Below are 144,179 nucleotides of genomic sequence, written 5' to 3'. Positions count from 1 at the left end.
TATGTAACTGATTTTTGTGTGCTGATTTTGTGTCTTGCAGCTTTACTTAATCTGTCTATAGTTCTAACAGTGTGTGTGTGTGTGTAGTCTTCAGATTTCCTACATATAAGATCATATAGAACAAGTTTAACTTCTTCCTTTCCAATTTGGTTGCCTTTTATTTCTTTGTCTTACCTAATGGCTCTAGCTAGGATTTCCAATACTGTGTTTAATAGAAATGGCAAGGATGGGCATCCTTCCCTTGTTCCCGATCTTAAAAGAGGAAAATCTTTCAGTCTTTTTTTTTTTTTTTTAATATTGAGTGGGATCTTACCTGTCAGCTTTTCTTATGGCCTTTATTATGATAAAGTAGTTTCCTTCTATCGCTGGCCTGGTTTGTTGAGCTTTTATCTTGAAAGGTTGTTGACTTTTGTCAAATGCTTTCTCTGCATCCTTTGAGATTAACATGTGATTCTCTTTTTAATTTTTAATGTTTTTATTTATTACTGAGAGACAGAGAGAAACAGAGCATGAGCATGGGAGGGGCAGAGAGAGGGGGAGACACAGAATCTGAAGGAGGCTCCAGGCTCTGAGCTATCAGCACAGAGCCCAACACGGGGTTCGAACTCACAAACCACGAGATCATGACCTGAGCCGAAGTCAGATGATTAACCTACTGAGTGACCCAGGTGACCCTATTAACATGTGATTTTTATCTTTTGTTCTGTTAATATAGTGTATTACATTGATGAGTTTTCATATGTTGAACCATCCTTGTATCAGAGGGATAGATCCCACCTGGTCATGAACTATGATCCCTTTAACGTGCTTTTGAATTTGTTTAGCCAGTACTTTATTGAGGATTTTTGCATCAATTTTCATCAGGGATGTTGAGCTGTAGTTTTCTTTTACTATCTCTGTCTGCCTTTGGCATCAGTCTAAGGCTGGCCTCAAAAAAAATGAGCTTGTAAGTCTTCCCTCTTCTCCAATGTTTTGGAAGGGTTACTGTCAGCATTTTTAAATTAATGAAATAGAATATCATAAATAACATAAAAGCATGTTATCTGCATTAAGGTTAAGAGGCATTTTGTACAGCTTTATGTGTGTGCATGCATGTGCATGCTTGTGCATGTGTGTGTGCACACACGTGTGTTATGTAATAACATGTAAGTTATTTTCTTACCGTGGGGTCTGGTATTAAAAGGTTAAAATTCAGTGGTATAAGCCAGTCATAGTAATGTCATTTCCCTTGCCAAAGGTAGGCATAGGCTAGCAAGGAAGTTCTGGGCCATTAGATATAGAGAAGTATCTATTTTATGTTTATGGTTATAAAAGAACATAAGGTACAGGAACAGCATTCTTTTACTCTCTTCCAAACTGTAGGCATTTTGGGTGAAAAGGTGATATCTGAGGCTGCTGCATGCATCTTGTGACTACGTGGGAAGTAATCAACTTACTAAGGATAGCAGATTGGAAAAACCCAAAGAACCTGAGTTATAATAACATTATTGAGTCAAACAACCACTCCTGAAACTGCCATACCTTCCAGATTTCCTGTTATGTAAGATGAAATTAATGTGTTTCCTTATTGTTTAGACATTTTTCATTATTTTTTGTCTATTTATTTTTGAGGGAGAGAGAGAGACCATTAATGAGGGAGGGGTGAAGAGAGAGGGAGACACAGAATCCAAAGCAGGCTCCAGGCTCTGTGCTGACAGCAGAGAGCGCAACATGGGGCTCAAACTTGTGAATCAGGAGATCATGACCTGAGCCAAAGTTGGGCACTTAACTGACTGAGCCACCCTGGCACCCCAGACACTTTTCATTAGATCTTCTGGGGGTGACTGGGTGGCTCAGTCAGTTAAGCATCTGACTTCAGCTCAGGTCATGATCTCTCAGTTCGTGGGTTCGAGCCCCGTGTCGGGCTCTGTGCTGACAGCTAGCTCAGAGCCTGGAGCTTGTCTTTGGATTCTGTGTCTCCCTCTCTCTGACCCTCCCCTGCTCACGCTGTCCCTCTCACTCTTTCAAAAATAAATTTTAAAAAAAATCATTTAAAAATTTAGATCTTCTGTAACTTCTGTTTAATAATGTGATAAGTGTGTCAAGGATGAAGCTACTTTATGCTTTTTTATAGTCCTTACATCACCTTATACATATTTTGGTGGCCAGGAAAGTTTTGAAAATCTGATAATCTTATGATCAACAAGAGCAGGGGGTCTTAGTAGGGTGTCTCTAGAATTTCACCACATCTTTTTCTTTTGTTTTTTAATGTTTATTTATTTTTGAGAGAAAAAGCGCACACGGTGCGGGGGGGGGGGGGGGGGGAGGGGCTGAGAGAGCAGGAGACACAGAATCCAAAGCAGGCTCCAGGCTCTGAGCTGTCCGCACAGAGCCCCACGTAGGGCTCAAACTTGTGAACTGTGAGATCATGACCTGAGCTGAAGCTAGACGCTTAACACACTGAGCCACCAAAGCTAAAATTGAATCAAAACAATCAAGGATATACCAACTGCCAAGCGTCACTGAAGACAAATATAAAATATCTGACAGTCTGTATCCTAAAAGCAATCTTAATCTCTCCTGCAAAACCAAAAGGGCTAGATTTTTAACCACTGTATACCCAGTGTCTAGAACAGTTCCTGGCATTAGTAGGTACCAATTATTTGTTCAATTAATTAAATGAGTATAAGAAAGCTACTTAACACATGAATCAAGTAATGGTAGAGGTAATGTCACAAAGTGGCGCATGATCAATTGCCAAATGAGTAGTACAGATAAGTGTGTTCCTTTCACACTCTTTACTGTTTTCATCATTTGCATTTATATTTTCTCTAAGACACATTATGAGTTTTTTCAATATGCATATTGATCTGCTTGCTCTTATGTGCTTAGCAAATTGAAAAATAAGCAAGGGTTTTAAGCGGAAAGTTATATAAATCATTAATCTATGATAACCCTTCATTTTATAAAGAAAGAAATTAGGTCTTAGAGGGATTTAATGCTTTTTCCAGGGGGAAATGCTGATCTATCAATATTGACTTAATTGTTGGGATGGCTAAGACTATAAGGGTATCTCCCTCTTTCACCATTTTTTTACATTGCTAAAAAATAATATCTATAATTAATGGCAAAGTTCTATAATTCAATAGGCAATGCCAATTAGTAAACTATGGCTATAGAACATTTAGACAGTTACAGATCAATAGAATAGATACAAAGTTCAATCTTGTTCATTTTAAGAGACAATGCATATTGAGTTCCTTCAGTCAGTACTCTGATTCTAGTCTGCTCTTTGTCTAGGGTTTCTTTTTCTCCCTCAGGATTCTATAATCTTGCTCTCTTTCTCTGCCCTAAACTACATCTGAACTACATTTTGTCAGTCTGATTCTTTTCTAGACTGTACATCATTATTGTATCACGTGCTCTATTTGCTTTTGTTTATCATTAATTTTTTCTGACTGAACTGTTCCCTTAGAAGTGTGGTTAAGAGCATGTACTCCGGAAATCCTAAAATACAATTAACTTCGTACGGTGACAGACGATAACTAGACTTATTGTAATCATTTTGCAATGTATACAAATATTGAATGGTTACATTGTACCTCTGAAATCAATCTAATATTGTATGTCAATTATACTTCAATTATTTTTTTAAAAGAGCATGTAGTTTGGAACCAGACTGCCTGAGTTCATATTCCCAGCTCCACAAGTTATTATTAGCCATATGGCTCTGGTTAATAGTCTAAACCTGTCTGTCACTTATTTTCTTCATCTATAAAATGGGGGATATTAATGGTTCTGTGGATTAAATATGTTAAACATTAAAAATAAAACTTCCAGTTATTTTACCAGCAAAGTGGGTATATTAGGGAATAGAATATTGTGATTCTGGACAAGTAAGCTATGGCAAAACCATAGGCAAACCCAGAGACCCAAGTAGAGAAAGCTTTTTTATAGAGGAAAGAGGGGAGTTGGGAAGGACCGTTATAAATGAATAGTCCATTGGAGTAAACTAGGAGTTTAAAGGATAGTGGCTGAATTGTGACTGTCTCTAATGGGCTGGGCTGTTGCCAGGGAAGGGGAAACGTTTCTTCCTTTTGCTGGGGTAGTAAGGTAGTGGCTAAAGTAATATTGATTTGCAAGGTATGTTTCTTCCTATTGGGTCTGCAATTGAGAATGGTAGGGTGTGAGGGTTCCTCCTGCTGGCTTCTCAACCCCATTCCAAATGAGTTGTCCCTTTATTAATTTCACAAGTAAAATAATATTTGTTCTATATAAATATTTGCTGCTATTATTTTCAGTACTACAGTTGACCCTTGAACAACGGGGTTAGGGATAGGGGTGCTCACTTCCCACTCCAGTTGAAAATCTGCATATAGTGGTGCCTGGATGGCTCAGTCGATTGAGTGTCCACCTCTTGATTTCTGCTCAGGTCATGAGCTCACAGTTGTGGATCAAGTTCCGCATCAGGCTCCTTACTGAGCGTGGCGCCTGCTTGATCTCTTTCTCTCCCTCTGCCCCTCTCCTCTGTTTGTGCTCTTTCTCTCGCTAAAAGTAAAAAAATTAAATTGAAACAAAGAAAATCTGCATATATAACCTTTGGCTCCTCAAAGCTTACCTACTGATAGCCTACTGTTGACTAGAGCCTTACTGAAAACATCAATAGTCAATTAACATATATTTTGTATGTTATATGTATCATGCTAAAGTAAGTTAGAAAAAAGAAAATGTTATTAAGAAAATTATAAGTGGGGGGGGGACTGGGTGGATCAATTGATTGAGCATCCAACTTCAGCTCCGGTTATAATTTCACGATTTGTGAGTTTGAGCCCCACGTCAGGCTTTGCACTGATAGCACAGAGCATGCTTTGGATTCTCTGTCTCTCTCTCTCTGTGCCTCTTCCCTGCTAGTGCTCTGTCTCTTTCTCTCTCTCGGTCTCTCTCTCAAAAATTAAAAAAAAAAAAAAAACCTTAAACTATTTAAAAAAAGAAAATTATACGGAAGAGAAAGTACATTTACAGCACTATACTATAAAAAATATCTGTATAGAACCATGTGGTGGGCAAGGAGCAATGTGGCCACCAAGCCACATGGGCAGAAGCAGCCCAGGGGCCTTCAGTGCCCTGCTCCCACCCAGCTACCACGGCCCCACTCCATGTCTCTCAGGCCAGGCCAGGGGTGGGAGCCAAACCATGGCAAGGCGGCCCTCAGCAAAGGGCAGGTGAGGTACTCCATTGCAGGGGCCTAGGGGCAAGTGGAGGAAACAACCACTGTCAGAACTGGTGCTACTCCCATGGTCACCACCTCTGCCATCTCCAGCAAACCTGATGTCCTTGGTGCCCAAGCTGGACCTGTGTGATCAGCGGGAGTGCCAAGAGGTGTTCCAGCGGCAGCAGTGGCTCACTGTCAAGGGTGCCGCCAAGCCACTTCCGGACCCCTTGGAACACCAAGCCCTAGTGAAACACACAGGAAGCTGCCACTATGGAGCAGTTCACTTTGAACTTTGGGCCTCAGAAGACTTACACATCTTCACAACTGCAACTTTTGTGAGAAGAAGCAGAATAAACCCTGCACTTCCCTGGCTTCTTGCTTCAAGCTCCTGAGCATTGGGAGATTTGACACTCCCTACTCAAACCTTGGAGGCTTTGGAATGATTCCACACTGCCTGGATAAGGGCACCGTGTGGAGAGTGCGGGCATTGAGATATTCAATGGCACCAACGGGGGAAAGCCATGAATGAACACAAGACCATCAAGAACATGTCTGAGGAGTAAGCTCCTGTCTCTCCTCTCCTGAAAAGGAGGAATGATGGGGATTTAGCAGCTTTGCTCTCCCCGCTGCAACTCAGGGGTGCTTCTGAATGTGGCTGACCCAGGTTACTGGTTCCATTGGGCAACAGCCATCTTGATCTCTGCAGTGTGCTCCAGCTATCTGTTTCCTTTTTAAAATTTAAAACAGTTTTGAGTATAGCTGCCATACAATATTACATTAGTTTCAGGTGTACAACATAGTGATTTAACATCTCTATATGCCATGCTGTGTTCACCACAAGTGTGGCTACCATCTGTCATCATAAAATGCTATTACAGTATCATTGACTGTATTCCTTATGTTGCACTATTTATCCCCATGACTTATTCTATTACTGGAAGCCTGTGTCTCCCACTCCCCTTCACCCATTCTGCCCATTCCTCCACCTGCCCTCTGGCAACTATGAGTTTTTTCTCTATTTATAGGTCTGATTTTGCTTTTTGTTTGTGTATTCACTTGTTTTGTTTTTCAGATTCCACACATGAGTGAAATCATACAGTATTTGTCTTTCTCAGTCTGACTTATTTTACATAGCATAATACTCTATAGATCCATTCATGTTGTCACAGATGGCAAAATCTCATTCTTTTTTATGGCTGGGTAATATTGTGTGTGTGTGTGTGTGTATACACATAGTGTGATATACATATATATATGTATGTATGTATATATATATATATATATCACATCTTCTTTATCCATCTATTGGTGGACACTTGGGCTGGTTCTATATCTTGACTACTGTAAATAATGCTGCAATAAACATAAGGGTGCTTATACCTTTTCAAGTTCATGTTCTTATTTTCTTTGAGTAAATACCCAGTAGTGGAATTATGGGATCATATGGTATTTTTATTTTTTAATTTTTTGGAGGGAACTCTATTATAGTTTTTTCACAGTGGCCATACCAGCTTACATCCCCACCACCATGCATAATGATTTTTTTCCCTCTAAATCCTTACCAATGCTTGTTATTTCTTTTTTTTTATTCTAGCCATTCTGACAGGTGTAAGGTGATACCTCACGGTGGTTTTGATTTGTATTTCCCTGATAATTCATGGTATTGAGCACCTTTTCTGTGTCTGTTGGCCATCTGTAGGTCTTCTTTGGAAAAATGTCAATTCAGGTTCTCTGTCCATTTTGTAATTGGAGTGTGTGTGTGTGTGTGTGTGTGTTGAGTTGTGTAAATTCTTTATGTACTTTGGATATTAGCCCCTTACCAGATATATCATTTGGGAACCCATTCAGTAGGTTGCCTTTTTGTTCTGTTGATAGTTTCCTTCACTGTGCGAAAGCTTTTTGTTTTGATGTGGTCAGGTAATTCATTTTTGCTTTTATTTCCTTTGCCTGAGGAGATGTATCTAGGAAAACATAGCTACAGACAATGTCAAAGAAATTACTGTCTGTATTCTCTTCTAGAATTTTTATGATTTTTGAGTCTCACATTTACATCTTTAATCCATTTTGAGTTTATTTTTGAGTACTGTGTCAGAAAGTGGTCCACTTTCATCCTTTTGCATGTAGATGTCAAGTTTTCCCAGTACCATTTATTGAAGAGACTGTCTTTTCACCATTATATATTCTTGCCCCTTTTTCATGGATTAATTGCTCATATAAGCATGGCTTTATCTCTGGGCTCTCTATTCTATTTCATTAATCTATGTATCTATTTTTGGGGTGCCTGGGTGGCTCAGCCAGTTAAGCATCTGACTCTTGGTTTCGGCTCAGTTTGAGCCCCACATCCATGCTGACAGTGTGGAGCCTGCTTGACATTCTCTCTCTCCCTCTGTACCTCTGGCATTCATTCTCTCTCTCTCTCAAAAATAAACTTTAAAATTTTTTAAAAAAATCTATATGTCTATTTTTGTGCCAGTACTGCTTTGGTTACTACAGTTTTGCAGTATATCTTGAAATCTAGAACTGTGATACCTCTAGCTTTGCTCTTGTTTTTCATAGTTGGAGTCTTTTGTATTTTATGGACTGTACTGCCTTAAACAGCAGTTGAAGTCACCTTATTCCTCATTTTGAAAGACTTAACCTATAAGTATTCTGAAATGGTATTGTTTATGAAATAATCACTACATGCTTGTGTTGCAATAAGCCATTTTTACTTCTTAAAATCTTGAGGTTTACAAAAGCACTGAAAGGAAAGCCACTTGAACTTTGTGAGAAGGAGTTTAAAGCTTCTTGAGTTTGCCCAGAACATCCTGCATCAGACCATGGGCTGTGCAGAGAATGTCAAGTGCTGATCTACCATATCCCTGAGAGCCTCCTGAAAGTGACAGACATTCCAAAAGACTGCATCAGCAAAATACAATTTTTCAAGGAAAAAATGTATCCTTGGTTTATTATAACACAGCTTCCTGGTGGCATGCAATTCACCGTAGCTTGTATTTACTCAGCATTGCCAGGTGAATCCTGTGGAATGGAAGGGACTTCTACCCTTAGCTCACCTATTTCCTGCTTTCTTGAGTCTTTTTCAATGCATATTCTCCATGTATTTCCTCTGCACTGCTAAATGGATGAAGTGGTACCTTCATCTACGTGCTAAGCAAACTATTAATGAGGAATAACATATGGTCTATGTCTTTAAAAACAGCATAGGAGTTATCAGGCAGGCAGTAAAACATGCATTTATGAGCCCATACTTTTTGGAATATGACACATTCTGCAGTCCTGCTGTGCCACTTATTTGCTGGATGATCTTAGGCAAATGACTGACCATTTCTGAACCTTTGTTTTCTCATTTTCAAAATGGGAACAATGATTGTACCTACCTCATAAGGCTATTCTAAAAATCCACTGAGATCATTTATGTTAAATTCTCTTAGGAGTGCCTGGCACCTGGTGGCCCTATAGGGGACTATCAGTAAACTTATTCTTATATGGTGAGGCCATGGAATTAAAAATAAAAATGTAGGTAATCCATTCTGCTATGATGTTTATTTTTAGTTAAATACTATTTGGTTGGAATCTGCTCCTTTAAGACTCACCACTGTTGGTGGGAGCAACCAAAACATTCAGATAAGGAGTCTGAAACTACATTCCTACTTCTTTGAGATGAGTTTCTGAATTACCCTTCTGAGTTTCTGAATTGCGTGCACACACACACACACACACACACATACACACACACACACACCCTAAGCTCCATCCCAGCCTGTTTCATTGATGCTCACCTTGAGCTTTTTAGCCCCCTACTAACCCTAGTTCTTATAATTTCTTTGGTGCCTTGGTGTTACTGCTTCTTTACCATCTGGCCCACTTTGTCTCCTGGATCCCTGCTCTCCCCCTCTCTCCTGCTTCTGGCTGCTCAGAATGATTTCCTGGGATCTCATCTCTCTGACTATGCCTCAGGATCCTTTCCTGTTAACTGCCTGCCACAGTCAGTCCTGGTAAGTGCAGCCAGGCCCTCTTGGGACCTGCCCTTTTGCATGGCTCTGGTGTCAGAGAATTCAACACTGGATAATTACCCTGTGGAGAGGAGTATACTATCACCCGCCAGCCCTGTTCCTTACTGTTATTTATCTGTTTTTCACACAAACTCATTGCCATCTGCAGCCTCTTTATTTACTATCTACAAAGGCCTTTTAATTGTATAACATGAGAAATCACGTCACAGACATAGGCTCATAGATGATGGAAAGCATAAATATGTGCACATATGTGTGACTTTGTGTATATTAGCTGCATGGAAGAGGGGCAGCTACTTGGTGAGAAATAAGGGTGCCCTTAGGAACAGAAAAGGGGGAAATTGGTGCTGAGCAGGCCACCAATTAATATTCATGAGAGCAAGTAAATGCAGACAACTTATGAAACAAATCTTATTCAAAATGAAAAACATGTATATTTTCAGGTGAGTATATGACTAGACATAATGCAAGTTAAATATAACATGTTGCCTAGTGGATGTGAAGTGCTCAATTTTGAAGTGTAAAAATGAGGGTTACATGTCCTCAATTTTTCAGTGTGCAGCATAAAATTTCCTCCTAGGTCCGGCCCACTGGATGGAGCAGGAAAGGAGATGAATTCTAGAGTGCAGACCTTCAAAATTGTCCTGGAAAGAGGATATATAATGTAAGGACTATGGTATTGTCAGCAAAGATTTCTGTCAATGAACATTAGTGCCGAGCATGCAGCAGGCATTCAATAACATTCTCATTGAATTGATTCACATAATATAATTCTCAACAGACAGACCTAGACTTCTACTTCACTAAGTAAACAGTGAACACAGAGTCGTAAGAATCAATAAGTAAAGAGAGAATACAGTTTCTCACATCTTGTCTAGTGCATCAGTTAGGAATTTACATTTGCTGGTAGTGTACAGAATGTGGAAAACAGTGGCTCAAACAATTTGGGGGCTTATTTTTTTCTCATTTAGAGAAAATCCAGCATTGGTATGGCCAAAGGCTGAAAGCATCTCTCTTAGTACATTTATCTTTCCTTCCATTGCTGTAGCCTGAATTTATCACTTTCTTATGGAACTTTTCAAAAAGCCACAAGAAGATGGCCAGTATGTGCCAACTTCTGAAATTTCCTACCATTTTTCTTAATGCTGCAGCCTTGGCTGATGGTTGGTTTAAACTCCAAACAGAAGCCTAGCTCCAAGGATGAAAAATAAAGATTTCAGCAGGAAGTGTGTCGAGTGAGCCACTTTATAGTATCTGTCATACCCGATCTTTTCCTTCTATCTCAGAGGAAGGCATATTTCTACTACTTTCCAAAGTACAATTTTGATCCCACTACTTGAATTTTTCAGGAGCTGACTCTATCAGCTGTTGCTCAATCTATTTTTGATCTCCCCTCCACTGTCTGCTCTTTCTCTATCCTGAATCTGTCCTCACCTATACCTTCCTATCAAGGTTTTTGCTTTCTTTCTCTCCTTCACTTCATCAACATCAAATTTATAGAAAAGATAATCTATATTAACTTTTCAGCCCACAAAAATATGGGCAGGTCTGTGTAGCCACAGTGTTCTCAAAAATCTGAATAAAAAGAAAACTTTGATTTTGCCTGAATTAGTCAGAATGCAGATAAAAATGGGAATTTGCTTGATTTATCAGCACTATAGTTAACAGCACACCCATAGTGCTTATATTTCAGAACAAAGTAAGATTCCCCCATAAACTTCTGTTTCAAGGATACAAAGTGTAATTGGGGAAATATGCAAGGGATTATTTCCTTCTATCTTGTTCCAAGTTATCTGACCTTTAAGAACAAACCTTTCAGTGAAAATATTTGGGTACAAAAAGTACATAACAGATTAAAGTGTATTGAGAAATTCCTAAGTATGTGATCATATCAACCATCTTCTAATGTCATATTTTCTGGACTTTTAAGTATGAGTAATTTATTTCTATAACCTCAAACATACAGGAAAACATAAATTGAAATCCCAAGACCACTTATCCCCACCTTTCTAAAGTACCATATTTCAGGGCTCCCAGAAACAAGCTGCTCATAAATATTCTCTGTCTAAGAAATTTGAAAGCCCCTCCACGTTGGAAACTAATGAATACTGCAAGGGCTGTGTGATCACCTGCTTCTGCAATATAATCACTTCCAGCACAGTACAATAATTGATAGGACAATCAATCATGAACTCTGTAACGTAATCAGCCTGAAGTAGAATCATGACTAACATGCTAAACTTGATATTGACAATGTTAGAATCAGAAAGAAGGGTGCCTGGGTGGCTCAGTCGGTTAAACAGCTTAAACAGCATCTGACTCGGTTTTGGCTCAGGTCATGATCTCATGAGCTCAAGCCCTGCATAGGGCTCCTTTCATGAGCTAGGGCCCTGCTTTGGATACTCTCTCCTACTCCCTCTGTACCTTCCCTGCTCATATGCTCCGTCCCTCTCTCTCTCTTTCTCAAAATAAATAAATAAACTTAAAAAAAAAAAAAAGAATCAGAGGGACACCTGGATGGCTCAGTTGGTTTAGCGTCAGACTTTGGCTCAGGTCATGATCTTGTGGTCTGTGAGTTCGAGCCCTGCATCGGGCTCTGTGCTGACAGCTCGGAGCCTGGAGCCTGCTTTGGATTCTTGATCTCCCTTTCTTTCTATCCCTCCCCTACTCTCAATCTGTCTCTCTCTCTCTTTCTCTCTCTCAAAAATCAATAAGCATTAAAATAAACTTAAAAAAAGAATCAGAAAAAAGTTGAAGATATGCATCTATGTTAAACCCTACTAATCTGCTATCTGCTTATTGGATAAAACATATTTTCATGAATTATCTGTTATCACAATTCTTTTCTTTGCTAGTAAGAAATCTATCCATGGCATAGCTTGCCTTCTTCACCTCAGAGGAAAATCTATAACCCTTCCACACCAAGAAGCCTTGCTTAAAATGACTGAATGGGAAAAATAGATTGGTATATGTCAAAGTAACTTCTTAAATGGGGGGTAGGGTGGGGATTGCATGTCATCATGTATGGGTATTCTGATAAATACCCACATTTTAAGCTTTCAGGATTAGGAATGTTCTGCTTGATTTAATTGCATCAATATCACCACTAAACACATGAGATATTCCTACTGAAAATTCTTAAAGACGTATGATTCTATTCAAAGTCCCTAATTTACTGATTCTTTTATATGTTCAGCTATTCCAAGGAAGGGGGAAAATCACTTTGGCTTGTGATCAATAGATCGTTTTAAAGTAAGACTATTGTTGGGGCACATCGGTGGCTCAGTTGGTTAACCATCTCTTGATCTTGGCTCAGGTCCTGATTTCAGGGTCCTGAGTTCAAGCCTTGTGTTGGGCTCCATGCTGGGCCTGAAGCCTACTCAAAAAGTAAGCAAGTAAGTAAGTAAATAAATAAGTAATTAAAGTAAGATTATTATTATTGCAGATGCTAATAAGGATGGTGAATATAATCACACTTGTTTTCTGTTCGCTCAATGAGGTTTTTTTCAAGTCTTTTTATAAAAAGCTTATTTATTTTCAGAGAGAGACAGAGACAGAGAGAGCACGCAAGCAAGGGAGGAGCAGAGAGAGGGAGAGAGAATCCCAAGCAGGCTCCATGCTCAGCACAAAGCCTGACATGGGGCTCGATCCCATGAACCTGAGATCATGGCTTGAGCTGAAATCAAGAGTTGGATGCGTAACCGAGTGAACCACACAGGAGCCCCTCAATGAGGTTTTCCAGAACAGCTTTATTGAAGAAAAATAACATCACATAAATTGTGCATCTTTAAAGTACACAATTTGTTAAGTGTTGACATATGTATACACATGTGAAACCATCCCCACAATCAGGATGATGAACACACCCATAACTCCCAAGGTGTCCTTTGTCCCTTAGTAATCCTTTCCTGCTCTTCTCTCCCCTTCTCAAGCAACCACTGGTCTGCTTTCTGTCAATATAGATTAGTTAGGACTTTCTTAAGATGTGTATAAATGGAATCATGAGAACATGCTCTTTTGGGCCTGGTTTCCTTCACTCAGCAAAAGTACTTTGAGATTCAACCATGTTACTGTCTCAACAGTCCATGGTATGGGCATATACCAATTTGTTTATCCACTCACCAATCGATGGATATCTGGGCTGTTTCCACTTTTTGGCTACTACACATAGAGTTGTTATAAACATTCATGTACAAATTTTTGTATGGACATAAATTTTCTTTTTTCTTGGGTACATATCTAGAGAGGGAATGGGTGGATCATATGGTAGCTGTGCATTTAACTTTTCACAAACCTGCCAAACTCATGGTTGTATCATTTTACATTTCCACCTGCAGGGCTGTGAGAACTCCCATTCCTTCACATCCTTGTCAATATATGTCATTTTAATAGGAGCATAAATGGTATTTTATGGTGGTTCCCATTTGCAATACCCTTACTGACTAATGCTGTTTACCATCTTTTCATGTGATTATTTGTGATCCGTGTATCTTCTTTGGTGAAATGTCTGCTTAAATCTTTGGTTTTTATTTTTATTGGGTGGTTTTATTGTTAAGTTTTGAGTGTTCTTTGTATATCCTGGATGCAAGCCTATTATGAAAAGTATGCTTTACAAATATTTTCTCCCCATTTGTAGCTTGTCTTTTTAGTTTCCTAATAGTATCTTTTGAAGAGCAAAAGTTATTATTTTCCATGATGTCTCTGATCATTTTTTTAATGAGTTGTGCTTATGATGTATCTAAGTGACTGCTCTCAAACCAAAGGTCACAGAGATTTTCTCCTATGTTTTCTTCTAAAAGCTTTATAGTTTTAGGGTTTGCGTTTAGGTTTATGATCCACTCTGAGTTAAATCTTGAGTGTGGTATGAGGTTAGATTGAGGGTCTTTTTTGGCATATGGAGAGCTGCTTGTTTCATTCTTTTTTATTGAATTGCCTTTTGTACTTTGTCAAAAATTAATTGTCCATATATGTGGGCTTGGTTTTGGACTCTTTTTTTCTGTTTCAGTGACCTGTTCATCTATCTTGATGCTAATACCACATTGTCCTCAGTACTATAGTTCCATAAGATTTGAAATCAGAGAGTGTTAGCTACCAACTTTGTTATTGTTATTCTTTTTCAGAGTGTTTTTGGCTTTGGTCCTCTGCATTTCTATATACAATTTAAATGTTTATTTATTTTTGAGAGAGAGAGAGAGAGCGCGCACAGGGGAGGGGCAGAAAGAGAAGGAGAGAAAGCCAGGCAGGCTCTGAGCTGTCAGTGCAGAGCCTGATGGGGGGCTCAATCCCATGACCCTTGAGATCCTGACCTGAGCCAAAATCAAGAGTCAGATGCTCGGGGCACCTGGGTGGCTCAGTTGGTTGAGCGTCTGACTTTGGCTCAGGTCATGATCTCTCAGTTCAGGGGTTCAAGCCCAGAGTCAGTCTCTGTGCTGACGGCTTGGATCCTGGAGCCTGCATCGGATTCTGTGTCTCCATCTCTCTCTGCCGCCCCACACCCCCACTTGTGCTCTGTCTCTCTGTCTTTCTCAAAAATAAATAAACATTAAAAAAATTTAAAGAGTCAGACACTTAACCAACTAAGTCACCCAGGTGCCCCCCCTCCATTTTCGAATCAATCTGTCAATCACTTTCTGCAGAAAAGAAACTGAGATTTTAATTGAAATTGTGTTGAATCTATAGGTCAACTTGGGGGGAACTCACCTATTAACAATATTGAATATTTGAACCCATTCTAACAGGTCTCTTAATCAAAGGATATCTTTAATTTGTCTCAGCAGTGTTTTATAGTCTTCAGTCTTACACACTTGTCAGCTTTATCCTCCCTAACAATTCGTAAGTGTTTTTGAGCCTTAAGTGCTATTACATATGTCATGGCTCTTTAAGTTTCAATTCTAGATGTTCACTGCTGATATATAAAAATGCAATTGATTTTTGCATATTGATTTCATAACCTGAAAACTGATAAACTCATGAATTACTACTAGTAGCTTTTTTGTGGATTCCATCAGACTTTCTACATAGACTTTCATGTTGTCTATGAATAATGACAGTTTTACTTTTATTTCCAATATGGAAGCCTTTTATTTATTTACTTACTTACTTAGCTTGATTGTACTGTCCAGAACATCTAGTATGTTGAAAATAAGTGATGAGAGTAAATGTTCTTGTCTTATACTTGATCTTAGGAGGAAATTATTTACTCTTTCACCATTAAATATGTGCTACCTATGTCTTCATAGTTGCTATATATGAGAGAGTTTCCATTCCTGTTTCGCTGAGAGTTTTAGAAATGGAAGTTGAATTGTGTCAGATGACTTTTCTGCATCTACTGAGATCATAATATGTTTGTGTATGTATTACTTTGTTAGTATGAAGAGTTGCACTGGTTACTTTTGAATGTTAAATCAACTCTGTTTTCCTGGGATAAGCCCAACCTTGTTGTAATGTATTACCCCTTTTATGTATTGTTGGATTCAATTTGCTCAAGTTTTGTTAAAAATGTTTGCCTCTAGGTTCCTAGGGATAGTGATCAGTTATTTTTAAGTTTATTTACTTATTTTGAGGGTGGAGGCAGAGAGAGGGAGAGAGTGAATCCCAAGCAGACTCTGCACCATCAGCGTGAAGCCCGATGTGGGGCTCAAACTCACACACTGTGAAATTGTGACCTGAGCTGAAATCAAGAGTCAGACACTTAACTGACTGAGCCACCCAGGCACCTGATCAGTTGTTTTATTGTTTGTGATGTCTTTGTCTGGTTATGGTATCAGAGTAACACTGGCTTCATAATAAAGGAGGTAGGAAGAGGACACTCCTCCATTTCAGGGGGAGAGTTTTTATAGAATACATATTATTTCTTCCTTAAATGTTTGATGGAATTCACCAGTCAACATTTTTTTCATATAATTTTTAAAATATAAACAATATAAGAAACAAACATAATGGCTTTTTGTGATTTGGGTAATATTTACATATAGCCCTAATTTTTCTAAAATTTTGTCCTTTAGGATCATTAGTTTTTACTGCATTCAATTAGACAGAATGAAACTCTTGCCCACCCATACACATTATTTTATTTTAAGAGAAAAAGAGACAGTGGGACAGGGACAGAGAGTGAGAGGGAGAGAGAGAATCCCAAGCAGGCTCCACACTGTCAGTGCAGAGCCTGATATGAGGCTTGAACCATGAAATCATGACCTGAGCAGAAGCCAGATGCTTAACCTAGTGAGCCACCCAAGTGCCCCAGCCACCCATATACATTTTTAATAACTGTATTGAGATGTAATATATATATATATATACACACACATATATATATATAGCATATAATTCACCTGTTTGAATTATACAACTCAGTGTTTTTTAATATAGTCATAGAATTGTACAATCATAACTATGGTCTGATTTAGAACATTTTTATCACCCTCAAGAGAAACCCTATACCAATTAGCAGTCACTCCTCACGTACCCCTCTCCAGTTTCTGACAAACACTAATGTACTTTCTGTGTCTAAGGATTTGCCTATCTGAACATTTCATATAAATGGATACATGGAATAAAACACTTGGTTTTTTGTGGCTGGCTTCTTTCATTTATCATGCTGTTTCCAAAGTTCATCCATATTGTAGCATGTAGCAGTATTTTATTCCTTTTTAGTGTCTAATAATATTTTACTGTAAGCACCATAAATTTTAAGGAAAACACTTTCAAGTTATATTTGGTACACGAAGACTATAAAAAAAAGAAAGCTAAGTTCTTCAGTTAAAAGAAATCAACAGGTTCCACTCAAGACAGTGGGTTCACAAGGATACCAGAGGGCTAATCACATTATCAGTGGTAAATACATTCTTTTTAAAGTTAAAAATATATAACAAAAATGAAAAAAGAGACAAACCAAAAAAACAGACTCAAGTACAGAGAGCAAACTGAAGGTTATGAGAGGGAAGGTGGGTGGGGGGTGGGTGAAATAGGCAAAGGGGATTAAGAGTAAAATTATCACAATGAATACTGAGTAATGTACAGAATTGTAGAATGACCATATTGTACACCTGAAACTAATATAACACTGTATATCAATTATATCAGAATGAAAATAAAATTTAAAAAATAAAAAAAAATAAACAAAAACCATAACACAGATTATAGTGATGGTTGCACAACTCTGCAAATATACTAAAAGCCATTGAATTGTGGGGGTGGGGGTGGGACAGCTCGAACTCCTGAACTGTGAGATCATGACCGGGGCCAAAATCAAGAGTCAGAGGCTTCATCCACTGAGCCACCCCTGGTGCCCCAAAGCTATTTTTAAAAGATTTAACAGATAAAAGTCTGTTCACCAGAAAGGGAAGGGAGGGAACAATGGACAGGAAGCTGAAGCCCCAGGCTTGTGTGAGTTGTTCTTAGATATTCTACAGCATACAATGTGCATGCAATAGTCTACAGTTCATTGCTTATTAGTTCTTTAGGAGTTATATAAGCCATGTTTGATGTGGAGAGAATCACAAGAATTAGGACTATAAAATATCCTTAAATAGTAAAGAAAGAACTTGTTTATTCCATCCTTTTTCTATACTCAGTAAATATCATCTTAGGATCCACTATGTACCAGGCACTATTCGGAGGACTAGTGATCAGTGATGCGCAAGGATGATCATGGTATGTGAAAAAATATGCATAAAAGCAAAACTGATACGAAAGCTTCCAAAATGTAATGTCTGGCCTTTCTGTAGTTTTCCAATTTTCTAAAATCAACACGTATTTATTTTTTTGTCATGTAAATTTTCTCCAGGGATTATTTTCATTTGATCTGACGAGGGTCAACTGTTATTCAAAAACAGTTGTTCTGGGGGCGCCTGGGTGGCTTAGTCGGTTAAGCGTCCGACTTTCGCTTCGGTCATGATCTCGCGGTTCGTGGGTTCGAGCCCCGCGTCGGGCTCTGTGCTGACTGCCAGCTCAGAGCCTGGAGCCTTTTTTCAGAGTCTGTGACTCCCTCTCTCTCTGACCCTCCCCTGCTCACGCTGTCTCTCTCTCTCTCTCTCCTAGAAATAAATAAAACATTAAAAAAAAAAAACAAACAAACAAACCAGTTGTCCTGGGGCACCTGGGTGGCTCAGTCGGTTGAGCGTCTGAATTCAGCTCAGGTCATGATCTTGCAGTTCGTGTGTTGGAGCCCTGTGTCGGGCTCTGTGCTAACAGCTTGGAGCCTGGAGCCTGCTTCGGATTCTGTGTCTCCCTCTCTTTCTGACCCTCCCCCATTCGTGCTCTGTCTCTCTCTCTCAAAAAAAAAAAATTAATTAAAAAAAATTGTTGTCTTAACCAAGATCTCAGGTTATTCCTGTGGGGTTTTTTTTGGCTTGCATGTTTATTTATCTATATATCCATTTATGTATTTGGGGAAGGGGTAATTCTTAGAAGAAAGGGGAAGTGCATTAGTTTTCTTTTGCTGTGTACCAAAATACCACAAACTTCACAGCTTAAAAAATACTGTTTATTTCAGTGTCAGGAGTCTGGGCACCGAGTAGCTCATTTCTCTTATCATGATCTTGATAGGCTGAAATCAAGGTATTGGCTAGGGCTGAGGTCTCACTTGAGGCTCTAGGCTCTTTCCAAGATCCCATGGTGGTGGAAGATTTCATTTCCTTGAAACTGTTGAATGTATGGTGGCTGTCTTCAAGGCCAGCAGGAGCATGTCTGCTGTTGCTTCCTCTCTCTGATTAGGTCAGGACTACCCAGAATCATCTCCATTTTGATCAACTCAAAAGTAACATCTGCAAAATCCCTTTGCTGTCATATTCACAGGGCCCACCCACAATCAAGGGGAGGTTATTCCAAGGAGTGTATATTCCAGAGGGTGGGAATCGGAGGGGCCACCTTAGAATTCCACCTACCACAGAAGGGTTCTTTAAAGGATTAAAAGCTCTCCTAATTATCTTTCAACTCACTCACAAGAACTGCAGCATGTTATATAAATCAATTACACACACAAAATTAACAATAGAACTATGAACTACAATAGCAGTATATGTAGAAGGACTATGTTTGAAGAAGGGAAATCTTAAATCATCTTAATGACATTAACCATTTCTCATATATACGAATTCTAATGCCAGGAAAATTATAAAAGATCGAAAGGGACGAAAAAGTATTAGTTGGTGGCTTGTCCAGTTTACCCCATTGAGGTTATCGCCGCTTTCACTGTCTTTCAATATTTTACAACTCTGAGTTGTAAGTTACTGAAAGCACTACAAATGATTTTTCCCTATTCCATATGCAAATGAATGCCATTAGTAGAGAGACAGTTGATTCTCACCCCCCAGCCCCTCCCTCGTGGAAAAAGCCAGTTTTGAATTTATTTGTAAATTCATTTCATAAGCGATTGAATTAGCCTTGAACCAGTAACATCTTTCTGGCTCTTTCACTGGTGCACCAGTTAAATAAAATCTTTGACACATATTCATGTTATACTTGTATGAGTGTCATGATTTTACCTTTAAAAAATTACCCCTTAACAATACCTATCTTTCAAATTCCCAAGAATTTTTTAAAAATATTCAGTTTTAGCCATGATCATTAGCCTAGCATAGGATTTCTGCACATGTCATGAGTTAGCCCTTGTGATGTTGATTATCTGTTGTGGCAAGTATTTTGCTACTTCCTTGCTTGATATATTTAAAAACTGCCTGTTTCTGTTTTTAATTTTTGAATCATGCATACTTGAAGTAAAATCATGTTGGTAAAGTAATGACTGCATTAAAGCCTATAAAGCAGGCTTTTAAGAAATCAGAGAATTTGGTTCCCTATGATCCTGTACCTTACTTCCTAACATTAGGATAATGGGGGAAAAATGTTAATTCTCCTTCACAGTTCATTATTTAAAATGTGCTTCAGTAATCAGTCTTTTCTGATTCCATAATTCCACCTACCAGTTTGGTGTGGGGAATCTGGCTTTTTAAATACAAGCACATTATTTTTTTTTTGGATGAAAGCTGAATTTCCAAAAGAAATAAATCAAATGCAGCTTTTTGAAAATTGGAGCTATTATGCAAAGCTGATATATCCTTGCAGAGGAAAAGAGCAAAGCACTTGGAATTAATAGAATTGGCTGAACACTGGGATTTTTAAAAGGCCCTGGCCCATTTCCTGGCTGACCTCTCTCGCAGCATAATGTAGCAGTAAATTGGAGTGGCATCTGAGTAATACAGGCTCACATATCCTTGACGTATACTAGTTCCAATCATAATGCTTTACATAGTATTTATTATGATTTTATTCAGCTTAAAATGTGTAGGAACATTCACTCACAAATAAAATTTAATATTAGATTATTTTTTCAAAATTGATTGGAGTAGTAGGTGATAACTATGTTCCCTAGCAACAATAACATTGCCTAATTTATGAACACTGACATTAGCCAGCAGAATCAAAGCAGCCTTGAGAAAAGTTAAGGTGACAGAAACACCATATTATTGAACTCCACCTTATTAGGGCTAAGAAAACAAAAGATTCACTCAATTATCCCTTTATCCTAGGTAGCTATTATATAAGGCTTTCTGTTTTGTTTTCTTTCTTCATTAGTACTTACAACCCAAAAAAGTGAACTTAATTATCTCTTAGATTTCATCAATTTTCAAAGAAGTCTAGCAGTACTTTGAAAACTGTCACTTACCCAATCATTAACAGAAATTGGTAGAATGCATGTATATTTAGTTTATCACTGTTAGGGGAGACTGTCTGATGAGGCCTCAGATTACATTCACAAAGCTGGTTTGGTGTCCTATAGACAGAGATGCTTATGAATATAGGTAACAAATCATGGCTGTGTTTCCTAGACTGAATAATAAGTTAGAGACGGAGTTCACAAAAAGTAATTACACCATGATTTCTGCACCAGAGAAGTTTACAGTCTAGTGGGGAAGACAGATAGAAAACAAATTAATTACCATATAAAGTCTATAATGTAGAGGCACCTGGGTGTCTCAGTCAGTTGAGCATCTGATTTTTGATTTCGGCTCAGGTTATGATCTCAGGGTCGCGGGACTGAGCCCCAGGTCAGGCTCCTTGCTGTGCGTGCAGCCTCGTTACGATTCTCTTCCTCTGCCCCTCTCCCCTGCTCATGGTGTCTCTCTCTCTTTAAAATAAAATTTAAAAAACCCCATAATGTAGACATACACAAAGTACTATGGAAAAACAAAGAGTAAGATGAAATAAAGAGAGGGATAATAAAAGTGGAAGAAGGGGTCACAAGAGGCAACATGGGTAAGGGTCAAAGAATTATCAAGCAGGGAAGAGGGAAGGCCATTTCCCTCAGAGGGAACTTTACTAAAATGTATGTGTACTGGCTTTTACATTACAACAAAAAAAATGTACATTTTTTTCATTGCCATTACAAAAAATACACAGTTTCCTTGGTTCCTTGAAATGAAGTGATGGATTTGGTTTCCCCTCTCAGCAGGTCCATAAGCAAGAAGCTTTTGTGTCCTGAATACAGAACTAAATAGACATGCATTCCAAACCAGACTAGCCATAGCTACTTTAGTTGACAAAAAAGATGTTAATGTAATCAGTGTTGATTTTTTTTACTTTTTTTAATTCTCAAGATAACAACCATATTACGAGTTTCCCCAGAATTTCAAAAGAACATTAAATGAGATATTTTTTTAGAGGTAGAGCATGCATGAGTGGCGGAAGGGCAGATGGACTGAGATAGAATCTCAAGCAGGCTCCTGTCTCAGTGCGGAGCCTGACAGGGGCTAGATCCCACAACCCTGGGATCATGACCTGAGCCAAAATTAAGAGTGGGATGCTAAACCTCTCTTAAGTCAGCCAGGAGCCCCTAAGTGAGATTAAAAAAAAAAAAAAAAGAATTTATTTTCTGAATGTCTTATTTTTTTTAAATGTTTTATTTATTTCTGAGAGAGGGAGAGAGACAGTGTGAGCAGGGAAGGGTCAGAGAGAGTGGGAGATACAGAATCTGAAGCAGGCTCCAGGCTTTGTGCTGACAGCCAGCTCAGAGCCTGACATAGGGCTCGAACCCATGAACCGTGAGATCATGACGTGAGCTAAAGTCGGATGCTTAACCAACTGAGCCACCCAGATGCCCCTCTGAATGCTTTATCTAGATATATTTGGTCTAAGTATTTTTCCTTTTTAGGACAGTGCTTCTAAAATGTAGCATGCTTAAATTTCATACCTGAGGTGCTTGTTACAAACCCTTAAACTCTTCCTTAGTGAATCAGAATATATGGAGATGGGAAGTGGGGCACAGGGATTTGTACTTGCTACACATTCCTCAGGTTATGTTTAGATATCACTGCTTTATTTAGCCTAAAGGTGCAGCTAAGGAGGATTTGCTTTCTAGAGCACCACAGAACTGAGAAGCAATTGCATATTAATTGCCTAAAAAATTTTTAGACAGGTTTATCTATAGATATAACTACAGGTATGAGAAAGGGTAAAAGAAAATTTCAAGCTTTTTAAATTATTTATTTATTTATTTATTTGTGTTTACTTATTTTTAAGAGAGGAGGGGGTAAAGGGGGAGGGGCAGAAAGAGAATCCCATGCAGGGTCTGCCCTGTCAGCGCAGGGCCCGATTAGGGGCCCAAACTCACAAATCATGAGATCATTACCTAAGCCAAAGTAGGATGTTTAACTGACTGCGCACCCAGGCACCCCTAAACTTGTTTTATTTTAATGTCTTTCTTAGTAAGACTAAGAATTCACAGAGCACATATTTACTCAAAATCATTCTTAGAATTTGAAGAAAAAGGCAGCTACATACAATAGCAAGTAACATCATGTTGCAATTTGCAAGGGTAGGGGAAGAAAAACTTTCCCTCCACCCTCTTGGGTTCTGTGTCTGGAGATGTGTGAATTAACCTGACAAAAGACAGATTAGTATGAGAAAAACAGTATTTATGCATGCAATGTACAAATATGAGGGAGGACTTAGTGATGAATAACTCAATGGGGTAGTTAGAATTTGGGGCTTATATACCTAACTTAGTAGGGGAAAGGGAGTGGGGAAAAGCCTTTTATGGGAAAAATAGGTTTCTTTAGGAAAGGCATGAGTTTCTAAAAGAGCAAATATGAGGTTAAAAAGTTTGTGATAATTTTGTTTATGTAGCTGTGAATGGTCTTTTGGTCTTCTTCATGGCCATGAAACTCACCCCAGAGGAGATTTATGGCAAGATTTACCATTGGTCTCCCTCCTGGCAGTAGAAGCCTCCCACAAGAGGGAATTTATGGCAGTCCTCTTTTCTCAGAAGTTTCTGCTTTTAAGGGAAGAAGGTAAGGGAAGTTTTGAGAAGGCCTTTTTTCTGCATCTGTTGGATCTCAAATGTCTTCAGCTTAAAATGATCTTTATACCAACTATGAGGTTCTGAGTGTGTCCCTGCACATAGCAAGAAGCCATTTTGGAATGGACTGTGTTCAAGTATTAACAAAGCATGTTTTTTTTTTTTGCTCTGAAACAGGCAAACAGAGCAAGGGTGTATACAAATAACTGGACAAGACACATTGGGTATCAGATACCAGTGAGAACTGAAAACAATGTAATTCTCTGTCCCTGTATTAAACAGTTCTAAGAGCAGGCATATTTCCCTGTCCCTCTGTTAAATAACACTGACACCAGCCATACATTCCTGTCTTTAAACTGGGACCAGGCATAAAACCTTAGTTTCTCAGGGCACCTGGGTGGCTCAGTCGCTTAAGCATCTGACTTAGGCTCAGGTAATGGTCTCACAGTTTGTGGGTTCAAGTTCCGCATCAGGCTCTGTGCTGATAGCTCAGAGCCTGGAGCCCGTTTCAGAATCTGTGTCTCCCTCTCTCTCTGCCCCTCCCCTGCTTGCACTCTGTTTGTTGCTCAAAAATAAACACTAAAAAATTTTTAAAAGAAAACGAAAAAAACTTAGCTTCTCACTGCAGTAAATATTTGCAGTTAGAAGATAAGCCAACTAAAAGAGCTCGATCATAAACACCCACTTCAAGATCCTCATCCTTGCTGTGCTCACAAACTCCAAACTATTTTGTCATAACTTCTGCCCAATCTATAGCAGATTCCTGCCTTCAAAATCACCTGAAAATCACCCACTCCAGGCTCTGAAACCCTAAAACACCTTATAAACTCCCTTCCTTAATTTCTCCATTTGGGGACAGTACTAAGACCGGTATGGTGTTTTTTCTCTCATACCATAGTAAGTCCAATAAACTTAGAATCATTTGATCAACAGGTTGTTCCATAAAGACTGTGAAATACTAAAACAAAAACAAAAACATGAGGCTCCTGGGAGTCTCAGTCAGTAAAGCGTCTGACTTCAGCTCAGGTCATGATCTTGCGGTTTGTGAGTTCAAGCCCCACCTAAGGCTCTGTGCTGACAGCTAGGAGCCTGGAGCCTGCTTCAGATTCTGTGTCTCCCTTTCTCTCTGCCCTTCTCCTGCTCACACTTTTTCTCTCAAAAATAAACATTAAATTTTTTTTAAATGGGCAAAATATTACTAGTTATCTTTTCAATGGAATGCTAGATGTTGTGCAGCAGACCGTTAGGAATTATCTGAATCAGTTAAGATTTATGCTTTTCACTCTCTTTGGGCTATCTTACTACTCTGCATGTTGTGGAAAATTGATAATAATGCAAACTATTTTTATCCATAGAGATGCAAATGAATTTTTTTTTTCTGTTTGGGGATGCAGTTTGTTGAAAAACAGATGATTCCATACATTTCACTAAATCATTTTTAATGTTTATTTATTTTTGAGAGAGACACAGTGTGAGCGGGGGAGGGGCAGAGAGAGGGGGAGACAGAATCTGAAGCAGGCTCCAGGCTCTGAACTGTCACACAGAGCCTGATGTGGGTTTTGAACTGTGAGATCATGACCTGAGCCTAAGTCAGATGCTTAACCAACTGAGCCACACAGGTGCCCCTCCACACATTACATTTTACTTCCCTGTAAGAGTTGAACAGCTTTGCATCATTTAGAAATTTCATTTGATTTTCTATATATGTGCCTGTTCTTTGGAGTCTCCTTTAACCATTTTAACTTCTTCCTTGTTCAATCATTAATGAGTGAATTCAATAAAATCTTTGATGGGTGTTTATATTTGTATAAATCATGATTTTACCTTTTTGAAATTATCCTTTAACATTGGTTAATTTTGGGGGGAGTCAAGAGTCAACCCTAGAATGGAACAAGTAAAAGGAATGAGACTTGTTTGAAAATCTACATGGGTGATATTCCAGAACTAAAGGGTGAAGGAAAAGAACAAATTTGAGACCTGGTATCTAGGACCACTATAAATGAAGCAGGCTGTATTAGGGTTTTCTAGGGAAAATGAAAGAAATGGAGTTATTCAGCTCACATGATTGTAGGGCCTGGTAAGGCTGAAATTTGTAGCATAGGCAAGAACACTGAAAATTCGGGTAACAGTTAATGTTGCAGTCTTGAGTCTGAAATCAGTGCAGGGCCAGCAGGCAGGAAACTCATGTAGGGTTTCTTCTAGTGTTGCAGTCTTTAAAAAAAAAAGAAACTTTCTTGATGTTTATTTTTGAGAGAGCACAAGCAAAGGAGGGGCAGGGGGCGAGGGAGACACAGAATCTGAAGCAGACTCCAGGCTCTGAGCTGTCAGCACAGAGCCTGATGTGGGGTTGAACTCGTGAACTGTTGAGATCGTGACCTCAGCTGAAGCTGGATGCTCAACCGACTAGGCCACCCAGATGCCTCTAATGTTGCAGTCTTAAGGCAGAATGGCTTCTTCTCTGGGAAACTTGAGTTTTGCTAGTAAGGTCCTCAGCTGATTAAATGAGGTCCACTCACATTATACAGAGTAATCTGCTTTGCTTCAGTCTATTGGTTGTAAATGTTAATCATATCTAAAAAAAAATGCCTTCACAGCAACATATAGACTGATGTTTAACTAATAGCTGGGTATCATAGCCTAGTCATGTTGACACATAAAATGAACCATCCTATAGCCTACAAATTTTTCATACGCTTAGTTGAGACAAGAATCAGTCTCTTTGTGAATGTCTAGAGCAGTGCTTCTCAAGCTTAAAGGTTTTTTTAATGTTTATTTATTTTGAGAGAGAGAGAAAGACCTTGAGCAGGGATGGGTGGAGAGAGAGAATCCCAAGCAGGCTCTGCACTGTCAGCGCAGAGCCCCATGTGGGGCTCAGTCCCACATCCCGTGAGATCATGACCTGAGCCAAAATCAAGAGACACTTAACTGACTAAGCCACCCAGGTGCCCCTCAAGCTTGTTTACAAAGGAATCACCTGTGGATCATGTTATATGCAGATTCTGATTCAGTATATCTGGAGTAAGCCTTGACTAGCTCCGAGATGATGCTAATAATGCTGATTCTTGGACTAAACTTTGAGGAACAAGGTTGTTGTTGTTTTTTTTTAATATTTTTATTTATTTCTAGGAGAGAGAGAGACAGCGTGAGCAGGGGAGTGTCAGAGAGAGAGGGAGACACAGACTCCGAAACAGGCTCCAGGCTCTGAGCTGGCAGTCAGCACAGAGCCCGACACGGGGCTCGAACCCACAAACCGCGAGATCATGACCTAAGTGAAAGTCGGACGCTTAACCGACTAAGCCACCCAGGTGCCCCTGAGGAACAAGGTTTTAAATCAACACTGCTCAACAGAAATATTATCCATCCTACAAATGTGAGCCACACATGTAATTTAAAAATTCCTAGTGGTTACATTAAAATATAAACAAGACATAGGTGAGATTAATTTTAATAGCTTAGCTAACCCAAAATACTGAAAATATTATAACATGTAATTAATACCAAACTAGTTAATGAGATGCTTTATATTTCCTTTTTCATACCAAGTCTTTGAAATCAGTGCATACTCTATACTTACAGTACATCTCAATTTATCCTAGGGCATTTCATGTATTTGACAGCCACATTTTAGCTGTTCGTTATTAGAGCAGACAGTGTAGGACCATCCCTTCCATGTAGGAGCCATGAAAGAGCATCTGGATGAATACTTGAGATACTTCCTTCTTCATCTTCTCATTTCTTCTTTCAGATAAGTCTTTATTAAAGGGGATTAGTATTCAGGAATCCAAGTGAATTGAGCACAGACATTAATGACATCCAAGCATGAGGCTGAACTATGCCGATCAACAGTAGCATTTCCCTAAGTAGATAAATATCTACATTCAGAAAAAGATATAGTAAGAGATGTAAAACTACTGCATTGGTCCCTGATGGTTAACTGCACAGATGACATTTGCCCAACTCTCCCTTGGTTCTGCCAGCTGAGATGAGGGACATGCAAAGATTCTGGACTATGATCTCAGAAAAGCTGATCAAGACAGCTGGCCAAAGAAGATGTCCAAAGGCAACCCCAATCCCATTACTGTACCCCAGCACTGATGCCTTTCAATATCATACCCCATAGCTGAAAAAAAGATCCCATCTCCTAGGAAAAGGAAATAGATTATAAAATGCATCACTGAGGGGTTGCATTAGGCTGGTACTTGATAGTAGGGCAAAAATTTTGCAAGAGAAGTTGAAGGGAAATATTCTTCCAGAAATAAAGAAAAATATTTTAAAAGCTATGTATAAGTCTAGAGGTAAAAAGGAAGGTCTTGAGTTTGAATCTTTGCTCTAACACAAACACTACAGTGACTTCCATCCCATTTATTTTTCAGTGTGAAATCCTTGCCCTATTCCTTCTAGTTTTTTGATCCCCTGTTAGATAACCCTATTATAGTACATGCTCAATTAGTCCGTTGCTTATTTTCTGTTTCTGGGTAGGAAAATTCCCTTATATTATTACCACCTTCTCCACCACCCCTAAGGGCACCGGTAAAGTTATCTATTGGGCAGCCATTTCCTCTCTCTCCTTGGTATACAAAGAAATACAACTAGATTTGAATTCAGAAGAATTATGCTTACCTTATCTTTTTTTACTGTCATCCTAGATAATTATTTAACGTCTTTGAATGTCTTCATTCATGTAATACAAAAACAAGATCTTCCTCATAATTTTGTTAGCATTTCATAAAATATGTGAGAATGACTAGCAATTAGTAGATCCTCAATAAAGTATACTGTCATCCTTTAAAAAATGCATGAGAAAGAGAAGTTAGCAACTTTTGGAAGGAAAGTCCTTAATAATGGATCATGGACCTTTCTGAGATTCAGTACCTAAGGATTAAAGGTATATTTCAATCATTTAGCTTTTCCTCAACTTTTTACCTTCTAGAAAGATTGCTTATATGCATTTATAGTTAGAAATTCAGTGCATAATTGTAAGCAATAAAGTATATTACATGTATCTAAAAATAGTCATGAGAGTAAATGAAATGGTATTATTGTTGAATTTAAGTCTTATGATAGAGGGATTGGTATGATATATAATTACAAATTCAACCTAAGGAACTTGTCTTTTGACTTGAACTTTGTCCAGGATCAAAATGCCAGCGATGTACATATGAATAGCAGCATCTCAGTTTATGTGCCCAAACTGAATTTGGGTATGACCCTGGCCAAGGGGATAATGTTGGGTCTTGTAACTCCAGGAAGACTCATAAACTAAAAGGAAAGAAACTAATAAAGGGCCAGGCACCTAAACTCTGGTCAAGATACAGATGTTTGACATAATTCTCCTGAATAGTAGTTACTTTCCTTATGGATACAAATTTAATGCCTGACATGCATACACTTGCAATGATTATTTCTCTGCATAAATGAAATTGGCACAATTCTCTGCTCAAAGAAATTCATTACCTTCACAGTATTTTCCTCAAATGAAATTGTTTTTAATGAAAGAGTATACTACTAATGTAGACAATTTGCATATAATTATGTCCTTGTCCATTTTGTAAGGATTTATAAGAACTCTAGGTAGATGTTTATAAAACATATCTCCTATAGGCTTTCAGTAATGTTATATAAATATACTTAGACTCATTCAGCAATTTGTAAGGTCTTATTCATGGCAATGAATAAAGTTCAGTGTAAAAACACTGCAGCTGGAACAGACCCAAAGGAAAATTAGCAATAGACTTATATACCTCGAGAAGAATGGTACAATTCCATGTTAACCTTGATGAAGACAACTACTAAAAATGAGATGTGTGTGTTTGGTGTGGAACCGGAGTCATTTAAAGTCTATGAATATTTTGAGCAACCACTAGAAAAATCTTAAGTAATAGGTTTGGTCATGGATTTACTATCCTTTGGGTCACATTCAATATCCCTGGCCAGAATAGAATTGATTACGATGATATCCTCAGTTAAAAAAAAAAATCTCCATTTGGGGAGTAGGCACAAGACAGAATGAAATAAAGGTCAGTTGAGATCCAAATCAACATTTTGAGGGGACTGTTAAGTTGGTGTTTTTCCTTCTTCAACCATTTACTATTGGGCTCTCAATCATTAAGGCAGGGGATTACATATTATGCACCTGCAGTTTTGACAGCCAATACAGTATTATTTTCAGGGCCACTGAGGAATGCTTTTAGACCAGAGGTTTCCAAAGTGTACAAGATGATCTATGGGGCATGGGAAGGAGAAAGAACTTTTATTTAGATATTGATTTTATTGTTTAGTTCATTTTTTACATAGCTTTATTGGAATATATTTTATATACCACGCAATTCACCTGGTTAAAGTGTTAAAGGCAATGGCTTTTAGTATACTCAGATTTGTGCAACCATCGCTGCCAGAATCTTAATTTAGAACATCTTCAGTATTCCAAAAAGAAACCACATACCCATTAGCAGTCACCCCCATTCTGTCTTCACCCCATCTTTAAGCCCACAAATCTCCTATCTGTCTCTATAGATTTTCCTCACATAAATGGAGTCGAATGGTGGTCTTTTAATATGGGCTCTTTCACTTAGCATACAGTTTTTAAGGTTCATCCATATTGTAGCATGCATCAGCACATCATTGTTTTTAAAGCCAAAAAATAGTCCATTGTATGGATATGCCACATTTTATTTATCTATTCATCTGTTGATAAAAATTTGGGTTGCTTACACTTTTGAGCTAATATGAGTAATGATGCTATTCATGCAGAAGTTCTTCTATTGACATAAGTTTCCAATTCTCATGGGTACATACCTAATAGTGAAATTGTAAATCAGATGATAACTTTATGCTTGACATTCTGAGAAACTACCAGATGACATTCTGAGAAACTACCAGACTGTCTTCCATAGCAGTGGCATCATTTTACATTTCTACCAGCAATATACAAGGGTTCCACTTTCTCCACCTTCTCACCAACACTTGTTATTTTTTATTTGTTTGATTATGGTCACCTAGTGAATATGCAGTGGTATCATACTGTGGTTTTGAGTTTCATTTCCTTGATGACTAACAATGTTTAGCAGCTTTTCATGTAGTTACTGGCTGGTTTTTTTGGTCTTCTTTGGAGGAATATCTATTCAGATCTTTTGTCCATTTTACAATTTGGCTATTTGTTTTCTGTTGTTGAATTGTAAGAGTTTATTATACATTCTGATACCAGTCCCTTGTATTAATTTTCATAATGTTTTACAATTTTTCATTTTTAGTAGGTTTTATAATGAACATAGGAGTACAATAATATGTGTGTATTATAACTAAATTGGGAGGAGTACCAAAATTATTTTTACTGATAGGGACCTGTAATTAAAACTCTACAGAGCACTGCGTTAGACCAAAATTATTATTTTTCTCTTCCATCTGTTTTCTGTTTGCAAGAAGGGGAAACTGAGTGTGCTAAAGATAAACTTCAGTTCTTACATCTTTTAGTCACTGTGCTATTGAACTGTGTCTGATAAATACAAGGTATTTTAGGTTATGCTAGATAATTAACACTTGTAGTTTAGGAAACCTCAAGTATGAGAGATGAGGAAGAATAACTAATACGTGAGTGATACCATATAGTGATTGCTTTGGTAAATATCAGCCAAGGAAAACATCATCATTTAGATTCTACAGATTAGAAGATGAAGAGACATGTTAAGGAACAGGGACAAGGTCATACAGCTCACAAATGGTAAAGCTAGAATTTGATTTCAAGTCTGACTCTGATGTCCATTGTTTTCTATGTGGCACTACCTATCAGTCAAATTATAGGTGAGATTGCTGCAATGAGTGAGAAACTGGACTGGATGACTTTGCTTCCAATTCTGAGACATTATGATGTCATTTTGATGTAAAAAAGCATTCAGGTCTGTGTCAGTGGTGATTTGCATAGTGAACAAACATCTAAATATCCATTTTTTTTCTAAATTAAAAAAATTATTTCGAGAGAGAGAGAGAGAGAGAGCACGCGCAAGCGAGCATGAGTTGGGGGGGGGGGGGCAGAGAGAAGGTGAGAGAGAATCCCAAGCAGGCTCTGTGCTGTCAGCGTGGAGCCCAAGGTGGGACTTGAACTCCTGAACCATAAGATCATGACCTGATCCAGAATCAAGAGTTGGACACTTAACTAACTGAGCCACCCAGGGGTCCCATTATCCTTTTGTTAAAGTTTATTTATTTTGAGAGAGAGAGAGTGAGTGACCAGGGAAGGGGCAGAGAGAGATGGAGAAGGAGAGAGAATCTGAAGCAGGCTCTGTGCTCAAGAGCCTGATGTGGGGCTTGAATTCACAAACCGCAAGATCATGACCTGAGCTGAAATCAAGAGTTAGACATGTAACCAACCGAGCCACACAGGTGCCCCTCATAGCTAATAAACATCTAGGGGCAGGAACTATTTGTCTTACTGCCTGTGAATAATACCCAGGACAGCAACATATACAAGTGGAATTAATAGCTTTCTGCCATTGTAACATGCCAAACACTGACTTAAAGTGATATATGATAATTACTATTTTTGGAGTTTTTAATCATTTATGTAGTAATCAACGAATTTCATTTATACTTATTGCATTCAGAATATGACTTTTTATTTATAGTAGACATTGTATTTGTACTTATTCAAAGTAGATTCCATAAATGTGACATACTTTCATTCTAATTGAGGAATTCATAATCCATGTCTAAGTGAAGGAGATGAATGGATTACAACATGAAGGTCAATTCATTTCAGCCAACTTAACTAATTTTTACAAATAACCACACAAATAATTAAGCTACTGTGATGAGTATGAATGAAATGGGTTTATTAATGTCTGGTTAAATAATAATGTGAAAGCCTAGCCAATAGTCCAGGGGCTGAGATTACATCACCACCCAAATTATATCATGAGCATTTCTTAAAAACATCAAACTAAAGGAGAGTGAGCCAGAGTGCATTGTATTTTATGAAATGGGGAACATTTAATTTTGCCCAGTAGCAGAAAGCATATTTAAAAACACTCCAAATTTAGGGGCGCCTGGGTGGCTTAGTCGGTTAAGCGTCCGACTTTCGCTTAGGTCATGATCTCACGGTTCGTGGGTTCGAGCCCTGTGTCGGGCTCTGTGCTGATTGCCAGCTCAGAGCCTGGAGCCTGTTTCAGTCTGTGACTCCCTCTCTCTCTGACCCTCCCCTGCTCACACTGTCTCTCTCTCTCTCTCCTAGAAATAAATAAAACATTAAAAAAAAAAACACTACAAATTTAGTAAAGCCAAATCAAGATTACATAAAGCCAAATAAGTTATTTTGTATATTTAATGTTTTTAGTTGTTCCCAATGTAGTTATCTTTCCTTTATTGACAAGTATGTGACTCCTTTGGCAAAGGTGTTGAGACATGCATAATAATTAATGTTCTATAATATATAAGATTTCTGTTGGGAATTGCTTCTTTACAGATAAAGAGGTTTTTTTTTCCACTGAGGAATTTATACCATAATTAGAAAAATGCTGGTCTAACCCCCAGTGGAAAGATCATACTTTAATTGGTATTCATTTGTGTTAGACAAGCCCATGGAGAAAACCAGGAGGCATTTTTTAAAAACTGAAATTAAAATTGGTAACTGTGAAATCAACTAAATCATATTCTCACATAAATATCTGAAATGACTAGCCCTTTTAATTACTTTTTGAAAAAACATCTAGGGGAGCCTGGGTGGCTCAGTCAGTTAAGCATCCAACTTCAACTCAGATCATGATCTCGTTGTCCATGAGTTCGAGCCCTGCATGGGGTTCTGTGCTGACAGCTCAGAGCCTGGAGCCTGCTTCAGATTCTGTGTCTCCCTCTTTCTCTGCCCCTCCCCTGCTCATGCTCTGTCTCTCTCTGTTTCTCAACAATAAGTAAATGTAAAAAGAAAGAAAGAAAGAAAGAAAGAAAGAAAGAAAGAAAGAAAGAAAGAAAGAGAAAGAAAAAAAAAGAAAACGAAAACATCTAGTCTTGATGGGTGTGCCTGGCAGGCTCAGTTGGTAGAGCACATAACTCTTGATCTCAGGGTTGTGAGTTCAAGCCTCAAGTTGGGTGTAGAGATTAACCAAAAAAAATAGGCAGATGAGGCTGGATTAGTCATCTGACATTAACTGAATAATCCCTTAAGACATAGGTTTATTTTTATTTTTTAATTTTTAAACATTTATTCATTTTTGAGAGAAAGATAGAGTGCAAGTGGGGGAGGGGCAGAGACAGAGTGAGACACAGAATCAGAAGCAGGCTCCAGGCTCCAAACCTTCAGCACAGAGCCTGAGGCGGGGCTCGAACCCACAAGAGGTGAGATCATGACCTGAGCAGAAGTCAGACACTCAACCAACTGAGCCACTCACGCACCCCAAAACATAAAGGTTTAAAACCCTTTGGATGAAAATATAGGCTCAGGTAAAGCTGAAGAGGCAGTACAATAATTTAAGTATACTTAAATCTACTGTTTTAAAAGAAAATCATACGTTTTACAAACATCTCAAGATGAAATACTATCTTTCAACTTTTGACGGTTTCTTAGCAGAAAAATTTAGCCTAATGTCAGATGAGCCAGGGTCAAGGCATGCTAATGGCAATAACATTATACTTGAACTTCTCATATATAAGATAAATATAATAGCATATGCTGCCTAGCCATCTCTTAATTCTCCCTGATAGAATAAAACCATATTTCAGGGGTGCCTGGGGGGCTCAGTTAGTTAAGCTTCTGACTTCGGCTCAGGTCATGATCTCACGGTTCGTGGGTTCGAGCCCTGCGTCGGGCTCTGTGCTGACAGCTAGCTCAGAGCCTGGAGCCTGTTTCAGGTTCTGTCTCCCTCTCTCTCTGACCCTCCCCTGTCCACACTGTCTCTCTCTCTCTCTCTCTCTCAGAAATAAATAAAACACACAAAAAAACCCATATTTCAAATGAATTCAGATGGTATTTACTGAGTAGAGTACAATTTTCATGGTAACCTGAAACTTTTATGGCAATAATGGTAATATTCAGTCTGCCTGTCTACATCATCCAAATGTTCTGGAAGGCTGAAAATTTCATAATCTAAACTATATCTTTTAGACTACATGTTACAGATGAAAGTAACAAAACCCCCTTTGTCACAACATGTTTACTAGATAAACATGGTTTTCAAAAATTTTGCCACTCTCAATACCAGATAAACTTTTACTGACCAAATGTGTTCATTTCTAGTAAGAACAAGTGCTAATAAAATGCTAGTTATTTATCATAGGTTTCAAATAATCAAATGACTGGCAAATACTATTCACATCACAGAGATGGAGAAACTATGGTACATCATAGATAAGTAACTGTCTCTTTCGAGATAATAAATTCAGCAGAAGAATTTATAAGGTTTTGCATTTGTATAATTTTACATAGGACTTCATTCACCTCTCAGTTACCCTTCTTGGGGTTCTTCCTAAGTAATCCCAATCTCCAGGCTTCCGTGAACTTCACATTCACATTTTAGTCTTTTTAAAAATTTTTATTTATTTATTTTGAGAGAGAGAGAGTGCGAGGAGAGGCAGAGAGAAAGGGAGACAGGGGATCTCTGCACCGATAACAGAGAGCCTGATATGGGGCTCGAACTCACGAACCATGAGATCATGACCTGAGCTGAAATCAAGAGTTGGACCCTTAACCAACTAAGCTACCCAGGCACCCTCACATTTTGGTCTTGATTCAAATCATCTCCACAAAGATTTATTGAATGTCTACTGTTTGCAAGGCACCATGCTATGTGCCCATACAAAGATGAATAGATGTCAATAAACTTAAATCTAATTAAGATCATAATACCACAGTATATAATATTATGAGAGATGCAAATAAATATGTGAGCACAGAAGAGGGAGAAAGGACTTCCACCATGGCAGAATCAGAACAGCATTAGAAAAATTATCTGAAATTTAGAAATATCACAAAAAGAGTGGGGCCAGGGATTTTTTTTTTTAAGGGATTTTCAATGTCATTAAGAAAGTGAAGGCCACCCAAGGATTGTCTATGGAAATGGTCAGAAAACACTTTCTGTAAAGGTCCAGAAAGTAAATATTTTTGGTTTTATGGGCCATATCTTCTCCAAAATAATCAGTTCTGCTGTTGTAGCATAAAGGCAGGCATACATCACATGTAAACAAATGGGAGTGGCCAGATTTGGCCCACAAGTAATTTGCCAATCCCTGGTCTAGAGAACCTAGGATAATAACTCATTCAACTTACTGTGGACTATATAAGGTTTCAAATTTAGAAAAATTTCATGTTAACTTGTAGATTTTTGTCTATTTTAAATGCAGATAGTTTTTGTCTGTAGACAGGCAACTCCAAAGTTGTATAGCCATGTTGGACATTACCTAGTTCCTATCTAATGCAGCAATCTTATCTTCCCATTAATATTGTTTTAAAATGGTCTTTGGGGGTGGCTAGGTGGCTAAGTCGGTTAAGTGTCTGACTCTTGGTTTCAGCTTACGTCATGATTTCACAGTTTGTGGGATCAAGCCCCACGATGGGCTCTTTTCTGAGTGTGTAACCAGCTTGGGATTTTCTCTCTCTGCCCCTTTCCCCTGCTCATGCTCTCTCTCAAAATAAATTAATCAACTTTAAAAAATAAAATAAAATAATATGGTCTTTGACCTAGTCATGACATCTTAATGGTCCCTTCATTAATTAAAGAGTTAAATAAAATCCGACATATGTTCATTTTATATTTGCCCAAGTGTTATGATTTCACTTGTTTGAAAATTGTACTTTGACAGTTTTGGAAGTCCATTAAGATGCCCAAATTTACCCACCTGATGGAGACAAGTAAACTGCATTGTGGTAGAAATGTACCTTGAAGTCTGTTTAAGCCCAAGTACACTTTTCTTGGCTGTAAAGGTGAATCCCAAATAGCAATAGAACTTCAAGTTTGTTTAGTCTCTTTCTATAGGTTCTTTTACCTTCTCTCTAGATATTTTTGTATTTTAGTTTCTTGTTTGCATATGATAAGAAATAATTCTCCCTTGGTGGTAGCAATAATTGGCAACTTGTGTTTACTGCCTGACCATTTGGTGACTTCCACTGGATGAATGGTGGAAAGCTATTCTCTGTTGGTTGAGAAACAGGGAATCTGGTTTGTTTAGGCTTTTTGTTTGTTGATTTCTGAATGCCAGTAAATTAAGAACTTTCTGCCCACTGTAAAAGAGAGCAGCTCTTCCATATCCAGACCTATGAGCTTTTGTGTTTATGTGTTTACTCTTGACCTATGGCAGAAGTTGCAGAACTGAAGCAGTAAGTTCTCCTTATATCTGTATTTCTGTAAACTGAGTAATCCTTTCTCTTTCATGTGGGTATGAAATACTTTCTGATGACAGGTAATAATAAATTCAGTTATAATGTCTCTTAAAGGTAGTCAACTCTAACCTATTTATAGATAAATAAGCACTTGTATATATCTAATATTTCTTTAAAGAAAAAATTTTAAATAAACTTCAAACACTTAAAATGTATTACACATTTATAAAATTCTTACAGAAATGGCTGAGAAAAATTTTATCAAAATTTTTTGATGGTTATTTGAGAGGGCAAGCACACAAGTGTGAGCAGGGGTAGGGGGCAAAGAGAGAGGGAAAGAAAGAATCCAAAGAAGGCTTTGTGCTGTAAGCACAGAGCCCAACACGGGTTTGATCTCATGAACCATGAGATCATGATCTGAGCCGAAATCAAAAGTCAGATGTTTAACCAGCTGAGCCTGGTTAAAAAAATCATGTTTACATAATTAAGAATCCTTGGACAATTTTTATTGGTTTGATAATTTAGGTTTAAGAAAGAGAAGAAAACAACTCTAGGACTTTTTCTAAAATGTATATTAAGTATAATAAAGCTTATGTTTTACTTTTATAAAATGTTTGTCTTTTATGAAAAGACTACTTAATATGAGTTTATTAGGCTTCTTATCTTAGAATACCCATCAAACAGCTAATATAACTCCAGCATAATTTTTAAGATTGTGAAAAATGTAAATTTGTCTGTCATCTTCTAAATTTTATAATTATTCTGACAAACTTTTTAATTTTTTTTTAATGTTTTATTTATTTCTAGGAGAGAGAGAGAGAGACAGCGTGAGCAGGGGAGGGTCAGAGAGAGAGGGAGACACAGACTCTGAAATAGGCTCCAGGCTCTGCGCTGGCAGCCAGCACAGAGCCCGACGCGGGGCTCAAACCCACGAACCGCGAGATCATGACCTAAGCGAAAGTCGGACGCTCAACCGACTAAGCCACCCAGGTGCCCCTATTCTGACAAACTTTTTACATCAACTGTAATTATGTTTTGTAGCTTGAACTTAATTTTCAAGATCCTTATTAAACACTTGGGTTAATGTCAAACCAAACTAATTGCTGAATAATTTTGATTGCTAGATAATTTCTAAGTAAAATGGAATACTGAAAAAATTATTACTAAGCATAATTTCAAACTAATATACATTTGCTTAATTTTTGATGTGCCATAGGGTGTCTATGTCTTTGGTCATGTTAATTGACATGTTCATTGTTGAACCTTTAAGGTATAAATGAGATATATGAGGCTATATAAACTTATGCACTTATAAACTTAGCTAGTCTACTTAATTTTAGTGTACCACAGTTTTCCATTACTTACCTCCCAGTTTTATTCTGTAAAATATAAGTTGGTTATTTTGGTTAAACGTTACAATTAATATGAATATATGAGGAACAACAGTAATAAAGAAAGAAATCTGGGTATATAAAGTAATGCTTGTGTTTTCACTTATCAAGGTATAAAGAGACTAGGTTTTTTTCTTTAAAGCATTTGATTATTCCAGAATGTAAAAAAAGGACAGAGAAAGACAAACCCTTAATGTTGTAGAAGATTTTCCGGAAGGGAATTTTCTTTTGCCTTAGTTTATAATACTGAATCTGAAAAGTAGTAATGAAATGTGTTGAAATTTTGCCAAGGCTTGGTTTACTTTTGAGGGTTTGTTCACAAGAAAAAAAAAAAGCTTAGGAAATTTTTCTACCAATGTTATATTAATGCAAAACTAGATCTCGATTTTCTTTCTGTTAAAATGATATATTGTAGAGGGCTACACACGTAGATCAACAGAATAGAATATGGAACCCAGAAATAGATTCTCACAAATATGCCTTATAATTAAAAAATTTTTTTTAAATTTTTATGTATTTTTGAGAAACAGAGAGAGACAGAGTGCAAGTGGGGCAGGAATAGAGAGAGAGGCAGACACAGAATCCAAATGCAGGCTCCAGGCTCTGAGCTGTCAGCACAGAGCCTGATGCAGGTCTCAAACCCATAGACGGCAAAATCATGACCTGAGCTGATGTCGGATGCTTAACCGACTGAGCCACCGAGGTGCCCCCCATGCCTTATAATTTTTGACAAAAAAAGCAAAGGCAAATCAAAGGGGAAGAACTGCCTTTTCTATCAATGGTGGAGAAACTGGATATCTACTGGCAAAAAAAAAAAAGAAAAAAGCACTCTGTACTAAACTTTATATGAAAACTAACTCAAAATGGATAATGGGCATAAACATAAAATGTAAAAGTAGAAAACATAAAAGAACACAGGAAAATCTCTTTGGGACCTACATAGGACTAGGCATATTTCTTAGACTTGACTCCAAATAGCACAATTGATAAAAATGAAAAAATTGATAAATTGAAACTCATCAAAATGAAAAGTTTTGCTCTGTCAAAGATTCTGTTAAGAGCATGAGAAGACAAATTCCAGTCTGGGGGACAATATTTTCAATTACATATCTGATATGTATATAGGCCTTGCATCTAAAATATATAAAGAACTCCTAAAACTCAACATTACAAAAAAGAAGCAATTCAATTAGAAAATGGACAAATGATATGCACAGATATTTCACTCCAGAGAACATTAGAGTATGACCTTACGTCTAAAATATGTAAACAGGGGCGCCTGGGTGGCTTAGTCAGTTAGGCATCCGACTTTCGCTTTGGTCATGATCTTGCGGTTCGTGGGTTCGAGCCCCGCGTCGGGCTCTGTGCTGACTGCCAGCTAAGAGCCTGGAGCCTGTTTCAGTCTGTGACTCCCTCTCTCTCTGACCCTCCCCTGCTCATGCTGTCTCTCTCTCTCTTTCCTAGAAAAAAAAAATTAAAAAATAAATAAATAAATAATAAATAAAATAAAATATGTAAACAACTCCCTGAGGCGCTTGGGTGGCTTAGTTGGTTAGGCATCCAATTTCAGCTCAGGTCATGATCTCACAGTTTGTGAGTTCAAGCCCTGCATCAGGCTCTGTGCTGACAGCTCAGAGGCTGGAGCCTGCCTCGGATTCTGAGCCTCCCTCTCTCTCTGTCCCTCCTCTGCTTGCACTCTGCCTCTCTCTCTCAAAAATAAATAAACAATAAAAAGTTTTAAATATATAAAGAACTCCCCAAACAGGGTGCCTGGGTGGCTCAGTCGGTTGAGCATCTACTCTTGATTTTGGCTGAGGTCAAGGTTCCAGGGTCATGGGATCAAGCCCTGAGTCAGGTCCCATGCTCAACATGGAGACTGCTTAAGATTCCCCCCCCCTTTCTCTCTCCTTCCCCACATGTGCATTCTCTCTCTCCAAAAAATAAAAAAAGAACTCCAAACTTAACATTACAAAAAAGAAACAATTCAATTAGAAAAAGGACAAATGAGATACACAGATATTTCACCCAAGAGAATATTAGAGGTGGCAAATGAATACATGAAGGATGTTCAACATCATTAGCCATTAGAGAAATTCAAATTAAAACACAATGAGATATCACTGTATACCTATCAGAATGACCAAAATAAAAAATAGTGATAACACCAAATGCTGCTAATGTATAGAAACTGGATCACTCATACATTGCTGGTAGGAATATAAAATGGTACAGCCATTCTGGAAAAATAGTTTTACAGTTCCTTTCAAATATAAAAATGGACTTAACCCAACAATTGCAGTCTTAGCATTTATCCCAGAGAAATGAAGATATATTTTCATGCAGGAATGCATACATGAATGTTCATGGCAGTTTTATTCATGATAGTTAAAAACTGGAAACTACTCAAATGCCCTTCATTGGGTGAATGGTTAAATAAACTGTGGTACATATATACCATGGAATATTATTGAGCAGCAAAAGAGAATGAGTTATTGATATGTGTAACAACCTGAATGGGTCTCCAGGGCATTATCCTGAGTGGGAAAGAAAGCCAATTTAAAAGCTTATATACTGCATGATTCTATTTACATAAAATTAAGAAACAACATAATTATAAAGATGGAGAAGAGATTCGTGTTTACCAGTACATAGATGTGGAAGGGGAGGAGATGGGTACGTCATAAATGAGTAACAGGAAGACGTCTTGTGGTGATGTTACAATTGAGTATTTTGATTGTGGCAGTGGTTTTTTAAGACTACACGAGATAAAACACACACACACACACACACACAGGTACATACACATACACAACTGCATGGTAACTTTGTAATCTGAATAAGCTATATGTATTGTACTAACATCAATTTCTTGGTTTTGACATTGTACTATAGTTGAAGAAGTTGCAAACATTGGGAAAAGCTGGGGGAGTGTGCGGAGAATACACAGAACTTCCCTGTATATTTCTTTGCAACCTCCTATGAATCTATAATTATTTTAAAGTAAAAGCATTTAAAAGATAATAAATTGGTCTCCATGCTCTTATCAAAGGGCAATGAGAAATTATATTTACCTTCTATGTAATCTGCCTGATAGCAAAGACTTCATACATTACAGTAATAATTTTATCTGCATATCATTGCCTCTATCATGTACTTGATTTAAAAAAAAATGTACCCCAATATGAAAAGAACAAAGGCAAAAGAACTAAGTTTTCTTATAACCATGTCCTGTCTCTATGGTTGTTTTAAAACATTTTATTACCATTTTGATTAAACTGATAGCCAAGTGTTGTTTTTCAGATTCCCACATAAATATTTCAGAAATTGTACAGTTTTGTAAAGGCACTGAAGACTTGTCAATATCTTTTGCTGTTAAAAATGTTCTTACACTTGGGCAAAACATGGATCAAACTCTTATGAAATCATTCCATACTGTGTGCAAGTAGAGAATTTTACTCTCCTCCATTCTAATATTATTGGTGACTGTACTAAATTAATTATGATCTCTCAGTCACATTGTCAAACAGATTTCTGCTTCCTGATGCATGCCTGAAGTCTTTGCAATAAGGCACTGGCCAGAATTTCTGTCTACAAAATGGAGGACTGTTGCATAATTGATATTATTGCATTATTGGTATTATTGCATTAACAGTATCTATTGGTACTTTAAGAATAAACTCTTAGATAGAGGCTTCAAAGCTGACATTGCTTAGATGAATTTTAGAGTGAATGACTCCCTTTATCCAGGACTCTTGATAGTCCAGAAATAGATGTGTTTCATGAAGGCAAACTGCTCATCCAAGATGCGATGGACACAAGTAGAACAAGAATTAATTACATAGGCATGAATGAACTGATGAGGGCATCTTATTTCAGTTATTTTTTTGGAATGTGGTGGACATTGTTTTTCTGATTTATTGAGTTATCCCTTCTATACTAAAATATCAACCTATTGTAAACATATGACTCAATGATTTCTAGTTTTTTATAGAATTGTGCAACTATTACAAAATCTAGTTTTTGAATATTTCCATTACACCTAAAAATGCTCTTGAGTCCTTCTGCATTCAATTTCCACTCTCACACCCAAGCCCAGACAGCCATCGATCTGCTTTCTGACTTTATAAATGGCCTTATCTAGACATTTTATATCAATGGAATCATGCAATATGAGCCCTTTTGGGTCTGGATTCCTTCCCTTAGCATGCTTTTGAGGTTCATTCGTGTTGTAGCAAGCATCATTATTTCATTCTTTTTTAGCTCAATCATGTTCCATTGTATGAATATACTACAATTTGTTTATTCACCAACAATGCACAGTTGAATTGCTTCCAGTTTGGGGATATTATGAATAATGTTGCTATTAATATTTGTATACAAGTCTTCATGTGACATATATTTTCATTTCTCTTGGATAGATTCCTAAGAGTGCAATCACTGCATCATATAGTAATTTTATTGCAACTTTTTATGAAATTGACAAACTGTTTTCCAAAGAGACCCTACCATTTTGCCTTCCCATAAGCAAGGTATGAATATTCTTGCTTTTTTTTTTTTACAACCTCACCAACACTATTACTGTTTGGGGGGATATAGCCATTCTAGTGGGTATGAAGTCATAAAACATAAACCCAGGTGCAAAGACTGACACATTTAGGGCCCCCATAATAGTTTCCACAAACAAACCAATTCAGAAACATTCATCTTCTTGAGAGCCAGACAGAATGACTCCTAGCTTATCCTATATACAATTTAACCTATATGTTATCCTGTTTTTCACTAAGAACATCCTGTTATTTCCTTGGCCGGGATAATTCTGCAATTGATATCACAAAAGCCCTTTGTAAGAAATTCCTTTCTTTGACTTCATGTTGCTGCTGAACCTTTAAATAAAGACACCAAAACCGACAGGACACAGATGCCTGCCTGGTGATCAGAAAGAATCTCAGGGCGCGCGCTCTCTCTCTCTCTCTCTCTCTCGCTCTCGCTCTCGCTCTCGCTCTCTCTCTCTCGCCGACACCGTCCATCCTTCAGGGACCCCTGGACCTGCTGGAGCTGGTCTCCGACACAGATGGATGCTCAACTGACTGAGCCACCCAGGCGCCCCTCCAAATTTTTATTTAAATTCCAGCTAGTTAACATATAGTGTGATGTTAGTTCCAGGTATAGAATTTAGTGATTCATCATTTACATGCAAAACCCAGCGCTCATCACAACTGTCTTCTTTAATCCCTAACACCTATTTAATCCATCCCCTGTCCACCTCCCCTCCAGTAACCTTCAGTTTTTTTTCTATAGTTAAGAGTCTGTTTCTTGGTTTGCCTCTCTTTTTCCCCCACTATGTTCATTTGTTTTGTCTCTTAAAATCCACATATGAGTGTAATATTACTGTAGTTTTATAAGTTTTGAATTAGGCTAGTATAAATCCTCCAACTTTATTATTATTACTAAAATTTATTTTGGCTATTCCAGAACATTTGCATTTCCATACATATTTTAGAATTATTTTGTAAATTTGGGGAAGCTTGTAATCTTAACATTATTAAGCTTCCAATTCACAAATCAATCAACATGTTATATCACATTAACAAGAAAAAGGAGGAGTGCCTGTATGGCTTAGTTGGTTAAGTGGCTGACTTCGGTTCAGGTCATGATCTCGCTGTCCATGGGTTCAAGCCCCGAGTCAGGCTCTGTGCCGACAGCTCATAGCCTGGAGCCTGCTTCAAGTTCTGTGTCTCCCTCTTTCTCTGCCCCTCCCCTGCTTGCACTCTGTATCTCTCTCTCTCTCTCTCTAATATTTTAAAAAAACAAGAAAAAGGATAAAAACCATATGATTATCTCAAAAGATACAGAAAAAGCATGACAAAATCCAACATCCACTCATGATAAAAACTCTCAAAACAGTAGGTTTTTTTGAGAACATACCTCAACATAACAAGGCCCTTATATGAAAAACCCACAGCTAACATCATATTCAATGGTTAAAAATTGAGAACTTTTCCCATAAAACAAGACAAGGATGTCCACTCAAACCACTTTTATTCAATATAGTCCTGGAAGTCCTAGCCAGAGCAGTCAGACAAGAAAACAAACAAACAAACAACAAAAGCATCCAAATTGATCAAGAAGATATAAAACTTTCACTATTTAGAGATGATATGATACCATATATATGGAAAACCCTAAAGACTCAAAAAACAAAACAAAACACAAGACCTGATAAATGAATTCAGTAAAGTCACAGGATGTAAAATCAATATATAGAAATCTGTTGCATTCCTATACACTAATAATAAAGTAGCAGGAAGAGAAATTAAGAAAACAATTGTATTTACAATTGAACCACAAAGAATAAAATACCTTGGAATAAACTTAACTAAGGAGGTGAAACACCTGCACTCTGATAACTAGAACACAATGATGAAATTAATTGAAGAGGACACAAACACATAGAATAATATTCCAGGCTCATAGATTGGGAGAAACAATATTTTTAAAATGTCCATACTACTCAAATAAATCTATAGATTTAATGCAATCCCTGTCAAAATACCAATAGCATTTCTCACAGAACTAGAACAATCCTAAAATGTGTATAGAAGCACAAAAGACCCCAAACAGTCAAATCAATCTTGAAAAAGAACAAAACTGGTGGTATCACAATCTCAGATTTCAAGATATACTACAAAACTGCAGACATCAAACCATTATGGTATCAGCACAAAAATAGACACATAGATCAATGGAACAGAACAGAGAGTCCAGAAATATAACAGTTCATAATTATATGGTCAATTAATCTATGATAAAGGATGTAAGAATATATTATGGGAAAAAGGAAGTCTCGTCAACAAATGGTATTGGGAAAACTGGACCATGCAATAGAATGAAACTGAACCACATTCTTACACCATACACAAAATAATCTCAAAATGTATTAAAAACCTAAATGTGAGGTCAGAAACCATAAAATTCCTAGAAGGAAAGATAGGCAGTATTCTCTATGTCATTGGCTGTGGAAACATTATTCTAGATATGTCTTCTCCTGCAAGGGAAACAAAAGCAAAGTTAAAAATATTGAGACTACATCAAAATATAAAGCTTTTCTACAAAAAAGGAAACCATTAACAAAACAAAAACACAACCTACGGAACAGGAGAAGATATTTGCAAATGATGTATTTGCTAAAAGGTTAATATCCAAAATACATAAAGAACTTACATAACTCAACACCAAATAAAACAAATAATCCAAATTAAAAATGGGCAGGGGCACCTGGTGGACTCAGTCAGTTGATTTCAGCTCAGGTCATAATCTCACGGTTCCCGAAGTCAAGTCCTGTGTCAGGCTCTGCACTGACAGCATGAAGCCTGCTTGGGATTCTCTTTCTCCCTCTCTCTGCCCCTCCCCTGCTCACACACACACTCTCCCTCTCTATCAAAATAAAGAAATAAACTTAAAACAAACAAACAAACCAAAAATAGGTGGAGGACCTGAATAAACACTTTTCCAAAGAGGCTATACAGATGGTAAACAGACATATGAAAAGATATTCAACATCACTCCTCATTAGGGAAATTCAAATTAAAACAATGGGATACCTCACACCTGTCAGAATGGCTAAAATAAAAAACAAGAAATAAGTGTTGGCAAAGATGTGGAGGAAAAAGAACCCTCATGCACTGCGTGGGTGGGAACATAATATACTGCTGTATCCACTTGCGGAAAACACTATAGAGGAAAACACCTGGGTATTTACTCAAAGAAAACAAAACACGAATTTGAAAAGATATATGCACCTGTATGTTTATTGCAGCAGTATTTGCAACAGCCAAGGCATGGAAGCAACTTGTGTCCACTGATAGGTGAATGTATTAAGAAGATGTGGTATATACTACGGAATATTCCTCACCATAAAAAAAAAAAAAGTGAAATCTTGCCGACTGCAACAACATTGACGGATCTAGAAGGTGTAATGCTAAGAGAAATAAGTCATTCATTTATTTCTGATAGAAAGAGACAGTGTGGGCAGGGGAGGGTCAGAGAAGAGAGGGAGATACAGAATCTGAAACAGGCTCCAGGCTCTGAGATGAATGTCAGCACAGAGCCCAATGCGGGGCTCGAACCCATGAGCCGTGAGATCATGACCTGAGTCAAAGTCGGATGCTTAACCGACTGAGCCACCCAGGCGCCCAAGAAATAAGTCATTCAGAGAAAGACAAATACCATGTGATTTCACTCATATGAGGAAGGAACATAAGAAACAAAATGAACAAAGAAGAAAGAGACAAACAAAAAAAATCCAGACTCTTAAGTATAGAGAACATTCTGGTAGTTGACAGAAGGGAGGTGGGTTGGGGGCATGGGTGAAATAGGTAAAAAGGATTAAGACTACATTTATTATGATGAGCACTGAGTAATGTATAGACTTGTTGAATCATTATACATCATTTACACCTGAAACTAATATAACACTGTATGTTAATTATGCTTGAATAAAAAATATTGAGACTTCCAATCCATTAACATGGAATGTCTCTCCCATTTATTTAGATCATTTAAATGGTTTTTTTTAATGTTTTATTTATTTCTGAGAGAGAGACAGCATGAGCAGGGGAGGGTCAGAGAGAGAGGGAGACACAGAATCCGGAGACAGGCTCCAGGCTCTGAGCTAGCTGTCACCACAGAGCCTGACGTGGGGCTTGAACCCACGATCCATGAGATCATGACCTGAGCTGAAGTCGGAAGGTTAACCGACTGAGCCACCCAGGCGCGCCTATTTAGATCTTTTAAAATTTATCTTAAAAATGCTTTGTAGTTTTCAATGTACAAATTTTGTAATTCTTTTGTTAAATTTGTTCCTAAGTGTTTTATTATTTTTGATGTTATTAGGATTGTTTTCCTAATAGCTTTTTTCACTGCATATTTTTTAAGATTTTATTTTTAAGTAATCTCTACATCCAACATTAGGCTTGAACTCACGACTCTGAGATCGAGTCATGTGCTATTCCAACTGAGCCAGCCAAGCATCCCCTTCGTTATATTTTTTTATTGTTTATTGCTAATGTATAGAAATACAATTAATTTTTGTATATGGATCTTATGTCTTATGAGCTTGCTAAATCCATTTATTAACTTTACTAGTTGTATATGTGTTTCTGTGTGTTCCTTAGGACTTTCTTAAGATCATGTTACCTGCAAATTAAGACAGTTTTTACTTTCCTTTCTAATCTGAATGGCTTTCATTTTGTTGTTTTTGCAGTGGCTAGAATCACTAGTACAACACTGAATACAAGCGATGAGAGTGGACATGCTTGTTTCTTTTAATTTTTTTTTAACATTTATTTATTTTGGGAGAGACAGAGACAGAGCTCGCATTGAGCAGGGAAGAGGCAGAGAGAAATGGAGATACAGAATCCAAAGCAAGCTCCAGGCTCTAAGCTGTCAGTACAGAGCCGATGCGGGGCTCAAACCCACGAACCACCGTAAGATCATGACTTAAGCCAATGGGACACTTAACTCAGTCGGTTGACTGAGCCACCTAGACGCCCCATTTTTTCTGATTTTACAGGAAAAGTACTTAGTTTTTTATGATTACATAAGATATTAGCTAAAGGTTTTTCATAGATGTTCCTTATCAAGTTAGGAAAGTTACTTTCTAATCCTACTTCCTTGAGTGTTTTTATCATAACAGGGTGTTAAATTTTGCCAAACACTTTTTCTGTGTCCATTGAGATGATTACGTAGCTTTTGGTCCTTTATTCTATTAACATGATGTATTTAATTATTTTTTTAATATTATGCCAACGTGCTTTTTGGAACAAATGTCACTTTGCCATGTTTTATAATCCCTTTCATATGCTGCTGAATTTAGTGTTCTTATACTTTTCAAGATTTCTTACATGTGTATTCATGAGGGACAGCAGTCTATAGTTTTTCCTTTGCTTCTGATGTCTTTGGTATCAAATGCGAGGCTCACAAAAGTTGGGAGGCACTCCCTCTCCTACTTTTGAAAGTGTTTGTAAAAGACTGGTGTGATTTTTTTCCTCTTTAATTTTTTTTTTTTTACAAATAGTTTATTGTCAAGTTGGTTTCCATATAACACCCAGCGCTCATCCCCACAAGTGCCCTCCTCCATGCCCATCCCCCTCCCTTCAGTCCTCAGTTTTTGTCAGCATTCAAGAGTCTCTCATGGTTTGCCTCTCTCCCTTTCCCCCACCATTTCCCCCCTTCTTCTCCCCCATGGTCCTCTGTTAAGTTCCTCCCAATCCTCCTATACGTGCAAACATATATTTGTCCTTCTCTGCCTGACTTATTTCGCTCAGTGTAACACCCTCAAGGTCCATCCATGTTGCTACACAAGGCCAGATTTCATTTTTTCTCATTGCCATGTAGTATTCCATGGTATAGATAAACCACATCTTCTTGATCATTCGTCCGTTGATGGACACTTAGGCTCTTTCCATGTTTTGGCTATTGTTGAGAGTGCTGCTATGAACATTGAGGTACATGTGCTCCTGTGCCTCAGCACTCCTGTATCCCTTGGGTAAATTCCTAGCAGTGCTATTGCTGGGTCATAGGGGATCCTGAGGGGGACGCTCTGAAGGAAATGTTGCAAGGAAAAAAGATACCAGAGACACCACCACAAGCATGAACTCCACAAAAGACACAAAGACTCTAAACCCACATATCTCAATAATAACACTGAATGTAAATGGGATGAATGCTCCAATCAAAAGACATAGGGTAGTAGAATGGATAAAAAAATAAAATCCATCTATATGCTGTCTATAAGAAACTCATTTTAGACTGGAAGATACCTTCAGATTAAAAGTAAGAGGATGGAGAAACATATATCATGCTACTGGAAATCAAAAGAACGCCAGAGTAGCTATACTTATATCAGACAAACTGGACTTTAAATTAAAGACAATAACAAGAGATGAAGAAGGGCATTACATAATAGTTACAGGGTCTATCCATCAGGAAGAACTAACAATCATAAATGTCTATGCACCAAATATGGGAGTTCTCTTTAATTGTTTAATCAAATTTACCACAAAAGCCACATGGGCCTAAGCTTTTTTTTTTTGAAGGGGGCAGAATTTAAATTACTAAATTAATTTCTTTACTTTTTGTCTAATTTTCTCATGAATTAGACATTAGATAAATACTGTAAAAACTCTGGACTCTGATTTTACCTTCTGAAACTTGTTTTTGCTTTTTGTGATTTGGTTGCTTATTTACTAACTTGCCTGGACTAAGTTTATGACCTCTGTCTCTACTACAGTGTGTGGCTACTGAGGTCTCTGCTCAGATTTTTTTTCTTTGCTTTTATTTTCAACAGCTAGCTTCCTAGGGGGTTGCACGTATATCTGTATAGTGTTTATTACAGGTATGTCTCTATAGTGTTTAGCTAAAAGTTGCTTCAATGTGTTCCTCTAACACCTTCAGCCACTATGTATTCATTTTCTGCTGATAGATCTGTATGTGGACTGGGGAACATATTCAAACATCAAATTGCTTTCAAGTCTGCTCCAGCCTTTGCTTTCTGCTGGTCTCATTTGCTTTTCCCTCCATACATTCACATAGCACAGAAGGCCAGGGATGTGTGCACATGTGCACAGGATATGTGGCTGTCTTAGCAAGTCCACTATGGCCATCTCACTTTCTAGAATGCCCTGTTACGTACACTGCTAGTCCATTGCTTGCCCCAAAGAGTCCTGCAATCTCAGGCTAGCAGGCCTTCTTATCTGTTTGCCACTGAGATCACTACTTTAACCAAATGCTCTAAATCACATGAGTTCTTTGTACCAGCAGCAGCAGCAAAGCTGCTGGGTTTTATTTTATAACCTGCCTTACCTTGGTGGAACTACGGTGCCAAGAAAGCTGGGGTAGGGGATGGTGGTGGTGACTGGGAAGTTGAAGTAAGCTCAGTGTATTAGTCAGGAGTCTCCAAAGAAACAGAACCAATAGGATATATAAAAAGATATATAGCAAGTGATGTATTATGAGGGATTGCTTACACAATTATAGAGGTTAAGACGTCCCACGATCTGGGGGCACCTGGGTGGCTCAGTCGGTTAAGTGTCGGACTTCAACTCAGATCATGACCTCACGGTTCGTGGGTTTGAGCCCTATGCTGGGCTCTGTGCTGACAGCTCAGAGCCTGGAGCCTGCTTCGGATTGTGTGTCCTCCCCCCACCTCAGAAATAAATTAAAAAACATTAAAAAAATTTAAAAAGAAGTCCCACGATCTGTTGTCTGCAAGATGGAGGTCTGGGAAACCCAATGGCATAGCTCTAGTCCAAACCCAAAGTCCCAGGAGCCAATGGTGCAAATCTCAGTTTGAGTCTGAAGGACCAAGAACCAAGGAACGCCAATGTCTGAGGGAAAGAGATGGAAGTTCCAGCTCAATCTGAGCAAATTTACCCTTCTTCTGCCTTTCTGGCCCTCAATGGATTGGATGATATCTACCCACACTGGTGAGGGTGATCCCAACAATCTTCTTTACTCAGTCTGTTGATTCAAATACTAATCTCTTCCAGAAACACCCTCACAGACACACCCAGAAAAAATGTTATAATAGTTATCTGGGCATCCTTTAGCTTAATCAAGTTGACATGTAAAATTAACCATCGCAGTCAGGCAGATATTACCATATGGACTTGCCCTGTTCTCAAGTTCAAAAGTTCTCACTCAGTTGTATCCTTGGGTCAATTTCCAGAATGTTAAAATGGCTGTTTTTGATAATTTTTAAAAGCTTTTTAGTTGCTATATACACAGGCATAAATTCCTCAAACTCAGGAATTTATATATTCAAATATGGGAGAATTTCCTCCATCACGGTCAAAGAAACTCTTCTGAGGAAGACATTACTTCTTGGTGACCATCGATGCAAGAAACAATAGTAATACTGACCTGGGGATTTTTCTACTACTTTACAATATAGCCCTTGACCCAAACATATGAAGGGAACTAATATTTAATAGAAGAGGGACATCAGTTTTTATGTATGCTTTGCTGATGTGATTTAAACTTGGAGCCATGTGGGCAAATCTAGATGGCAGAATAAGTTAACAGAAGGCTTTATATCTAAGTGATGAGAAAAAAATAGGAAAGAAAGGGATAGAGGAGAATATGAATGGAGTCTTAATGATCTTTCTGGAGGATTCTTTATACCTAGATCAATTTTTCTCTTTTTAAATTTTCTTTTTCTTTTTTATTTTTGAGAGAGAGACAGAGTATGAGCAGGGAGTGGCAGAGAGAAAGGGAGACAGAATCTGAAGCAAGCTCCAGGCTCCCAGCTGTCAGCATAGAGCCCAACGTGGGGCTCGAACTCACAAACTGCAAGATCATGACCTGAGCCAAAGTCTGACACTCAACCGACTGAGCCACCCAGGAGTCCCTTATTTTATTTATTTATTTATTTATTTATTTTCCCTAGGCCAATTGTTCAATTACTTTGTAAATCATTTAAGAGTACGAACAGTCTTATATGTGCTGTAAAATGTGTTAATGTAAGGTAAGTATTGCACATGTGTTAAATTAAAATAACAGTCAGTAGCTCCAGCGGTCTGGTAGTACTGAAGGTGAGATTTGTTAGTATTACATGACAATGAAGCCAAAATTCCAACTCTATATGTAAGTAGGTCTCTACCCAATGTAGAAAATGGGGCACTGAGACAATGATACTAACAAAACTCCAGACACGCAAGAGTCAGATTTTCTCACCTTCATTTAAGTAAACAATATCTAGAAGCAGGAATATTAGAAACCAAAGATAGATGAGCTGCCAAAATGCTGAATACTTTCTCATTCGATGAGAGATAGCATCTAGATACATATATATCATTTTAAAAATTCATGGGGAGGGGTACCTGGGTGGCTCTATTGGTTGAGCATCCAACTCCTGGTTTTGGCTCAGGTCACACTCTCTCAGATTCCTGGGTTTGAGTCCTGCATCAGGCTAGGAACTGGCAGTGCAGAGCCTGCTTGGGATTCTCTGTCTCCCTCTCCCTCTGTCCTTCTCCCACTCACCCTGTCTCTGTCTCTGTCTCTCTGAAAATAAAGAAATAAACTTAAAAATCCCCTTCCACTAAAAAAAAAATACATGGGCGAAAAATAAACAGGAAACTTAAATTTACTAAATATTATTGAATTGTACACTTGAAATGGATGATTTATATGATATGTAAAATATGCCTAAATAAAGTTATTACTAGTACCCAGAAGACTGAGGAAAAAAAGCATAGTTTTGAAATATGTATTTTGGAAATATACAGATGAAAAATAAAGTCAGTTACAGTCATAAGAAAAAGGCAATCTGTTAGGAAGTATAGATATCTAATTCAAACAGATGTCTTACACAGCTGTACTTTAATGTAGGTGAAATATGCCACTTTTGAAAGGATTTATTAGTGAAATATAATTTGCAATTAGAATTCTAGCTCTTTAGGACTAAAAATCTCAACAAATAATTTGGAGGAAACAAAAATTTTTCTAGAACATTTACCATCACACATATTTTCAAAGATTTGCAGCACGTATAACCAACCCATCAACAAGTTTCATCTTGGTCACAGATCCATTTGTATGGAAAAACACAACAGGATTTGTTAAGTATATGCACCATCTTCCATCTAATTAGTACCTCAGGGCAGGTTGTTTATAAACAGAAAACAATAAGGGACGTGTAAAATATCCCCAGCAGTACTCTCTGCATATTATTAGGTTTAGAAATCAGGAAGGCAGTTTGCACTTTAAGCAATAAACCAGCTAGCTACCAGATTGCCATTAAGGACAAGGAATCCAACTAGAATACCTTGTGATCTATGAAGAAATAACCCTGTATGCTGCTTCATATATTGGAAGAAGAAATTTGGTTCCCTTTAGCTTCAAATTAGAAAAATGTTTAGAGGGCAACATGGAAATAGATTCTATTATTTTTAATGTCAATATTAATAATAAAAGAATGTTACTAAAAATAATTCACAGTTGAAGCTAACTACATCCCAGCTCTGCATATCCACCCTGCCAAGTCACTACTTACTTAACTATCCATTTGCTGGGATCACGATAGAAATCAGCCATTGTAATCAGGGAACATTTGGCTCCAGGGACTTGTAATGGGTTGCAGAGGATTGCACATCATGTTTCACATGCAGATGAGGTTGCCATCTGGTGGATATTCTCTAACTAAAAGCTAACAACATTTACAGACATATGCAGAGCAATCCCCTTCCAGGTGGACAAATGCTGCTACTTTTAGAAAATATTCATTAGCTGTCCATTTTATGATTTGCACTAAGTGATCACCTGTTTTTTGTACCTTACATATGAGTAAAAAAAATGCCAGGAAAGCAAGTATACTAAAGGTTTGGATTTAAGAAGTACTAGATGTGGGGTGGAGAAAGATATTTCATGCAAATGATAACCAAAAGAGAGCAGGAATGACTATATTTATATCAGATAAAATAGACTTTTAGTTAAAGGCAGTCATATGAGACAAGAAGGTCACTCTATAGTAATGAAGAGATCAGTTCAGAAATAGACAACATTACAATAATAGAACAGAATTTCAATATGCCACTTTCAACATTGGGCAGATTATCCAGGCAAAAGAGTAATAACCAAACAGTGGACTTTAATAACACTACCGACCAAATGGGTGTACCACACTTATAGAGAACATTCCAATCAACAGCACCAGAATATACATTCTTCTCAAGCTTACACAGAACATTCCCTGGCATAGATCGTATGATGGGTCACAAAGCAAGCCTTACACAAATTTAAGATTGAAACCATATCAAGTATCTTTTCTGACTACAAAGGTATAAAACTAGAAACTGATGACAGGAGGAAACAAAACTTTACAAATATGTAGCAATTAAACTCTTTCCTAAACAACCAATGGATGAAGGAAGAAATCAAAAGGGAAATCAGAACATGTCTTGAGATAAACGAAAACAAAACCAGAAACACACCAAAACCAGAAATACACCAAAACTTATGGAATGCAGCAAAAGCAATCCTGAGAGGAAAGTTCATTTCAAAAAATGCCTACATGAAGAAAAAAAATATTCTTATTAAACAACTGAACTTTACACCTCAAAGAATTAGAAACGGAAGAACCAACTAAGTCCAAAGCTAGCAGAAGGAAGGAAATAATAAAGATTAGAGCAGGAATAAATGAAACAGTGAAGAAAGATAATACAAAGAAGTCAATGAAACTAAGAGTTGTTGTTTTTTTAGAGAGAGAGCATACAAGTAGGAATAGAGAAAGAGGGAGAGAGAGAATCCCACCCAGACTCCACACTGCCAGCGTGGAGCCCAGTGAGGGGCTCAATCCCACAAACCATGAGATCACGGCCTGAGCCGAAATCAAGAGTCAGACACTTAACCAACTGAGCTACCCAGGTGCCTCAAGAGTTGGATTTTTTGAAAATATAAACAAAATTAACAAACCTTTAGTAGACTAACCAAGAAAGAGAATTCAAAAGGTGATAAAACATGACTTTGTTTATCAAGCAGGTTCTTGCTAAACACAACTTTGTTAAATAATATTAAATATGCCTAAGAAGTAAAACCTCTGACATCAACATGGGCTCTGTTTTAAACAATAAAGTAACTCCTGTTGTCATGCATGTCTTTACCTAACAGCCTTACTATGAGGATTCACAGTCAGATACATGCCAGAATGATAAATGGTTCCATCTCAAACCTACTCTGATACAAAATGACTACTGATTGAGATATCACCACACACTTTATCTAGTTTTCCCTCTTCTTTCCTTTTCCCTAATGGAACTCTCAAAAAGCCATCTCTCATATATTAAAATATGACATCTATCCCATAGAAGGCATGACAGTTGATGAAAACAGTGTGCTACAAAAACATAGTTACTCATGCCATTTTTACACATAGGCCAGTTAACTGAACTCTGACTTATGGTCATTAGCCAGCCATCTCACAAGTATATATTACTTGCTGAGTAAAGGAAATCAGGTGAAAAAGAACACAGTCTTTGGCATTGGATATGGATTAAAATCCTACCTCTGCTTCTCCTTCATCAAATAGTTTTTTGAGACTCATTCCTCAGCTGTAAGAAAAAGAAGTGGAGGAAATCACACTGTGGGTATGGTATTAGTGTTGTTATAAAGATAGAAGCACTGAGGTACCTGGCTGGTGAAGTTGGTAGAGCATGTAACTCTTGATTTTAGGGTTACAGGTTCAAATCCCACATTGGTTATAGAGATTATTTAAAAATAAATTTTTTAAATAAAATCTTTAAAAAGGTTTTTTTTTTAATGTTTATGTACTTTTGAGAGAGAGAGAGAGAGAGAGAGAGACAAAGTGTGAGCCAGGGAGGAGCAGAGGGAGAGGGAGGCACAAAATCTGAAGCAGGCTCCAGGCTCTAAGCTGTCAGGACAGAGTCCAACATGGGGCTAGAACTCACAAACTGCAAGATCATGACCTGAGCTGAAGTCGGACACTTAATCAACTGAGCCACCCCGGTTCCCCTAAAGGCAATTTTTTTTTATAAAAATACAGTCTGAATCCAAAACCACTAGACAAATCCATATATCTTATGTTTATATATCATCTTAAATTAGGTATAAAGTATTTGAAAGTTGATACAATTCAGTTTTCTAGAGCAACAGACTTTTTCCTTTTTCACAGTGCAGTGAATAGTCCTATATATGGCTTACATATTATAGAATTGGTTATTTCATGTTTCTCTGAAACAGATTTTTACTTTTTTGTTGCATAGACAGCCTCTCCTCTTACTCTTCCACCCTTAGTGTTATTAACTTTGGAATGCATTATTTGTCAATATAGAGTATGCTATAAGACTTCTAGTTAGGGGGCCTGGCTGGCTCGGTCGGTGGAGCACGTGACTCTTGATCTCAGGATTGGAAATTGCAGCCCCATGGTGGATGTAGAGATTACTTAAAAATAAAATATTTTTTTAAAAAGACTTCCCGTTAAACAAGGCGATGAGACACATGCATTTATCTGTGTGGCATGATGAAGCTCCACTAAAATGACAGTAAAGGAATTTTTTAAGGTATAAATGGAGAAGGACAAAGAGAACAGGAGAGGAGAGGACAGAAGACAGATAAGGTTAATAAAATTGGGGAGGTTGGAAAGTGACAGATGAGATTTAAGTAACTAGAGTAAGCTGAAACCTAAGCCTGGTGGTAATGGGTTCAGTTCTTAAAGTTACTGGATATCTCTAGGTACAGGATGAAGGAAGGGCTTAAAAAGATGAGGATTTGGGGGCACCTAGGAGGTTCAGTCGGTTTAAGCATCCGATTCCTGATCTCAGCTTAGTCATGATCTCACGGTTCACTGATGGCGTGGAGCCTTCTTGGGATTCTCTCTCCTCTTCCTCTCCCTCTCCCTCTCCCTCTCTGCCCCTCCCATACTTGCACTCTTTCTCTCAAATAAGCTTAAAAAAAAAAGATGATGATTGATAGAAAGTATATATTAGAAAAAATTAGATCCCCAAAGCCCCTTATCCATTCCAACAAATGACTCAAGTTTTATTTCCTGGAGTAATTGAGACCTCTTTCTAGGAAAAAAAAAAAAAAAGAATCTCTAGTCATGGAAACAATAGACATAGCTGAGGGTGGGGGTGTGAACTTCAATGAAAATGAGGATTAAGTCTCTATATACTAAATAGTAACACCTCCTGACTCTGTCACCTTCCTGCTGCTTGGTATCTAAGATACTGTCAGCTCAGCCAGAGATTGGATAATTCTGGAGAAGCTGACCAGCACTAGTATAAAGACCTATAGACACTGATATTTGGGGTTCTCCCATTGAAAATACTGCTCACTTACTCCCCAGGGAAGCTCAACAATTCAAAAGTCCCAACAATGGGGACAGAACTTCTTTTTTGTGGCTCACTCTTTAATATTTATGGCTAGGCAAATTTCTAGCTATTTGAGGAAAGTTTCTAAAATGAAACACAGAAATGAAAACTACAAAAGAAACAAAAGTCAAAGTAAAAAGAAGCAAAAAACTATGTCTTCAGAGATATGAGAAGATACTGCATTGGAGATGTAAGAACAATATGCCGTAAAATGGAACTTTCAAGGAATGAGAAAGAACTTTCAGAAATTAAAATATTATAGTAAAAATCTTAAAATAAATAGAAGAATAAAAATTGAGAAATCAGGAGCTAGTAGAACAAAAAGAAAAAGAAGTGGAAAAGTGAGAAAAGATGAGACAATGCAAAGATTCAGTAATGGAGAGTCAAATTAGACCAACGGAAGTTCCAGAAAGACAGGACAGAAAAAGTAAAAGAGGAAATTACTAAAGGAATAATATAAGAAAAATTCCTAGCACTGCAAGATATTAGTATCCAGATGGTCTACCAAGTATCCAGAACTGTAAATGAGAAAATGATGCTCAGTAATGAACATTATAGTGAAATTTCAGAAGACAGAATAAAGAGAAGATTTTAAAAGTTTCCAGAGGGGAAAAAACAGGTCATATACAAAGGATCACAATATTAGGAAAAAAAATTCTAATCAGTATCCCTAGAACCCGAAGACATGTTTTTAGGGAAAATAATTTGCAAATGTGGTATTATAAATAATACTCCCCACAAAGATGTTATCCCAATCCTTGGACCTGTGAATACTACCTTATATACCTTATATGGTAAAAGAAATTCTGCAGACGTGATTAAGTTAAGAATCTTGAGATGGGGTGATTCTCTTAGATTCTGGGTGGGTCCAATATAATCAAACGAATCTTTAAAATAAGGAGGCAGGAAAATCAAAGTAAGAAAAAAGAGATGTGAAAACTGAAGCAGAGGTTGGAGTGATATGCTATGAACATACAGGAAGGAGCTATGAGTCAAGCAAGGCAGGCGGCCTGTAGAAACTGGAAGAGGCAGAGAAAAAGATTCTCCTGTACAGCTTCTAGGAGGAACCATCCTTGCCAATACCTTGACTTTAGCCCATTGAAACCAAATTCAAATTTCTTATCCAAAAATAATAAATTTGTGTTGTTTTGAGCCACTGAGTTTGGGATAATTTGCTTCAGCAGCAAGACGACACAAATACACCAACCTAGACCTCTTATTCAGTTGAACGAACAATCAGATGAGAGATTAGAACTAAGGGTGTTTTCAGACATTCAAGATCTCAAATGATGTATCATCTTTCTCAAGAAATTATGAGAACATCTGTCTACCAAAATGAGGAAGTTAAAGCAAAAGTGAGGGGAACATAACATCCATAAAATGGAATCCAACACAAGAGAAAGGAAAAAGCAATTTTAAGGATAAGGGTGTAGGGATAACCCAGGAAGACAGTGATTTCAGAAAGACTAAACCTGGTCATATTGGAACAGAAGGACAAAAATTCCCATCACAGACATCTTTAATTAAAAAATAATGAAAGTTATAGATAACCTGATGTATTTGAATACACAGAAAGGAGATGTGGAGATTTCAATAGAAAATCCTATTTGAGGATGAGTAAGTGATAGATGCATAAAAAAACCCCAAGCCAATAAAAATTAAATACATTTGTCAAAACCAAATTTTTATAGGAAAGAAAATGTATTAACATATGCGATACTTGGTTAAACTTTCAATAACGTTTACAAAGTCATAGTAACATAATCACTGAATATTGATTCCACCAAAAATTTTGGGAGGGAAATGTGTGTTTATGGGTGTGTTTATGGGTGTGTAAGAGTCAAACTGCCACCTTTCATAAGAGAGAGTTCATACACATTGTCTAAAACGATGAAAAATCAAGAAATAGCCATACAGGAGTGCGCCTGGTTGGCTCAGTCGGTTAAGCATCTCACTCTTGATTTCGGCTCAGGTCATGATCTCACTGTTTGTGGGTTTGAGCCCCACATTGGGCTCTGTGCTGACAGCATGGAGCCTGCTTGGTATTCTCTCCCTCCCTCCCTCTCTCTCTGCCCCTCCCCTGCTCACGCTCTCTTTCTCTCAAATAAATACAAACTTTTCTAAAAAAATTTAAAAACAAAAGAAAAGAAATAGCCATAAAGGCACGTTACATAAAAACATGGTAGTAAATGCTGTAAGGAATAGCTAAAATTGTATAAAGTTATTGCCCTTCAAGAGTGAGAATCAGGAATGGAGAGGGATAGGATAGGGGACTGTTGTTTTTGTAACTGTACTATTTTAAAAAATTTATGTACAAGGGATTAATTCAGTAAAATTACAGTTTTAAAGATGAATTATTCTTATGAACAATGCATTGCTGTGCTTCGCTTAATTCTTCTGAGATACATTATGTGCATGTTCTAATCTAAAAATTTTTAAGACAGGGAAAAATCCTCTATGTACAGCAGCACATTTGCTGTACAATTGTTCCTCAATTCTTGAGGAACACAAATAAAAATCCTTGCCACGCGTAACCTGTAGGGCTTGTTGAACTCTCTGATCCCACTGTATGCCACCAGCTCCTTTGCTTATTATGCTCTACATACACTGTCCTTTTTCATCTCTTTGTTCAAACAAGTAAAGCACGTTTCCTGATGACCTGCCCACAATCTATTCATTTTGCTTGGAAGGTCATTCCCTCAATCATCTCCTGGTTGCCTCCTTATCTTTCAAGCCTCAGCTTAAATGTCACATCTGCAGAGAAGCTTTCTTGGACCACTGAATTTAAAGGAGGTCTCCACGCCAATCCCCCCCCCCCTTTCCTGTTATTCTCTCTTACATTGCTCTGTTTTTTATTGCACTGTACCACAATTTGTAAAAGCATATTTGTATAGAGGCGCCTGGGGGGCTCAGTAGTTAAGTGTCTGACTTTGGCTCAGGTCATGATTTCACAATTTGTGAGTTCAAGCCCTGTGTCAGGCTCTGTGCTGACAGCTCAGAGCCTGGAGCCTGCTTTAGATTCCGTGTCTCCCTCTCTCTGCCCCTCCCTTGCTCGCACTCTGTCTCTTTCAGTCTCTCTCAAAAATAAATAAAACATTAAAAAACATATTTATATACATGTCTTTGCATTTTCACTAAACTCTAAGCTGCCTAGTGTGTCTGTGTGTAGCAGAGGGACTTGTACATAGTAAATGCTCAATGAATATTTTTTTAAAATTTGTTAATGTTTATTTATTTTTGAGAGAGAGAGAGAGAGAGAGCATGAATGGGGGAGGGACAGAGAGAGGAGACACAGAATCTGAAGTAGGCTCAAGGCTCTGAGCTGTCAGCACAGAGCCCGATGTGGGGCTCAAACCCACGAACTGTGAGATCATGACCTGAGCTGAATTTGGACACCCAATCTGAGCCACCCAGGCGCCCTGCTCAATGAATATTTTCAATGAATTTTTTATTAAGTGATATATCCATGTCTCTGACATTTATAAACAATGGCATGTTATTGTCGGTAGTTTTGCTATATGTTAACAATAACCAGATAAAGAGAACTAAATAAAAAGAAAGTTATAGGGGTGTGTGGGTGGCTCAGTCGGTTAAGGGTTCAACTTCAGCTCAGGTCATGATCTCACAATTCTTGAGTTAGAGCCCTGCGTCAGGCTCTGTGCTGATAGCTCAGAGCCTGGAGCCTGCTTTAGATTCTGTGTCTCCCTCTCTCTGCCCCTCCCCTGCTCCCACTCTGTCTCTCTTTCTCTCTCTAAAAAATAAACATTAAAACAAACAAAAACAACAAAATTGTGGCGCCTGGGTGCCTCAGTCGAGCGTCTGTCTTCGGCTCAGGTCATGATTGCACAGTTGGTGAATTCGAGCCCCACATAGGATTCTGTGCTGACAGCTCAGAGCCTGCTTTGGATTCTGTGTCTCCTTCTCTATCTGCCCCTTCCCCCCTTAAATAAATAAACATTTAAAAAAAACAAAATTATACAATTCAGACCTTTTGAAAACTTGAATTTTGAAAAACATTCGAGTCTTAATGCCATTGGCTCATTTAAACGCTAGCCTTTGTTATACAGTGGATTCTAAGCAATGCCTAGAATTATACTCAGTACAGTCTCCTTTAATCAAACATTTTATCATTTGTAGTTAACCTCATTATGATAATTTTATACAACAAGGGGTTAATTAACATCACTGATCCACAAAGGAGGCATATATCCATATAATCAAGATCATAGGTCTTTTCCTTCTTCTAAAAATACACAGTAATGAAATGTGTAACAGTCTTGTAGTCAGTATAATAGAATTAAATGCTTCATTTAGGTGACTTGTTTCAGACTCAATTGGATTTTACTTAAAGCGAGCATTTCATGGGTTTTGATCTTTGTCTATGTAGCCTGGGAAGGAATGTGAAGTGAAAATCACAAAGGTTTATTGTAATTATTCCAGTAATATTGTAGCTTTAGTATGATTTTTATTGTAATTTTTATGAGTAGCAATTTCATGTAGAGATAAGACTTGTAAAAATCTTATAATTTAAGCCTAATAAAAGAGATCAGACATGTAATATGTCTACCACAGTACTTGGCACATTAGGAATGTTCAATAAAAATTGTTTTTTTTCCCGACTCTGACAATTCAAGTAGTAGTGCAGCCAACACTCATTCATTACAGTATATTAAAGCCCCAATTTTTTACTTGTATAGTGATTTTTTAAACCTAAGCCTAAGACTTTGATCTGATTTATTTGAACTCATTGTTTCTGCTTATTTACTTTCCTTTTTTTTTAACATTAAAACAAATTTTTTAAAAGGTTCACTTGTTTTTGAGAGAGAGAGAGAGAGAGACAGACAGACAGACAGACCTACTGTGAGTGGGGGAGGGCTAGAGAGAGGGGGAGACAGTATCGAAAGCAGGTTCCAGGCTCTGAGCTGCTCAGAGCCCAAAGCAGGGCTCAAACCCACGAACTGTGAGATCATGACCTGAGCCGAAGTTGGATGCTTAACCGATTGAGCCACCCAGGCGCCCCTTTCATATCTTACTGAATCTTGATTTTACGAGCTCTCTTGCACACGCTTGGGTAAATGAAGTCATTTCTTTCACTCACTAGGATCTTAAAGAAACTAGTCAACCTAGTCTGAATTTTTTAAACATCGTTAAAATAAAAATATCAGTTAATAAACTGTAGAGGGAAAAAAATCTTTTTTGTTTTTCTGCCCTTCCAGATACTCCACGTAGCCCCTCATGAATTAGACTGGCAAAAAAAAAAAAAAAAAGATTAACAAGAGAAAAACTAACAGAAGTTTATTAATATGTGCATGATGCACAGCACATGGGAGTACTCAATGATGAGTAACTGAAAGGGGTGGTTAGAACTTTAGTTTACATAGCATCTTAACAAAAGGACAAGTTTTACAGACAAAACAAGACAAAGGAAAAGGACTTGAGTTTCCTGGGTGGCAAATTGTGGGAAGGTGAAGATATGGGGAAACTAAGGGACCATAAGGGCTAGTTAGTATTTTGTTATGTAGATCCCTCTAATGCTGACTCCAGGCTTATAAAGGGTGTAGAATTGTCTCTGGTGGTTAATTTCTGTTCTTCCTGGTACAGAGGGGAGAGGGACACCCCACTTTTAAGCAAATAAGGGGAAGGCAGAGAGTTTTTCTTATATCTGCTTTGTCAATCAACAAAAGACAACACTGCAAGCTGCAAAATAAAATGTGTTTTTATTTAGAGTTTTAGGCATTGCAATCCGGGAGACAGATTCTCCTAAAATTGAAAGCATGCTCTAGAGAAACAAAGGAGATTAGAGTTTTTAAAGAGGAAACGGGGGATTTACATAAGTTGTTTTGAAGAAAAGGTGATTGGTGCTGGTATCTCTACAATTACACTAATCTGTGTGTGATTGGTTGCTAAGGCTAGTGTTAGGCAGAAAGTTTTATTATGTCCATTTTAACATATAGCAGATGCCTTGGCTTTTAACTGAATTCAGCAAAAATTCCAAGTATTTGAGACAGAAGATGTGCATAAGCCCCATCCCAATGTCCTCCCAGATCCATTTTAAATAACTTTTAGCAGTGGTTATTCCATATCATTCTCTCTGTTGTCAGTGTCATCTCAACTGCCTTCAACTTGAAATAATCCTCATGTCAAAGTGCATTTCTTGGGTGGCATATTCTGCTATCCCTTAAAATTAAACCATTTTCTTTACAGTTCTCTAAAAATCCACTCTAGTATAGCATTATTTTAATCCAAGATTTGACCAGCGTAGGCCAAGAAATAGTCATTTTGGTATCTCTAAAAGTAAGACAATTGCCATCAATAACATTTTGGAGGGGGAAGAGGAAATGGAGAGTGTTGGCAACTTTTCAAGAATAAAATGGATCTACAAAGCAGAGATCAAAAACAAATGTTGTGTAACATGATACATCTTAGCTTTGATAAGATATTTACTATAATCATAATAAAAGATATACACAAAGCATCCGTGAATGATGAAAAATTAAAGAAATCTATACACAAGTTAGGGAGCTCACAGATTCTATGATGTGCTGTGTTTGAAGAGATTAAGAAAAAACATCTCTGATTTACTTTCTTTAAAAGTTATATTGCTGTTATTACTTTATATTATAATGCATATGTCATTTTTTTAAGCTCATCATTAAAGGATAATTGGGCATAGTATAGGAGAGCATTCACCAGGCATCTGGAAGGTTGAGTTTAGCCCTTAGCTCTGCTATTACATTATTGAGAAAAATCACAATCTATTGGAACCTCTGTTTCTTGTCTATAAAATAAAAAGAATGGATACCAAAATTTCGTAACTCTTAAACTCCACGATCCATTGATCAGCCAGTCAACAAAATAAATATTCTATTATTGGAACAGAAAAGAACTATGTTTTAATTATCTCTATTTCCCACAAGGCCTAGCATGGTACCTAATAATTTAACTCTTTTTAGTTCAAAAAGAGTTATTGAGTATCATCTAGGTTCCAAGAATAGCACTAAATTCTGGGAACTCAGCGATGAGGTAGACATGGTCTCTACTTTTTAGAATTTTATAGTCCAGAGAAAGAAAAAAGCATAGTAATTTAAACATCAACAAGTATGACAGAGGGGTGCCTGGTTGGTTCACTTGGTTATAGATTCCAACTTCGGCTCAGGTCATGACCTCATGGTTAGTGAGTTTAAGCCCAGCAAAGGGCTCTGTACTGAAAGCTCAGAGCCTGGAACCTGCTTCAGATTCTGTCTTCCTCTCTCTGCCCCTCTCCCACTTGTTCTCTCTCTCTCGCTTTCTCTCTCTCCCTCTTTCAAAAATAAGTAAACTTTAAAAAAATCTTAAAAAAAAAGAAGTACAATTGAGGTAGGCAAAGAGTAGTATTTTACATAATGGACATCCCTTACAAGAGTCAAAGAAAGCCTTCCTGGAGAAAATCCTATCTCTGCTCAATCCTGAAGGATGAGTTATCCATAATGATGGAGAGGCAGAGAAAATAGCAAGTGTACAAACAAAACATTTAAAAAGAATTTGAATAAATTAATGTGGCATGCATTCATTACAATTTCTTTCTGAATTGTTTAAAAAAGCAAATAGGTCTTTGGTTATTTAAAGTAATTAAGAAACCACACTGACAGGTATGACGGGTTTGGGAAAGGACACCACGATGGTGGGTCTGACGGGTCTGGAAAAAGACACCAAGATGGTGGATGGGACTCCATCTTATGACTGCCTCAGGACTTTCCCGCCACCAGCTTCCCGATCCCAGTTTCCCCGCCACTGGTTTCTCAGAAGACATGCCACCTCAGCAGAAACGAAACCCAACCCAGTAAAAGCGAGACCAAATAAGGAAACCTGCCCTCTAGGGTCTCAACCTGGAACTACAGTCCTATATATACCCCTCTCCCCAGTCTCTGGGTGAGACTTCCCAGGCTTGCTACTACCCCCAAGCTGCAGAACCTCACCCGAGAGCTCTTTACAATAAAGGTGTGCTCAGCCCATTCCCTTGACTCCTTTGTCTCCTTTTCCAGTGTCTTTGGTTCACCACCCTCTGTTATCTCAGCCTTAAACACACTTATCATAGGGATAATGCTACTTTACTTTCCGTATTTCCTTTAGAGTCTCAGCAATAGCTCCATGTTTATTTTATCTGGGAAACGATGTATGATTTTTTTTTCTAAAATGCATGTCGAGATACCTGGGTTTCATGTTGTGAAAAATTCAGAAAGATCTTGAAAGAGAAAACAAAACAAAGAAAAAAGGATTACTAGGAAGGCTCGGCATTGTCTAGCACATCCAACCCTTATATCTGATGCTATACTATCTGTGACTTTCATTGGATTAAAATGAGCCCTAGAAATCTGGCCTCAGTCCAGTGCTATGGTCTGAAAGTTATCTAAGTGATATCAGCTCAGAAGCCTGAACCCCAATGACTAGTCTTTGGAGTGGCAATCATCTGAGGTACCTGGTATGGTCCCTTTCCACAAGGCTCTGGGATTGTTCTTTCTTGAAGATGAAAATTATGGCCTGTATTTTACAGTTGAAGCTTTAGGTAAGCTTTAGAGTAAAACGAGAACGTTAAGAGATTTAATGGATGTGGTTAATTTATAACTATTTCCAATCCTTAATAGAGAGGATCAAAACTCTGTACTAGAGTGCAGTATATAATTATTTCATAAGAGTTTTGATGAGGGTTACTTCTGAAGGTAAAACAGTATAGACAGAAAGAGTGCTGACAAATCACCCGCGACACCTCATAATGCATGTGATTTCTAAAATGTTTATACTGATAATATTTTACCCAAAATATCTTAATTAGGGACACCTGTGTCCCTTCAGACCAAACAACTCTTCCCGTGGAAGTTTTTTTTAAAAAATGTTTTATTTATTTCTGAGAGAGAGACAGCATGAGCAGGGGAGGGTCAGAGAGAGAGAGGGAGACACAGAATCTGAAACAGGCTTCAGGCTCTGAGCTAGCTTTTAGCACAGAGCCCGGGCGCGGGGCTCACGAATCGAGATTCCATGACCTGAGCTGAAGTCGGACGCCCAACCTACTGAACCACCCAAGCGCCCCTTCCCATGAAAGTTTACAGTCATAATACTTTAAACAAACCTAATTATTTCTAGTATCTCTTTAAAAAATTTTTTAAATGTTTATTTATTTTTGAAAGAGAGACAGAGTGCAATTGGGGGAGGGGCAGAGAGAGAGGGAGACACAGACTCTGAAACCAGATCCAGGCTCTGAGCTGACAGCACAGAGCCTGATGCAGGGCTCTAACTCACAAACAGGGAGATGACGACCTGAGCTGAAGCAGGAGTAGGATGCTTAACCGACTGAGCCACCCAGGTTCCCCACCCGTATCTCTCTTTATAAAGCGACAGAGCAAATCCCCTCTGAGATTACAAAGCCCCTCTGAGAAATCTTAGTGGTTTTACACATAAAAGTTCTAGTTCCAGCTATAAAATATATCCTGAAAATTCTACTTGTTTAAAATTCAGGAACTGATTTTGGGAAGGCAAAATTAAGAGTTGTCAGAGGAAATCTGTTCACTTGACTAGGTAGGATCATGAGTGACTAAGAAACAATACTTATTTACCTATTTAACCAAAGTACAGTTATTCCTTATCCAGGGAATACATTCCAACACTCCATTCCAAGTGGATGCCTGAAACTGCATAGTATCAAACCTACATATATGTGTATATATATCTCTTTTTTCCTACCTATACACACTTACCTATGATAAAGTTTAATTTATAAATGAGGCACAGCAAGAGATTAATAATCATAAATAATAAAACACAATTTTAACAATATACTGTAATAAAAGTTATATGAATGTGGTCTCTCTCTCTCTTTAAAAATATCTTATTATGCTCTACCCACACTTCTTGTGATGATGTGAGGAGATAAAAATACCTATGTGATAAGATGTAGTGTGGTGACTGATATAGGCATTGTGTTAGGCTACTATTGAGCTTCTTGTTTCTTAATTAAAAATTTTTTAAATGTTTATTTTTGAGAGAGAGAGATAGAGACAGATTGACAGAGTGCGAGCAGGTGAGGGGCAGAGAGAGAGAGAGATGGAGACACAGAATCTGAAGCAGGCTCCAGGCTCTGAGCTATCAGGGCAGAGCTAATGTGGGCACGAACCCACAAGCTATGAGATCATGACCTGAACCCAAGTCAGACGCCCAACCCACTGAGCCACCAAGGTGCCCCTACTATTGACATTCGGATGATAAATCAGAAATCAGAAGGGGGAGATCATCTGTTTCAAGACTGCAACTTGCCTAGGAGTAACTGAAATAGAAGAAAGCGAAACAGTTAATAAATGGGGGGGGTGCTTCTGTACAAATAAAACATTTGAACAGAAACACAGAAGGTAACACTACTGTAAATGAAGAGTCTATGTTCTATGGGTTCCCTCCTTTAAATTATCAAGTATGTAATAAAGGCAACTTAAATCACAGAAAATTATTCTTGTGAGAGACCCAGAACCTCTGTTATCCAGGCACACAGAATGTAAAGAAAAACCTTTTGTATTGTAGATAGAGGAATTAACTACTTAATAGGGAAAGCAAGACCATCTTAGTTGAGGGGGTACTGTAAACCTTTGAATATACTTCACAGCTTCATTTCAGAGTTGGGTATTATAAATCAAAGCAAATAAAATTCACTTAGTAAGTTCTGTCTTTTAATACTCTCTCATGTTCTTTTAGAGGATCTGTGAGGTCAAAATGATTTTCATAATAATACTAAGATATTATCTGTCATTTTGACTCTCATCCTCTCTTGAGTACACAATGAAGTTTTCCAGAGGCTATGCAATGTGTGAAATGCAATAGATTAAATGCAGAAGTAGATATAAAGATCCAGCTTTCTTCTGTTACCACAAATAGTAAAGATTTGCAAAAATGTGAAATGATGCTATTCTTTCTATGAAAAAAAATTTTTTAAATGAGATTTTTCATAAAAAACTAGGTCATTTATGTTAGCATGCAGTGTGCTCATCATTGCTACTTTCCAGTGAATAAATATTTAAAAATTTTCTACTTTATCTCTAATATGATAATAATAGTTTAATGCACAGTATAATCCACAAAATAAAAGCTCTTTGAGGTTCTTGGTAATTTTTGATAGTATAAAGGAGTATGAAAATTAAAAACCTGCTTAGGCAAAACTATTCTTTTTCCTTGGAAAAAAAAAGAGCACAGATTGTCCTGTATTTCTTTGTCACTGTTACTCTTTGAAGAGTTTCAACTATCATATTAATCATAACTTTGGACCGAAGTGGCTAATTTCTATTTTAAAGAGAAAAGTAAAGGGTAGGAAACAGAATTATCTGGCATATACAAACATTATTAAAGACTAGAAGGGCTTAAGAATACACATGATGACACTCTACTCTCCACAGCCACACAAATCCTTTTTATAACTTCCTAAAGTGGCAAAAAAAAAAAAAGAACACATTCATTATACAACTCCAAGATATAGCTTCCCTATCGCATTTCAAAATAAAAGCAAAGTTAAATAAACTTAGAATTATGCTTAGTTTAAACCAATGTTTCAATATTCTATTTTACTTTGAAAGCATCTAGCAACGCAATGATTATCTACTCATTAACTGAATTTAATGTCAGTCCATCATCTTAAGTTGTTTAAAGATCTTAGAAATTATCTTCAAGCATAGTTGTAGTTGAAATAAAGTTTGTCAGAATACTGCTTCAATGTAGTTGAAAACAAATTTACATTTTTCATAATCATACATTTTTAGAGGTAATGTTAACTTTTGTGACCAGGGTTAAGTGTGAGTTTAGGAAAAAGTAACGTAAAATAAAATGCATTTTGTAGAATACTTAACACTGACAAAACAGAGAAGACTTATGTGCCAAAATGTAACATTAATTATATAATTTCAGGTTCTTAAAACATTTCTGGAGCAGTTTCTACAAGAAGATGCTTTATTAAAGTGCAGCACATTTAAAATACTAGAAATTCAATTTTCTCACTTTCTGAGAATTTACAAATATTCAATTTATATGTGTTCTATTGTCTCTATGCTAAGCAGAATGGTACTCCTTTAATTTAGTATCTTCTACATATATGAAAAGATTTCACAGACATAACAAGAGGCAAAGGCCTTTCTGCATTACAGAATATTTTGGAATATATTCTCTAAATATTTCAATAAATATTCATAGCTTATTCCTCTTATTGGGCAGAAAATTTAATTATGCTTATGTTTTACTATTTAACCATGATCTTTCTACATTTGTTACTATGAGACTGTAGTTTCACTGTTATTATCAATTCCTGAAATTTGTTATCAAGAAAGAGGTAGCAGCGTATCACTCCTCAAAAAGACAAATAGCCAAGCTACAAGATTTAAAGGAATGGTCCAGCAGAAAAAGGCAGAAGGGTTTTTTTTTTTTCAGCTTTTGTTCTAAACCTAATTCACGTTTATCCTTTTCCTGTTAATTTCTTGCAGCTTCTCTTCTGTATATAACCAGGCAGGGGAAAACACAAATATGAACTCAAGTGAGATTTTAAGTAGGAAATATAGAAAACATTACAAGGAAATAAAGCGGACAATGATTTTAATACTGGTGGTAGTAATAAAGAGTCTTGAGAAAACAGCTCTAGGGTACTTGACTAGTTCAGTATAATGGATCTGTGGTATTTATTCATGCTAATGTATAACTTTACATTTCATCATAATTTAAATTTATCATAATTTTACATTTTAAAGGGCTCAATGGATGAATTCAATGAATTATAGATGTAGGCTCCAGGCCCTAGTGCCTCTATTTTACACACAATGCTTGCTAATGAAGGCAACCAAGAGACCCTGTAGGGCTCTGGCTTCCTGAGAACCAGTTTGAAGAGCCTATGCTAATGAAGTAATTTTGAAAAGACACCTTTTTTTTCACATGCTCTCAACAGACTTAAAGTATAACAAACCATCGCCAAAAGTCTTTTGGGAAAACAGGGTACCAAATAAAGAGTCCCATACTCCTTTATCATTAAAAAGATTTGTGGTACCCAAGCAAGGACGCAAACAGAGCGTCTCGGTATGAGGTTTCATCAGTAGCTTTCAACTACCACTTTGAAAAAAAAAGTAAATCTGTCAATTGCCCACCTTCCTATCGCGAGGGCCTGGGGAGTTCACACACACCTCAAATTTCTGGCGCCGTGAGGCGTTTGTTATCCTTTGGCCCCACCCCCGCCCGCCGGACCACACCCTCGGTTCTCACAGCCCTCTGGCGGCTAGGGCCGACTTCCGCCTCCCCCACCGAGCGCTGCCGCTGCAGCCCACGTGGCCTCCTCTACGTCACATCCTGCCCTTGCGATTCGGGCCTGAGAACCCGCGCGATGAAGTGCGTATTTGTTACTGTAGGGACCACGAGCTTTGACGACCTCATTGCGTGTGTCTCGGCGCACGACACTCTGCAAGTGAGTGGGGTGGGAGTGGGGGGGTCGGGCAGGCCGGCGCGCAGCAGCTTCGCTTGCAGCTCGCCGCCCTTAGGCTTACCGCTAGCCTCAGTAACCTTGCCGGAACCGCAGTGCTTGTAAGGAACCCCCCCAAGGCTCGACCTCAGGTGCCGCCGCCCCTTTGCTGGCTCCGCCCCGCGCACGCCTGGCCCCTCCCCCGGATCTCCCTCTCCTCAGCGTCCTCCGCCTCCTTTTCCTGCTTCCCTGCCGGCCTCTTGGCCGCTCCTCCCCGTCTGTTCTCCGACCCCTCCTTTCCCGGCTTTTGCCTGCCGACTCTCCGCCTCCGCCTCTCCTTCCTCCCGCTTCGCCCCTCCTTCCCGCTGCTCCGCCTCTCCGAGTTGGTGTTCCTCGGGCCAGGACTAGCCAGTCTGCCGCTCCTCCTCAGGCCGACGGTGGGTCGCGTGGTAGCGTGGTCGGCACTGGGCGCCTCGCCGAGCGCTGCCGGGCCTTGCCCGGTTCGGCTCGATCCGGTGGGTCCCACTCGGCGCGCCTTCCCCTCTCTGCCGCCTGCCGCCTTCCGGCGAGCTAGCATCTTACCTTCTCCGCGGGCGTCTTCGCGACGGGCGTCCTCGCGGCTGGCGTCCTCAGGCGGCCAGCGGCGTGGCGGCTCCTCTGGGCGGAGGGTTCGCGCAGCTTCAGCCGCGAGGCGGATCGCAGCTGTTGAATCTTCGCCTTGCCGCTAGTTCTGGACGCCTTTCTCGGGGTTTCTGCCTGCTTTTCTCGTGGCGTGGCCGGTCCTCTCACGGCTCGGTGAGCTGGTTCGCTCAGATCTTCCCGCTAGGGCTTGTGAGGAACCTTCACAGGGTCTGGTAAGGGGCCGAAGCGTCATTTGTGTTAAATGAAACCGGCCGCTGGTAGAATATTTTGCGGTCCGCGCGTCGCGGTCTGAACACCGACTTTTAGGGGTGGGTTTTTGGTTGTTGTTGTGTGTGGTTTTTTTAACGTTAGCCTGTTTAAAAATCCCGCTTCTCCCTACCTCCACCTTTTTCAGATAATCAAGAGCCTTGGCTACGACCGACTTGTTCTCCAGATAGGTAGAGGGAAGGTGGTACCTGAACAATTCCGTACTGAGTCCTTTGCTCTGGATGTTTACAGGTACAAGGATTCATTGAAAGAAGATCTTGAGAAAGCAGATCTTGTTATTAGTCACGCAGGTAAAGTGCCTTAGAATCCCGAGATTTGGGTTTTGGTAGTAACAGAAAGTTGAATTTTTGTGAGGTAAACTAAAATCACTAGAGTACCTCACCGTAGTCGTGGGTAGAATATTTCTTCGAATGTACCTATTAGGAACGTTATTGAAAAGAATTTATTAGGTCTGGGTGATAGACGGATAGGAAATGAATCACGTAACCCAACTTTACAATAAGAAACCCTAAACATGGGCCAAATGATTTACCCAATGTCCCGTGTAAAGAGTGGTCAAACTTGACATCAGTATTTGGGGTTTAAATCTGCAGGAATGTTCACCCAGCTTATTGGTTGGATTGGTCCTGGAGAAATTGGCTTTGAAAGATTTTTTTCAAAAAATATTTTAAATGTGAGTGTGAAACGAATGTAGTCCATCTTCTTTAACCCACATATTGTGTAAATCATTGCCTGCTCTTCACAGAACCTGATCTAGTTAGACTTCCAGTACCTTCAGAAGAACGGCTTTTGGAGGGAGCAACTAAATACTATTCCCTTCTTACAGATGAAGAAGCAGAGACACAGAGATTAACTGTAACTTGTCTACTCAATAAGTAACTCTGCCATTAGTGTATTCTACCTGCTGCTACCCAGAAAGGTTTTGTCTGTCTCACTTCCAGTGAAAACCTCTAAATGAGTTTAGATTTCAGAATGGAATTGACCCAAATATTGTACATATGCAAATGCATGGAGATTCATTCTTGACAATATTGGGGATGGTGCTTCAGTGGCAGACTCCGAAGGATGGTCAAAAGTTTTTCTTTCTGGTGCTTGGCACTATTGAAGACTTGGCTTTTTCAGCTTGTGTTTAAGTGCTGTACAGTTTCATGAATAGTGTGTTGAACCTGAATCTTAAGATTCAAGGCTCATGCCCAGGACATACTAATAGAGGGCAACTGGCAAAGCACTGAATCAGAGATCATGATATTGTTGGTAGTGATACAGGATGTATTTTTCAAGTCAAGTTTATGACATACTATAGAGCAACTGGTAACTACATTTTTGTCATTTTGAGTGTGATTGAAAGTCGTGGTTTGTAGTTCTGCCAGCCAAGTTTTTTCATCTTCAGCTCTTAACTATAATGCTTAGTGCAGAGCACCATAACTTTAAAAACAAAATTAACAATTTGGATTTATTTTTGTAGGTGCAGGAAGCTGTTTGGAGACTCTGGAAAAAAGAAAGCCACTTGTAGTGGTCATAAATGAAAAGTTGATGAACAATCATCAGCTGGAATTGGCAAAGCAGCTACACAAAGACGGGCATCTTTTCTACTGTACTTGCAGGTATACCAGACACTGATAATTTGACCTCTTGCCTTAAATCCTCCCCCATTGTTGTTACCCACCTACCTAACCTGTCTTTTCAGCCTCTTACCTTCTCCCACTTACCAAGCATGCTTTGATTTTTCTCACCTGTAAAACCCTTATTTGTCTTCCACTGTGAGTGTGGTTTGTGTTCTATTTCCGTATCTGTGCCTGTTTCATTGCATGTGAACATGTGAATGTGTGTGTGCTTGTATGTAAGTTTATCCGGGTGCACAAGTCTCTGAGAATATAATTCTTGAGTTCATTAGATTTTTTTCATTCAGGGAGTGCATTTTCATATTTTAAAGTTTTGCCTTCAGTAAATCCACTGGAATCCTTAAGTGAAATTTATTCATCCATTAGTTCAGATACACCTAATATGTCACAGGCATTGTTTTTCAGTGCTGTGGATACAGTGGTAAATGGGAGATGAAGCCCCTGCCCTCATGGTACTTTGTTCTAGTACCTGGAGATAAACAGTAAACCGTTCATAAATAAGTGATCAAGATAATTTCACATGGTGAAATGTGTTATGAAGACAATAAGGCAGGATGATATGATAACTGGAGTGAAAATTATGGTCAGAGAAGGCATGGTTGGGTATCTGACATTTGAGCCAAGACCTGAGTAAGAAGAGATAGTCTTGTGAAGCTCTCGAAGAAGAAGGAACAGCAGTGATTCCAAAGGCTCTACGTTAGGCATGAGCTTGGAGTTGTGTTTGAGGATCAGAGGGAAGGTTAAGTGTGGCAGGAGTATGGTGAGCAAGGGGGAAGGTAGTATGAGACTGGGTGGGGTTAGTTCGTGTAAGAGTTCTGATTTTATTCTATGTGTAGTGAGAAGCCATCAAAGTATTTTAAGCCAGAGAAATTACTATGGTAAGGAGTATTATTTTCTAGAAGTGTGTTAAAATTCAACAAGAACTGATCAACATCACATTAGAAGGATGAAGAAAATTGCTGGTTTGTTTTCTATTTATTCTTCTTGAGACCCTAGAAGCTTGCCAAAGGGTCAGGTCAGTAATACCCAATTATTTGACTTTAAAAGCTATTCTAAATTGATGTTTTCTGATGTTTTATGAAGTAAAGACTTCACAGAAGTATTACAAAATGTGTATTTTTTATGTTATAACTTGAAGTTTAAAGTGAAAAACCTTAGAAGAAACTGGCTAGAACATAAGCATTTCTTTTCACTTCATTGCGCCTGTCTCTTAGGCACTCAGGAAATACTTGTTCCTTAAGTAAATACTCATTGAGCACCTACTATGTTCCAGGCATTGTTCTTAGGTAGTTGGCATACATTGGTGTACAAAACAGGATTCCTGTTCTCGTTGAAAGGAGACAGATTCATTGATGTTTCAGGAATAGTTATTGGTGTCCTAATCCCTATATGATGGAGGAGAGGGAATATTAAAATGGCTCTGTAACCTAGAAGTCATTACTAAAATGGCTGCCGTTAGTGGGAGTTGGAAGAAGCTAGATAATAAAAAGTACATAGGTTTCAGATAATGGGCATGGCTGTCTTTGGGTAGTTGAGATTGTTAGGGGTTAACACCATTTTTTAGAGAAGAATAAACTCTTCCTAACTGGTCTATGCAAGTAAATTTTTCCCAACACTTTTGATGAGTATTTTTATTCTAGATGTTAAATCAGCTTTGATTTTTATGTCAGTACATTTAAAAGGAGAAAGCATTGATTTCAGAAACCTCCTTATTCAAGTTGAGAAGAAAGCTGTACAGGTCTCCAATTTAGTAATTTCTTATAGTTTTAGAAGTCTTTTTCCCTATATTTCCAGAAGTTACACACATGAATACTGTACAAATCAATAATTGGTTGTATTTTCATTTTAGAGGTTTTATTCCCCCAAATCTAGGCTGGGTGGTTGTATGTCTGTTCTAAGTGGGTGCTTTGATTAAATTTCTGAAGTAATACTTTTATGTCATGGTTTGGAATCTTATTTCCAACATGCTTGGTGATCGTACATTGTTTAGTTATATATGGATTTATAATGGTAAATTACTGGCAAAAAATTTATTTTGCAATCTTCATGCACGGTCTAGTAGTCTCCCCAGCTTCTTGTTCTTGTCTGGCAGCTGTTACTTTTGTTTTCATTTATTATGTTTTTATAAATTAATTTTGCTTCAGTTTATATCTGGCCAGTCCTGAGAATTGTTCAAAAGCTATGTGACCACATCTTTAATGAAATAACATTTTTGTGATATTTCAGTTGACACGAGAAGCCTATCTGTTGAATTGGTATTGACAGGTAGTACATAGTGCTCCTGGTGTTGCTTTTATCTTTGCATGTACAGTTGACCCTTGAACAACACAGATTTGAACGACACGGGTCCACAGATTTTTGTAGTCAATACTGTAAATGCATTTTATCTTCTTTACAATTTTCATAACATTTTCTCTAGCTTATTTGTTAATAATAAAGTTTATAATATAATGTACAAAATGTGGGTTAATTGACTTACCAGTAACGCTTCTGCTCAACAGTAGGCTATTAGTAGTGAAGCTTTGGGGGAGTCCGAAGTTGTACATGGAATTTCAGTGGTGCAGGAGGTGGGTTGGATCTTACTCCACGTTGTTCAAGGGACAACTATATACCAATAAGAAAATTACATTAAAATTCACATATACAGTTTGAGAAGCATCACAGTATTCTTGGAAGTTAGAGTCAGTCATCAAGTGGGCAGCAGATAAATTACGGAATTTTCTCCCTTGTTACCTAATATTTTTCTTCTTTTGTTTTAGCACGCTTCCTGGGCTGTTACAGTCAATGGACTTATCAACACTGAAATGTTTTCCTCCTGGCCAGCCAGAAAAATTTTCTGCATTTTTGGATAAAGTTGTTGGATTACAAAAATAAACACTAAACTCTGAACAGTTTAAAAACACTCCCCAAATTCAAACTATGGAATGTGGTTAAATCAAATTAAATACAAATTTGCAAAATAATATAAATTAATAAACTTATACATCTATAGAATGTATAGAAAATTTTATGGTGTGAATGTTAGCATTTGGGTCCAAATCCTCATTGCAATTTAGAAAATTCAGTAGATTTTTACTTAATCTTTTAATTTTAGTAAAGTCTGTAGTGAGCATTTTACAGGTTTTATCCTAGATTTCTCAACTGATACAGACATGAAAAAAATGAGTTAAATCTGTAAACTTTGACAAGAACCTCAAATGTAGTTATTAGTTTGGTGTTCCTAGAATAAAAAATGAAGCAGCAACAAATTTGTAAAGACATTTGAGAGTCAGAATCTTTACCTTTTATAATTTAAGGAAGAAAATGTTAAAAAAAAAAGATGGATTAAAAAGTTCAATAATTACCTTAAAAAGGTGAACAAGATTAAATATCAAATCAGTTGATCTATGGTACTTGGAGAAACTACTTTCAGTAGAGTGGATATAGTCTCTTTCCTCTAAAATCTAAATAGAAAATGATAAAATAATCTTGTTCAATATCAAAGCTTTATTGGTTTGAAAAGAGTAAATCAAAAAGGACTTAGGCCAATAGGAATTGCTGTTATTTTTTAAGGGTCCTTCTCACAGTGGTATTGAAGCATTTGTTGTAAATCATAGAGCAATTTATAACTCAGTGTACTTATAAAATAAGTTTTATTTATAAGGGAATATATGATATATATAATGGCCTAAGTATATGGCATTTAGGTTCAGATAGCCCAAGATTGATGCATTATGAAATTCTGATGGGAGTAAGGAGTCCTGAGACCTAAAACTTAAACTGGATTATCTGTAAGTGTTCATAGTTTTATTGGTAAAAATTTTAGGTATAGTTCATAAAAATAGCATATGCTATAAATACATACTTTCCATAATGTTACTACAATATATTGATTATTCTAAGCATTTTACTTGGGGTGCTCTACTTGTGTGTGTAGATTTATTTTCCTGATCATTTTACTTAGGCTAATGTTAAAATAAATTCTTACTAATAGTAGAAGGTGGTGGCTGAGAAATACTCTGGGTAGCAGGAGGAAGCCAACTTGGATTAAAATTTTGCTGAGAATAAAAAGTGAGTAATCTACATAGTTCAGAATTCACAGCACCGTAATAATTATATCTTGATCTTATACTAATATTACAGGAGAGGCCTTTTTCAAATACATGGTGAGGATTTGACTTTTCTGGGCTCTTTTATAAATGTGCTCTAATTTGAGAAAAATTGTGGCTTGAAATTATTTTGATCAGAGTCTTTAGTTATTTTATGTCCTGAAGGACTAACCATAGAGAATCTGAAACAAAGGTTCTACTCAAACATCAGGCAACTGTAAAGCAATATGGGACTCCAAATCCTCTTTTCTTTCCCACAAGAATATATAACCCATATTCCATTTCATTTACCAGAGGCTTAAGCCTGTGGTGTTAATTGGGGGTAGTGATCTCCCTTTACTGTATCCCTTTTGAAGTTTAATACCTGTTGTTTGGCTCAAAAATCAAAAGGTATCTCAGAATCATTTTGATTTGACAGCAGTTTTTGAAGTCATCTAGTTCAATCCCATCATTTCTCATATGAGGAAGGCCAGAGGTTACGACTTGTCTGAAATAACAGCCTTTAACAGAGTTGTTGCTAGAAGCAGCTTTTTGACTCCTTGCCTTGAGTTGATTCTCCCATACCAGAATGTATGTTGTAAGCTGCTTGATTGTTTATAGTTGTTTGCCTAGTGTTTAGTTAGTTGAATCCCTTCCAAGGAGAGTTTTGTTCATTTGTTAGAAGTTATTTATTTTAGTAGGATTTTCACACTTAATTGGGTTTTCCTTTGGGGTGTAATCTTAACTTGGACTTAGAAACGTATGATTTCTGAGTTTTTGGAATGTAGCAAAATGCCAAGGTAGGATTGATACCAGATTGAATGAATGAAGACTTTAAGACAAAGAAGTATAGATTTTTGGAATTGGAAGAGAATTTTCAACCTACTTACTACAAACTTCTTATAGATGAGGAGAAAGGCTAAGAAATGAATTGCCAAGTTTACCTATTATTGGTCCTTAATGAAAATAATGATGATCAAAATTCTATTTGGAATGTTTGCTTTGAGTGAAATTTGTTTGGCTTCATTACATGGCAGGGCTTCAGGTTCTTGAAATCTGTGGAAAAGTGGAATGTTTTAAGTTTTTTGTTAGGGGTATTTAGATTTCCAGGGATAAGGAAGCAAAAGGAAGTTCAGTATTTTGAGAAATTTGTATCATGGGATAGGTTCAGAGGTAGATCAGTAATAGTAGAAAGTTTATGTTGTTAGATGAAAAGTGATGTGAGGTTATAGGATGACCCTGGGTAGTAAGGAGTTTTGATGGCTGCTTATGATTTGGGAGGAAAGCAAACTGGAAGGATATGGTAGTAGGTAAAATAATGCAACTGATGAACTTGATCTGAGATTCTGGAACATTTTAAAGGTATAGTTGACTCTTGAACAATGTGGGCAGTTAGTGTAAGACCCCTGTGCAGTTAGAAATCTACATGTAAATTTTGACTCCTAAAAGACTTGACTAATTGCCTATTGAATGGAAGCCTTACTGATAACATAAATCATCGATTAACCCGTGTTTTCTATATTATGTGAATTATGTAATTAACAATGAAGTAAGCTAGAAATAAGGAAATGTAAAGAAGGAAACTACATTTACCTTACTGTACTGTATTGAAAAAATCGGAGTATTGGTAGACCTGCACAGTTCAAACCCATGTTGTTCAAGGGTCATCTAGTCATTATCTGAAAGTATTGTCAAGTGTCTGATTTTAGACACTTTAGAGCACTACTTTGTATGCTTTCAAAGGTAAATCATGTAGGTAAAAAGTGTATTATGAAAGTGTGTACCACCACTTTGATAGTTTAAGGAAGAGTTTTCCAAGACTAATAAAAGTCAAGAATGACTTCATTATATTAGCACTAATCTCTTATTTGTTCAAAGTATAAAGTTTTCATAGGTGACCCAAAATCTGTATACAGTCTAAGAAATGAGTGTATGGGCAGACTATTTGAAACTGATTTGGCAGAAAGATTTGGAATGAGTGGTCCAGATAGTTGTGTGGTAATCCATTTTCTGCTGTACAATTTATACTATGTTTTTATGAGGGGTGGGGAATGAAAAAAATCATTCACCCCTGTTGCATGATTAGTATATATCATATACTATATACAGCTGTTTACAGATAGGAAGTCACTTAATCTTTACAATAACTTTGAAAGAGTTATTTTCCCATTTGGGGAATGAGGAAACTAAGCTCAGCCTAATGCAAAAAGGAAGTTTTATGTTACTTAGGTGTCTGATGGACTGGGAATTGTAATCAGAATGGTGATTTCCATCGTATTTCCATCTTTTATGGTGACAGTATAGAATATTTGAAGAGGACTATTCTAAGGAATTTTGACTGTATGATAACCACAGGTATATAACCTTTTTTAGTTTTTGCATTGTTACTTAAAAGCATACTGGTTGCAACTCAAAATCCATGTGGAGAAATTCTCCCAGGTGGTTTGCCTGGTTGCAAGTTGCTTACTGGCTCTCTTTTTTTTCTCTAAATACTTACTTTAGGTCCTATTTTTGGTCATCACTCCCAGAGCTGCTATTGATGTTCCTATCTATATTCCCCAACTCTGATTTGGTTTCCTGAGTGGTATATCCAGTTGCCTATTGGTCCTGTATGTCTGTTAATTCTCTAAGCACAGTAAACTTAATGTGTCCCAAACTAAAATCCTATTCCTTCTCTCATCCCTCTGAGATCTTTGCCCATATTGATGGTGTTACCATTTAGTATTCCAGGCTTATTATCTCCAACCCTTTATATCTGATTGATCACCAGGTTCTCTTAGCTTTAGTTCCTAAATAGCTCAAGCCTTTTTATTTATATGCTCATTTAGTCTTTTAGCATAAATGTATGATAAGAATCTACTTTTTGTACCCAAGATGTGAGTCCTGCTCTGGAGGAACATTTTAACAGTCTAGTTATGGAGGAATTGTCTTACTCATTCTCGAATCCTCATCCGAAGCACAGGCTTTCCTTAAATGATGAATGCACTTTTCTCTCATGGTCTTGATTAGGAAACACTATAATCTTGCACACATTCATTTCTTACAGTCTGTCTAGGTTGTCTGTGTCAGAAGAAAGATGCGGCCATCACATTTTATGAAGTTTGTAGAATCAGATATTTACAGGAGTGGCATCTAAAACAGTGAAAAGATTTAAGATGACTACCAAATAATATTTAATTCCTTGTTAAATGGTTAACTCTTTACAGAATTCTTCTAGAACAGTCTTTATACTGAATAGTTCTTTAAAATCTCACAATTTTTGTAGGTGGCTATACAGAAGGTGAGCAAACTTAGCTTCAAATAGAAATGAAGAATATATGCTGATTGACTTTGATCTTGAGTCTTGAAAAATATTTTTAAGGTCTTTTAGACCATTAAATACCATCTATTTTGGTATTTCACTCCTAGCTCTTTATTGTTTATGAATTTTTACCACATCCTGGTCAGAATTATTTTGATTGACACAATCATTTAAAACAATTGCTTTTTTCTCTACTGACACATATTTTGCCATGAATTTCAGGGAGTTTTTGTAGGTACCTTGAGGTTCCAGGTTGAGAATTCCCAGGCCAACTTCTATATTTTCATTTGTTTTTCATTAGTATTCTGGTGATAACTACCAGATTCCTTTACAGTGATGACCTCTGATTAAATACACTTAAACTTAGTAATTCCCAGTTTCATAACATACCAAGTTATAAACTTGTCAAGTTAACACCCACCAAACACATTTTGAAACTACTTTTAATACTAACTTTGTCTATAACCCATAATGTCTTGTATAGCACTGTTTGTAGTTGACAAAAGGAACTAAATGGAGTTTTTTTTTTTCATCTGTAGTACTTATTTTAGGATAGACTAGATTAGGCTATTTGGTGAAGCAATACAATATTATTGTACTTCATTTACTGTCAAGTGTGCTTCTAACATTTGTTTGTTGAATTGATAGTCACTGTTGGAATGATGTGTGTCAGAACCGTATATTGTATCATTTTACTGTTCATTTCTCCTTTTGTACAGAATCTATTGGTTGTTTCTCCATTACCAGTGTGAAGTGGGTGGATAATAAACTCCCCAAAATTAGGAGTGAAAAACATTCTTAAATCCTGGTCCCAAGTAATTTTCTGGATCTCAGTTTTCCCGTTTGTGAATTAGTAAAACTAATTTCCTTCATAGGTGATTTCTAAGACCTAAAATCAATTGTGTGGCATGTTTGAAAATAAAAAATGTCATTGAAATAATAACATTTTCTCGGTTAGAGTTTTTGTTTTAAGAAGTAGGAATGGACTTAGATTTCCCTGAAATTCACAGTATATACTACTAATTGATAAGGAAAGTAAAGTCATCACTGGATTTCATCTTTGACTTCTAGTCAGTCTCTAGAACGAGGTATAGTTAGAGAATTAAAGATTATTTAGAGATTATTCTCACAAAAATTGTGAGAATTAAAGTGAGTACATCAAAACAAGAGTGTTCTGGTCTTTATTCTCCATGTTAGTAGACCGTTAAGACACTGGAGGGAACTTAAAAAAACAACCCTTAGTATTTCTGTGCCTATATTACACACTTTTTAAGCAAAGTATTTCCCTTTTTTTCCTAATCCATTATTAGAGTGCTTCAGATGGAAGTGGGGAAGAGACCAATGAAAGCAAGTGGCTCTTGGTAATGTTTATTCTGTTTCGCAGAATAAGGATCACTGCTCTGGGAAATCAGTTCTTCATGGTCTTTTGCCTAAAGCTTGAAGAAGTTGAGTAAGGTCATGTGGCCACATTTTGTTTTGGAACCATCATCGTCCCTTTCCTCCTAAATCCTGCTTTGCTAATTTTGTTTAAATGTCCACTGTGGAAAGAAGTGACAGGTTCTAGTTCCAGGGTGCTGTTAAAAATATTTACCATTATATTTTTCAGTAATGAAAAACCTCAAAAAGGTTCTGTAGAGTTTTCTTCAATTGGCCCTATGTTAATTGTGGTACTAAAAATAAGTGAAATGATTTAGTATTGTTTTCTTTTTTATTTTTTTATTTTTTATTTTTTTTAAATTTTTTTTTTTTAATGTGTTGTTTATTTCTGAGAGAGAGAGAGAGTATGAGCAGGGGAGGGTCAGAGAGAGAGGGAGATACAGAATCTGGAACAGGCTCCAGGCTCTGAGCTATCAGCACAGAGCCTGATGCGGGGCTTGAACCCACCAACTGTGAGATCATGACCTGAGCCGAAGTCGGACGCTTAACCGACTGAGCCACCCAGGCGCCCCAAGTATTGTTTTCTTTTTTAATACTGATTGCCTTTCAGCAGCTTCTGTCACAAGTTACATGTGATTGTCATTTTAATTTTTTCCAGTTTTACATAAAATTGAAAGAACACTGTAGAAGTTTGGGTATGACATAATGATTGAATACATGTACATACTGCAAAATGATTACTACAGTAAGTTTAGTTAAATCCATCATCGTGTATAGTTATACATTTTATTGACTTTAAAAATCTAGGTAGGTCCGTTTATTTCATTTGGTAAGGTAAGATTTATTCATTTTTATGTGGGCCAGCCACATAATGTGCCAGGATAATAGGTTAATCCTCCTACAGGCTATTTTTATGATTAATGTTGATCACAAATTTGCCGATTTAAAGGGAGGGCAAATCTGTTATCCACCATTGAGTCACATACAGTCCCAGTTCCTTAAACCTGAAAGAGCTTAGACCTCCAGCCCATCATCATTTTATAGATGAGGAAACTGACTCAGAAAGTGGCAAAACCAAGTTCATAATACTTCTTTCATGGTACCATATTGCCTCTCAATGACTAGAGTAGAAACTCTGAAGCTTCATGTTCTATATATGTTGATGACTAAATCTTGTATGTTATAGATAATATATGCTTTAAAAAAATTATAGGCATGTACCTCATTTAACTGATTGAAACATGAAAGTGTCTTAGAACTAAAACTACTAGTATTTGTATGTTTACTACAAAGAATTTCTCTGATCAGTGAAGAAGCAATTAAAGCACAAATCACATTTTCAAGTTACAATATAAAAAGTAGTACTTATAAAATTAAAGCACATCAGTTTCTTGACAAATCAAGTAATATTAACTATTTCAAATTATTTTGATTTTCTTTATTTTAATCTACCCAGAGTATAGTGTCTAATAGTTTTTAAGGCAGTTTTTCTTCCTGTTATTTTCAGAATTGAAAGAAACTTCTGTCAGTTTGGGGAAAGTGCCTCTGGGGAGCTCAATTTGAACTTTGGCTTGATTTCCAGTAGAGTCTAGGTGAAACTGTTCTGGTTCTTTTGTTTTGTTTTTTACCAAAGAACTTCTTAGTGAATTGTTTTGTCAAGTAGCAGCTAACAACATTCAACACTTAAGTGAGTACTTTGTGCTAAGCACTGAACATTCAGTATCTTCTTTAATTTTTTTTTAGTTTGTTTATTCTTGAGAGAGACTGAGCGCAAGTGTGGGAGGGCAGAGAGTGAGGGAGACCCAGAATCGGAAGCATGCCCCAGGCTTTGAGCTGTCAGCACAGAGCCCAAGGTGGGGCTCGAACCCACAGACCTGAGATCATGACCTGAGCTGAATTAGATGCTTAACTGACTGAGCCACCCTGGTGCCCCTTAACAGTATCTTATGTAGTTATTCTAGGAACCTTAGATTTTTAGATCACAAAAAAAATTGTACAACAATGTTTTTCAGTCTTTGAAACCATTTAATAACAGTAGCTGTTGTGTATTAAAAACTGTTGGCAACTTGAAAGGTAAAGTTACCTGCCATTCACTTTGGATTTGGCTTTTCCCAAATCTTGGGGAAGATTTGGAACATGTTTGTAGAGGATTCCCTTATGGAAAAGGCCAGGTCAAAATTAAGCAGATGATTTTAGCATTCCTTAGAGCCTTTGATACTGCTAATGGGCATTGTGAACATCGAAGATTGGATTATATATAGTGTGCAGTCTTTTCTGAAATTTTCACCTTGAAATCCTTTAGGAACACTTATTAATAACTTGTGAAACAACATTGAGAGCACTAGTTCCCAAAGTGTGGTCCTGGACCAGCAGCATCAGCTTCACCATAGAACTTGTTAGAAATGCACATTCTTGGGACCCACCCCAGACCTGCTGAATCAGAATCACTGGGCATGGGGTAATCTAGTTTATGGAGCCCTTGACTTGAAAACTACTGTTCTAGAGGTTTACAGGATCAGAGTAGTTTGCTGTAGAAGAATAGTAAACTGGGAGGCTGCCTGGGTAGCTCAATTGGTTGAGCATCTGACTCTTAATCTCGGCTCACCTCTTGATCCTCAGGGTTGGGAGTTCAAGCCCTGATTTGGGCTCTGCGCTGGGTGTAGAGCCTACTTAACAAAAAAAAAAAGTAGTAAACCACTTAGGATTTCAAGTGCAGTAGATACAAAGGGCAGTATTAAATAATGTGAAATGGCTGTATATACAAGATGGAGTCTACTATTGTCCCACAGGTCTTTTTTAAAAAGTTCTTTACTAATTTCAGGAATGTAACCTGTACTTATAACAATATCTGAGCCTTTGTTCATCTTTCCTTCTTTGATACTCGATTCCACTTTAAAATTATTGTGTAAGAAACAGCGCATAGTTTTAGTCCTAGTACTGTTACTGACAGGATATGAAAACTTGGACACATTTTAGAATTATTTGAAACTTAATCTTCATCTGTAAAATAAGAGGTCCCTTGTAGCTATAAAATTCTATTTCCCATTTATTTTCCCTGTTTATTATGCTATTGTTTCTTGCTCATTTACTGAATACTTTTTAAATGTTTTATTATTTAAGATAATATATGTAAATAGTATAAAAGATCAACTAGTTCCACCTGGTGTATAACGGGCAGCAGTTCTGTGGTCCACTCCTCCCTACCTTTGATTCTGCTTTCTATAGTTAACCATATTATGTGATTTATGTTTTATAAGTGAATATGTTCAAACTTGTTTTCATTTGCTAAATTTAAATATCACCTATAGACTTGCTAACATGGAAGAGGGGGATTTATCATCCTCTTCCACAGTAGGAAGTCTATAGATGATATTTAAGAGAATTAGTTTCCTCAGTTCTTGTGAGATCTGTTTTCAGTTTTGACAGGATTACTTAAGTACAGTGTTCACACCTGAGTCATGTAGTCCCTGCTCATTGATTACACTCCATTTTCTATATAACTTTTACTACATTTTAAATATTTTCATTTGGTCATTTTTCTATAAAAATTTCCCAAACTCTTCAGAGGTGTACATCTTTCCTAGTATGTTTAAACACATTAAGTTATCCAGAACTTTCATTATTTATTTTTGAAATGTCTGTGCTGGAGTTCTGTGTCCTTTTACTTGGGCTGGTTGTTCTCTAGTCCTGCCGAATGTCTGTTTTCCTGGGATTTCCCCTTCACCCTTATCCTAGAAATCCTTTTGCTTCTCTTTTGCATTAGATCTTCTGTTTCTAGGACTCTGCCCCCATCCCCCGTTTTGTGGTAACTTCTTTATTTTGGTTTCAAATATCCTCCATAGGAGATCTTGGGTAGATAACTAGAAGTGGAATTGCTGAGTTATGTAGCATCTCTGTTTAACCTTCCAGAAACTGCTAAACCATTTTTAGAGTGGTTTTACAATTTTATATCACACCAGCAACATACAAGTTCAAGTTCACATCCTTTTCAATACTTGGTATTTGTAGTTTTTAAAAAATTTATTTTAGTCATTTTAAGATGTATGTAATGGTATCTCATTTAAGATCTACAAATGGCTAAGAGGCACATGAAAGCTTTTTAGCATTGTTAGCCATCAGGGAAATGGAAAACAAAACCACAGTGAGGTACCACTGACACCCACTGGGATGGCCATAGTAAAGAGATGGACTGTAATTATGGATAGGTTGTGGAAAAATGGGAACCCTCATACACTATGAGAATGTAAAATGGTGCAATTCCTGTGGAGGACAGTCTGACAGTTGCTCAAACAGTTAAAACATCGATCCAGCAACTCCATTCCTAGGTTTTACCCAAGAAGATAGAAACATGTCCAAACAAAAACTTGCATGTGAATGTTTGATGACAGCAGTAGTTCTAAGAAGCCAAAAAATGGGAACAACCCAAATGACTACTAATTGATGAATAGATCAATAAAATATAGTTTAACTATAGGATTGAAATACTGATACATGCTGCAACATGGGAGAACCTTTTATTTAAGTATTTATTTTTTGGTGCATAAAAGGTGGTTTAATTAAAGCATGGGGACAGGTTCCATGGGCAGAAAGAGCTGCCCATGGGTGGACCTTTAAAACCTAAGTGAAAGAAGCCAAGTTACACAGGATCATATATTGTATGATTCCATTTATGTAAAATGTCTAGGTAAGGATAGACAAAGTTGATTGGTAGTTACCTGGAGTTGGTCATGGGGAATTGGTGGTTATATTTGGGTGTAATGAGAATGTTTTAAAATGATGCCGATGGATGCATAACTCTAAATGTACAAAAAATTATTGAAATATACTTTGAATGAATTGCAAGGTATGTAAACTAAAAAACTTAAAATGATCAGATTTAGGTATACAATTCAGTAATTTTTAGTGAATATACAGAAATGTGCAAAAACAGTTTCAGAACATTTTTATCACATCAAGAAAGATCCTTTTTGCTTGTTTGCAGTTAATAACCTATTCATAACCCAACCCCACGCAGCCTAATCTCCTTTCTCTGGATGTGCTTTCTTTGGTATATTTCATATAAATAGCCTCCTGGATCTTTTGGAATCAAACCCCTTTTGCATCTAGCTTCTTTTACTTAGGTTTCAGTTTCTCCACATCCTTGGTGATACTTGTTATTGTGTGTATCTGTTATAGCCATTCTGGTAGGTGTGTGTTGATAGCTCTTAATAGTTTTAATTTTCATTCCTAATGACTCATGATGTTGCACATCTTCTTAGCTTATTAGCCATTCCTATATTTTTGGTAAAACGTATAGTCAGATCACTTGGGCATTTTTAAAAAAAAATTTTTTTCAACATTTATTTTGAGAGAGAGAGACACACACAGAGACAGTGTGAATGGGGAGAGACAGAGAATCTGAAGCAGGCTCCAGGCTCTGAGCTGCCAGCATAGAGCCTGACACGGGGCTTGAACCCACAGACTGCGAGATCATGACCTGAGCCAAAGTTGGACTGAGTCACCCAGGCACCCCAAATCATTTGGGCAATTTTTTAGTTGTATCATTTTCTTACTGTTGACTTTTGCAAATTCTTTTTGTATCTTGGATACAAAGCTTTTTAGTCAGATGTGTGATATGTATTGATAACTTTCTTCTAGTCTATGGCTTGCATTTTCATTTTCCTAAGTGTCCTTTGCAGAGTACAAATTTTTAATACTGATAAAGTCCAGTTAATTTTCTTTTTATTCTTTCTAAGACTTCATTACCTAACTCAAGGTCTTGAAGATTTTCTCCTATGCTTTCTTCTGAAAGTTTTGAAATTCTGTTCTACATTTAGGCCTTTGGTCCATTTTAATTATCTTATCAGATGTGAGGTAGAGATTAAAGACCTTTTTTTTCTTTTATATGTGGATGGGATTGTGCAGCCCCATTTGAAAATACTGTCTTTGTTGAACTCCTCTTGCACCTTTGTCAAAAATCCATTAGCCATGTTTGTGTGGGTCTTTTCTGTGTGCCTTCTCTCTTTTTCTTTTTTCTGTCTCTGTCTCTTCTGTTTTCTTTCTCTATTTCTTTTTGTCTTGTCTCTAATTTTTATTATCTTTGTTTCTTGCTCTTCTTTGCTTTTCTGGTTCTCTTTTCCCTCACCCAGTTTTCCCTTTGATTTCCTTCCTCAAAATGAAGTATGTGAATTTGTATTAATTGAAGTTTTATGTACCTTATTTTTAAGTTAAGTAGCAATAAGTATGAAGAATTCATATTCTTTTCTACAAGTAAAAACTGCCCCAAATGAGTTAACTTTTTCATTGTAAGTCTTAATTTTTCTCAGTGAATTTGTGGCCTTAAAAAAGATGGTGATCCTTCTTCCCAAACCATGTTTCATGGATTTTCAAAAGGCATAATTTCCCTGGTGTTATTGTTTCCTTAAAAAAGAAATTAAGGTAATTTCAAATTAATATGCTAAAAGAAGTCAAGATTTTACTCTTTTTCTAACCGTGCTTTCATTCCTAAATTATAAGATTATTGATGCTTTTCCTATAGACATGGCGGTCATGATTACTAATGGATCCACAGATAAAAGAAATACAGTTTTCAAAGCAGCTTAATTTTGCAGTTACTCCAAAACCAACCTTTGATCTATTTATTAACATTTAATTAAAGGAATTTGGTTTTGGCATTTAAATAAAAAGGAGACACTTGACAAGTAGAATCAAGCAATGCAGTGATCGGTCCTGATTTTTGAACCTCACAAATACAGTCCTGCTTACTTTGGTTTTCTTAGAATCTGGAATAGTTTTCCCAGAAAAGTCCCCTAATAATACACAAATATGAGTCTATGTTCAACACCTGTAATGCTATGCTACAGCATCTTAAATGTGGCCTATTAGAAAGTTGGTGGATAAGAATTCCTTTCGTGCTGTTTAATTTAAACGTCCATTGTTTCATTTTTTAAGAAACATGTTTTGCATTGTCTCTTTGTTAATGCTATAGAATAATTTGGGGACATTAGTCAAGAATTCTATCAGTGTTTCCTAGTATAGCTAATGGATTTAGTTTCCGTGATCCTAGCAGAGAGTGACTATCTAGGAAAACCAAATGAGAAGATTACTTAAACCCCGTACTTGAAGTATCCAAAAAACTGCTTTGGCACTTTACTTTGCTTGAACTGTGATCTTTGCCCCTGTAGATCAAGGGAGGACCCTCCTCCCCTCGCAACCTTCTTAGTCTTTAAAGGTATTCTTAATACAAAAGGTTACTAGTTAATTAGATTTAGAATATTTTCCTCTCCTCTCTATGAATTTATGAGGGGATCAGGGAACTTGGGCCAGAGACCTTAAAGTGATACAATGTGGGCCAGGCCACATTATACACACCTGAGCCTTGTTGCAGTCCCTTTGCAGCCTTGTCATCAGTTACCCTGAGTTAAGCTGCAGACTTGGCTTCCTTTTGGTCCCAAAGCTCAGCTGCTTGTGCATACTTCTCTCAACCTTGGGCTCCTTGCGTAAATCCCATCCTTCCCCAGCAAGGTAGCTCCGCAAGTGCCTTCTCCCATGTTTTCTCAAGTCCAGTTCTTTATTCCTAGGAGCATCGGCTCTTCCTCTTCTTTTCACAGGGTCCCTACTTGTACCGGGCGAAAGAGTCCTTTGCTTCTCCTGCTCCTGAGAAGTGCCAAGATTCTGCAGCGCTGACAACTGCCTTCTCATCCCTAGACTCTGGGCTGCTTTCCGGATACCTGCATAAACAAGCCCTTGTCACAGCTACCCATTCCTTCCTGCACCTTGCTTTTTCTTTCTTGCTGCATTTGTGTTCCTTTCTCCCCCTCCCCAACCCCACTCCTGCCAAAATGCATAAAGGATGGAAAAAGTACTGCGGCCAGAAGTCTCTGAATGAGACATCAATGGATGAATATTTAGGCACCTTAGGGCTGTTTCGAAAGCTGACTGCCAAGGATGCCTCTTGCCTCTTTCGGGCTATTTCGGAGCAGGTAAAAGGAAAACATATCTTACCTATACTGAGTTTTCAGGGTTTGAAACATGGCATGGTACTGTAACTAGAAGACCTGTAACCCACCAAAAAATAAAACACAGTCCCTTTTCTCTTAGTAAAAACTTCCAGGCTTACCTGGCACTTAATTAGCTTGGTATAGGCCTTTGCTGATCAGTCCAAATATATTGCTGTGCCTTTGCTGTCTTTTCTGTTTTCTAAATGCCAATTTGGAATGTAAAAGAATTAAGGATGGGATTACAGAAAACTTTGAAATGAATCTTGATCCTTCATAAGCAGCCCCTACTTTCTTTAAATTTTATGACTAAGGAAAAATTAATAGGTTGTGCCCATAAGGAGTAGAAAAGGAATGGGGGTGGTAAGACAGAATCATCTCTCCCCAATCTCACTAATGATGGCAAAAACAGATTTTATTAAAGTCAGAACTTAATTTCCCCATATCCTACATATGTTTTGAATAAGGTGGACTTAAGTGTCCAGTTCATTTTAATTTGAAAGCTATTTCAAATGACTTGACAGTGAGCTGGTCTTTCTCTTTTTAGTTGTTTTGCAGCCAGGTCCATCATTTGGAAATCAGGAAGGCTTGTGTCTCCTATATGAGAGAAAATCAGCGAACTTTTGAGTCTGTAAGTAGAATACATAAGCAAGGTAGAGATGTTGGTAGAGTGTGTAGCAAATGGGAAATGAATTTTGAGCTGTGTACATGATGAAAAATTTGTCATGCAATCTCTCAATAGCAAATACTCAGTTTTCAGCTGCCTTCCCCTTAGCTAGCATACTTTTAGACTTCCAGAATTAGATTGTTCTGTACTCATTGAAAATTAAGAAAACCGTTCATCTGTATCCTTCCCACTATCTATTCCCCATATACATCCCAAAATCTCCCAAACCCTAAAATATTACATTTTTTAGTGCTGTTCTGTATTATATATCCATATCACTGTTTATTGAACTGTTCTGTATTATATATCCATATCACTGTTTATTGAACAAGTAATCATAGTTCACTTATGTGAAAAAGTTTGGCTATGTTAATATTTTTAATGTATACTTTCAAATATGCACAAATGGGAACACCCCTCTGTTCTCTTAATTCTGTGCACAATGCGCTTGAGCCAATACGAATACTCTTACAAAACCTAATTGTAAGGAAACAAATTAGTTCTAAACATCTTTTCATGTGTAAAACTGGTAATTGGTACTCTGCCACTAACAATTGTCTTATTTAAAACAACTTTTAGAAGACATTTTGCGTACTTTGAAGTATTTGTATTCTTGTTAATGGAATGAGGTTTTGTCAAGGTCTGATTTGAAGTGTGTTATCTTGTGTGGCTTTTTAAAAAAAATCATTCTCAGCCCTTCCAGTACTATTTGTTCTCTTCTCCCTGTATATTATGGGTATTAGCCTGCTGTTCGAGGTCTACTCTTAATTTTCTCAACAGGTTTCAGTGAATCTTAAAACTGTGAAGCCTTCTTGACTTGAAAGCTTATTACCTAGGTTAAAGTTAATTACAGTCTTTACAACACCTGGGAAAAGGATTATTCATGAAATTACTTCAAATGCAAGACCGTGGTGTAAAACAGTGCATCTCAAGTATTTTTGTGCATACAAATCACCTGGGGATCTTGTTAAAGTGCAGATTCTGTCTGATTCAGTAGGTCTGAGCTGGGGCCTAAGATTTCTGCATTGTTAGCAAAACTCAAGTGATGCTTACTCTTGTTCACGATACAGTAATAGTAAACACATTTAGAGTAACAAAGATTTGTGTAAAATTTTAAAACTTAGATGGATAAATCTCAGAATACTTAATGCCAAGGGAAAGAAGCCAGACCCTCCCCCAAAGTGCATACATAGTATGATTTCCTTTATATAAAACTTCAGAAAATGCAATCCAGTCTATAGTGCTAGAAAGCAGAGCAGTGGTTGGAAGTCCGTGTGAGTTACAGAGGGACACAAGGAAATTTGTGGGGGTGATGGATATATTCAGTACTAAAATTGTCAAGATGGTTTCGTGGGTGCATACATGTGTCAAAAATGTATTTGTGACATTTAAATATGTGCAGTTTATTCTATGTCAGTTCTACCTCAAGCTGTTTAAAAAGGGATTGAACAAAATTAAAAATTGATCTTCAAGTCCAGTGATAATATATACATGGAACTAGATCTGTATTTTATTTCCTGAGTTTACTCTTAATTTTATTGGGGTGTATTTTACACACAATAAAATTTACAATTTTAAGTTTAGCATTTTCAGTTTTGGCAATTATATATAGTCCCACAACTGCCATTGCAGTCAAGATAGAAAACATTTCTATTACCCCAAGAAGTCCCCTTGTACCCTGGGGTTTTCTGAAACTAATGAAATTCCCTTTAAGTTACTCAGTTTAAATTTGTAAATGCATGTCTCCTGTCAAGTTTAAAGTCCTTGTGATTATTGGGTTTGCATGATTTATGAAAATTGTCAAGTTACTTAAATTGGCATTTCAAAAGAAACTCAAAAAAAGCATTACCATTTGATGAAATGCTCTGGTATGTCGTGGATAAGCCAGGGCCAATTCCTAGGACAGTTTTATAGTCCAGGTTTTCTCCACTCATAACTTTTGTGTATGTGCAAATCTTCTTGAGGTGCTGTGCAAAATAGTCATTTAATACCATAATTGTTGAGCTGAAGAAAAACCCATTGGAGGATAATATTGCAGAATATAATCAGATTTTAGTAATGCTATGTATTTGGTTAAGTCAAGTTTGTTTTATTTTTGAAGTATGTGGAGGGATCTTTTGAGAAATACCTGGAACGGTTGGGAGATCCCAAGGTAAGATCAAATACGGGGGTTTAATCTTTTCAGAGTATTTGGAATAGTAAACCGAAGTATTCATTCAGCTGTGTCGCCTTAGCTTTAACTAGTTGCAACCTATTTTCTTAAGTAGCCAGCTGTGTTGAATCAAATAGTTCTTGCAAAGAAGTTTAGAGGCTGGCAATTGACCTACTTGTGTTGAATGTTGAGAATTGTGTGTAAACAATTTTATCATCCATAGACTGCAAACAGGACAAGCTTAAGTCTTTTCACTTTAATGGGGGAGGAGGGATGGTAATGAATGTTACAACAAATCATTTGTTACATTTTTTATTCAACAATTCCCCTGATTTGTAGTTACCCTTTTATGTGGCAATAAGTTCCATAAACACATATTTAATTAAAAATAATTTATGTGATTAATTCCATAGTTCTGGAGTTAGCATTTACTAAATACCTTGCTACCTTTATAATCTTAACACTAATTCCATTTTTATTGTGCCTTTTAAATCTCTCATATTAACTGTCCTTTTTAACTGAGAAGGTCTTTAGGACTATTATTTTCAGAATAAGTTTATGTAAATGAGTAACACAATATCTTAAATCTCAAAACAAGTTATAGTGTGTTCTACAAATTCTTCATTTAAAACATTGCTAAGCATCTAAAATAACTTGTTGAACTTGTAAAACTTCTACCTGATAGCTACAGAATGTTTTTAAAAAGTTTATGTACTATTTATGTTTAGGAAAGTGCTGGCCAGCTGGAAATAAGAGCTCTTTCTCTAATTTATAAGTAAGTTAATCTGTTCTAAAGACTGAGTGTGTATGTGTGATTGTGTGTAAGGTTTCTATTAAAGGCTCTTTGGGATTTGGGAAATTTGGGTTTTATGTAATAACCTGTAGAATGAAGAGGTCTAAGCAAAGTTAATTGGTGTTAACTTTTGGGTGGAGAGCCTTTAGAGTTTGTGTCCATTTTGAATGAAATAAAGGACTTTAAGAAGTGCTGGTATTCCTATAGAAAATCAGAATGTGTATCTTAGAATTCTTGTGTATTAAACCTTGTGCCTCTTTAATGCATCTTTAGTGGGGCAATAAAGCTTCCAAGAGGGTAGAAATTCCTTCTTGAAGACAAAAAGGTATTAGATACTACAGTGGTTTGTAGTCCTTCAAAACGTTACAGTACATAAGCAGAAACACAGTATATCTCTGGTATTAAAATTTTATAAGAAAATTAAGAAAAAAAAAACTCTTTAGGGAAATGATAATGGAACATTTTGAGAAACATTGCTCTATCACTTTGGTCTTTAAAATAGCAAAAGTGGCATTTCTGGAAGCTGTGGAGTTGCACAGAACTATTGGAAAATAATTCTATAATGTAGGTTAGAGGCTAGTGGGAATCTTGTTAATTTGAGAAAGTTGATGCCTTCACAAATTTTAGGATGGTGAGACACTTCCTTGGTAGTGTCTGAACCCTCTTGTTACGGGTACTCATTCAAGTTACTGTTTTGCAGTCTGCTCATTTCTCACTAAATCCACCAAAAAGTTGTATAGAAGAGGCATTGGGCAGGTGGTTAAATCAGTTGTTGCTTTTAAGTTAAGGGCCAGCTCTTAAATTGGCTTTCTTTCTGTTTATATATGGCCCTCGAGCTAAGAATGCTTTTTTAAAGTTTTTAAATGGTTAAATGAAAAGTAGAGTACTGTTTCATGGCATGTGAAAATTATATGAAATTCAGATTTCAGTTTCTGTAAATTAAGTTTTATTGGAACAGAGTCATTTGTGCTTCTTTATCAGGGTCTATGACTGCTTTCATGCTACAAAGTTAAAGTTAACCAAACCATATGGCCTGTTAAAGCTGAAATGCTTATCATCTGGTCTTTTACCAAGTAAAATTTGCCGGCCCAGGGTTTAAATTAGTGGGGAGCTCCCAAAACTCAGAAATACACACAGTTGGCAACCTGTCTTCTTTATTCTTCCTTTCCCCAAATTAAGGTATGTTTAAAAAATCCGTTGGACCTTAGGAGCAGTTGGCTATCTACCTTGAATTAACATTATTTAAGCCTCTTTAAACATTCAGATTATTTTATATGAATAAGATGAATAAGTTTGAAAGCTCAAATACTTCTTATAAACTATCTCTTGGATATACTAAATTATCTCTTTTCAACCACCTTTGTTTTCTACCCACGTAGTCGGGATTTCATTCTTTATCGCTATCCCGGAAAGCCTCCAACTTGTGTCACAGATAATGGCTATGAAGACAAGGTAAGAAGATGAGTGAATGTTTACTAAAATAAAAGAAATTGAATGATGCTGCTGTGTTAATAAAATAGTAAGAAATCATTTTTTGTTATCTAATTAATAGGGGGAAGCATAGTCTAAAATGCCAAGCTTCTCTGCCACCAACCTTTTCATCTCCATTCAGTCATCCTTAGTGTTGTTAGCCACCCTTCTGAACAGACCTGAATCTTACCAGCCCTGTAATAATAGATTTAAAAAAAAAAAACAACCAAACCTCAATTGGCTCCTTGTCAGCTAGAAGATAAGGTTCATACTTGGAAGCTTAGCATTTAGTCCCCTAAACGTTCCCAAACCTCCTTTTCATCTTCACTGCCTACAACCTTATTGTATAGTGATTCCAGATACTCTCACTTACACTTTTTTTTTCTTTTATATCTCAAACGTTAATTCTTTTGAAACTCCCAATTCCCCTGGAGTTCTTTCCTCCCTTTGTGTTCCTCTAGCATCACCCAAGTAATTCTGATCACATTGTATTTGTTTTCATATCTATTTCTGTCCTAAATCTGAAAGTTTCTTGAGAGCAGGCCAGTGTGCTATTACTGCCCCATAAGATCCTTGGAAAATACTTGTTTTGTTGGTTGAGAACTCTTAGCCATTAAACAGATTGTTTTTCAGCATACAGTTTTTCTTCCAAAAAGTCCCATTTTTTTTTCTCTTTCTACTTGAGAGAGCTGGGGGGGTGGGGAGAGCAGAAAGAGAGAGAATCTGATGCCAGCTCTGCCCTCAGGGTAGAGCCGCACAACCCTGGGATCATGACCTAAGCTGAAACCAAGAGTTAGATGCTTAACTGACTGAGCCACCCAAAGAGTTTTTAAGGAAAAAGGCTTTTATCCCAATTATTTGATTAGTGGGTATAGACTATACATTAATTGAGTTTTGTACGTCTTGTTTCACATCATGGAACATAATTCAGGCAACATTTAAAAAATTTTTAATGTTCACTTATTTTTGAGAGAGACAGAAGTGCCAGCAGGGCAAGGACAGCAAGAGAGGGAGACTAAGAATCTGAAGCAGGCTCCAGGTTCTGAGCTTTTGGCACAGAGCCCAATGTGGGATGCAAACTCCAGAACCACGAGATCATGACCTGAGCCAAAGTTGGATGCTTAACTGACTGAGCCATCCAGGTGCCTGTTTTTATGTTTTTTAATGTAAATGGACTCAAAGTAAACATATTACTTGTTTTCGCTTATCCTCATCAGTAATATAGATCTACCTCATTTTCTTTTTACTAGTTTAATGCGATTATATCCCACTTGCCTCCCCAGAAGTATGTATCAGAGAACTATTACTGTTGGGATACCAATACCACCAGGAACATTAAAGCCATTATGTCTAGTTTTACCTCTTCCAATCAAAATGGAACTTCTTGCCACATGAATAAAGAAATTATACTGTTATCTCTGGGGTTGTTGTTGTTTTGCTTCTATATTTAGTTCTGGTTAGCTGGATTCCTTTAACTACTCCTTAACAACTGCCTCCAGTTATTAACCTTCCTTAGTTGGAGTTCCAAGTTCTTCTAGTCCAAAGTACAAAGGGCTTCTCAAAATTTGTTCACTGTGCTTTTGGATTAATAAACTCTTAAAATGGAACTACCCCTTGGGGTGGTGTGAAACTTCAGAACTTAAACTTCACTGTGAGTTACTTCAGCTTGACACTTTACTGATGGAGTTGCAATCGTGATTTCCAAAAAAAAACAACAACTAGGGAAGCATAATAGACCTGAGACAGAGAACTTTATTATTGGAAGAAGTTAGCCCAGAATAGATAGGAAGGCAGCAAACGGGGCTTATAATTTTCTGCCAAAGTTCAGTGGCAGTATCCTCCCATAGTACACAAAATCCTGTTTGGTCCCTCAGGTTGTTGATACCAGAGGTGGCTTCAAAACAAGATAGACTTGGGGTGCCTAGGTGGCTGTAGTCAGTTTAGTGTCCGACTCTTGATTTTGGTTTCGGTCATGATCCCAGGGTTGTCAGGCCAAGCCCCACATCAGGCTCCATGCTGAGCCTGGAACCTGCTTAAGTTTCATTCTCTCTCTTGGGGCACCTGGGTGGCTCAGTCGGTTGAGCATCCGGCTTCGGCTCAGGTCACGATCTTGCAGTTTGTGGTTTCGAGCCCCACCTTGGCCTCTGTGCTGATAGCTAGCTCAGAGCCTGGAGCCTGTCTTCTGATTCTGTGTCTCCCCCTCTTTCTGTCCCTCTCCTGTTCACACTGTCTCTCTCTCAAAAATAAATAAAACCTTAAAAAAAGATTTCATTCTCTCTCTCCCTTCATTCCTCCTTCCTTCCTCCCTCCCCCCCCCCAAACTCACACTCTCCCTGTCTCTCAAAAAATAAATAAAATAGACTTAATCATTAGATACTATATTCCTTACTCGACAGATTTTTGATCCAGAATTTAAAAAGGTTTTGGAGCTGTTACTCAGGCAGAATCTCTGTATGATGCTTTAGCAAGCGTTTTTACTAAAATACTTTGGTTAGTAAGCATGGCTTTGAATTGTTTGGGAAAACTAGAGATTAAAGATCAGTTAAAAAATTAACTCCTTTTGTAGCTATGTCAGTCCCTTAATTCATTAACAAAGTCTCTTTAGCAGTATTCTTCCTATATAGTGTATTCATGTATTACTATTTGGTAGGATGGATAACCTTTTAAGTAAATTAACTTCCCCTATAATCTGAGTTTGGAGTATTTGTATATTTGACCTAATTTCTTCAGTCATTTTTCAAAGCTAAGTTGGTCTTTTGACTTTTGTTAGGATTTCTATTAGATTTACTCACTCAGTTTGTAAAAGTTCCATCTTTCTGCAAATTTACAGATCAGAACTTGTTTGATACATTAATGGGAATGTGATTTAGGTTCACAATGCACTCTAATAGTGATTTTAATCTTGGCATTGAAAAGTCACTTTAGAGAAAATCTCTGCGTTATAGCTTCCATTTATCTTTATTCATGATTTTAAAAAATCACTTTTCCTCAGCCTTATTGTGACATAATTGGCATGTTAAGTGAAATGAGTCAGACAGAGACTAGTACTGTATGATATTACTTAATATGTAGGATCTAAAAAAATCCCATTTTAAACAAATTCCTTCTTAATTTTTGGTTAGCAACTTAAAATATTTCATGGTTTTAAGATATGTAACATTCATTTAATTGTTCTCTGTGTTTTTCTTCAGATTCTGCTCTGCTATTCAAGTAATGGCCATTATGATTCAGTGTACTCAAAACAATTTCAGTCAAGTGCAGCTGTTTGTCAGGGTATGTGAAAGCTTTATAAATGGTTAGGTGTGTTTCAGGTGATTTTTTTCCCCATCTTTAAATTTAGGGACCTACCATAAGTAACTCTTCTAAGCCCTTTGTTTGCACTGATGGAAATTGTATAACTGGCTTATGGCTATTTTCACATTGTTACAAAGAGATCTTACTTTGACAATTGGAGTTCTGACTTTTTTTTTTCCTTTAGCTGTACTATATGAAATTCTCTATAAAGATGTGTTTGTTGTGGATGAAGAACAGTTGAAGACTGCAGTTGAATTGTTTAGATGTGGTTCCAAAAAGAACAGAAACCATGCTCTGACTGGCAGCGAGGGTGTCCGTATTGACTACAAGAGTTCAACTCCTAATAGGTAATTAAGGGAAAGGGGATGTTAACCTTAAGATCAACATCATCATTTGAATGTGAAAGCGGCTTGACATACACACTATGGAGAGACATTTTTTAATGGGGGAAGAGAAATTTTACCAAAAAATGTTGAGATGTTCAGGCTTTGGAGGTTTGATCCAAGTCAGAATCCGTTTTTGATTTTTAATTGCTAGAAGTGACATTAAGAACTATCTAACCCCATGATTCTCAAATGGTGCTTGTTAGGAAGGCAGGTTTTTGGCCCTATTTTCACAAAATTTGAGGTCAGAATGGGGCCAGGAATCTGCTTTTTTAACAAATACACTCCAAGTATTCTGATGTAGGTAAGCTGTGGACCATATTTTGAGAAAACACTGATGTATACCAGCACCATCATTTCGTTAGTTGGTAACTGAGGTTCACAGTGGTTACTTGACACACACATCCAGCTAGTAGAAAATAATCTCTCATTTTAAGGGAAGTTTTAGGAGTTTTGAGTGTCTGCTTTTGGTACTCACTAGGAGTGTAGATTGTGGCCTCTGAAGAAACAGCTGGTACTGAACAGATTTAGTCAAAAACTTTGTATCATAGATAATAAAGTAGGTGTTGTCTTTTATTTCTTCTTGAATTGCTTCTTATGTCTAGGAAATTGAGGTAGGCTTGGTGCTAGTCAGGCGTCACCTTGTCTTTTTGTCTTGATTGAAATTTTTTTGTAGAAGAGAGGTTTTTAAAACTTTATTGGGAATGCAGGAGTTGGCAATCATGTATAAGGGTAAAGTTGCTTCATTCTTCACTGATTTGTCCTTAAGATATCAGGCTTATGGAAACTATAGTAGTAAAAAGGGAAGATGTATTAGTTACCTATTGCTGCATGACAGTATTACTACAGATTTTGCAACTTAACACACTTATCTCACAATTTGTGTGGGCTAGGAATTTGGGCACAGCTTAGCTGGGTCTTCTGCTTAGGGTCTCACAGGACTGCAATGAGTTTGTTGGCCAGGGTTGTGTTATCTGGAGTTTTGACTGAGGAAGGATCCACTTTGACACTCACATGGTTCTTGTCAGCATTTAGTTCTTGAAGCTGTAGGACTGAGAAATCTGTTTTGTTAAGTTTTTGCTGACTGGCAGCCAGAGGTAACCCTCTGCTATTTGCCACATGGGGCTGGTGAACATGACTACTTGCTTCCTTATAGTCAGCAAGAGAGGCCAGCAATACAGGCACTCCATTCTTAGGCAATATAATAATATACATCTTATCTATTGGCTAGAAGCCAGCCTAAGGAGGTAGGGGAATCCTACATGGATGTGAACACCAGAAGGCAAAGATCATAGGGACCATTTTAAGAGATGGAAGTTATGAAATATAGGACGTAGTCTGCTTATGTATATTGTAGCACATTTTTATAAAAAGGAAGCATAAATATAAATGTTGGGGTGAAAAAATATTGCCTCATTTTAGACCTGAGCTGCTTTACCACTAGATGGTGGTATAGTCCTTAGACTTAAAATTCAGCTACTACATTTATAGAAAGCTCTTTGTTCTAAATCTTTTCAATTAGGACTGAAGAGTTGGGTGCCTGCTGCAATGTTGAAAATATACCAGAGGGGTACAGTCAAGGAACAGAAGAAGCAAAGGTTTGCAATTTTCTAGGCAAAGAATTTTCATAATCTTGAATTGCACGATCATAACTTAAAGGAATTAAAGTCAAGTGGCCCATTCTATTTATATGGCATGGGGGAGGAGTTCATGCTTTCCTTTGTGGAAGTTTTAATCTGAAAATTGGTTCTTAATGTTTTCTGAATATTTATTCGTAATGAAATTGTATAGATTGTTTTCAAAGCAAGCTCTGAACACTTGAAAATTTTCAGAACCTGCCGTTTTCTAATTAACGTAATATTACAAATCCAATAGATATTTTGTAGTGAATCTTCTGGATGCTAAGGTTTCTTTTTGTCATTAAAGTATATAATGCTTGTCCTATTTAAAGAAAATAGGTAATAATCCTGTTTGAAGAAACCGGAGAAATTTTTCCCATCTCTATAGGCTTAAAATCAAGCAGACCTTTAGTTTGAGGCTAGCTAAATAGGGCAAATACTATTACAATAATCTTTATGTATGCCCCAAGTGCTGGGAATTTGGGAACAGTAACAGTATTGGATATGGAGAAATTCTAGGAAAGCAGAAGAAAAAGGGGATTCCTTTGGAAGGTTTAACAGAATTTGACCAAAATAAAATAGGATTTTCAGATTTTTTCAGGCAGTTTTAGGGCACAGAAACATTCGTACTTATCTGTGTATATCAAGATGAGATTTACTGAATAGCCTGACTGAATCTTTAATCTTTGTGTTGCATTGATTTATGAGAGATGTATCATAAGTTGTTGGCTGCTTTCAATAATATTTCCCTTCTGCCAACTTTCAATAATATTTCCCTTATGCCATCTAAAACCTTTTAGATTATTTGCATACTACTTTTTTAGTCTCCTGATTTTTAAAATACACAATAAAACTTACTGTGGCATTTAATTCTATTTTTTTTAATAAAGAAGGAAAGGGAGGCATATGTACATAGTTTTAAGAAAACTAGAAGAACTTTAATTCTTTCTTCATAGAAGGAACACTGAAGCTAAGGATGGTGAGTTTGTAGCATGATTTTTTGTTTTAGTCTCCAGAGATTCCATCAAAGATGCTCTTCCCGTATAAGGTGCTCAAAGCCTTGGATCCAGAAATCTATCGTAATGTAGAATTTGATGTTTGGTTGGACAGCAGAAAAGGTAATGAAATACTGACCACATGCTTTTGAATTTTGACTTCCAGGGGAAAATTTTTTCAGATTATTTCTAAGATGTTTGTAATGTAGTGTTAACAAAGAACAGCCTCCTACTTTTTAGCTTACTTAATACATGATTTTAAGTTCAGAAGAGGAAACATAGGTTTAGAAGTGGGGAAGGATCTTTTAGAATCTGATGTTTATCTGAGACTTTCAGTTTTGAAAAGACTGTGGAGATAACCTTTAGATAACTTTAAGAGTACCCAAAATAGTTAATGGTGAATAAGCTTATCTTAAATAGTTAATGGTGAATAAACTTATCTTAAACTGTTAAAACTGCTTCATTGATAAATTAATAGGTCAGGTGTCCTGACCACCTGTCTTGCCACCTGTTCTTGTCTGGACTGTGAGCTAAGAGTGGTCTTTATATTTTTAAATGTCAGAAAAAATTGTAAAAGAACAGTATATTTTGACACATGAAAATTATGAAATTCAAATTCAATTGTCTATAAGTAGTTTTATGACAGAATTGAGTAGTTGTGACAGTCTGTATGACCCACAAAGCATGAAATATTTACTCTTAACACAGTTTGCCAATTGTTGAAATAGGTAATTGTTCATATCTTCTTAGAAGAGAACTAAGTTGATCAAATTAGCCTTTAAGTTCTGCCTTCAAGGTAGCCTTTAATGTTTCATATTCAACTGCTTGAACCTTGGTAAACCTAGGTAGTGTTAGCAATCTAACGATCTAGAATAAGGTTAAGACTTACTGGAACACAAGAAGTTGTTAAAAATAATAAGGTGCTTTGAAGAGACTGTAGTGTTTTTTGTTGTGTTTTTTTTTCATTGAGGTGTGTTACTATCAAATTGTACCTTATTGGTATAACCAAGATTACGACCTCCCAAATTCCACCTGTGTTTTATAGCACAAAACTATTTTTTTCAGGTCTCCTTAAACTGACCACAGAAATAGCATGTCGAGTAATAGAATGACCCTTTAGGACTCTTCCCCTGTGCCCAGATTTTAGCTTATAGTGGTAGCATTGTCAAAAACACTGGTAAAGGTAAAGTAGAAAATTAAATGGTGTAAAATGGGAAAGGAACCAGTTTAGTTTAGTTGAGCTTGAATCTTCATTTTCTTTTAATAGAACTTCAAAAATGTGATTACATGGAGTATGCTGGGAGACAGTACTATTTGGGAGACAAGTGTCAGGTTAGTCCGTCCTTTAAAAACTCAATAATTTGGGGGTGCCTGGGTGGCTCAGTTGTCTAAGTGTCCAGGTCTTGATTTCAGTTCAAGTCATGATCTCATGGTTCGTGAGATGGAGGCCCACGTCCTGCTCTGCACTGACAGCAGAACCTGGTTGGGATTCTCTCTCTCCCTCTCTGCCCTTCCCCTGTTCGTGCTCACTTACTCTCTCAAAATAAGTAAACATTTAAAAAATTGTTTTTCCAACATTGTAGTTTTAGTCATTAATATAAGTTCAAAGCTCATTTACAAAATGCTAGAAAATATTTTTTGTGTTTCCTTTAAATTTTAATTACAAACTTCTGTGAGAAGATGTAAAGATCTTTTCATCATGTGCCACATCTATTGAGCTAGACTGGCTGGCAGTGTCGATTATCAACTGCCTTAATAAGTTGGTACTGTACTCTGGGGAGAAGTTGTATTTTTGTTTGGCAGAAGCCAGATCTGGCAAAAGACTTGAGATTAAATGTATTTTTACTGTCTCCTACTGTCCTTCAGGTTCGCTTGGAATCAGGTGGAAGATACTATAATGCCCACATTCAAGAAGTTGGAAATGAGAATAATTCTGTAACAGTGTTCATTGAAGAATTGGCAGAAAAGTAAGAATACAATATTTTTTGTATTACTAAAATCTTTGGCTCTTGATGCCTTTTTGTGATAGTAAATTGAGAATTGTCAGGATGCTAGTAAGAGATCCAGAGTTATATCTGGCACCAGCTTAAGATGACTTCTCTCATATTGTAAAAGCATATGCTGAGATATGAAATCTCAGTATACCTATATATAAAAGTTTCCAGATCCTTAGGCTCTAGCCAACCCAGTAGAAATACTAAATATAACGGAATTCTGGTATAACACTGTTCATACCAATTGGAAAGCTGGTTTGCTAACCAATCCTCTGCCTATATACCAAGATAAACTAGTCCCGTAATTCTCAAACTTTAAAATGCCCCAGAATTACCTAGAGAGCTTGTTAGAACAGATTGATGAGCTTCATCCTCAGAGTTTCTGATTTCAGTATATCTGTGATGGGGCACAGGAATTTGAGCTTCTCAATAATTTCCAGGTGATAACTGATGCTGTTGGTCCACTTTGAGAACCATTAAACTTGGTTATGCTGTACTTCTAACCAAAAAAATCTGAGTAGCTTAAAACAAATTCATTTCTTGTGTTCATTTAGCGTTTCATAGAGTGACAACACAGGGGATTTAGGCCGTCAAAGGCTCTATCTAAACACATTCTTCCATGGTCACAGGGAAAAGATGAGAACATGACAAACCACTGGCTGGTTTTTAAAGCATCTGCTCATGTTTTATTGGCCAAAGTGAATTACATAGTGAGCCTGAAGTCAATGGGATAGGAAGCTATAATCTTCCAAGGAAAGGCAACAAATATTTGTAGACTAGCCTATCGCGGTCTTTCCTCTGGAACATGATATATGCTATAAGTAGCTGTGATGAAAACCTCACCAAGGTAGCCAGTGTCAACAAGTTTAAGTAGAATATGCTTGAAATGAAGCGGGATGGGTGAGGGTATATATATCCAGTGAGAATTAAGTCTGTGTTGCAGTGGCTTTATGATGCTATCTTTAACTTTAAGGCATGTTGTTCCACTGGCTAACTTAAAACCAGTTACTCAAGTCCCACCTGTTCCTGCCTGGAATGGTATGCCCAGTCGGAAAGGAAGAGGTTACCAGAAAATTTCCGGGAGCTATGTCCCAGAAATGGGTTTGTATACTGAAGGTTTATATTCTTTACGCCTTCTGAAGATCTAACGGAAGTATTGTTCTCAGGTAGAATTCAGCATTACTGACCTGTTGGGATGAATAGTAATTTTGTTGTGCACAGCTGTCCTGTGTATCATAAGTTGCTTAGCATCTTTTGCCCTGTCTGCTAGATGCCAGTAGCACCTTTCCTGCAGTTGTGACAATCAGAAATGTCTCTAGACATTGCCACATGGGCCTCAAGGTGGGGAGGGGCAAAATTAATCTGTGGTTGAGAACAGTTGTTCAGGGGACTTTGTATAAAAAGCTGGAGTGGATTTTAGACTCTAAAACTTGAAAGCATTTCTCAGAGAACTAGGAAAACACCTCACAGAAGCAGAAATTTTATTAATAGGCATAGTTTCTTAGAAAATAAGTAATGTAGGTGACTAATCAACTATGTTTTGATGATCAAAGCCACCTACACTGAAGACAGTGTGGAGATGTCCATTGATACGGGAGATTACCTGCTGGTTTTGCTCTTCCAAATGGAAGATCTAGTACATTCTTAAAAAAATACAGAAACTGCCTTCCTGTATTTATTTGGTTTGTTCCTTAAAAAAAAAAAAGTCCTAGGCATTTGGGGAAGGATTGGATCTCTTGGTCATAAAGCTTATTTCCTATTTCTTTGCCTGAAAGCTGCGTCAGAGATGGACATGAAGCAACGGAAGAAGATGTTCAAAAAAGTTAGAGGAAAAGAGGTTTATGTGACTATGGCTTACGGCAGAGGAGAGGCCATCCTCCCACCCAGGCTTCAGCACAGCATGCATTATGGGCACGATCCTTCAGTGCACTACGCACAGACTGCTGCCAATGTCATGTCTAATGAGCATTTCCATCCTCAACATCCGTCTCAGAGACAGGGTCGGGGATTTGGGATGCCCAGGTAAGGCTTAACTGACTTCCAAAGTAGTGTACATCTCTCTTTAGGTATTGTGAATAATTCCTAGACAGAATTATAATAGAATTTAGAAATATCTTAATAGTTTAGCATTCTTTTATAATCTCTGCTTAGCAGATAGAATTGATGTATACTTATTTTTCAGAGGAATTTATGGGGAGATTTGTATTCTCAATGAACAAGTACGGAATGGTTGAAGAGATGCTAGAGCTATTAAGATGAGTGTAGTGGATATGGCACTGTATCCATTAATAGCGGATAGGCCTAAAACCAGTAATGAGGACAGCACGGCTCTATTAGGATATTTTTAGAAAAATGTGTTAATTTAAGTGCCAAGATTGACTACTTAAGCACTAGTGGATAAACAGTTTTGTTTTTCTTTCTCTCCCTTCATTCTTAGGGATTCATCTCGCTTTATCAACAGGCATAACATGGAAAGCCCTCCTAAAGTTGGTTTTTACCCTGGCCCAGGTAAAAGGTGTTGCCAGAGCTATGATAACTTCTCCTATAGATCTCGGTAAGTGAATTTTAAATGTTGAAAATTAGAAAATGAGGAAGTTGGGCTTCATTGCTGAGCAGCAAATAAATGGATTAAGATTTTTTTAAAGTGTCAACATTGAGACATTTGAACAGTTATTAGAAATTTGGAACAAGTTACCATATTTTAACTCTTTTCTCCTTTACTCTGAACTACTTAAGTTCCTTTAGACGTAGTCATCGCCAGATGCATTGTATGAACAAGGAGTGCCAGTTTAGCTTTGCCCCAGAGAATGGGCAGATGCCCAGGGGGTTGGAAGAAACCATTACCTTTTATGAAGTTGAGGAAGGGGATGAGACTGCTTATCCAACTTTACCTGTAAGTAGGTCAAAGCTTTATTCAAAAAGCTGTTTACTTTTTCTCTTATCATTTTTTTAAGTAAAGGCAGTGTGGATACATTTTAGCTTTTTGAACACACTGCAAATAGCATTTCTGGAAACCTTGAGCTCTTATTGTAGAGCTTTTAAAGATGGGAGAGGACAACTTTTTTTAAAGCTATTCTTAGAGAAAAGGAGTAGAGGTGGACAAATAAACTTGCCTTAATGGGCTAATATTTTCTGTTTTCTTGATCATTTTCTTTTGGTGAACTGTATGTCTTCGGTACAGAATCATGGAGGGCCCTCCACACTGGTTCCTGCTGCTTCAAGATACTGTGTTGCAAGGCGAGGACATGGCTCAGGCAAACAGACCTTGAATTCAGAGGAGGCCAATGGCCAGAGTCACAGTGGTGAGTCAGAGTTAAAGGTATCTGTAAAAGATGATTCTTGTGGCATTAGTCATCAGGGCTGTGAAGTAGACTTACAGGTTTTGGTTTTGGGGTCTCACACTGTTCTAGTAGTTCATTTTGAACAAGTTCTCAGTTCTTGTATCAGAGCTTTGCTGAGATTTTGAACATGTCTTGGTCTTTCTCATAAGGCCAGACTTCTATTTCTATAGGCTACCACATTGTTATAACTTATTTTCAGCTCTCTGCATAAGTCTTTTAATGAGTTTTGATTTGGTGGGATTTCAGTATGGAAAAACATCTGTTCTTTATTAGTAAGGCACTACTGTTATGGTGAGGACCATTTATTTGTATAACTACTTTAGGCTTTTCTGTAACTAGCTTCCATTTTACAAGGCTGCTATAAAACAAAGACTTTGCCTGGAAAAGCCTACTTAGAACTTTATTATTCATTATATCCTGTTGGTTATCTACTAAGTATATTTATAATTTAATCTATTTAACTGTATCCTTCAAAGGAATGTGGTATCCTTGTGTATTATATGAGGAAATTGAGCTTCACAGGGTAAATGACATGGCCAACATCATACCTTTAGTAAGTGGCAGAGATTTAACTTTTTTAGAATTGCTTTATTTAGATATAATCTGCATAGCATATAATTCACCTATTTAAAAAGTTTGCAATTCAGTGATTTTAGTATAGTCACAGGGGTAAATGACAGTCACCACAATCAATTTTAGAACATTTTTGTCACCCCCAAAAAATCCTGTACTAATTAGCAGCTGCTCCCCATTTTCCACCCCAACGCTTCTCCCCCTCAACCCTTGACAACCACCAGTCTACTTTCTTCTGTCTTAATGGATTTGCCAGTTCTGGACATTTCATATAAGTGCAATCATGCAATATATACTCCTTTGTGACTGGCAGAGATCACTTGAATTTGGGTTCGTCCAACACTAAAGCCTATATGTATGTTCTTAAGAGTTGCTGGAGTGCCTCTCACTATGGGGTGTGCTTATTTTTACCATTTTATTGTAAAATCTGTGAGCAACAGACAGTTCTACTGAAATAATTCTGTAGGAATTGGGTGAATTAAGGTGGTGTGAGGCAGTCTCAATGACTTGACTTAACCATTCAGGTTCTTTATTTTCTTGTTATGTTCTTCTTTTTACTACTGATGTAGAAGAAAAAAGTTATTTCTGGGAATTTAATGAGGATAAAACATCTAGCACAAGAATGATCTGTGAAGACTTTGTCCCCATGCATGTGCTTAAGGATGTGTATTCTCTGCTCTTCTACTCAGCATGACCCTTTTGTCTTTTCTTTTAGCTTAGTGGGTACCTTCAGATGTACTGCTCACCTGTAGTGGCATATTCAGAGTAATCAAATCTTTGTTCCCACCGCAAATCTTGCTGTCTGGATTGGTTGCATGTATGTGTTTAATAAGTGACATGTTTAAGAATCAAATCCAGTTTTGACCTGTCGGTTTTTATTTGGTGGAAAACTGTCCAGTTGATGATTAACTTTTCTTTGCATTTCAATGGTATTGTAGTTTTAAAGCAAAATATTTTAGTTTACTGAGCCATCCTCTGAGAACAAACCAATTTTAAATGTATTATTTACTTAAAACAGGCTGAGAAACAGATGAGGCATGATACACCCCTTTAATGTCTACTTAAGCAAACTATGGGTCACACTCATTACTTTATAGACACCACTTACTATATCTATATTAAGCACCATGTTCTGTTCTTTTTACCCCCTGTGAGCTGAGTACTATTACCCCTGTTGTATAGTGCAGAAATTGATGCACAAATATTAAATAACCCACTTAAAGTGATGTTAAGTTCTAGAAGTTAATCGGGATTTAAATCTAGACAGCCCTAACTCCAGAGCCAGTGAATTTAATTGTCGTACTCTACTGCTTGACTGGAAAAATTAGATACAGCTGGGTTTTTCACCTCTGCCTGAACTCTTAGGAACTAAGGAAGTTTTCAGAGGAGAAATTTGTCCTGCTTACTGTCAATCCTTGGCTTCCATATCTGTTGACTAGTATGAAATATCAAATCACTTGTTTCAAGGACATAGACATTTTAGTTTTGAATATATATCCATAAAACTTGAGAAAAAGCAAGTGCTGGCCATCTGGCTCTGCTGAGCTAAAAAGCCCTACATAAACACTTCTTCTGTCTTTTTTCGTAGGGAGATATCATGAAGATTATAATTATCCTTCAGGTCAGTGAGATCTAGATATACTCTGACATTCTTCATTGTTTATACAATTTTAAATTATAAAATAATGCTCATGTTTTACTTTACTTTGGCTATATTCTCTAGAACCAGACTATGAAACTTCAGGTGTTTATAGCACAACTGAATCTACAGCAAACTTGGTAGGTATTGCATAATAATGGCAAGCACTTCTGTCTCCTACTGTGTACTACTAGGGCACTGTTCTCAGAGCTATATATAGAAATATATTTAAATCAGAACAACCCTATGAGGTAGTTAGGGTTTCATTCCCATTTTGTAGATGAAGAAGTTAATCTACATCTGACATTAATCTATTTATAGATAGTCCTAATGTTTTGGTAGAAGAGGAAATTCAAACACTGGCAGTGATGATTTTTTTAGGGGGTTTTATTATGATTTTTAAGTAAGAGTGGGCCACAAATCTTAATTACTTCACATAACAAAAGTTTGTTTCTTGGTTATGCTTCACATGCACTGGAGGTCTGCAGGAGGGCTCTGCTCAGGGACTTGGGCTGATAGAAGCTCCATTCATTGTTGCCAAGGCAGGAAACAAAAGGTAGTGAATGATGCACTGGCTCTTACAGCTTCCACCTGGAAGTGACACATGTCACTTATTTTTTCATTTACCAGAGCATGCTCTACTGAAGAATCTAATTTCTATGTGTCTGAAAGTCAAAAAGTTGGAAATATTTTAACAGCAATAAGGACTATAACATTCAACTCAAACTCCCTCCCACAGGCGAAATACTTGGCTTCCACCTCAAGGGGAGGCAATCCAGAAATCTTATTTGGTATAATTAAACTCAGAGCCCAAGGTTTCTCGGAAATATGTAGTATTCTCTGAATTGGGTCGAGATGTGGCTCATCATCTGGAGGCCTAAAACCAAAGATACAAAGTTATTTAAACCCTATATACCCAATTTACAGTGGTGGAGCCAACTGAAAAATGGCAGTAAAAATTCTCATTCAGAAAGAGGGTAAAACGGGAGAAACATAGTTCATGGCCTGTAGGTTACATCCTGGACAGACAACCTAGACGTGGGGAACTCTTCCTTGGAGGGGCTCTCTGATTCATTGTTTTCTGGGGCTCTTGGTTGCTCCAAGGCCTTTCCTTCCTTGGCCATATTTGATGTAGGCATTGGAGAATAGTCCTTCTTGGCAGCTGAGCAGCTTTCTCAGCCTGCTTCTCAACTCGGAGAAAATTGGAGCCCAAGGCTTGTTTTATCTCAGTTGGATGGTTTTAGTTCTGCTCATAGTTTCTTTGGCTGCGTGATTAATTTATTATGCTGCTTATCTGTTTGATTCCTATTAGTTTTATATGGAGTAGCCATACTGACAATTTTTGTTTTATCGATGTACCACTTAGATTTGCTCTAATTTGCATCCTTATCCCTGTGTCTCTCTCTACTTGACTGCAAGTACCTTGGGCTTCTCAGGGATGGAGAAACCATACTTTCGGAGGCTTTTCCATGAACCGTTTTGTCCAGGAGCAAGGGTTCAATGGATGTTGCATCCTTAGTTGGACTCTTGCTTTGAGATATCTTAAGGCAGTCAGATTTTAACAGTGATTTGATTTTTGCTTCAAAGCCAAGGCTTTAACTACTCTTCATTGTCCAAAGCTCTTAACAATTTTATATTTTACAGTTTAGGGTTGAAGCAGTTGCCTCTTCAACCGTGTAAGTTCCTGTATTCAAGGATTCTCTATTCCCTTTCATTCCTGCCTAGAAACTACTTTTCTATACACATATATCTCAAAATTTGTTGCTGAACTCTGCCACTAGTAATCAAAACCAAAAACGAACCTTGTTTTCCAAACCTCCTCTAGGAGCCACAAGCTCATAATCTCCTTTTCAAGTGATGTTTTTGTTATAGTAGCACTCTACTTCTAATTACCAAAATATCATTTCTGTTCACCTAAGTTATGCTGCAGTAACACCCTCCCCCCAAAAAAAAACAATCTCAGTGGTTTAATGCATAACAGTTGTTCTTGTTAATGTTCTGTGTTTAGTGTAGGTTGGTAGCAAGCTTTTGTTTGTCATAGTCACTTAGGGGACCCAGGCTAATGGACATGGGCTTTTACAGTTACTTTGAAGGACTAAAGGTAAACTGGCTTTTAATATTTCTGCTCATATTTCATTGACCAGATACATCACATGGCCACACCTGACTTTAGATGGGGCCAGGAAGAACAGCTGACCATGTACCCAGAAGGAGAACTGGACTGTTATTAAGAACTTGAATAACAACCCTCTGTTCTCTGTGGTTAATCTTAACTTCACATACTGAACTTTTGTTTTCGCTGTTCAGGTGATACATCTTAGGAATGAAGAAAACCATGATATGTGATTCTCTTCCCCTTATTTCTCCTTCCCTTTCCTTGTCCCTTCTAGAGGAATAGTTTTTCCTCTCACTTTGCCATTACTACCTTCATCATCGTCTTTTTATGCTATTTCTTGAAATAGCCACCCTAGTGATTTCTCACCCCAGTGAAAAAGTAACCAAAAATCTCACCATCAAGTTTGACCAGAGTAGATACTTTCTTTCTGTCCCTTTATCATTTGTCACATGTTCCATTTTGTTCTGACCTTCCATTATCATGCATCCCCAGTAACTTTCAGTCTCTTCAGGATGTGCTCCACTCCCACACCCCCGTCATCAGGCTGTTTTTAAGTAATTTTTATCACAGCATGCTGTGGGGAGAGGACCAGCACAGGACTTAAAGAAGTCCAGGCTTCAGAGCATTGTAACAAAGCTGTGAGCATTTATTGATACTTCTTATTTCTGTGCCCAACTCGCAACTGAATCCTTCTGCAGAATTGTTTAGCATTCACACTGGGCTTTCTGAGCCAAAGCCAGAGTTTGCGTTCTGTCAGGTGTGTTGGCTGTACTTGAGCCCAAACTTTAGAAATGTTCAGTCTTAGATCCATGTTAACTTGGACTCATCTTTGTCACAGTGTGGTTCTTCGTGTTTTCTGTGATTCCTTCACTTGATTCCCTCTGTGTTAATTTCATTAGTAAACCAATTTCTGCTGCTAGGGTTTTTTTTTGTTTTTGTTCTCACACTATTTGTCCTACCTAACTCTGAGCCATTTAAAATTGTTTTTACTTTCACAAAGGTGTTGAGCCAGAAGGAGTGGTAGTCAGAGTATTCTCCATCCTGCTTAGATAGGATACAGATGGATAACCAGATAGCTACACTTGTCCCAAGCTACATCTTTAGGTGGAATGCTCTTTTAGCAAAACTGTTGTTGGTCCTACCGATTTTGAAGCTTTTAAAAAGGTAAGATAGGCCACTGAGAAATGTTTAAATTACAGTTCTCCATTCATTTTAGGACCTTTATTGAACTAGAATTGGATATAAGGATCTCTATAGATAGGAAATAGCACAGTTACCTAAATCAGGCACTACAGTGATACCTTTTGGAATGTTCTCTTAGTAGCTTCAGAATCTGAATACTTTCAGGACAGATCACTTTTCACCTAATTTAAGGAGATAGTGAAATAAAGCAGGTCTCTTATTGATGTGCTGTTTAGTTTCTTGATTTACCCTTATATAACTATACTTCTGTATTCATTAAAGTCTCTTCAGGACAGAAGACCATGTTCTATGTCTCCTCAGGATACAGTTACCTCTTACAACTATCCCCAGAAGGTAATCTTTTTTTTTTTTTTAAATTTATTTCTGATTGAGAGAGAGAGAGAGAGACAGCGTGAGCAGGGGAGGGTCAGAGAGAGAGGGAGACACAGAATCGGAAGACAGGCTCCAGGCTCTGAGCTAGCTATCAGCACACAGCTAGAAGCGGTGCTCGAACCCACGAACCGTGAGATCATGATCTCAGCCGAAGTCGGATGCCGAACCGACTGAACCCCCCTGCCCCCGAAGGTAATCTTAATAGTGTTCTCAAACCATCAGTTGGGGGGAAATGACTTTTTTCCTTTTTGTTCTCCTTGCCCTTTATCTTATTAGGTTTTATTTTAATGTTTATTTATTTTTGAGAGAGAGAATGAGCATGAGCATGGGAGGAGCAGAAAGAGAAGGAGACACAGAATCTGAAGTAGGCTCCAGGCTCTGAGCTGTCAGCACAGAGCCCAGTGTGGAGTTTGAACCCACGAACCATGATATCATGACCTGAGCCTAAGTTGGATGTTTAACCCACTGAGCCACCCAGGTGCCCCTAAAAGAAGTTGTTTATATATATCCCTCTCTTAACTATTATTGTACTTTGTGGTGCCTGGCATAGTGATTAGTAAATTCATTCAACAAATTGATAATCTCCTGTGTTTCAGACATGGTTCTCTGTGTTGAAGTTCGATTACTCCTAGTCCGTTTATTCTGAACCTCTTACATAGCAAGCAAATTAATATGAATTACCTGTCAAGTCTGTCATTTACTGAAATTTAAATGTAAAGCACACAGACTTGGCATCAAAAAGGTAGCTGAAATCATAGGAGTGAATAAGATCATCCTGGAAAAGGAAAAGATTGAGAAGAGCATCCAGAACAGAGCCTGTAGGTCACCAAATTTTAGCAAATGGGTGAAGAAGGAATAGCCAAGGAGGGGCAGGTAGTAGGAGAGTGTATTATTCTGGAAGCCCCAGGAAGAGAATGTTTCAAGGAGCAATCAAGTGTTCCTTGCTGCTAAGAGGTCAAGCAACATAAGGACTAACAAGATTCTACTAGGATTTGTTGCCATGAAGACCACTGGTGACTTTGAATTTGGTTTCTGAGGACCAGAATGTGTAGCAGCCACACAGCAGTGGGTGGTAAGAAAATGGAGACTGCATTGAGAACAGTGTGTTCAAGAAGGGTCTGTTACTATTTGAGCATGTCTCTGCACAGCACTGTATTGAGTGCTGTGGCTTAATCAGAAAAACAAATTGCAGACTCATGAAGCTTACAGAAAAAAGCAAAGTACCTTTTCTATTAAAAAAAAAAGTATGTTAGCACAGGAAAATGGACGCACATGTAATAAGTAATTGTAACACTATCTGGAAACCCAGAGGTTACCTGTTTGGGGAGAGGGGAACTATGCAGATGGAGGATAGGGGGTTGGAAGGACACATTTCATTGTATACAATTTCATACTTAATTTTTGAATCCTATTAATGTATTAGCTTTTCAGAAAAATACTCAAAAAAAACCCTAAATTAAAATACTAAAAAATACTAAATTAAATACTAAATTAAAAAATTAAATATCTAAACGGTAATTGTGGTGTTCTAAAACAAGTAACCTTATTTATATTGGGTTCACATAAAGATTGATTTCTCTGTGTTTGAGAAATCCCTAAACTTTTTAAAAATTTTTTCTACGTTTACAGGTGATGGTAAATTCTGCAGCAGGTGCTGCTTCCTGTGCCAATAATGTTCCAGCTCCAGTCTTACCTAGCCGTGCAGCAGCTAACCAAGCTAGTACTACCGCTTCAGGCTCCTCGCAGAATGCTATATCGCCTGTACTTGTATCTCCGCCTGTGCAAGGCAGGCCAGGTAGGTTATTAGTGGTTGCTGACTTCAGGAAGCCTCTTTTTCTATTCATGAACCTGCATATAACATAGGACTACTCTAATTCATAGTATTAAATTAGTGTAACCTATTTAATAAAAGTACGTTCAGGAATCCTTGAAATTTGAGAGCCAGGATTTCAGGTTTTTTTCTTGCAGATTTGGCTTTGATAATATTTTGTAGCTGAAAATTTCGAGGACTTCACTAATTTCTTAAACTTTAAGTTTTATTACACAGGAATTAAAGTAGAGGTGTTTCATTCACACTTCACAAAATTCCTGAAATTTTTGTATGAAATATATTTCTATGTAATGAATCATTTTTGTCATGAATGTTGCAAGAAAGAATATAGGCTCTAGAATTTAAGAAATTAAGGTTAGAATCTTGGTTTTACAACTCGCCAGCCATGTAATTTTGGACAAGTTATTGAGCCTTTCTTAGCTTGGGCATACTGATAGTACCAATTTATGAAGTGGTCATGAAATTCTAATGAGTTCATACAATTTAATATTTTCAGAATTCTGAGTAGGTGGTGGCAAAAACAGCATAGCTATTTAATCTGAGTCCTCAAATAAAAATGGAAATGGCAAAACCAAAACCCATGGAAAACATTTACAAGCAAATTAAGTAACAAAGTATCCCCACACACCCCAAGACTTAAGCACATAGGGACAAACCATGCTATCAGGGTCTATGTGGAAGCAAGAAGAAAGAAGCATTAGGGATGTTGTATGATGGACCTGGGAACAGGCAAACCCCAAAAGAGCTAATGAGAATTCACTGGAAAGTGTGGGGTGGCCAATTTGGAAAGAGCAGCTAGGACTGGGAAGGGATTTGATCTCTCTAGTACTAGGTAAGTGCTTTGGGTGCGTGGTAAAGGAACTGAAGGCCTTGGAGCAATACTGGCCCCTAAGAACTCTCAAAACTGACCTGCCAGGGCTCCCTTTTAACATAGTATTCCTCACTGGGGAGAGAAACTGCTGGGAGTGGAATCAGAATTGATCAGGACTAGGAAAAGAGCATGTCTTGACTAAACCTGAGAACAGAGCCAAGGAATCCTAGAAAGCAGTCATGATTTTGAACACTACACAAAACAGAATGATCCTGTATCCACCTCATTCTAAAGTTCATGAAAAATAATTCATGTAACTAAGGAAGCACTAAGGTCAAATCCTATACAAAGATGTTTTTTTTTTAATTTTTTTTAATGTTTTATTTATTTCTGGGAGAGAGAGAGAGAGACAGCATGAGCAGGGGAGGGTCAGAGAGAGAGGGAGTCACAGACTGAAAGAGGCTCCAGGCTCTGAGCTGGCAGTCAGCACAGAGCCCGACGTGGGGCTCGAACCCACGAACCGCGAGATCATGGCCTAAGCGAAAGTCGGACGCTTAACCGACTAAGCCACCCAGGCGCCCCACAAAGATGTTTTAAGAAGGAAAAAGAATAACATTTGTATATGCAGTAAAATCATGTCAAGCATTTTGCTCACTTAATACAACTAAACTTTCAGAATGAGCTAAAGATACAGATGGTATAAAACATTGGAGTATAACTAATTAGAATTTGAATAAAAACTTAACAAATCAGAATTAGAAAAACTCAAATTAGGGGACAACACAGGAAAGCATTAGAAATGGCAGAAAGTCATTTCTGTACTGAAGACTGGACTATCAAGAACATGACCAAGTTTATTATAAAACAGATGATGCTTAATTTTTTTCAGTTTGTTTGTTTGTTTGTTTTTTTGAGAGTGAGAGACCAAGCACGAGCATGGGATGGGCAGAGACAGAGACACAGAATCCAAAGCAGGCTCCAGGCTCTGAGCTGTCAGCACGCAGCCTGACGCGTGGGGCTCGAACTCATGGACCGTGAGATCATGACCTGAGCTAAAATCAGATGCTTAACCGACTGAGCCACTCAATGTGCCCCCAGATGATGCTTTAAAAGAAAGATATAAGGGGCGCCTGGTGGCTCAGTCAGTTAAGCGTCCAGCTTTGGTCCAGGTCATGATCTCACCATTTGTGAGTTCAAGCCTGGCATCAGGCTTTGTGCTGACAGCTAAGAGCCTGGTGACTGCTTCAGATTCTGTGTCTCCCTCTCTCTCTGTTCCTCCCTGAAACACATTCTGTCTGTCTCTCAAACATAATAAAGATACCAAAAATTTTTTTTTTTAAAAATAACAGAAAGATGTAAGAAGGGGAGGAAATTGAAAATGAAGAAAAGGAAGATATTCAAAAGTGACATGTTAAACGTTAGGCAAAGGAGGGACACCTGGGTGGCTCAGTCAGTTAAGCACCCCACTTCAGCTCAGGTCATGGTCTCGCAGTTCATGGGTTCAAGCCCCTCATTGGGCTCTGTGCTGACAGTTCGGAGCCTGGAGCTTGCTTCAGATTCTGTGTCTCCCTCTCTTTCTCTACCACTGTCTCGTAAATAAACATTAAAAAACCTTTTTAAAAATGTTAGGCAAAGGAGATCAGTGATTGAACTCTCTGAAAAAGAAAGCCAAAGGGAAAAGGACAAATACTGGAAACTATAATTCAGAAAACCTTTCTGTAAATTGAAAAAGCTTTAAAACTGTATACTGAAGCAACACTCTGCATATTTGAGAACACTGACTCAAAACAGCAAACACCAAGATATTCTATTAAAATGAGTGGTCTTTAAAGAAAAAGTCCTTTGTCAAGATAAAAGAGCCTATGGAATATAAAAGAAGTAAAATTATAGGCATGAGGCTTTCACAGCAGTGCTTAATGCTAAAAGAAAATGGGAGTAAAATTTAAAATAAGGAATGGGTAAACCAAAGATTTTATGTCCAACTAAACTGATTTTCAAACCTAGAAGGCAGGAAAAGAGAATATTTGCACGAGCCCTTCCTGAAGAAATCTAAAGCTATGCTGTCAAGCAAGGTTTTCACTAGCCACACTAACAATTTAAGATTTAGTTAATTGCAGTGAAATAAATCTTCAGTTGCTCACTTGCACCAACCACATGCCAAGTGCTCAATGCTATGTGTGGCCAGTGGCTAGTATATTAGACAGCAGAAATCCAGAATATTTCTCCTCTCACCGAAAGTTGTATTAGATGGACTTCAGTGTGCCAGAGAAGGAATTGGCTTTTAGACTACCAAAACAAGTAAGGATATCAACAGTAAGAACTGATGGTAAGTATTAAATGTATAATTACCTAAGAAATCAAGACAAAACGAGTGCTGAAAGGTGGAGACCATATACTGGGGAGTAGCAATAACCTTATGTTTGGATAAGGTAGACAATGTATAGCTATTTTTTTTAATTTATTGTTTATTTTTAAGACCAAGAGTGTGCGCGTGCAAGTAGGGGAGGAGCAGAGAGAGAGGAAGACACAGAATCCAAAGCAGGCTCCAGGCTATAAGCTGTCAGCACAGAGCACAGTGCAGGGCTTGAACTCCAGAACAGCAAGATCATGACCTGATTGAAGTCAGCCATTTAACTGACCGAGCCACCCAGGCACCAATTGTAATTGTATAGCTATTCTTATTTTAAAAAATTTTTTTAATGTTTATTTTTGAGGGAGAGACAGAATCTGACACAGGCTCCAGACTCTGAGCTGTCATCACAGAACTGGACACAGGGCTCCAGCTCCTGAACTGTGAGGTCATGACCTGAGCCAAAGTCGGATGCTTACTGACTGAGCCACCTAGGCATCCCTATAGCTGTTAAGAATAGGAAAATTGAGAGATCATGTGCCAAGCATTTTTATAATACTCTCTGTAATTACATCAGGTTCTTTTAGTTAGATAATCAGATTCTTTTAGTATATGTGCTGCAGAAGGGAGCACTAGATAATCAGATTCTTATTCTGAGACAGTGTAATGTCAACTAAAGTGAGTACGTGATAATTCTAATTTTATCCCCTCGTGTCCTTGCAAACCAGGAGTCTCAGTATGGAAGAAAGGTAATATGGATATAATAAAGCTAAAGAAAAGCTTTTATGGTCTCAAATTTGAATTGGAGGTATTAACATAACTTCAGGTATTTTATCTTTAGATATATGTGTATATATTTCTAAGCTCTCTCCGTTGAAAGGGCCTAGAAACAATGAATATTTTTAGCACTTATTTTGTGGTCTTGAAATACCATTTCTCACTTGAAAAAAAAAAAACAGCTTTGTGGAGAAATGGCTGCCGATTCCAGGTCTGGGTGGGAAATGTTCAAGATGAGCCTTTATCATTTTGTTATGCCAGGTAGCAAAGAAGCTACCAGAGTATTGGGGCCATGTCAGAAGCACTTAGGAGCCATCTTAAAGAGGTTCCCACTGACCAAAGATGGGACAGTTTGCTCCTCAGCAGTGATAATCGCAGCAGACTGCAACATACCAAATATGTTAAAAGTTCTTAATGCTATTTTAAAAATTGATCACCTTGGAGGATGATTAAAAAACAATTCATTTTCTTAAAAACTGGAAAATAAAATGAAAGAATCAAGTGTTCATCATGCTAACATTAAATGAACTGTACCACCAGGTAACCAAATAGTAGATGAGGGGAAGCATTCTTATATATTAGTATTCTAACTAATCAGTGAAGATAATTATTTTGCAGTCCTTACTGAATGAGTGTTAAACAGCAGTAGCTGCGAAGATTGCAGAAACATTACTTACAGATGTGCCAAAGGAATCAATTGTTAGTCTGATCCAATTTCCTGGATCTAGCTGCCTATTTGCAGGAAATACAGAAGAACATGTTGAAACATACCATCACTGTATAATCGGGAAAATCCAGATAGTAGGAAACTCAACAGGTTAAAGGGCCCAGATTCTTCAAAAGAAAAACTGAAAGGAAATGACAGGGATGGAGAAACAACCCATAAATTTAAAGAGATTTTTTTGAGATACCAACTTTAAAACATCAGGGATATACATTTGGGTGACAAAATTCTTAAAACCATGAAGGAGTGATTACTGTGAAAGTTAGGGTTAAAGGGTAAATGGTTAAATTATGGTCAGGGGAGAGGGTTGTGATTGGGATGGGGCACATAAAAGTTTTCTGGAGTGGCTGGCAAAGTTTAATTTCTTAACCTGGATAGTGTCCACCTTAAAATAATTCATTTAGAGTTTTTTTCTGTATCTGATTCATTTGTAGTTTAAAAATTAAGTGCTTAGCACAGTGCCTGGAATAAAAACATTCAATATATGAGTTCATTAATGACCATAGAAATTTTTCACTGAAAATGTTAAATGTAGACCCTGGTTTTACTGTGTGCCAATTGCAAGGGAAAACATTGGGTGCTGAGCTTAAAAAAATCAAATGACTGGTGAATCAAGCATTGGAGTGTCTCATGTATGCATTTTATTCAAAGCTTACCATTTAAATGCCGGATTTGTGTTGTTGACATTTCTAAAAATGTATGCTACCTTTATTTATTTTACGTTTTGTTCTTTGAGTCACTTCTGAACCTCAGTTATAACTCTGCTAGGTCATGGCTGCTTTTTAATTGCTCTTTAATATTCCTCTCACTCCTCTAGATGAATCAACTCATGTTTCTCATTGTGTTATTCATGTGTCTCCATGGCAGCTCAACCCCATCCTCCATTGTGAAGTCACTTATCTGCCAGCCAGTTAGATGCCATGATTGCATTTAGTACAAATCTCCTCATAGGCATTAAATACTGTTAACTGAGTTTTGGTTCTGTCCCCAAGGTTTTTGTCAGGGCCAGGACTAGTGACTCCTTTTCCCTGGGTGAAAAATTTAAGGGAATGCCAAAAAAGATCACAGTAATCAAGATAAATAATACTTGAACGTGCTTTTTAAAAAAAAAATGTTTATTTTTGAGAGAGGGAGAGGCCACTTGAGCAGGGGAAGGAGGGGCAGAGAGAGAGAGGGAAACACAGAATCTGAAACAGGCTCCAAGCTCTGAGCTGTCAGCACAGAGCCTGATGTGGAGCTCGAGCCACAACCTGTGAGATCATGACCTGAGCTGAAGTTGGATGCTTAACCGACTGAGCCACCCAGGCGCCTCTAAATGTACTTTTTAAAAAATCAAGAGTAATGTAAAAGTATCAGAATTTTAAATAAAGACAGAGTCTGTGATCCAGGCTTAGGGTGAATTGAGTAAGACCCTCATTCTTGGGATCTAGCAAATGCAGGTTTGGATCCTATCTCTGTTTAGAATTTTGATATTTTAGTAAGCATGGATATTTTTGGCATTATTAATTTGGTGGCTCCTTAAATTTTGCACCTCACTATACCTAAGTCCCTTCCCTTTGATCTATAGAGAATTTGAGTCTTACTGTGTGTATTCATATTCTTCTTTTGACATGTCCTGAAACAGACTGTAGCTTCATGGACAGGGGAAATAAATATTTTGAATGTACTACATTTGTTTCCATTAATACATTTTTAAAGTTTATTTTTAGAGAGTGTACATGTGTGCAGGGTAGGGTGGGCAGAGAGAGGAAGAAAGAGAATCCCAAGCAGGCTCTGTGCTGTCAGTGTGGACCTTGATGCGGAACTCAATCCGATGAACCATGAGATCATGACCTGAGCTGAAATCAGTAGTCAGACACTTAACTGACTGAGCCACCCAGGTGCCCCCCTCCATTAATATTTTAGGGAAGTTTGTTTGCATTGTTTTGGAGCTATCCCTTAAATTTTACCTGTCAAGTCAGCAAATGAGTTGCTCATGTATCTCCAGAGCATTTGGAAATTCTAAAAGATTTTTCTTAGGAGGATTATTATGTAATGCAATTTTAGGGAAGGTGAGTTCAAATAATCTTAAACATCTCTTCTGCTTTTGATTCTTTCAGATCCATGAGAACTTACTTAGCTATCTCTGTGTCTAGTAGTTGGTTTTTTACCTAGTGATAATCACATTCTGGTATCTTTAGCTAATTGCTAATTTACTTTTTTAAAAAAATGATGCGATTCGAGTGCTGGGTTAAAAGCAATATAAGCAGAGCTTTGTTGAAGTGCCTCTTCCAAAACTGAAAGTGGATATTTCTGCATACATGACAAAACTCTAAAAAGAGTTGAGCAAGTTTTTAAATTTTACTGTTTAACTTAGATACTGTAAGAATCCTTTTTTGTTGCCCAGTTCTGAGTTTTGACAACGTATAGAGTTGTAGAACCACCACCACAATCAAGGAAGAAGAAGAGTTTTGGGGTGCCTGGGTGGCTCCGTCAGTTAAGCGTCCGACACTGGCTCAGGTCATGATCTCACGGTTCATGGGTTCGAGCCCCGTATTGGCCTCTGTGCTGACAGCTAGCTCAGAGCCTGGAGCCTGCTTCAGATTCTGTGTCTCCCTCTCTCTCTGACCCTCCCCTGCTCACACTGTCTGTCTCTCTCAGAAATAAGTTAAAACGTTAAAAAATTTTTAAAAAAAGAACAGTTTAATCACCCCCAAAGAGTTGTTTATTCAAGTTAAAAAAATTTTTTTTTTAACGTTTATTTATTTTTGAGAGAGGAAGAGCACAAGCAGGGGAGGAGCAGAGAGAGACGAAGACAGAGGATCAGAAGCATGCTCCGTGCTGATGGCAGACAGCCTGATGCAGGGCTTGAACTCACAAGCTGTGAGATCATGACCTGAGCCAAAGTTGGATGCTTAAGCGACTGAGCCACCCAAGCACCCAATGAATATTTTTAAATTACAACAATAGGTATAGAAAGTTAACGTGATATTTCATCTAGTGTGTTTGTTTAGATTCTGTCCTTGTGGGACTGACATGATTTAGAATACCCCATGTTCCAGTGATGCTACCAACTAGATACCTTTAAGGATTGCATAAATCTGTAATCTGTGTAATTTAGCCTCTCTTACTAACTTCTACATCTTGTGATTTGACTAAGGATGGCAGATGGCTGAAAACATCCTTAACTTTTATTAAGCTAAATAAAAATTTTGCTTTAGTGGTATTGTATTTCATTTTGTATCTTTTAGCTGATGTTTTTTTAAAGTCTTGACAGTAGTGAAAACTCTGCAATTTCCAGGGTTTTTTTCTTTTAATTTCAAGTAATAATATGAACTCAAAATAACGTGTAATGAACTCTCAGTTTTCAACTGGCATGTCTTAAGAAGGTGGGCACTTCACCTTCCAAGTTTTTGTTTTTATGTCAAACCATAAGAATTGGATTCTTTTGACCAAACTGGGGACACAAAATGAACTACTGTTGTTAAGGTGTTACAGGTGTGCATTCCTACCTTGTTTTCTTTTTTAGTGATTGCTTCGCCATCCTATCCATACCTTTCTCCTCCTATTCCTGCTGCTGCTGGTGCTGCTGCTCCTTTACCACCTCCACCTCCTCCTCTTGAGATGGGAGAGTCTTCAAGCTTCCCACCTCCACCTCCACCTCCACCTTATTCCTATGATCCAAGTGGCAGTGATCTGCCTCAAGGTAAGGAGATTTTGAGACTTGGTTGAGGGTATTTTAGTCTGAAAATTTTTTATTTTAGAGCATGTCTCTGGTTGTTGACTGCAGGCAGCGTGAGGGACCAAATAGAAATTGACTTGAGAGCATAATGTTAGGTAAATGACTAAGGAAAGGAAAAACTTGAAAGCTGAGAAAATCTTCTGCATAATCAAGAAGTGATGGTTGAGTTGAATTGTCTTCTGCCTTTTTTTTTTTTTTTTTTGATAGCTTCAGGTCTGCCTTGAAGATTCTCAGCTGGATGTCTTTGTTCTCTCAAGTTTCTTTTTGGAAAAGCAGGAATTGATACCAAATTTTTCTCCATTTCTTTTCTAAATAAAATTCCTACTATAAGTGTATGAAATTATTGCAGTCTTTGATATTTAAGATTCCAACTGGAACTGGATTTTAGCCCTGTGTTCTTGCTTCTTTAATTAAATGAAGGAGTAGCTTTTCATCGGAAGTTCATTCTTATCCCTCAATTTGGCAGTGTTTCTCGAAACAGAATTGTAGTTGAAGGTTGTGGTTTGTTATACTTTCTTTGCTGTATATAAAATTCTCAATTTTTCTAACTGCTTCTCTATTACATTTTTTAAATTTTCAACTCCTTAGTGGTTACCAAGATCTTCAATTCCATGCTGTTCTTTTTCTCTGCCTTAAAACTTCATTATCCCCTTTATGTACATGATTCCTAAATGTATCTAGCTCTGGCCTTTGAAGTTTGTTACTTGTCTCTAGTTACTTGCTAGGCATTTCCACTTGGCTTTCTTACTGTGATTTCAAACACTTAGCTATAATGAAATTCCTCCTTATCTCCCTTTTTCTTTTTTCTAGGTCATTGACTGGAAAACATTGACTCCTTGTTTTCCTATTTTGCTAATAGAGTTTCATTTCCACCTGACTTAACCCATTATCTAAACCTTGTTTAGATCTCTTTATTCCTCTACTCTCTTGTACTCCTGCCCAAGATTTGTTCTGTCACCACATGATGATTTTGCATTTCCCAATATTTTATTATGAAAATGTTCAAATATACATGAAAATTGAATTTAAACATGAATATTCATGTATTCACCTAGATTCTATCACCAATTTTAATTACACTTGCTTTATCACATGTCTGTCTGTCTTACCCTCCCTCCATCTTCTGTCCATCAAGTCCTCCATTTTAGGTTTGGTGCATCCCAAAGTAAATCTTAGACATCCACGTTATTTCCTGTAAAAACTCTAGCATATGTATAGTTAACTAAAGTTGGGAGTTTATTTTTTCTCTTAATGTAAAATTTATGTATGATGTACAAATTTTTTTTTTTTTTTACAAATAGTTTATTGTCAAGTTGGTTTCCATATAACACCCAGTGCTCATCCCCACAAGTGCCCTCCTCCATGCCCATCAACCCTCCCCCCCACACCCATCAGTCCTTGGTTTCTTCTCAGCATTCAAGAGTCTCTCATGGTTTGCCTCTCTCCCTCTCCCCCACTATTTCCCCCCTTCTTCTCCCCCATGGTCCTCCGTTAAGTTCCTCCCAATCCTCCTATACGTGCAAACATATGGTATTTGTCCTTCTCTGCCTGACTTATTTTGCTCAGCATAACACCCTCAGGGTCTATCCATGTTGCTACACATGGCCAGCTTTCATTCTTTCTCATTGCCAGGTAGTATTCCATCATATAGATAAACCACATCTTCTTGATCCATTTGTCCGTTGATGGACACTTAGGCTCTTTCCACGTTTTGGCTATTGTTGAGAGTGCTGCTATGAACACTGGGGTACATGTGCCCCTATGCATCAGCACTCCTGTATCCCTTGGGTAAATTCCTAGCAGTGCTATTGCTGGGTCATAGGGGAGTTCTAGTGTTGATTTTTTGAGGAACCTCCACACTGTTTTCAGAGGGGATGATGATGTACAAATCTTAAATGTATATTTGCTGAGTTTTGAGAAGTGAGTGCTTGAGTCTCTATAACCCACATCTCCCTCAGAGCATGTAGTAATACCATTATCACACAGTTAACCTCCTGCCCCTTCCCAGTTTCCACCCCTACCTCTACTTACCCCAAAGGAACCACTGTTCTGAAATTTTTTCTTTCATAGCTTCACATGTTTTAGAGTTTAATATAAATTGTATGTATGTCCTTTAAACAGTATGTATTTTTTATGGAAAGCTGCTTTTTTTTTTTAACTGGTTAATCTTTTTTTAATTTGTTGTCAAGTTAGCTAACATAGAGTGTATACAGTATGCTCTTGGCTTTGGAGTAGATTCTCATGATTCATCGCTTAAATAACAACACCCAGTGCTACTCCCAACAGGTGCCCTCCTCAGTGACCATCACCCGTTTCCCCTCTTTCCTGCCCCCTCATCAACCGTCAGTTTGTTCTCTGTATTTAAGAGTCTCTTATGGTTTCCCTCCATGTTTATAACTATTTTTTTCCTTCCCTTCCCCCATGGTCTTCTGTTAAGTTTCTCAAATTCCACATATGTGTGAAAACATAATATCTGTCTCTGATTTATTTCACTTAGCATAATACCCTCCAGTTCATCCACGTTGAACTCAGCATAGTTTTGATATTCTTCCTTTTATTCATACAATTTTTTGATACAGTTTATTGTCAAATTGGTTTCCATACAGCACCCAGTGCTCATCCCAACAAGTGCCCTCTTCAATACCCATTACCTACTTTCACCCTCCCTCACCCCCCAATAACCCTCAGTTTGTTCTCAGTATTTAAGAGTCTCTTATGGTTTGCCTGTTCTTTCATATTGTTGCATATATCAGTAGTCCATTTGCTTTTATTGCTCTGTAATATTTCACTGTATGGATATTTCTCTTCATTCTTTGTTGTTGGACATCTGGGTTATTTCCATTTTTGGGATTTTTATTAATGTTTATTTTTTACATGTTTATTTATTTTGAGAGAGAGAGCAAGGGAGGGGCAGAAAGAGAGGGAGAGAAAGAGAATCCCAAGCAGGCTCCTTGCTATCAGTGCAGAGTCTGGAGTGGGGCTCAAACTCCCCAGCTGTGAGATCATGACCTGAGCCAAAATCAAGAGTTGGACACCCAGCTGATTGAGCCACCCAGGTGCCCCAAGGCTATGAGTATTCTTATAAAAAGTCTTTATTACCATAATGTTTTCATATCCTTTGGGAAAATACCTAGTAGTGGAATTGATTGGTCATAGATGCGGTATTTAGGTTTATAAGAAACTGCTGCTCATTTTTCTGAAGTTGTATCTTTTTCTACTTTTGCAAGAACTCTGTGGACTTGTTTTTAACAGCTTGAGGTCTAATTCACATACTATACAAGCCACCCATTTAAATTGTACAATTCAGTGGTTTTTAGTATATTCACAAATATATGCAACCTCCACCACTATCTAATTCCAGAACATTTTCATTACCCCAAAAAACAAACCCTGTACCCATTAGGAGTCACGTTGTCATTCCCTCTGGCAACCGCTGTTCTTTGTGTCTCTATAGATTTGCCTCTTCTGGACATTTGACATCTATGAATCATGCATTATATCATCTTTTGTGACTGGCTTCTTTCACTTAGTGTATTGTTCTCAAGCTTCATCCATGTTGTAGCATGTGTCGATACTTCACTTTTTTTTATAGCTGAATAATAAATATTCCCTTCTATGGGTATGCTGCCTTTTATTATTTATTACTTGATGGACATTTGGGTTTTCACTTTTTGCTATTATGAATAATATTTCTATGGATATCTATACAAGTTTTGTGTGAATACATATATACACCAAGGGATGGAATCCCATGCCATTTGTAAATTTACTTCCTGCTGTTACCTTTTCATATTCTTTAGTTAACCATTAGTCTTTATAATCCGCTCCTACATAATAGTCAAAATACAAGCTGATTGTAAATATATTTGTATGTATCAGAAGTCTCCAACTTAAGGGTGTTTTCTGAGAGTTCATTTGTTTGTGGGACTCAAGTTCTCATATTTGTAAGCATATACATGAGTCCTAGGTCAACCAATAAAAATACATTTTGATATAATTAGAATGCTAAGACTATCCCTCTCATATATCTAGTTTTTATTTCTGAAACATTTTAAGTTCTGTGAAGTCATTTTTAAGTTAGCTTTATTTATTTATTTATTTATTTATTTATTTATTTATTTTAGATACAAAAGTTTTGCAGTACTATTTCAATCTGGGATTGCAGGTAAGTCATGTTAAAATTGCTTTAATAAGCTCTACATTAAAAATGTAAACTGGTTTGATAATTATACTCTTGAACTTTAAAAACCAAGAACACTGTGAGGAGCCTAAAAGTTGTCTTTATAAGATCTCTCTGAAGATGATAATAGGTCTATTTTCTATTTTAGCCTCCCAGTGCTTAAGTTCCTCTTATAAAATAGTTGCTAAATTATAGCAGCACAACTTAAGCATGTATTGGCCTCCATATTTAGTATCCTATATATGTCAACCCTTCACTATGTTTTTCTGATTCAAAATAATAAATGAATTATTTCTCCTGCTTAATTGAAACATTTTTATGGTTATTTCTACACATTACTATGAAAAGTAATTGGACGAATTCAAAGATATTTGAAGGGCTATATTATTGAGAGACAGAGATAGCATTAGAGCATGGGAAGGGCAGAGAGAGGGAGACATAGAATATGAAGCAGGCTCCCGGCTCTGAGCTGTCAGCACAGAGCCTGATGCAAGGCTTGAATCCACAGACCATGAGATCCTGACCTGAGCCAAAGTCGGACATTTAACTGGCTGAGCCGCCCATGCACCCCAGGGCTGTATTATTTCTAAAGCACCTATGTGTTCATAGATATTTACAAACACTGATTTTCACCACTCGAGTTGTAGAAGGGTGAGAGTTCTGACAAATATCTTCCTATTGCTGAAAGGTATTTCTGACTTTAGGTAAAAGCTCTTTTATTTTTTCATTCAGGAATCATTTCCCCCCTGAAATACACCTGACTCACGCTATAAAAAGATGGCATATTTCCTAAAAAGGAATGATAACATTTGAAGAGTGGGCAGATGATAGTAAACTAGACAGTCTCCTTGATAATGTTCAGAGAAGTTCATATTTCCAAAGACTGATTTCACTAAAACTTGGTATTATCATTTCCAGAAAACCATCTCCAAATGTCACACATTTATAAATTAAGACTAGTGGATTGATTTTTTTTTGTTGTTCTTTTGTACTGTTTACTAAATTCAGTTTCAAGAATTGAAAATATAAACTACTTGTGCTTTCAGTTATGTTAGTTTCCTATATTTACATGTGTAAACATAATTCATTTCAGATGGCTGAGGAACTTTAAAACCTTCTCCTGCATTTTACTTCATGGGAATACAAGGAAATGCAGAATAGTTATTTTAATACTTCTTTAAGTAATAGCATTCATTTTGGTATATCTGAAAAATACTAAAATATAAAGGAAACTGAAATCTTATGCATAACCACTGTACAGTGTAACATACTTCCTTAATAGTTTATTTCTTTTATAACATATTGACTGTACTGTGTAATTTTGTAAACTTTTAAGTTAACAATATGAGCATTTTGTTAAATATTTGATAGCATGATTTTTTTATCGCCTGTACTGTATCCCATCACGGATATATTTAATCTATTTCCCTGTTTAATATTTCATAGGTTGTTCACTGTATTTTGCTTTTTTAAAACAATGACATATCATTGACTCACAATGTTAGGTTAGTTTCAGGTGTACAACATGGAAATTTGATACTGTGTTGTCATTCTCCTCACAGATATAGTTCCCAAATCTGTCGCCATACAATACTACTAGAATACTACAGTCTATATATTCCCTGCTCTGTCTGTACCTTTCATCCTTGTGATTTATTCCTCTCTTTTGCTTTTTTGAAAAATTTTTAAATATTTTTTATTTATTTTTGAGAGAGAAGGCAAGTGGGAGAGGGACAGAGAGAGAGGGAGACACAGAATCCGAAGCAGGCTCCAGGCTCTGAGCTGTCAGCACAGAGCCCTATGCAGAGCCCAAACCCACAAACCGTGTGTGAGATCCTGACCTGATCCAAAGTCGGATGCTTAACCAACTGATCCATCTAGGCGCCCCTCCACTCTTTTGCTTTTAAAAATAATGCTATAAAACATATCTTTATATCCAGGTCATTGTGTGTATCTGTAATTTTTCTAAAGGAATTCCTGTGCTCAAATATTAGATACAGCTGCTGATAAAGATCTTAAAGTTGTAGTAGAGAATAGATTTCCTCATGTTCTGGTTTTTTTCAGGGAAAAATAAAGTCATTGCTACCTTTTCCTGAAAATCATAGCCAAACTTTTTTAGTGAGGAAGTGTACTACTTTAAGTAAAGGGATAAGAAATTGTTTCTTTTCTTTCTTGCCCAAGTGCTATCACCACAACTACTGGCACTCCATGGTCTATGTGCCACAGATGCAGCAGCAGCAGCTTCATATAGAGAATTATCCAGTCTCTGCTGAGCCACCTCCTCTGGTAGATCAGAACATCCCCCAGTGGTATAGTGAGGTGGGGAGACAAGATACTACACAGGTGGAAGCATCAGGAAATGGTGAGTATGCAATGAGATTGTCTGCAAGAAGGACAATTTTATTTTATTGTGTGTAATGTATTTTTTAAAAATTGTTAATGTTTTTGAGAGAGAGTGCACGCGTATGCGGGGGAGGGGCAGAAAAAGAGGGAGAGGATTGGAAGTGGGCTCTGTGCCTACAGCAGAGAGCCCGATGTGGGGGCTCAAACTCACAAGCTGAGATTGTAACCTGAGCCAAAGGCTGATTAACCAAGTGAGCCACCCAGGTGCCTCTATTGTGTATAATTTAATAACGCTCCGATATTTCATTTGGTCCAAATTCTAGACTTGTGTGTTTTTAAAGAATGGTTTGTGGGCCCTTGGGGTTCCTGAGACCCTCTTAGGGATCCATAAAGCCAAAAAGTATTCATCAGAATACACAGATCTTAGAGATTTTATTTTTCCCTTTCACGGTTAGGTCTTGCATTGAGGATGCAAAAATCAGTAATGGGTAAACTGCTGCTACCTAAGCACAAATCAAGAGGGGGCACCAAACTGTACTAATAATTGTTGTATTCGCTGCCATATACACTCATGATACAGAAATGCCAGTTATCTATCTATATATATTTTTCAATTTTTAAAGACGTTTAATATGTGTTTCTGGAAGAAAAATAAATCTGCATGGTTTTAAAAAATTGAAAAAAAAAAACGTTTTATTTATTTCTGAGAGAGAGAGAGAGACAGCGTGAGCAGGGGAGGGTCAAAGAGAGAGGGAGACACAGAATTAGAAACAGGCTCCAGGCTTTGAGCTAGCTGTCAGCACAGAGCCTGACATGGGCCTCAAACCCCCGAACCGTGTGATCATGACCTAAGCCGAAGTTCGACGCTCAACTGACTAAGCCACCCAGACACCCCATCTATATATTTTTTATGAAAATATTCTTATTTTTATTAAATCATTGTGTGTATAATTGTACCGATTATTCTGTGTGCATCATGGGAAGTATTCATAAAGTAGTGTGCATACTGAAGTATGATTCACTTACGGATTTGTGAGATTGACTAATAAGCTGAACTAGCTCTTTTTATGCAACACTATTTTTACTTGCCATATAGACAGACTATGGTTATTTAGACTTAGAGATCTGGCAGACATTTTCTCAATGTGAGCCTGTCACTTCAAGAAAAAAAGGACTGATAGAATTTGTTGTCAAAGATAAAAATTCCAGCTTTCAAATAAAAATTAGAATTTTGGAAAACTTTTATCTGCTACCATGAGCTTGACAGCTTCTACTTAACTTTTCTTATAAGATAGCTGGGACTTTTGGGGTGCCTAGCTGGCTCGGTAGACCATGCAGCTCTTGATCTCAAGGTTGTAAGTTTGAGCCCCATGTTGGGTGTAGAGATTATTTAATAAATAAAATCCTAAACAAACAAACAAACAAAAGGATAGATGGGGTGCTCCTGAATGGCTCAAGTCGGTTGAGTATCCGACTTCGGCCCAAGTCATGATCTCACGGTTTGTGGGTCTGAACCCTGCGTCAGGCTCTGTGCTGACTGCTTGCTCAGAGCCTGGAGCCTGTGTCAGATTCTGTGTTGTCATCTTTCTCTGCCCCTCCCCCACTTGTGCTGATTCACTGTCTCTAAAAAAATAAATAAATGTAAAAACAAAAAAAAAAGATTGATGGGGCTATAAAGTAATGTGTTTTTTTACACTGTACAATGAAATGTGTCAACATTTGGGAGATTAATAACTGTGAAATAATACTTTTCTAATTACCAATGAACGGTGTTACCTGTGTATGGTTTTGTAAAAGATCTATTCAAAGTACAAGATAAAAACAGTGGGTTTTAATGTTGACAGAGTATGAAAAAGTCCACATTGCTGCTAACCTTTGGGAACTGCCACTTAACCTAGTTTTGGTGTAGCATCAAAGAATATAAGTATCTGAAAAGGCTGGTTATTAAAAGGCTTCTCTTCCAAGTATATCTGTAGGAGGCCAGATTTTCTTCATATACTTTAGAACTGCATATCATAATAGATTAAATACAGAAGGAGATGTGAGAATCCAGCTGTCCTCTATTAAGCCATACATTTAAGATTTGCACAAGTGTGTAAAAACAGTTGGCAGTTGTCTCATAATATTTTTGTTTTGGAATATAAACTTTTCATTAAAAATCTTTGTGTTAACATTAATGGGCTTTTTTTTTCCTACTAGAATTAAGAAATACTTTTAACTTTCTCAGTTTAATTCCTAATACAGTAAATATTGATAGATAAAATTCACATAGACCAAAGCTATTTGGGATCCTCAGTTTTTAAGAGTGTAAAGGGGTCCTGAGACCACAAAATTGGATACCACAGTGCCAGACCACAAAGATGGTTGCTCTAGTTCAGAGTACTGTATAGATAGAAAGATATTTTAAAGGATTTAGAATAGGATCTTTGGACTGCCCTTCTTGAAAGAATCAGTAGGAGGTAGAAAAAATGACGTAGAGACAAATCTAACCAAGTCTTTTTCGCATTCCAGCACTGCTACTTGATGGTTGTGATCTCAGCTAAGTTGCTTAACCTCCCTAAGTCTGATTTTATGTACAATGGGGAAATAGTTGACTTGCCAGCATTGCTATAAGAACTAAATGAGATACACTATATGTATATACTAAATGTATAAGTATGATGTGTCTGGTGCACGTGAGAAATGTGAATTCCTTTTTGTTCCTCCCCCCTTTTAAAGCATATTAATGGTTAGGGAATATTAGCACTATAGAATATGATCCCTAATGTGGTAATATGATAAGGCCCATAGTAATAAAAGTTAAAGTGCTAACCTCATTGTGTTTTTGTGGTGTGTACCTTTTATAGAGCTATTTTTAATTGTAGTACACCTTGAGGCAATGCAGTGGTAGTCTTTATTCCACAGATAATAGCTCATCTATGTTGCCCCAGGTAACGAAGGACTCCTTTTTAACATTTACATAGTCAGTATAGCGAAGTCAGAACAGCATCTATTTCCACTAAAAGTCATTCATGGTAGCTAAGTGGTGTAACATTAAAATGATGCTAGGATCTTAATGCCAGTCAAGAGATGACACTTAAATGTTTGGTCTTTAGGATGCTTTTCAGAACTATACCTTCAAGTATAGGCACTTGAGTTTTTCATTGAAGTAATACAAAAAGGTCATTTGGGTGATAGGTGCTACAGTAGAAAACTATTGGGTAACTTACTTAGGACCTACCCTTATGAGAACTTCATTGACTAGAAGGACTCTAGAGAATGTTTATGTATGTATGTAATCTGTGGGTACCTAGATCATCCCAGAAAGATAGCTGTCTCTAGGTAGAATACATTTGACACATTATAGATGCATGTGTACACATGCACACTTAAATTTCCTTCATTGGGAAATTTTCATATAAGCTTATAGTAGCCTGCTTTAGTCACTAGTGTTCATATCTAAAGTGCTCTTGCCACATTTGCTGTGATCTTTTCTATAGTTAGTGCTAAAGTTCACTTTTACCTGTAAGGACATCTATTTCTGTTGATGTTTTAGTGAATCTTTGTATATAAAGTATGTACTATATGCATTCTTTGTTTCAGGTACTTTTCCAAGTGCTGACCCTGCATCTGTCTCTCATGGAGCAGTCTATTATCCAATGATGTCAGATCCCTATGGGCCTCCACCTTTGCCAGGTTTTGATTCCTGTCTTCCTGTTGTGCCTGATTATCCCTATGCCCCCTGGCATTCAGTTGGTGCAGCATATGGTGGCTCCTCTCAAATTCATGGTGCTATGAATCCTGGGCCAGCTGGCTATATTGCTTCACCTCCCTCAGCTTCTAATTACATACCTCAGAATATGTAAGCTTCAGCAGTATGAAGTATTGAAGTATTCTTGCACTGCCATTTTTTGCTGTTTTGGTTTTTTAAAAAGTGTTTTATGTTAGTGTTTAAGTGATTTAGGTGGTTAAGGTGGTTACTATTGTATCTGTCTTTAAAATTATTTTATCTTTTGATTTAAAATACTACTTTAAATAAAGGAATATTACTTTGGGTTGTGGATAGGGAAATGGAGATGGATGTACAGCTAGCCCCATATTGAGCATATTTCATTGTATTCAGCTGTTCTCCTGTCAGCCAGCTTGTCAACTTTGTATTAGCTGATGGTTCCAGTTGATAAAAGGAATAAATAATAGAATCTATTTCCTTGGTTCAGATGTCACACATCATATTAAACCGTGCAAAATTGGAATAACTTTCACTTTTTTCTAGACAATAAAAAACAAAATCAAGAGCATTGGCTTCTGGATAACTACATATTAAAATGAGTGACTTCAGATTTCTTAAGAATTGTCTGAATTGAGTTGTGTTCTGTGATGTTAATCAGTTTTGAAGGCTCATGGTGCTCTGCTTTAGATTTATTCCATATGCTATTGTTTAATATTGGATTTATGTAACTGTTTTACTGCACAGTATTGAATTGGTGTCCTTTGCACATTTAGCAGTAAATAAAATTAGCATTTAAAATTGCTAAAAGGAGTGAGGTTTTCTTCCTTGTTTTCTTTTTAATGGCAGCAAAGTGTACCAGACATGATTGTTGTATACATTTTTCCCCTGCTCTCTTGGTGGCAAAAGAATGTGAATTTATGACATGAACTGGTGGGGGCCAGTTGAAATGTTACTTAATCTCAGGCTGTTACAGCACATACAACCATGTCTAGTTCTTTTTCCCATGAGTATATCCCTTTTTAAGTTGTATTTGTGTTTGTGTGTTGGTGTTTTTAATCTTGGCCCCCATACCGAACTTTAATCTGGACTTACTTTCTCATTATGTTTTACTTCCAATAGCTGTATCTTTCAGTTTTTGTTTTCAGACCTGTCTTCTATATCTGTAGGCCTGCCTTGCAGACTTTCTGTGAGACCTATTTCATCAGCCTTTCTGTCTTTTCCCTTTCATCTACCCAAAGACCACAGAATCTTCTGAACCTGTCAGTTCTCTTCTGAGGGGTTGTTTATAATGAATGCTTTGCTATATCTCACCTGACAGCTATTTAAAAACGTGTTCTTTGGTTGCCACAAAAACCTATTTATAATGCCATCTTTAAAGGTTCTTTATGCTTGTGAATCCGTCCGTTCCCCTCCCCCCCACCTTCCACTACACCCTGGGCAAAAAGAAACATCAAAACCTCCAGATTCAAGGTGCTTGAGTAGTCAGAACAGGAATGGAAGCCATTGTAAAAAAGATCTGCTGTCTTCAGTGTACTGTTCTCAAGATAATTGATAGTAATGAGTTCAAATCCATGTACTCGTTAAGGTTCCTCTTTTCATAATGGATCCGGAACTAGTTGTGTTTTGTTTTTACCTCAAGTCCCACTGTACAGGTTGGCATCAGGCTTTAGTAAGGAGAGATGGGACAGCTGTGTGCAGATCTTTATAACAGCCTGGCCATATTCATGTTCTAGCTTCTTCTCTCCTAACCTCCTGGGTCCTCCATTTGTGCAGCCTACAAATTGTTCTAAGTAGAGGTTTATTTTAGTCAAGCTTAAAACATGGAGCGACCCCTCTCCAACATTTTTCAAATACACTAATGTTTCTGCAATACACATAACTCACAGCAAGTGATTGTCCTGTACCTTCAACTCTCAGTGATTTACTAATTAGCTTCTAAGGGTGGTTTAGAAGTTCCTAGTCTATCTTGAAAATGTGGGTCTGAAAATCAGTTTTGAGACAAGCATGTTTACCTTAGGCTTCCAGTTGATATGTTTTTATTTTAAATTTGTAGGTTGTTGCTTTGCCTTGAGTTTCATTACTAATTTGATTTAATGAGATGGTAGTTACTTAACTTAGCCAGAAAACTGGAGATCAGTGGTGTGCACCAGGTCAACCTAATTGTTAACTATTACCAGTGTGGAAATCAACAGCATTTATGGTCTGTTAGAACATACAAGTATAGAGGCGCCTGGGTGGCTCAGTCCGTTAAGCATCCGACTTCGGCTCCAGTCTTGATCTCACAGTTCAGGAATTTGAGCCCTGTATCGGGCTCTGTGCTGACAGCTCAGAGCCTGGAGCCTGCTTCAGATTCGGTGTCCCCCCCTCTCTTCCCCTCCCCTGCTCACACTCTAGGTCTGTCTCTCAATAATAAATATTAAGAAAATAAAACCCTACAAGTACAGTCTGCTCATTTATGTATTACAATCTGTCTTCTCACATAATCAAGGATGAACTCTGACCCTCCTGTTTTGGGAGTTGAGGGGGGGGTTGAAGGTAACCTGTACCGTGGCATAAGTCTGCAGTGGTTTTTGAAAGTAGCTTCCAGATAAAAAGGAAGTGTTTTCTTTCTGGTAATTAAAAAATCCTGACTTAATATGTTTAATCAACCTATAGTATAAATATAGTGGTAGATTTCGTTTTACATATTACCTCTTTATGGCTTTTGATGTTACAAAAAAACTTCCTGTCTTTCCTCTGCTGTTATGAACCAAATTTCATCCACTTAGAATGATTAAGGGAAAGAGATACAAAGGCACTGTGGTTTGTTCTTGATCCTTTTCTTCCACCCCTTCCTGAGATAAATCTGATCACACCAAAGCAAAGCTGGATCATCCATAGAAAGGAAAACAATTAGAATTCTTTTTTATGCTGTGTGTATTTGTTTTCAAAATTAATTGCAATTTTCTGCCCTGGTGAGAAGAGCACATGAAAATACTGAATCTGTTTTACTGTTGAAATTCAAGACGTGAAGTTTTCAAACATCTTTCATATCCTTGGAGCCTATAATCAAGGCATAACCTTTTAATTAGCTTTGGAGATAAAAATATAAAGTCATTTTTTATGTGAACACCAGACATGCAGAACTTAATTCAGACATAAGTCTCCATGAATAATGAGATGGTCCATGAACAAGTGACTTTTTTAATCTGGGACAAATGTCCATTTGGTATAAAACCTATTTGGAGCCATTTATATTTTCCACTTGTAATAAAAACTAAACTCAGGCGAGTTTATACAGCAAAAGACAACTTGTTTCCTTCCATCTCACCTAGAGTGTTAAGTTTCCATCAGAGCAGCTTGATTAGGACATTTGTTTTCTCGCTTAAGTTATCAAAGGCAGTTTCAGGGATGTATGGGGTCCCTGTGTTGGGGGATAACTTCAGGAAAGGATGGACCTGAGATTAGGTAACTAGTGTGGGACTAAAACCACTCCAAAGTGATAAATCTGGGTATCCCATCAAAACCTACATGGTGAGGTTTATAGATGAAAGATTAGCTGCCTGTTAATTGGTGAGTAATTGTCAAACCCTGGGTTCATTAATGCTAGTCCTTCTACTTTTGTGTTTGGAATCTTTCATCGTTTTTAAAAAACTACATTGGCAACTGGCAATATGGAGAGTAAATACTTACGAAATTAGTGAGAGTTGAGGTTTTAAAAAATTTTTCCTTGAATGCTGAAAAACAACTTTAGAGTGGCTGTAACATAAGGTCCCTAGGTTGGTACCTTGTTAGGATACCTGGGGGTTGGGAGAACCCTATAGTATAGGCAACTGATTCTTCAAGTTCTGTAATTTTCAAGAATATTCATTAGCTACCTGTAAAACTAGGTTTTATTAAGCCATGATACACAACTGTAGTTAAAACTAATTGAGGTGAGTAAACCAATTTTAGGTTTTACTGCTTCACTATTTCCCTAATAATCCAACACTTTTGAGTTCACTTCTTATGGCTGCCAGAGGGGAGTGTGGGAATCAGGATATCTTTTACTGTTGAACAGCTATTTGCTTTTTGTTTTTTTGGTTTATTTCCTGGTAGGAGGTCCTTGCCAATGGCTAGATTTTTGTGAAAGGGGCCTGGGAGAAGGGATTCAACAATAATAGTAAACTGAATCAACTCTGGTGAATATTCAAGGCAATGAATATCTTGGTGAACATTACTGATTAATAGTTTGATTTATTGGTGTTCTATGGGTGATCAGTCCCTTCACCTACACATCTTTTCTTGCAGACCTTATGGCTTTTTCAAACTATACAAGTTTTTCAAATCATTTGTAGAATTATAGAAAAAAATTTCTTAGGGGTGCCTAGGTGGCTCAGTCATTTAAGCATGTGACTTGATTTTGGGTCAGGTCATGATCTCAAGAGTTGGTGGAATTAAGCCCCACATTAGGCTCTGCTGACAGTGCAGAGCCTGCTTGGGATTGTCTCTCTCTGCCCCTCCCCAACTCTTGCACATGCTCTCCCGGAATAAATAAACAAATATTTAAAAAAAAAATTCTAAGTACTGGAGTACTGTAGTTCTAGACCTGAGGAAACTTTGATTTTCTTACTGGTAAATTAGATCTAAGTGGGTTTTTATCTTGATAAATTTCATTTATGCAAGATAAGGTTCTAGAGATCTGTGTAACATTCTACCGCATGGATAGCCATACAAAAACAACCCCCAAAAAACAACCCATTTTATACTCTGTTTTGCCTGCTTCAGCGGTTGAATTTTGGTTTTAATTTTCTTTCATTCCTCATGTTCTGCTAAAATAGCTTCAAACACCCAAGAAGTTTACCCTGCTAGTTTTGAAACACGGTATAGAATTGGGTTTTGTTAACCTAGTTTCTTTACTCACTGCTTATTTTTTTCCAACATTTTATTATGAAAAAAATTTTTCTTAATTAAAAAACATTTTTTAATGTTTTTGAGAGAGAGAGTGTGAGCGGGGAAGGAGCAGAGATGGAGGCACAGAATCTGAAGCAGGCTCCAGGCTCTGAGCCATCAGCACAGAGCCTGACACAGGGCTCGAATTCCTGAACTGCGAGATCATGACCTGAGCATGACACTCAACCGACTGAGCCACCCTGGCGCCCCTAATTTTTTCAACGTTCATTTATTTTTGAGAGAGAAAGAGAGTGGGGGAGGAGCAGAGAGACAGGGAGACACAAAATCAGAAGCAAGCTCCAGGCTCTGAGCTGTCAGTACACAGCCTGACACGTGGGGCTTGAACTCATGAACCGAAGTCAGACGCTTACCCGACAGCCACCCAGGCGCCCAATATGAAAAAATTTAAACATACAGGAAAATTGAGGTAATAGTGCAGTGAACATCTGTCTGTATATCCACCACCTAGATTTTACAATTAACATTTTACTCGACTTTTCACATATCCATCTGTAAATCCTTGGTGTTTGATGCATTACAAAGAAAATTGCAGACTAAAGTACACTTCACCTCTAAACATTTCAGCATGCATACTGTTAACTGTGATTTAGTATTTATTAAAGGTTCACTTTTTTCTCTTTTTAAAAATTTTTTTAATGTTATTTTATTTCTGAGATAGAGAGCATGAGCAGGGAAGGGTCAGAGAGAGGGAGACACAGAATCTGAAGCAGGCTCCAGGCTCTGAGCTAGCTGTCAGCACAGAGCCCGACGTGGTGTTCAAACCCACAAACCGTGAGATCATGACTGAGCCAAAGTTGGACGCTTAACTGACTGAGCCACCCAGGCACCCCAACTTTTTTCTCTTTCGAGGTAAAATTTACATGCGAGAAAATGCACAAATCTTGAATTTTTTGATGCAATGAATTTTGACAAATCCTGCATCTGAAACTCAATCCCTTATCAAGATAACATTTCCATCACCCCAGGAAATTCCTTCATGCTCCTTCCCAGTCAAGCTCTCACCCCAGCCGGTCCCCTAGGCAACCACTGTTCTTTCTGATTTCCCCCACTCTCATAGATTTGGTTTTCAAAATGGATATAAACGAATCAGAGTATATGCTCCCTTGGGTAAGGCTTCTTTCATTCAGCACAGTGTATTTGGGATTCATCCATGTTGTGTATGTCAGTTCACGTTCATTGCTGAGCAGCATTTCATTGTATGGACAGGCCATTATTTGTTTATCCATTCTGTTGGTGGACACCTGGGCCATTTCCAGGTTTTAGATATGAATAAAGCTGCTATGCACATTTTTGTAGAAGCCTGTGAGCGTTTGTTTTCACTCCTTTCGGAATGGATTTGCTGGGTCATAGGTTAGGTGTATGTTTAATTTTGTAAGGAACTGCAGGGCATTTTTCCAAAATTTCATTTGCCATTTTACACTCCCACCAGCAATGTATGAGTTCCACGTGGTTTTCATCCGTCAACAGTGTCAGCCTTTCCAATTTTAGGCATAGTGGTGGGTGTATAGTAAGTTGTATCTCATTGTTTTAAATTTTATTTAATGTTTCTTTTTGAGAGAGAGAATATAAGCAGGGGAGGGGCAAAGGAGAAGAAGACACAGAATCCAAAGAAGGGTCCAGCCTCTGAGCTGTCAGCACAGTTCCAGATGCAGGGGTTGAACTCACAAACCACGAGATCATGACCTTAGCTGAAGTCAGATGTTTAACCATGTAAGCCACCCAGGCACCCTTCTCATTGTGGTTTTAATTTGCACTTCCCAAGATCATGTTGAGCAGTTTTTCATGTGCTTATTTGCCAGTTGTATATATTCCTTATTGAAATGTGTTCAAATTTGTTGTGTTTTTATTATTGAGTTGTAGGGGGTTTATGCCATATGCCAGTTGCAATTCTTTTTCAGCTATATTACTGCCTATTTAGATGTCCTTACTTAACTAATGTGTATTATATGTTATACACCCCGTCATACTTTAAATAATTAATTCAAGACTTGCAAGTGAGTTATTTGGCTGAAAGTTCAGTTCTAACCAGTTCTCTGGTGGCCTAAAAAGTTAATGTTAGTAAAATACAAACAAACTTCAGGGATCTGAATTAATTAGGGGAAAGCTATTTGCTGAAAAGGCTTACTACAAAAAAAAAAGCATCAACTGATACTTGAGGAAATATTGCCCAAATGTACTCAGATCATACCAGTATAATGATAACCAGCTTAACCTCACTTTATGTGTCTTCTTACTGGCCCACAGATTCAAACTGTTCTGCACAAGTTGTACTTTGGGTACTCAATAAAGAATAGGAAAATTTCAGGATAAGGCCTATAAGGTTTCTCAATGTGTAAGCTATAGCTTTATAACATTGATCCCTTCATATCATTATCTCAAAGTTCTTTATGAATGCTTAATTTTTAAATATTGAGTAGTTTGCTCTAATGGTAACTATAAAAGGATGATATTAATAATGTTTACTCTCAGTCATCCACTTTTCAAAATATATTGGACTGCAGAGGTCTCCCCTAAGTATCTGCTTGTTAAATTATGGCTCAAATCCATTGTTCACAAATGTTTGTTAATAACAGGCGGCTATAAATGATTGGAAAATGGAAAGACAAAACACCTTAATTCTGAGCAGCCGTACATTTCTGGGGAAAAAGTCAATGCTTTATTTTTGTTTATACTGAAGCTAAAAATACACAAAAGCATTTTGTACAATATTTTTTAACACATTTAAAGATGACACTAAGTTTGCACTTCTTACAGAAAGTATTTAAATAAAAGTAAAGTTACTCAAGGAGGTTTTTAGCTTTTAAAATTGTAGTCTGCAAAGCCAAAATGACATTTACACAAACACATTTGGAATTTTCCCTTTTCATGATTAAGCCCAAGAGACACAATTTTCATCTCTTGCATCTGAGTTTGATGCAAACATTTTCTGTATGGCGATGTGTGATTGGGGCTGTCAACTAGGTGAAGAAAGTGAATTAAACACCACCTGTGTTCTTTACTATTCTTTGTCTTCTGTCAAATGTTAGTTCCAAACCACATTCATTGTTTTGAATAGGAAGAAGCTCTTCATTCTCAGTTTCAACCTTGTTTTTGAGAAATCTTGAAACAATTCTGTGGAAGGTTTAAATATTGATACTTTCTTGAATACTACCACTGGTGTGCAGTCCCATGTTACAAGAAACAAAAAGAAAATGTTTTCACTTGAGAAGGATGTGTTTATTTATACTTAAATGTTTTTAGAAAGTCTTTCCCTTTACAGTTGAAATAAGAAAACACTTGGGTTTACTTTTACTATGGTGAAGGAACAATTTGAACAGTTAAAAATTTCATAGCTAATAATGTATCAAATTGGGTTGACTTTAGCATTAAGAAAGTCAGAGACTAATGTGTTAAACCCTTTGGGTTTAGAAATTTCCTGATGAGCTCACACGACATTCATTTTAGTGTCATTTGTTCAATGCTCCCCTGTCCTAAGTACAGGTATCACTGTGCTTATTGGACTACAGGCTACATTGCTTTGGTTGTTGAAACTGATCATTTAATATATGTTGTAAAATGAAGTCCTTCAAGGTTTGACCATGAAGTGATGGAAGCTTTACCTTAATATAACTAGACCCACACAGGAAATAGATGTGATTTTCAAATGACTCGAACATTCAGCTAGTTGCTGCCACCCTCCTTCTAGAGCCATCTCCTACTTCTGCTACCAGAGCTCCTCCTGAGTTCAACGAACACCCACCCCCTCTACATTTCTACAAAGGCTGCGGCTTTACTTTACTTCTTCCTGCTAACAGCCTAGTTGTCAGAAGAACCTCTGTGGCATGAAGTCTCATTTATAATGCATCAAATAAGGTTTGGGAAGTCAATTCTGGTTTTATTTATAACAAGCTATTGGATCTCGGGATGTGTGTCACTATTTAAACACAAATGTTTCAAGCGTTAAAACAGTATGGTTTTTCCTAAATCAGTAGAGGTTCTATACCTAAATATGGTCTTTAATGTTTCCTCCTCAGGAGGGTATAGATGCACATATTTCAGTAAGGCTGCCACTCACTGTCCCAAGCATGTCTAAAACTAGATTTCAGGCTGCTAAGAGGAACAAGGACTCTTTGGGGGTGTTGGAATTTTTTTTAAATATTTATTTTGAGAGAGAGAGAGAGAGAGAGAATACCAAGCAGACTCCATGCTGTCAGCACAGAGCCCAGTGTGCGGCTCAGTCCCAAGTACTGTGAGATCGTGACCTGTGAGATCATTACCTGAGCCAAAATCATGAGTCAGAGACTTAACCGACTGAGCCACCCAGGTGCCTTAGAAAGTTTTGCATCTTAATGTTGGTGGTGGTTCCAGGGATATATACAACTGAAAACTCACTGAATTGCACACACCAAAGTAAGGATGCAGGTAAGTGTACACCAGGTATTACTCCATAAAGTTGATAAAAAAAAAAAAAATTAACTGGTTTCCAAAGAGTAGTTTCAGGTCGCTTTACAAATCACACAAGAAACTGTCTCATTTTATACTTGTACCTACTGAAGCACCTATTATGTATTAGCACTTGAACCAGAAAGAACTCAGCTTGATCACCCAACTTTTTGACCAAATATGGACCTAAAAATTACTTTTGACTGTTTCCAAAAATTTTGTCTTAAAGGATCATAGTGTTCTACCATTGAGGATATTTCTACCATTGAGAATATTGCGGATTTTGAAAGCAGAAGTCCACAATGGTTTGAGTAACGACAGCCTTCAAAAATGGGTGCAACTTAAGGTGATTACTTTGAAGAACAGCATTCATTTGGGCACATACATTCCAGCATGTGTGTGAAAATTATCCATCCCCTTATTTTATAATCTCACTCAATATGTTTATTCCAAATTTCTGAAGCTAAAACATGACACCAGGTATAGAATAGCTTTCTTCTATACTACCCTTCCCCCAATTTGACCTTCTATTTCTCTTTGATGTAGAGTTTGGACAAATTCATTTTATTTCTTAGATAAAATTTGGAGATCAAGCCCAGTAATTGATCAGAAGTTCACGTTTATAAAAGTCAATCAGTAGCTGTCCTTCTCTGCCTGACTTATTTTGCTCAGCATAACACCGTCAAGGTCCATCCATGTTGATACACATGGCCAGATTTCATTCTTTCTCATTGCCATGTAGTATTCCATTGTATAGATAAACCACGTCTTCTTGATCCATTCGTCCGTTGCTGGACACTTAGGCTCTTTCCATGTTTTGGCTATTGTTGAGAGTGCTGCTATGAACATTGGGGTACATGTGCCCCTATGCATCAGCACTCCTGCATCCCTTGGGTAAATTCCTAGCAGTGCTATTGCTAAGTCATAGGAGAGTTCTATTGTTAATTTTTTGAGGAACCTCCACACTGTTTTCCAGAGGGGCTGTACCAGTTTACATTCCTACCAACAGTGTAGGAGGGTGCCGTTTCTCCACATCCTCGCCAGCATCTAGAGTCCTCTTAGGAGGAACGTAACAGAGGACCATGGGGGAGAAGAAGGGGGGAGAGGGAGGGAGGCAAACCATGAGAGACTCTTGAATGTTGAGAACAAACTGAGGACTGATGGGTATGGGGGAGAGGGGAAGGGAGGTGATGGGCATGGAGGAGGGCATTTGTGGGGATGAGCACTGGGTGTTGTATGGAAACCAACATGACAATAAACTATCAAAAAATAAACTATTCCCAGAAAAGAAAAAGTCAATCAGTGATATTGCACAATTTAAAATGTAGCCTTTGAGTCTGATGTGTTGAACTTAAGAATACAGTGATCACAAGGTGAGAAATTGCTGTGATCTGAAATTCAAACTGATTTTGACCCGAACGTTGCAAAATGATTACAGTTTGTTTGTTCAGAGCTAGTTTCCATATACTGTTGCGCTTCTGAATTTTTTTGAGTGTGAAAATGGTGATGTTAATGTTTTATTTCAGGAACTACTTTTTTTTTTATTATTGGGGAACTCTGTCTCAGTTTGGTCATCTAGAGTTTGACAGTTTGGCGGTTTAGCCCTATGCTTTAAAGTGCTTGTCCATACTCATTCTTTGCAAGCTTTTCCATCTGTCTCTTACTACACCACCACCATCTAAGTACCTCAAGCACTCCCCACAAAAGTTCAAAGCCTCTTGTTTGTTTTCTCTTCCAAGGGTCAGTTTTAAGGGTTCTATAAGACCAGAGAACTGTCAAGAAGGTTTCTAAGTTGGAAGGCAGTTGGTGGCAATGAGTATTTTGGGGAATGAGTGCTTTGTGGGAAAAAGCATAAAATGGCCAAGCCCAGCTTTACTGTACCTGAAAATGGTTGGTCACCCTAGGTGAAAATAAAAGGCGCACTGCCACCCACCCATTCAAGTGCTACCAAGGATATGGCCTTGATATGTGTGCATGTGCTGAGGTGCAGCTCCTGGGATGTTAGA

At 37.5% G+C, this 144,179-nt stretch overlaps 1 protein-coding gene across 1 annotated transcript; it reads left to right on the top strand.

The window, feature by feature from the left end:
- Window positions 1-70,413: 70,413 nt before the first annotated feature.
- ALG13 (ALG13 UDP-N-acetylglucosaminyltransferase subunit) lies at window positions 70,414-133,621 on the top strand. The gene is made up of 28 exons (XM_039247423.1): window positions 70,414-70,516; window positions 71,547-71,709; window positions 72,885-73,023; window positions 75,801-75,906; window positions 89,376-89,747; window positions 90,310-90,393; window positions 92,531-92,581; window positions 93,310-93,356; window positions 94,754-94,826; window positions 98,036-98,117; window positions 98,323-98,485; window positions 100,044-100,119; window positions 101,150-101,258; window positions 102,403-102,467; window positions 103,002-103,102; window positions 104,103-104,230; window positions 104,905-105,151; window positions 105,567-105,683; window positions 105,866-106,022; window positions 106,311-106,431; window positions 108,632-108,664; window positions 108,767-108,822; window positions 112,263-112,334; window positions 114,003-114,168; window positions 122,375-122,551; window positions 126,712-126,752; window positions 128,949-129,129; window positions 132,693-133,621. Exons 1-28 carry the CDS (start codon window positions 70,436-70,438, stop codon window positions 132,953-132,955), a joined length of 3,471 nt encoding a protein of 1,156 aa, XP_039103354.1. The 5' UTR covers window positions 70,414-70,435; the 3' UTR covers window positions 132,956-133,621.
- The last annotated feature ends 10,558 nt before the right edge of the window (window positions 133,622-144,179 follow it).

This window comes from Hyaena hyaena, unplaced genomic scaffold (genome assembly GCF_003009895.1).
Source record: "Hyaena hyaena isolate Hyena2069 unplaced genomic scaffold, ASM300989v1 scaffold_297, whole genome shotgun sequence".
Taxonomy (NCBI): domain Eukaryota; kingdom Metazoa; phylum Chordata; class Mammalia; order Carnivora; family Hyaenidae; genus Hyaena; species Hyaena hyaena.
Note: the sequence above shows the minus strand (reverse complement) of the source record. Positions and strands in the feature narration are given on the sequence as shown.

Excerpts from the sequence above, each read along its gene's own strand:
- ALG13 (XM_039247423.1), top strand. The coding sequence starts at position 70,436 with ATGAAGTGCGTATTTGTTACTGTAGGGACCACGAGCTTTGACGACCTC. Across the intron at positions 98,486-100,043 it reads AAGAGTTCAACTCCTAATAG|GACTGAAGAGTTGGGTGCCT; the intron begins GTAATTAAGGGA and ends CTTTTCAATTAG. Across the intron at positions 129,130-132,692 it reads GGTGGAAGCATCAGGAAATG|GTACTTTTCCAAGTGCTGAC; the intron begins GTGAGTATGCAA and ends TCTTTGTTTCAG.